This window comes from Acipenser ruthenus, chromosome 7 (assembly GCF_902713425.1).
Source record: "Acipenser ruthenus chromosome 7, fAciRut3.2 maternal haplotype, whole genome shotgun sequence".
NCBI lineage: Eukaryota > Metazoa > Chordata > Actinopteri > Acipenseriformes > Acipenseridae > Acipenser > Acipenser ruthenus.
The window spans coordinates 26,787,806-26,931,984 of record NC_081195.1 but is presented as its reverse complement, the minus strand read 5'-3'; the positions used below and the strand labels follow the sequence as shown (position 1 = coordinate 26,931,984).

The following is a 144,179-nucleotide window of genomic DNA, read 5'->3' as shown; positions in this document are numbered from 1 at the left end:
GGAGGGTGTATCGATTCACTACGATTAGATGAATCAGAGGAGGGTGTATCGATTCACTACGATTAGATGAATCAGAGGAGGGTGTATCGATTCACTACGATTAGATGAATCAGAGGAGGGTGTATCGATTCACTACGATTAGATGAATCAGAGGAGGGTGTATCGATTCACTACGATTAGATGAATCAGAGGAGGGTGTATCGATTCACTGCCAGTAGATGAATCAGGGTGCTTTCTTTACATGATATATCATATTGTAATGGAGGTGTGACACAAGAGCAGAGCACAGCTCCCTGCAGTTCAGAGTGGTTCCCGAGTGAAGCGTGTTTTATAGTTGCTGTGAATTCATACCCTCCCTGTCTCATTCCGTCATTAAGCAGGGATGGCAGTGAGACTCCTGTTGCTCAGGTGTGTCTTATTTCCGTTACTGAATAAATGATCGTTTAATCTTCCTGTGCATCATCCAAGTCCCATCAGGACCGTCTCCTGCGCCGGGATGCGTCTCGTATCCGCGCCTGCAGATTGCTTTAATCTGCCACCGAAATGAAGCACAGCGCAGGAGGGGCAGCCTTGTTCAGCTTTGCATTCGGCTTTTATCTATTAAACGACCCCCTTTGAGAAGCATTGCAGACATCATAAACAGGTAAGGGGACAGGAGAAAGAGGGGATGCTGTATTGAAAGAAAGAGGGGGATCAGCATTGGCTTGATGCGCAGCGATGCTTCAGAAAAACAGCTAGACAGTGCTGCAGGAGTCACATGACACATCACATGTCTCTGATTTTCAGGAGACTGGTCCTAATAGTGACTAGCCAGTGTAACAGAGTGACCATGTCTAACATTCTCTCTCCCTCTCTCTCTCTCTCAGCTGTTCCTGCAGCCCCCCCTCCTGCCCCAGGTGGCCCTCCCCCTCCTCCAGGACCTCCCCCTCCCCCGGGGCCCCCCTCCCCCTCCTGGACCCCCCCCAGCCTCAGGAGGCCCGCCTCCACCTCCGGCCCCTCCCCTCCCCTCTGGAGGAGCCCCGCCTCCTTCGTCCGGGGGAGGAGCCACCGGCCTGGCCGCCGCCCTCGCAGGAGCCAAGCTGCGCAAAATGGCCAAGGTAGGAGGAGCTAGAGCCAGGACAGCGAGAGACAGGGGGGAGCCTGTAGAGCGAGAGACGGTGGGGAGCCTGTAGAGCGAGAGACGGGGGGGAGCCTGTAGAGCGAGAGACGGGGGGGGAGCCTGTAGAGCGAGAGACGGGGGGGAGCCTGTAGAGCGAGAGACGGGGGGGAGCCTGTAGAGCGAGAGACGGGGGGGGGAGCCTGTAGAGCGAGAGACGGGGGGGGAGCCTGTAGAGCGAGAGACGGGGGGGAGCCTGTAGAGTGAGAGACGGGGGGGAGCCTGTAGAGCGAGAGACGGGGGGGGGGGAGCCTGTAGAGCGAGAGACACGGGGGAGCATGTAGAGCGAGAGACGGGGGGGGGGAGCCTGTAGAGCGAGAGACACGGGGGAGCCTGTAGAGCGAGAGACGGGGGGGAGCCTGTAGAGCTAGAGACGGGGGGAGCCTGTAGAGCGAGAGACGGGGGGAGCCTGTAGAGCGAGAGACGGGGGGGGGGGAGCCTGTAGAGCGAGAGACGGGGGGGGGAGCCTGTAGAGCGAGAGACGGGGGGGGAGCCTGTAGAGCGAGAGACGGGGGGGGGGGGGGAGCCTGTAGAGCGAGAGACGGGGGGGGGAGCCTGTAGAGCGAAAGACGGGGGGGGGGGGGAGCCTGTAGAGCGAGAGACGGGGGGGGGGGGAGCCTGTAGAGCGAGAGACGGTGGGGGGGAGCCTGTAGAGCGAGAGACGGGGGGGGAGCCTGTAGAGCGAGAGACTGGGGGGAGCCTGTAGAGCGAGAGACGGGGGAGCCTGTAGAGCGAGAGACAGAGGGGGAGCCTGTAGAGCGAGAGACGGAGGGGGAGCCTGTAGACATGTATTATGCATTTTTCACTATTTTATGGATTTTTTTTTTTTTTTTTTCCTGTATATCATGTATTATGCATTTCTCTGTATTTAAAGTATTATGGATTTTCTTGTTGTCACTGCATCTTGTAAAGTGTTTTATGATGGTGGTCCACTATGAAAGGCGCTATATAAAATAAAGATTGATTGATTGACCCCCGTCTCCCCCCCCCAGGAGGAAAGCCCCGCCTCCAAGGCTGAAGGCAGTCGCAGCGCCACTCTGCCAGCAGGAGGCAGCAGTGGGGGAGGAGGCGGTGGGGGGCTGATGGGTGAGATGAGCGCCATCTTGGCCAGGAGGTAATGCAGACATTACCACAGCGTGCGGTCAGATACAGCCTTCACACTACACGGCTGTGTTCTAGGATTCTCTGTCAAAGCTCATTGTAGCATGCAGGGCGCGCATAGTGTTCAGGCAGCCTTTAAGCTATATTAATATTTTACTCGAACAAAATAGTGTCACTATAATTGTTCATTACGATTGTCAGAGGCATTGTCCGCCACTGAAAATGAAACAATGTAACCTGCTTTGTTTGTGTAGCCTGTATTAAACACCTAAAGCTGTGCTTGTTTTTAAATGAAGTTATTCTGAGCCCTGTAGCACATGTTCAGTGTAGAGTGGGGTTAGGCTGCCACCTTGTGGTGCAAACCTGTAATAACAGGAATGAGCTGTGGAATGTGAGAAGCATACTGGAGATTCCTGCTGTTCTGACGGTCGGTCGGTCTGTCTGTCTGTCTGTCTGTCAGGAGGAAAGCCACTGACAAAGGAGAGAAGGTGGTTCCCAAAAAAGAGGAGGAATCGGCAAACGTGAGTGCCACAGAAATACTGTACACGGCCACACCATTCACCACAGCATTCACAGTACCATTCACCACACCTTATCTTATCACACCACTGAGAGACTCCAAATCGAAACGCTTGTCATTGAATTTTTGATTCTTTCAGTAAACAGTTCCACTATACCACAGGATACAATACAATACAACACCTTACCATCCCAAACAATGCAATACAATGCATTACCACCGTGCTATACAGTACAGTACCCTGCCATGTAATCCCATGCTTCATGCCATACCATGTGTTGCTGTAAAATATGCATTCAGTACCGTACAGACTGGAGTGCTGTGTTCTGAGCTGGCTCTTCAGAGTGACCGTGCTTCTCTCCTCTTCTCTCCTCTTTTCCAGGACGATTCGGATTCTCCCACTTCTAAACCCCTCAGTAGCTCAGGTAAGGGGAGAGGGGAAAGAGGGAGGAGGAGGAGGTAGGGATGGATAGAGGGAGGGAGGAGGCATTGTTGAGAAACGCTAACACCGGAGTGAAAGATGGAAACGAAGACTGAACTTCATTGAAATGCCAAGAGGGAGACGCGGCCATAGTATTGAACTAAACTTTATACACACATCTTCCATTTGAGGTGTTCTTTGTAATAAAGTTTATCGTTGATTTATCTAGATACATTGTACACTGATAGCGACTGATGTGTGTGTCTCTCTCTCTCTCTCTCTCTCTCTCTCTCTCTCTCTCTCTCTCGCTCTCTCTCTCTCTCAGATTCAATAAGAAGACCCTGGGAGAAAGCAGCGACAATGCCCAGGTAACGCCCAGGAAAAGTTTCACAGAATCGGAACTTGCGATGTAATTTTTTTCAGTCTCTCTCTCTCTCTCTCTCCACTCTGTGTGTGTCTGCACATGTTCTGTTTATTTTCATAGTAAATCATGTATCAGAAATCAACCAATCACAGTGAAGTATTTGCCAGTATTCCAGCACTGCTTCTCCTGTGTACAGATGTCATCTCGTGCACCAAACACCACGCCTGATTCCACTGTTCAAAACTCAAAACAAAGCAACAAACGCACTTGTAAGAAAATAATACTGAAACAGAAAAGCAAGAAGTCAAACGGCTACAATCTGAACAAGGTAAAAGACGTTTAACCCTTTAACGTTAGTTTCTCGGGCGGCACTTATTTTGAATAAATATTCACACCACGACAGCACCTGTAGGCCGACATGCATCTGGACTGAACCATTTCATGACCGGGGGGTGGGGCGGGGGAGTTTAAAGTTATGTAATGACCCAGTAAGGCAGCTTGTACGGGTCTGTCACTCCACCCCTGCTGATTTTCATGAACCATTCCAGCTGCAACTTCCAAACTGCAGCGTTGGAGAAACAGGCCAAATCTACCGGCGCCTTCATGTTCACCTCTGACCCAAGGTGGCTGTCATATTGGGGTCATGTGAGGATTCAAGATGCTCATACTCTTCAAAGCACAGGAGAAATGAACCCTTTCTCTCTCCAGTTTGGTCTGATTGAGATGAACTTGGTACAGGCATTCTTTTAACACGGGTTATTGAATATATGAGAATCTGGGGGGGGGTATTCTTTAGTTTTCCAGAGTGTCTTGGTCACAGTGTTTTACTGGCGTGTTTTGTCTCGTGATGCTGATAGTATCTTTTTCATTTTGTATTCGCTGTATTGGCAGTGAGTGTGTATCAAACTGTGTGATACACAGCCAGAAGTGTAGAGTACAAATCCAAGGAGTTTCTGATGAGGTTGTGTACTGCTCTGGTGAGACCACTGTGTCCATTTCTGCTCACCACAGCAGCAAAAGGACATGGTGGCTGAAAGAACTGAATTGATCTGCAACAAAGAAGAATCAGGGGGACATGATGGAAGTCTTTAAAGTCTTAAAAGGAGCTGACATAGTTAACCTTAACCAGTACTTTAAGTGCAGTAAGACACAAGTGGAAATGAAGTGGAGATTGACTTGGACAGAGAGAAGGAGACACTTCTTCACACAGAGTGGTGAGGGGATGGAATGGGCTGCATAGTCATGTTGTTGAAGGAGACACTTCACACAGGGAGTGGTGAGGGGATCGAATGGGCTGCCTAGTCATGTTGTTGAAGGAGACACTTCTTCACACAGAGAGTGGTGAGGGGATGGAATGGGCTGCCTAGTCATGTTGTTGAAGGAGACACTTCTTCACACAGAGAGTGGTGAGGGGATGGAATGGGCTGCCTAGTCATGTTGTTGAAGGAGACACTTCTTCACACAGAGAGTGGTGAGGGGATGGTATGGGCTGCCTAGTCATGTTTTCAGTTCAATTAGCTACTAGGAACCGGATGAGCACTGGTGGGCTGAATGGCCTCCAGTTCTTCTGATACTCTGTGGAGCTCTGTCTGTTTCATTCTGACAAGTCTGAGGTCCTACTGTAGTCTGTCCTCTCCTCTCCTATCCTCGTGTGTGTGGTCTGTCTTTATCTCTCTCTCCTCGGTGGGTGGGTGTGTAGTCTGTATGTCTGTCTCCTTGGTGAGTGTGTAGTCTCTCTCTCTTTCTCTCTCTCTCTCGTGTGTGTAGTGTCTCTCTCTCTCTCTCTCTCTCTCTCTCTCTCTCTCTCAGTGTGTGTATGTAGTCTGGCTCTCTCTCACTCCTCAGTATGTTTGTTCTCCCTCAGGAATAACTCTGTGCCGAAGAGCCTGGACTCCCTGAGCTCCCCCCAGTCTGCCTTCCCCCTGTCCAGGTAGTCTGAACCCCCCGCTCCCTGCCGTCCTGCGGCAAAGCCAAGATCATCCAGCTGGCCGCTGGGTGTCTGTGTCTGTCTCTGTGCTGCTACGGGTGTGTGGGTCACTGTGGTGCTCTATTCGTTTTCCATGGACTTGTTGCTATGGGTTGCTAGGGCGGTCATGGCATTGTTGCTGCTATGGGTATTTCGTTGCTATGGGTGTCATGGTTGCTGTGTTGCTGTTGCTAGGGTGTTGGGGTAATCCTGTTGCTTTTTAAGGAGTTGAGGTAACCATAGTGCTGTTGCTAGGGTGTTGGTGTTACTATGTCGCTGCTGCCATAGCGCTGTTGCTAGAGTGTCAGTGTCACTGTGCACAAGGTTCAGAGAAAGGAGATGCTGTGTGGGAGACATTGTGGATCAACAGCCAGTAAGACCCTCCCTCATATCCCCCACTCTGTCATTCCCTCCCTCCCTCCCTCCCTCACACCTCCACACTGATCCTGAGTGGCTCCCCGCAGTGTCCTGCCCTCTCCTCTCTTACTCTGAGCTGTGCAGGGCTGCTGCTGTGGCTCCATGAGGCTGTTACTGGAATGAAATCTAACCATCCTCCTCCTCTCTATCCCTCTCTCCCCTTCTCTGTCTGTCACTGCCTCACCCCTCTCTCTCCCTCCTCTCTCTTTCTTTCTTTTTCTCCCCAGAGCGAAGTCAGTGACCACCAGCAGTAACAGCACAGAGGGGCCAAGTCCTGATGATTCGGATCTGGACAGAATGAAGCAGGTACAGTGCAGGGCACAGTGTATCTCACAGGTACATCACAGTGTATCTCACAGGTAGAGCGCAAGGCACAGTGTATCTCACAGGTACATCACAGTGTATCTCACAGGTAGAGCACAGTGCATCTCACAGGTACAGCGCAGGGCACAGTGTATCTCACAGGTACAGCGCAAGGCACAGTGTATCTCACAGGTACAGCGCAGGGCACAGTGCATCTCACAGCTACAGCGCAGGGCAGAGGGTATCTCGCAGGTACAGCACAGTGCATCTCACAGGTACAGCGCAGGGCACAGTGTATCTCACAGGTACAGAGGCATAGGGTATCTCACAGGTACAGCACAGGGCAGAGTATCTCACAGGTACAGCGCAGGGCAGAGGGTATCTCACAGGTACAGCACAGTGTATCTCACAGGGTACAGCGCAGGGCACAGTGTATCTCACAGGTACAGCGCAGGGCACAGTGTATCTCACAGGTACAGCGCAGGGCACACACACACACACCTAGAGAACTACTTAGCAACTCTCAAACTTGGTGTGGAGATTCCTGACAGTGAGAATCTGGGGGTGTTCAGAGGAGCCTGGCTGTACCCACCTGTATCACACATTGTGCATGTATGTAGAGAACCCGCTTATTAACTGTGATGAAACTTGATAGGGACATTCTGTACATTCTCAAGAAACAAGATGTAAAGCACAGGCTGATAGAGGACTTTTAAACGTTAAGGTGATCAAAAAAAAAATATATATATTGCACACATGCCACTATGTGAAGACAAGCTGCCTTCAGCTGTAAAACACCAACAGCAGCATGGTGTAGCTGCCCTGTGATAACACCGGCATGTGTCTGTCTGTCTGTGCAGGAGATCCTGGAGGAAGTGAGGAAAGAACTGCAGAAAGTGAAAGACGAGATTATTGAAGGTACAGCTCTCTCTCTCTCTCTCTCTCTCTCTCTCTCTCTCTCTCTCTCTCTCTCTCTCTCTCTCTCTCTCTCTCCTCTCTCTCTCTCTCTCTCTCTCTCTCTCTCTCTCTCTCTCTCTCTCTCTCTCTCTCTCTCTCTCTCTCTCTCTCTCTCTCTCTCTCACTCACTCTCACTTTTTCAGTGTACAGAAATATATGTAACATCATAATAGTGCAAGTCTCTCTGTGTCCTGCAGCATTCATTGAGGAGCTGAAGAAGAGGGGCTCCTCCTAAGAGAGAGAGACGCCAAACTGAAGACCCACACCACAGGACGAGCGACCACTGAGAGTGACAGCAGCAGAGAGATTCACTCTCGCACTCTCTCTCTCTACCAAGAGCCTTCCTCAGCCAGACACGCTTGAAAAATGAAACAAATCAAATTGTACAATCTGTAACCTGCTTTAAACTGGAGCTCAGAGCCACTGTCAGACAAACTCTCACACACACCCCTGCTGTCTCCTGGGTGTGCCAGCGGGTAGATCGATTCATCAGAAAACAGTAAGAAACTTCAGGGACCAAGAAGCTGGCTCTCACTTGGCATTCCACATATGAAAGTTGGTTCAGGAGGCTTTGGAAACGGTTTTACTAGTATTTTTTTTGTATTGTTGTTTTTTTTATCTAATTTAGCAGAAGCTGGTTTTTAATAAAAGCTTTCTTTTCAAATGAGAACGGACGGGGCTGAAGCATTCCTCTGACTGCCTTTCTCCTGTCTCTCCTGAGTGCTGACCAAGGCTTCCAGGTCCCTCTGATTAGCACAGCAACGCTATCACTGCTGCCCTGTTTGCTTGTATTTTGTGTCTGTGCAAATGTTTCAGAGACAATGGTAGAGATAGGAAGTAGGATGCAGCAGTAGTGTTGTTTGAAAGATTTGCAAAGACTTCTGATCCCCTGTCTCCTCACCTCAGGATTAAACCAGTAGACAGGGCTTTGGATTATACTAGGGACTGGCCAGAAAATTAGAAACACCTGCCATACCACTGTCAACGGTGCAGGCAGCAAGTCGGCAACCTTGGAATCAAAGGGAAATCATAACACTTTAAAAGGGTTTCTTTTGTTTTAGCCTTTCCTGATTTAATAGAAGCCTTTGCTTCCTTCAGGAGTGAAGCTCTGTGGGTTGGGAATATGTAAAGCTGGTTCAAAATCTAAACATATTTGCTCATTTCGAATTAGCTGGAAAACAAAATGCTGCATTACTGAATTAAACACTTCAGACTCTCTCTTGCGTGATGTGCATGCAGAGATTCGTTTGTGAATTCTGTTACATGAACGCGGGCATTTCTGCAACCAAATACATTGCAAGCAGAGTCAAATATTGTTCTCAGCACAGGGAGAAAGTTCTCCTGAGTCGCTCACACAGAGAGATAGCATACGGACTGAAGAGTGTGTGCTGCACATGGCAGGAGGTTTTCTTTGTATATCTGAACCCAGGCACACCCACAGAGTGATGTCAGACAAGACAGACCAATCGCAAACTGCGCAGCTGAGAGGAGGCAGGATGCAGTCTCTAGCGCCACAGTGTGGAGGGAGGGGGATGAGGTGCCTGGAAGTCAAAGGGAAAATATTGTTTTAACTGCTAAATTTTTATTTCAGTTATTCATATGAGAGGATAGCGAGTTAGTCTGTCTGTCTGCACAACCTAGCCCCCAGCTTGGAACAGAGAGAGGTGAAAGGCAGGAATGCGAAGCCAGTGAATCAGTCTGTTGAGCTTCTCTACGTTCTGTCCTAAAAGCAAGCAACGCCGGTCCTCCTGTCTCCTGTCCAGCTTGAGTTATACCTGCACCAAACACCACACTGCTGTACACAGGGGCGTGGGGGCTGCTGACAGTGGTTCTGAGAGTCCAGTCTCTTTGTTTTGTATTTTAATATATAAAGAAAAAAAAAAACATTTTGGCTGTTGGCCACTTTTCTGCTACTGCCTTTGAAGAATGAAATATGATATAAATATGTTTTTCGTTTTTGGGGGAAGAATACTAAACGATCAACTGTGTGATTTTCTATTTTATTTGAGATTACGGTGAATGGTATTGGGGGGAATGTTTTATTTTTTAATGAGAATTTAGTTTTTGGTTTATTTTTTCTATTAGAGTAGAGATTTAGCGTTTTTACACTGAAATATGTTTATCAGAGTGAAGAAAGCACCCAGATACACTGGAATTCATCGATGCATTTGTAGCCAAATACAGCTGCTTCCTGTACTCAACACAGCCGGGCTCAACTTTATTATGAATTGTTACTATTGGTTTATTTAGCAGGTGCCTTTATCCAAGGCGACTTAGAGAGACTAGGGTGTGTGAACTATGCATCAGCTGCAGAGTCACTTACAACTACGTCTCACCCGAAAGACGGAGCACAAGGAGGTTAAGTGACTTGCTCAGGGTCACACTGTGAGTGAGTCAGGATTTGAACGAGGGATCTCCTGGTTACAAGCCCTTTTCTTAAACAACTGGACCAAACCGCCTCCAAAAGGGTTTCAAAGACACTGATCAGCACTAATCTTCTGTTATAAAAGTTCACCGCCCAGCTTTTCCCATGGTTATTATTCAGTTCCCATAGTATAACCTGATTTCCCATGCTTTGCAGTGCTTTCCTATGCTTACAGCAGGTAAGCAATGTAAAGCACACAGAGGTTTGGTAAAACTAACCATGGTACCTGCATAGCATAATTGTGGGAAAACTGCTATGGTGAACTTTTTGTATGGGTTTAATCAAGGGAACACTTCAATCCCTCACTCCAGTGTGAGTGTCATTGCACTTCGACAGAAACCATGCAGCATTTACTGCCAGACCAGTTTGTTTCCATTCCCCCATCTAGTTTCAGTTACAGGTGCACAGACAGCTGTCTCCCAGCATGGGGAGTATGACAGGAGTGCCGTATTGCAGTCCAGTGTGCTCCATCTCCACAGTGCACTTCACTCAATAATTGCCACCAGGATGGCTTTAACCCTTTGACTGCCAGGCAGAGCAACAATGGCTCTCTTACAGGGTTCTAGTAAAATCTTTATTGGAGTGTTCTGCAAACACACAACATGAAACTCTTCCTGTAGTTTATGAGAAAACACTGCAGTGATCTAACCTAGATTCAGACAGGAGATCTGTCAATCCCTGATCTCTTACACACATAACGAATGGCAAAGTAGAAAGATGATTTCGGATGTGAGTTTTCTGTATTTCTCTGAGTGATATTGAGAGTTTTAGGTGTTCCAGAGTAGAGCTGCACAAACCCATTATTCTATTAGTCAGATTAAGCTCTCCACAGGTGAGGGTCACTGGTGTCGATCGGGCTAATTTACCATTACAAGTGAAGAAACAGCTGCTTGGGTTTGTGTGGATCGCTGTTCTCCACAGTCTAAGAGAAGCAGCGATCATCACAAACTCAAGCAGCTGTTTCTACACCTGTTTCATTTAGAATGGAAAATTAGCCCGATCAATACCAGCGACCCTCACCTGTGGATAATCCAGTACTTGCTTCGTGCAGCACTAAGACCGAGGCCGTGTGCACTGTGAAGAGATCCCAGGGTTGTTCTGGAGGTGGTGCGCTAACGAAGTCTTCATGTTTCACAATTTATTCAGGATCTCTCATAGTCGCATCAGGAGAGAGAGGAGGTCCAGTCAAAGACACTGGAAAGGTTCAGTGAATAATATGATCTGTTAATGGGTAGAGGCGGAATAAAATCACAATGCACAGTGTCTGTACTTCAGTACTGTACTGTGGTACTAAATCAGAGCCTACATGCTGTACAATGCAAACTACATGCTGTACAATGCAAACTGCATGCTGTACAATGCTAACTGCATGCTGTACAATGCAAACTGCAAGCTGTACAATGCTAACTGCATGCTGTACAATGCAAACTGCAAGCTGTACAATGCAAACTGCATGCTGTACAATGCAAACTGCATGCTGTACAATGCAAACTGCATGCTTTGCTTTTAATGATTCCTCTGGGTTTGGAAGAGAAAGCGTTGTGTGTGTTTTTAACTGCAGGTCATCGCTGCTGAAAGCTAGTCTCTCACGGATGCCCTGCCCAGTCACTTTATTAGGACCTGTCTGTCTGTCTGGTTGGATATAGCACCACCCTGGTGTGAGGCACGTTCTCCTGGTATATCCTGGGTCTCTTGATTACTGGAAGGCTGAACAAATAGTTTACTAAAGCCTCACTGTGGATCAAATCCACCCAACAATGCTGCACTTGCACCCTGATAATGCACCTGTCCACCGTGACGGAATTGTGAATGGTTTGAGGAGCATGACAGAGACTTCAGGAATCTTCCCAGCCAACCACAATCCCTGGATTCGCAATCCAATCGAGCATGTCTGGGATGAACTTGAACGATCGTCATCTCGCTCCTCTGCCTGCCTCTCGGCACCAATTGACATGTCAAGACTGTGATCCGGGCAAACAGTAACTCCATATCAGGGCCATGTCCTGATAAAGCGACCGGAGCGTGAATGTGGCACCACAAATGAATATTGCAGACATTATCTCTGATCATCCCTTTAAAAGTCTTAAACTAGCTTCTTACCTCTTATTAGCTTTATTAACATTATCACGTTACGTATTACTATTATCATCATTATTATTATTATTACTACTAGTACTACAAATCCCAGAATACCCTGCGGGTTTATTGTGTGTAAAGAGGACGCGGGCTGAAAGGGTGGTAATTTAACTTGATTGACACCGCGTGTACCGAATCTGCGACGAATATGCGTTTTACATTTTAAGTCTATGTAATGATATGCGTCCAATCACGCGTGTAAGAACCATAGTAGTGCTAGAGGATTGGTTCAGAAAGGTGACGTTTGGAATAAGCGACACATTTGTTGTCCAATAATAGTGCGTGAGTATTTTCTTTGACGAATGGTGTCCCGTGTGGGAGGGGCTAGGCGTGTCGGCGGCTCCCGGTTGTTGCCCCGCTTCTCTGAACAGATGAAACTGATACAGAGCGCGAGTATGAAATCGAGTGAACGGCGCCTAGAGAAACAATAATAATTACTGTTTAAACTATGAAATAGAACAGCGTGACTCTATTGTCATATTTTAATTAGCCCTTTATTTGAATGGTTTTTATTTGAGGGTTTTAATCTCATTGGAAAGCGGGTGAGTGCATTTATTTTACGTTATAAACTAGTAATAATAATAATAATAATAATAACAATTAGTACTTTTAACAATTTCAGACACATTACCTTGGTTAGTTTGCATGTTTGTCAATAATTTAATTCTGACGGTTAGCGTTAGTTAACTATTAACTGTTTTTTTTTTTTAATTGAAAAGTTAACTGAAATCACACGACGGAGTTGTATTGTCGTTTTAAAATACTTCAACTGTAGTAATGTTGGTTAGAGGCAAGCGGTTACAGTTCACTTGTGTGTGTTGTGTGGTGATACCAGATTACACGTTAAAGTCCTGCTTCACTCTCTGTGTGGGGAGTTATGCGACATCCTTAATATGTGTTGGGTTTGTTTACTTTTTGTAATGTCGTTGCATTGCACTTTCAATTCAAACGAATTGCATCTCTTGCATTTTTTTTTTAAGCGGAAGCGATTTTCTAAGGGGTACACTTATATTTAGTGAGAAGATTATCCGGCAACAAACTCCCCATCCCTAGTTGTAGTACAGCTTGTCTAGAAAAAAGGGGAACATTTCAGGGGACCGTTCGACTTGTGAGCTGTCTTACTCAGTACTGTATGTCTGTCTGTCTGTCTGTCTCTCTCTCTCTCTCTCTCTCTCTCTCTCTCTCTCTCTCTCTCTCTCTTGATACAGAGCTCCCTCGTTTTAAGCTCTCTGAGTTGCACATACACACTGAAATATTGAAAACAGTGAATTAGTCTTCCATGCTTCCCCTGTGAGATGGGAATTCTTCAAGTTCCATCTACATAGAAGGCAGTGAGTGAAAGAAGACAGCACAGTCTATATCAGGGTTTGCATTCACTACGCAGGTCTGACACGTGCAGTTTTGAAAGAAGCACACAAACGTGTATTTTAATTTTAAAACTGTATGTGCTACCACACTAGTTTAAAGAAATCTGTTTACAAGCCATGCTTTCAGTTAACGTTGCACTTCCTGGGTCTTTTTACCGGGAGGGTGAAATTGTCCCCACCCCTTTCCTGTCACAAACCAATCAGCTGCTTCCCCTATTGACTGACATGCTTTCAGCCAGTAACATGACCCAGAACTGTCTCCTGAGGTGAAATGACCCAAGAGTAGAAGTGGACCAGATTTCCTGAGAAATGGAACCCAGTGTAGTAGCAGATGTCATGTTTTAAAATGAAATACAAGTGTGCTAAAACATGTGTGTCTTTCTAAACTGCACATTTGAGACCTGTGTGGCTAATGTGCAAAACAGGTCAATTGAAGAATATTGAAACTTCTGTTAACATTTTGAAAGAGTGCTTGATCATGATCGTGTGCGTCCCAGTTTACCATGTGTACTGTGAGGGGGAGCGTCCATCTCAGCCCACCTCAGAATCTAATCGCACGGTTTCAGATGGACGCAAGTGCATTAACACAGAGGTGGCCTAAGTTGGGCCTTCCACTCCTGGTATGTGTGCCAACCCTGCTGTAAATGAACTGACCCAAGTAAACCTCCATCCAGACCCTGAAGCAGTTCATATATGATTTTACCTGTTAAACCTGGAGTGGGATAGCCCTTCAGGACTGTGATTGGCCAGCCCTGCATTACATATAAATGACATTAAGCCTTTGCTGTCCACAGAATTCTGCGCCTGTCAGACTCGTTCGGTCCAATTGATTTCACACGCAAGGTTTATTTTACACACTCTGTTTAGAAGCACTGTTTTTTCTGTTTAAGGACTAGGGACCTGTGAATGACGCCATTTCGATGATGTCGGACAGGAATGTCGGACCTAGTCCGACATAGGATCGCAAAGGGTTAATAAAAAGATCCAAGCTGTTTTAAAACACGTAGTGCACAAACAGCAACGGCCAGAGATCAAATACAGGAGTCATTCATATATTTAGGTGGCAACGAGTCGACTGTTGGACAAATTAGTTGTTGTACCCCTCATGTATGCTTGAGTGTTTTGAAGTGATGGATCAAGGATTGATGAATAAACCCCTCCCCTTCCTCTCCTCAACCTATCAGCTGGTGCCGCTGTGTTAGAGAGCTCTGTGACTGGAGGACGTGGTGATGGAGGCGGGTCCAAGTGTGCAAGCGGAGCTGGAGTTCCGAGGGGCGGAGTTTTCAGTCAGGGTGTCATCGGGGGCGGAGTTTCTGGAGGTGGAGGTGTCGGACATGCTCAGTGCGGATCAGTGGAGAGGGCAGTTCGACTCAGCATGTGAGTGACACTGTTTCTGTGTCTGTGTGTGTGTGTGTCAGTGTGTGGCTCACTGTCCGTGTGCGTCTTTGTGTGTCAGTGTGTCTCTGTCTCTGATTAGTTCTGTTTTTGTCTCTGTCTCTCTTTAGTTCTGTGTGTGTCTCTGTCTCTCTTTAGTTCTGTGTGTGTCTCTGTCTCTCTTTAGTTCTGTGTGTGTCTCTGCTCCCCAGTCCCGTTCTGACCGCCTCTCTGCTCTTTATTTCAGACATTGAGGATCTGACACGGAAAACTGGGAACTTCAAGCAGTTTGCAATCTTCTGCAGCATGCTGGAGTCAGCCCTGACCAAGGTGACTTTGGCATTTATCACGTTTCCTTTAGTATTTCTAAGACTACTTCTAGTCAAAACGTCTGTCATTGAATTTACACTGAAGATACTGAGAAAGACTTCAAGTTGAAACATTTGTCATTGAGTTTATGAAGTTTCCCCTAGTATTTATTTCTAAACTCAGCACTGGTGATGTTTGTGGATGATAAGATAGGGAGAGCTCTTCTCAGTTTAAGAAACTGGGGTCGTGGGTGAAAGAGAGGCACCAAACGGTCGACTAGTTGAGCAGCGTGCTTTCAGATGGGCAGAATTTCAGAACATTAATAAATCATTTTCAGAAATTCCAAGCAGGTTTAATATAACAACATGGAGCACACAAACAGCGGCGCAGTGTTATGAAACAGAGCACTAGACATTATCATAAACCAGATTGATTCATGCTTTGTTTTTCTGTAAATGGTGATTGGTCGACCTATTCGACTAATCGCAGTGAGAGTGAGGGTGGGTGCAGGCCTGGTTTATCGGTGTTTGTTTGTTTGGGTCGCTGTTTTTACCCTCTCTGTGCGATCCCTGTTTCCTTAGAGCAGCGAGTCTGTGACCCTCGACCTCCTGACCTACAGTGACCTGGAGCTGCTGCGGAACAGGAAGGCGGGGCTTGGGTCTCGGCCCCACCCCTCATCGAAGTCACCGGCGCTCAACGCAAAGCGCTACCTCATTCTCATCTACTCAGTGGAGTTCGACAGGTAGGTGCTTGTAAGTAGAGATTTCTTTAGCCCAGTGTAGTACCAAATAGCATGTTTTAAAGTGAAAATACAAATGTATGGAACTGTTTTGTTAACAGTATGGAACTATTTTGTTTACTCCTTCCCCGCTTATCTCTCCCTCCTTCCTTCCCTTTTCTTCCTTTCCCCCTCCCCTCTTTAGTTAGCTACTGTAACAGTTATTCAGAGTCGAGAGCTGCTATTTTGAGATTGACATGCAATATCAAAATACTGAGACGAGGGGTGGGGCCCATTGGTCCATTTGCTGTGGCTTGACCCTCTAACGTTGTTGTATCCAGTGACTTGTTCATTGTGCTGCTGGTATACTGTGCTGTATTCTCTCAGCGCGTGACCTGGCTGTGTGTCTGTGTCTCTGCAGAATCCACTACCCCCTGCCTCTGCCCTACCAGGGCAAACCAGACCCAGCGCGGCTGCAGAGAGAGATCAGAGAGCTGAGAGAAGAGCTGAGAGAGAGGGGAGAGGGGGCTGCACACACCAGCAAGGACTCGGAGACACACCGACTCAGAGCAGAGTGAGTGAGAGGGGAGAGGGGAGAGGGGAGAGGGGAGAGGGGAGAGGGGAGAGGGGGCTGCACACACCAGCAAGGACTCAGAGACACACCGACTCGGAGCAGAGTGAGTGAGAGGGGAGAGGGGAGAGAGGGCTGCACACACCAGCAAGGACTCAGAGCAGAGTAAGTGCGAGAGGAGCTGAGAGAGAAGGGTGATTCATAGCTAAATAAACTAGGCATTTACTTTTTTTCAGCTTTTACTTAAACATTTCTGAAGGCACTGTGTTTTAAAAATATAGCTGATACGGACAACACAGGACACAGCAAAGGTAATGTAATGAGGTTCTTGTAAACACTGCAATGTTTACAGGGTGAGGCACCAGTGAGTTGTGGTATGAAAGTGCTGTGTGTGTGTGTCTCTGTGCTGTGTGTGTGTGTGTGTGTGTCTCTGACTGGGTGCTCTCTGCTGCAGGTTGGTGAAGCTGCATCAGGAGAAGGAGGTGCTGGCAGGGGCCCTGGAGAGGATGCAGGCAGAGGGGTCGCGACCCCACAGTGACCTCCGAGGGGTCAGAGTCCTGAAGGACGTGGTGCACAGTCTAGAGGAAGAACTGCTGAGAGAGAGGACAAGAAACAAGAGAGCACAGAGCAAGAGAGAGCAGGAGTACAGACAGCTACAGGAACAGGTGAGAGAGAGAGAGAGCAGGAGTACAGACAGCTACAGGAACAGGTGAGAGAGCGAGCAGAAGTACAGACAGCTACAGGAACAGGTGAGAGAGAGAGCAGAAGTACAGACAGCTACAGGAACAGGTGAGAGAGAGAGATCAGGAGTACAGACAGCTACAGGAACAGGTGAGAGAGAGAGAGAGCAGGAGTACAGACAGCTACAGGAACAGGTGAGAGAGAGCAGGAGTACAGACAGCTACAGGAACAGGTGAGAGAGAGAGAGAGCAGGAGTACAGACAGCTACAGGAACAGGTGAGAGAGAGAGAGAGCAGGAGTACAGACAGCTACAGGAACAGGTGAGAGAGAGAGAGAGCAGGAGTACAGACAGCTACAGGAACAGGTGAGAGAAAGAAGGAAGAAAAAGAGAGGTGGGGTCGGTGGAAAGAGGGATATTTAACAGGTAAGAGTTTAATCTTCAAGATCCTGTAGTTTTAAGGCTCCCGTTTGTCCACAAACACTGAGACTGCAAATGCACCCAGACTGTAATTCGTTTCCTTCATCTCCCTCTCTCTAGCTGGAGGAGTTGAAGGAGTCTGAGAGGAGTCTGCGGGTTCGAGTGAAGAGTCTGACCAATGAGCTGGCGCTGTGCAGGAAGGGGTGAGGCGGAGGGTAGGGGGGCCAGGATTATTGATACCACAAGTAATTCATATTCGCACATGAATTGAATTTGGTTGATTTTGTAGAGGGCTGTTCTGATTGCTAGTAGCCAGCAGCTGCCTCTGTTCTTTGAGTTAGTTGAGGAGACAGTTTCAGGGAAGGAGCCTCAAAAGAATATCACACTGTTTACTGTAAATGGAAAATCAATGAGGTTAAAGGATTTCTCATGAGCAGCTAGTCTGGGTTTTTATTTCATTCTCTTTATTAGAGACACTTTTTAGCAGCTGGGTAGACTCCTGTACCACAGGCTAAAGCTCAGGAAGGCTGCACCACACTAGCATTATAATCCCTGCCTGGGATGAAATGGTACGAGAGTCACTCTGCACAAGCTTCCAGCTATCTGCAAAACTGCTGATCTGATTGTCATGAAACTTGATATTAACAATATTTAGTTTTAGTTATTGAGGCTATCGGATTCTGGGGCTATAGGGGTGTTTCTGTCTGTAAATGTGTCCCTCTGTCCAGGGGTTTCGCTGTCGCTCGTCACTCTCGTAATTTGCGAATGTTTTTTGAAAGTGACGACAAAAAAAAAGTGGAATTGTCACTAGTGACAATCGTTTCTGTTTATACTATTAAAAAAAATCCCTTTTGTTAAAGACACACACAACGTCTCTTTCTTCAAAAGAAGGGATCGCTAAACCATAGAGTCACTGCTGCTGATCAGATCAGAGCCTCGGCCTCATCGAATCATTGACTCTGCAACGTTCTCATCCTGTGGTAGATGATGTAAATGCAGTCAGCCATTCAGCGCCTCAGTTTCATGTTGCGTAAATATAACCTTGTATCCCTGTTACACCGACCATTACTTCTGGAAGAAAAAGTAATAAGCTTCGGCAGTGACTGTTGAAATATAAGTTATTACAGTTGTGCTTAAAAATACTGTGTGCAGAAGATTTGTGAAACGAAAACGCATCATTAACTAAGAAAAAAAAATTAGCCTACGGTAACGTTATAAAATATGTGAAATGTGTCTTTTCTATGACCAAAAATGCTAAAATTCAGGGCCAAAATTATTCCGTATGTGTTAAGCACCAACTGTCTCTTGACCATTTCGCCAGTAGGCCTATAACGAGCATGGTAAAATGATATATATACAGTGTATGTGGTTTTATACGGCACTGTATATATGCCTACAATACACCTTGCATTGAGAAAACACCACTGGAATCGGAATAAAGGAAATTATTATGTAATACAGTTCACGTGCAGCATGGTTTTGGCAAGTAGCATTTTCAAAACCATATCATTATGTGCAGTATTAAAATAAGTTAAAAACATAGCAAATCCACAAAACCAACGAAATACATAGTGTATATTTGACATTTTATTTGTAGTGTTTTGTGTAACACGGGCCTATCGTTTAACCTGAAGCAGATATACGCGTTTATCATATTATTAACAACACCGACGTGTGTTGTAAAAATAAAGCAACAATTGTTTTGAAAACTGTCCAAAATATTTACTTGGTGGCAAAGAATGAAAATGTCAAGATAAAAATGCAATTTCTTATATGGAAATTGTCAAAATAAAAGGGGAAGCTGGAAGAATTTACCAGTCAGGACAACGGCATTTAAATACTACTACTATTAAACTGTATCTGTTGGTAATGTGGTTTCTTCTAGCAGTTTTCAAACTGGGGTACACGTACCCCTGGGGTACTCGAGAAAAATTCTGAAATGGCAGACAACGCATTTTATTCAGTACCACTTGCCAATCTATTGCAAACTTTTGTCATGTAATCAACGTTTAATCGCTAACACCAGACTGATGTGCTGTGACAGAGCGTTCAGCACACACATGACTAATTTACATATTAAATATGTACGTCATAAATAAACCCTGTTATTTAAATGTAATATAAACAGTTGGGCGGTTACTGCACTCTGTGTAGGATACAAAAAAAGACATTTTTAAAAACTAAACGCCTAGTCTTTAACTCATTTTATTTCCTGTGTGCGTTCATGCCTACAAGTCGATATTTATTTGTTTTTTTCAATGACCCGATTAAAGTTTATTGTAACTTAAGTACTATTGGTTCATTTCAAAACACAGAATGTATGGCCAGTCAGAAACTGCAGTATTGTCATGCGGTCTAGTATTGCCAAGCCGTTACGCCTGGTGTGAGAGTAGTAAGAGTTTTTAGCTTTCAATCCAGTGAAAAAATGTGGATTGTTTGCTCAATACTAGTACATTACTAGCAAAGGGCGATCAAGACGAAATACCATCAAAGATTAAAAACGCCAAAAATGTCTTGTGACTGAAGCTCTCTCCAATTTCCCTGCCATCATCAGTGATTTGTGTGGTAACAAGCAGGGACATCCATTACACTGATACTAGGTAAGCGTTTTATTATTATTTTTTAATTAGCATCAGTACTGTACGTTTTAGTCACCAATAATTTAAAAATGCCAGTAATATGTTTTCGTATTGAGGTCAGCTGTAGAGATGCGTGGATAGTGAGCTTTTCTTTGCCTTCTTTTCTATAACTTTATCATCAATATAAATACATGATTGCGGTAAACCTGCGCGCGATTTAAAAAACAAAACTGTTAGCCAATACTGTAAAATGTCGCAGAAGAAAATCCACTCGTTTTTTCAGCAAGAGTGAAATAGAACAAACACAACAACACGTTGTAGAAAATGAAGACTTGGATTCGGAACACCAGAAAAAAAAGAACAAACTAAGCTCACAAGCGTCAGATAACAGAAAAAGAAAACAAGCAGCAAAGTTTCAGCCTTATTGCAAAACTCTGTTTCCATGGGTTGTATATAATATTCTAACAATGTTTTTTTTTTCTTTTTATTGTAAAAAGACATACATGGTATAAGTAATTCATAATGCATTCTGTGTCTGTATGTAGCTTTTCAGGGCAAATAAATCTGGTTCTTGAGTGTTAATGTTCTAAAACTTTACAGCTGTAAATTACCAATTCATTTAAACTGTAGAGCATTACTAAAATGGTTTAATTCAATAATTGTTTTGGTCAATACAGTGATTTAAGGTATAAAATAAAATCAGGATTCATAACACCCTTGAAGACTTGAGCTGTGCACCAGTAGTGACTACTGAATATCTGGAGTGACTAATGTTTTTAGAAAGCATTAGTCACTAGTGACTACAAAAATCTAGAACCCAGGGGAAACCCTGCCTCTGTCTCTCCACAGCAGGATGACCCCTCTGTCCCGGGGGGGAGGGGAGGGGGAGGGGAGGCGCTCTGTGTCCCGGGACAGGGAGAGGGAGAGGAGTCGGGGGAGAACAGGCTCTGCAGGACCCGTCAGATCAGTGTCGAGGGAGCGGAGAGAGTGCTGGGCTGGAGGGGACAGGGAGAGGTCACGGGAGAGGTCAGGATCCCGCCCAGTTCCTCCACGCCTGTCTCCTTCAGGTGAGTAACCACTGACCAGCTGTGTGTGTAGGGGAGGGGAGGGGAGGGGGGAAAGTCAAGCATTTGGCTCCAATGCCTTCATCGGTGTTATTGAAACTAGAAGAGACAGAGTTTGGCAGCCTTTTGCTTGTCTGCATGGTTCTGATGGAGTGTTCCCCTCTCTCTCCCCCTCACAGGAACCCGAGTCCAGCGCTTCGACCCCACAGCCTACGTGAAGGACAAGGAGCAGAGACAGAGAGAGGCAGAGAGGAGGAGGTAAGAGGGAGAAAAAAACCAAAAGACCACAATCAGTGACCATAAACTGCAGATTGAAACAGGCAGAGACAAATTACACTGGAAGCCCAGAGAGGCTTGACTCTGTAACCAGTGCGACAGGCAGGGGAGAGACTGAATCAGAGACACATTGCATTCTCCACTGTACAAAATACAGAGAACTCGGAGACAAGTATTCTAGCAAGCTGGCAGAAAGAGAAGGAATTTTTTTGATGAAAGGGGAAAAGAAAGGTAACAGAAATCTCTGCGCAGTATAGTGCAGCCTGCAGCCTCATTGGAAGGGCAGAGTAGAGGCCTTTCCATACTAGCACTGTTATAATGTTAAATATTTCTGTTCAATTTTACATTCATTTTAACAATACTTGTATTGCTTGTCATGCCAATAAAGACCATTTGAATTGGAGAGAGTGAGAGGGTGGGGGGGAATTCAGATTTTAAAACTTGATTTATTTATTATTCATATTTCAAAGGCTGGCTTGCAGCAGTGTGTGTGTGATGTCACAATGAATCCAGAGCTCTCCACAGTGTGTAATCCGTAAAACAGTAATCAATGAGTCACAGAGCTGTGTCAGTGTGAGTGAACTCTGCGTGGGGTTTGAACAGAAACACGGTCGGTCTTCATGGGGAACTCCTGTGATCACAGCACTCCACCCCTCTGTGTTCATGTCTCTCTCTCTCCGATTTAACTTTACTGAGAACCCAAGTGTACCCCCCTGCCCCCCCCCTCTCTCTCTCTCTCTCTCTCTCTCTCTCTCTCTCGTATTCGTTCAGTAGTTTGTATGTGAACAGTTAGTTCTGTGAATGTACAGGTCCCTGTTGACAGGGCTGCAGTGGAGTTGTGTGTGTTTAGTGTACCCTCTCTCTGTGCTACACTTTCACCTGTGTCTGATCCAGTGATGATGAATCTTGGTCAGGATCTGTGAATATCTCTATAACTCTCTCTCCCTCCACTCTCTCCTCCCCCTTCCATTCCTGCACCGTCTCCCCTCTTTCTACAAACCTCTCTCCTACTGTCCCACCCCCTCATCTCCTTCCCCCTCCCTCCCCCCCTTTCTGCCTCTCTTCTATTTCCCTCTTAACTCACTGTCCCCCCCCCCCCCCCCCCCCCCCCTCTCTCTCTCCCTCTCCAGCCAGCGAAAGGTTTGTCGGGACCTGCTGGCCACTCCCCCCAGCAGTGAGAGGGGGCGGCCCTGCTCCAGAGAGACACGCCCCCTGGGCAGGAGAGCTGGGTCTGCAGGAAGGGGGCGGAGTTCCTCGGCAGAGAGTGTGAGGAGCAGACAGTCTTCTGCAAGCTCATTGGCTGAGCTGGAGGAGTTGTCACAGCCGCTTCCCTCTAGGTCAGTCGGTCTATGTCTGTCTCTGTTTCTCTGTATGTGTCTTTCTAATTATCTGCCTGCCTGTTTGACATATCTGCTTGTGTGTATCTGTTTTTGTAAGTGTCGAGTTGTCTGTCAGTGTACAGTGTGTCTCAGTGCTGCTCTCTGTGTTTCAGTGCTGTGTAGACTGTGATGACTGGTCTCTCTCTGTAGACTGTGTCTGAGTGCTGCTCTCTGTTTCAGTGCTGTGTACGCTGTGTGAGTGCTGCTCGCTCTGTTTCAGTGCTGTGTACGCTGTGTGAGTGCTGCTCTCTCTGTTTCAGTGCTGTGTACGCTGTGAGTGCTGCGCTCTGTTTCAGTGCTGTGTACGCTGTGTGAGTGCTGCTCGCTCTGTTTCAGTGCTGTGTACGCTGTGTGAGTGCTGCGCTCTGTTTCAGTGCTGTGTATGCTGTGTGAGTGCTGCTCGCTCTGTTTCAGTGCTGTGTACGCTGTGTGAGTGCTGCTGCGCTCTGTTTCAGTGCTGTGTACGCTGTGTGAGTGCTGCGCTCTGTTTCAGTGCTGTGTACGCTGTGTGAGTGCTGCGCTCTGTTTCAGTGCTGTGTACGCTGTGTGAGTGCTGCGCTCTGTTTCAGTGCTGTGTACGCTGTGTGAGTGCTGCGCTCTGTTTCAGTGCTGTGTACGCTGTGTGAGTGCTGCGCTCTGTTTCAGTGCTGTGTACGCTGTGTGAGTGCTGCGCTCTCTGTTTCAGTGCTGTGTACGCTGTCTGAGTGCTGCTCTCTCTCTGTTTCAGTTCTGGTCTCGGAGGCAGGAAGGCAGGTCGGCCCCTGGGCTCTGTGCTGTGGAACGCTCCTGGACTGGTGAGTACAACTCAGAGCACCTCAGCTCTCTGCAGGGCCTTTCTACCTCTCTCTGTGCTGGGTCAAGAGTGGCTTAGTATTTTTACACAGACTCTCTCCCCCTCCCTCACTCCTCTCTCTTACAGCCTCGCAGAGGGGCCGGTGGTCCTAAGAAGCACATGTCCAGCACTCCGACCCGGAAGAACCGCTCCAGCGATAAAGGTGCGGAACCGACCCCTACACAAAACAGAACCAGAACCAACCCCTACACACAACAGAACCAGAACAGAACCCTCCTCTAACAAAACAGAACCCACAACAGCTTCTTCAGAACCCCTTCAGTTCTGCTGATATCCTAATAGAGCCTGGCAGACGGGTTACCCCGCTGTGCAGTGGAATCGCTTGTGAAAGCACTGCCCTGCTGTCCAGTGTTTTCACTCGTCTCCCAGTTGAGTGTTTCTATAGCCTTGACTGAGCTGCACTCCGTAATGGCTCCTCTCCCTGCCGCTGTCAAAGACTTTCAGATCCTGCTCTGAAACTCGCTGAATTGTGCCGTTACTGTGCAAGCACATTTATTTATTTTTGTATGCAGGTTTTTTTTTTATTGTTTATTTTTAGTGCAATGGTTCAAAATTGATGATGAAAATCAGTAAAGGTTTATTTCTAACTTCATAAACTCTTCAGTAACAATAACAGAAGTACTAATGCATTTAGTTCTATTTCTAAAATGAAAATGCATTTTTTGTTTGTGTGATTTTTATAACCCAGTTTATTTCCAGTGCTACTTTTTAAGTTAGTCATGTCATGGTGGGTGGGTGTGTAATGCTGGGTGGGAGTGTAGTTCATGAGTTTTTGTGTAGTTAAGGATATCGCGCCAGTGATTTTAATGTGCTGTCTCTGCTGTCTCTGTGTGTGTGTGTGTGTGTGTGTGTAGTTATCACAGTATCAGTGTGTAACGCTGTGCCTGTATGTGTCTCTTCAGAGAACTCGTCTGGCCCTGGCGCTGACCTCTCTGAGATCGATGCTCGGTTGCAGGCTCTGCAGGAGTACATGAGGAACCTGGACACACAAGCCTAGCCTTGACCCCTGACCCCAGCACACAGCTACAGGAGGGACCTGACCCTGACCCCAGCATATCAAGAGTCCCCGAGTCTGACCCCACAGCGACCCTGATTGAGCCCTGACCTGCAGTGATCCTGTGCAGCTGTGAACTCAACGCATTTAACGGCAGCAGCAGCAGCCTGTGTTTAAAACAAGCAGTAACTTTGAATTATAAACCCTGGAACCAGCCGTGTCTGGGATGGGAATAAAACCAGTTGCCCAGCATCTCGATCCATTCCTGGTTTTACTATGAGTTTAATAAGACGTCTTTGAGCTTGTTACCTGTACACACTGGCTAATGAAGCTCGTATTGACAGACTCCGTGGCGAGATGCGATGATGTCAGGGACTCCTGTGCGCTTCGCTCTCGCACTGTGATCGAGGGGCAGGGGGCTCTGGATGTACTCTTTAATACAGCACAGTGAGCCAGTCCTTCACTGGGGAGTCCTGGGGTTTGAACTGGGACCGCTTCATATGGGTACAGGCACTGGTTTCCGTTTTCCACTGGGTAACTCGGCTGTTACATTTTTTTGATTAATTGAATCAGCCTCAAGATTTCTGATATTGTTGTTTTACTTTCTAGTTTTTGAGAAACTAAACAACAAAAAACCCTGGAATGAATCCTCGCGGCAGTAGGTGACACGCTGTGTCGTTAACCCCTTCCCCCCTGGAGCCGGCTGTTTGCAGCCCTGCTGTGCTGGTCATGGCGAAGCCGCTGGCCAGTCTCCTCGGCGCCTGTAGAGTCCAGACTCGGCATAGGAAACAGGCAGTTAAACAGGAAGAGCGCATTGACAGTGGAGGCAGCCAGGTGCCGCTACACGCTGTGTAAAATCCCTCCAGAATTAAGGGTGAATACTTGGAGAAGGAACTTGTCAAGACTTCCTGTCAGAACTGCTTTGTTGGTGAACTTGATGGGCTTCTGTGTAGCTCCTGTTTGTGTTCAAAGCTGGGGTTTTAAGGGCTGGGGCTGGGCTGGGGTGGGGGGTGTTTTTAGCAATATCAATCAGGGTTTGCTCGAGCCTGTGTGGTTTTTTAAAAAATTGTGAAAGTTTTTTTTTTTGTTTTTTTTTTTTTTTAAATTAAACCCAGAGCTTGACAAAGTGTGTGATATTGTGTCAGTGTGTGTGTTCAGTCCCAGCACCCCAGTAAGCTCCAGTGGCTATAGTGGTTATAGTGGTTGACAGGCTGGGATTGAAATGGTGCTGGGATCTGAGGTTATCCCCTACAGGCAGGTTAAAGAATCAGAGACTTCGCACTGCTGCTGTGGAGTTACCTTTCACAGCCAGCCGTGTTTAGAGGAGGCTGGTTCATAAGAGAGACTCACCTGGGGACTGTTCTACAGGGAGCTGGAACTCGTTATAATAATAATCTTTATTTTATATAGTGCCTTTCATAAACAAATATCACAAAGCGCTTAACAAATGAGAAAGGACAGATAAAATAACAATAATACAATCATAAAAATGCCAATTTAAATAAATGAGTTTTTAGGTGAGATTTAAAAACAGGCAAGGACTCGAAATCTCTGATCTCAGTTGGAAGTGTGTTCCACAGCCAAGGTGCACACCAAGAAAAAGTACAGCCCACTGTCAGAGAACATGAGTGTAGATCCTGCACTCAGAATAACACCACAACTCAATCTAGGTTATTGTATCATCTTAGTTGCAAGTTTATACAACAAAATAATAAGTTTCAACTTATTTCTTTCAAACGGTGTCAGAAAATGAACAGCTATATCGTACTTTTTCTCCAGCTAACCTAAATAAAATAGCACTCAATAAATGACATTTCTCTTCAGCTAACCTACATAGCACTCTGTAAGTTTCCTTTGTTAGGTATACCAAAAACAGCAATTCAAATTCATATTTTAAAATCTCACTTTTGTTAAATTCCAATTATGTCATACGACATGTAAGCATATGTATGTTACACGTTAGCTGTCATTGTGAAACAGTAATTATGATTTCCATTACACGAGAGTAGATGTTAAAACTTCATGCTGATTTGAACTCGGCTCTCGCCAAGATAAGCACCAACTAAGACGTAGCTTTACAGTAAACTAATGTGATCCATATGTGTCTCCCTCCATTTACGTTTCCTTCCATATGATGTAGATATCCTTCTGTCTGGTGTTAATAGCTGAAGTGTAATGCTGGCTCCAGGGATCAGCTTATTTTGCCTCCCTGGCGCATCAGCACACACAACGGCTGCGATGCTGGCTCCGGGGATCAACCAAAGTGCGGCCTCCCCAGCGCATCAGCATGACAACCGTCTGGATTGAGCTAAGTAGGGTACATCTCTGGGGTTTTCAAGTGGGCACCTTCCATCCTCAGTGTTTCGTCGACTAGCCCACGACACCTCAAGAGGGCTCGACGGTGATTCTGGCGTCCCAGCATCACCCCCCTCCGTCCCCCACTCAACTCAGCCCAGCTTACTTACCTGTCCCCAGCCAGAATCTTTCCGTCTCAACCACAGCCAGTTGCTGCTCCTCTCTGCTGCTTCAGATAAGTTCTTCACTGTGCGACGCAACTCTTGGCCACTGAATCCGACGTCTCTGAGAAACCGGGTTGTAGAGTGTGCCACAAATCCTCGACAACCCACTTCCACTGGGTAAACCCGAACTCTCCATCCTCGCTGTTCCGCTTCAGTGGCAAGTTGAGCATACCGCAGTTTCTTCCTCTCATACGCCTCATCTACAGCATCCTCCCATGGCACTGTTAACTCTACCAGGTGAACAAGGCGTGCTGATCCAGACCACAAGACAATATCTGGTCGAAGGTTAGTGGTGGCAATCTCAGGTGGAAAAATAAGCCGTTGACCAACATCAGCCAGCATATTCCAGTCTCTAGCAGCTTGCAGTTGTCCTGGGCGAGGATTGGTTTTAACACCTTTTCTTGGTGGTTGCTCTCCTGGGCGGAGGAATGTTGTCTTTTGTGTGTAATGTTTTGATGGAACAGGTGGCAACTTATTGGTCATGTTACGCTTGTCTTCCAATGCTAAGGCCAAACATCGCAGCACCTGGTCATGGCGCCAAGTAAACCGTCCTTGGCTAAGAGCCACCTTACATCCTGTCAAAATGTGCCTTAATGTTGCAGGTGATGAACACAAAGGACATGAGGGATCCTCTCCTACCCAGAGGTTTAGGTTCTGTGGTGATGGGAGAACATCATATGTTGACCTGATGAGGAAACTGATCCTGCTCTGTTCCATTGACCATAGGTCTTGCCAGCCAATCTTGCGTTGTTCCACACTCTCCCATCTCATCCATTCTCCCTGTTTGGCCTGGGAAATGGCCTTTATACACCTCATCCTCTCCTCCTGCTTTTGCACCTCGTTGACTACCAGCTTCCTCCTTTGAGCTGGGTCCGCCTTGTGCCATGTAGGAGGAGTTGAACTGAAACCAAGACCCCCTCTTCCATGCTGAACTTGCCCCATGATATCACCAATTCGAAGGGCAGCCTTTGCATCTTCCACAGCTTTCTTTGCCGCCCACTTTCTTCCAGTTTTCAACACAGGTGCTGCCTCCCTTACGCATTTATCGCGTGACTCTACTAATGTCATTTCCAGTCTGACCTTGGCGCACTTAAACTCCTCGGTTAGAGCGGAGACTGGTAGCTGCAGTATTCCTTTACCATAAAGTCCCACTCTGCTGAGGCAGCGTGGAACTCCCAACCATTTCCTGATGTATGAACTGATTAAAGCTTCCAGCTTCTCTACTGTTGTCAAAGAAACCTCGTACACAGTCAGTGGCCACAGCAACCTCGGCAGTAGACCAAACTGAAAGCACCAGAGTTTTAGTTTACCTGGTAGAGCGCAGCTGTCTATGCTCTTCAACCCTTCCACTGCTTGTTGTCTAACTTCTCCCACACGAACTGTGTCCTTTAGATCCCCGTCGTACCATCTCCCAAGACTCTTCACTGGCTTCTCAGACACTGTTGGTATTGCCTCACCATTAATGAAGAATGTTTTATCTACTACTTTGCCTTTAATTATAGAGATGCTCCTTGATTTAGTGGGCTTGAATTGCATTCGTGCCCATTCAATGTTATTGGTTAATTTGCCCAATAATCGATTAGTGCAGGCTACTGTTGTAGTCATGGTTGTCATGTCATCCATGTATGCTCGAATTGGTGGTAGTCGCATTCCAGAAGCCAAGCGCTCTCCTCCTACTACCCATTTTGATGCCCTAATGATTACTTCCATTGCCATGGTAAACGCCAGTGGAGAAATGGTGCATCCTGCCATTATTCCAACCTCTAGGCATTGCCATGTAGTGCTGAATTCTGAAGTTGAAAAACTGAATTGCAAATCTCCAAAATAGGCTTTCACTAAATTTGTTATTGTCATCGGTACACTGAAAAAAAAAAATGCTGCCCAAAGTAGTTCATGTGGCACTGAACCATATGCATTAGCCAAATCCAGGAATGTCACATGGAGCTCCTTCCTCTCCTTTTTAGCTGATTGAATTTGTTGCCAGATCACATTGATGTGTTCTAAGCAACCTGGGAAACCTGGAATGCCCGCTTTTTGTATTGAAGTGTCAATGAAGCAGTTCTTTAATAGGTAAGCTGACAATCTCTGAGCAATAATGCTGAAGAAAATCTTGCCTTCTACGTTTAATAGGGAAATGGGACGAAACTGACTGATGCTTGTAGAATCTTTTTCTTTAGGTATAAAGACTCCACCTGCTCGGCGCCATGCTCTTGGTACAACCTGTTTTTCCCATGCCACTTTCATCAATTTCCACAGAATTCGTAGAACTCCTGAAGCACTCTTGTACACTCTGTACGGAACTCCATTAGGCCCTGGAGATGATGAAGCCCTTGCTTTTTTCACAGCTTGCTCTATTTCTTTCCACTTAGGTGCACAGTCCTCCATTTGGTATTCTGGTGGATTGATAGGTGGGATGTCTGACGGAACTGACATAGGCTCCTGCCTTTTTGAATCTGTATGTGTTTCCTCCAAATATCTCTCCAGCTCAACCTTAGATGCTTTTAGTGTGCCATTCTTCTCACTGGTGAATAACTTCTTTACAAATTTGAATGGGTCTTTATAAAAGTTCGCTCTCGCACGCTCCTTCTTTTTGTAGCGTTTCCGTAGGCGCTCAGCTCTGCGCAATGTTGCAAGCTTATCTTTTATGACCCTTTGTAAGAGATTGAGTCCCTCCTTCTGACTTTGTTCTGCTCTTCTCCATTGGTTCCTCAGCTGTCTCCTTTCTCTAACTAAGCGTTCAATCTCCTGCTGCCGTCTAGACTTTCCAGGAATAGTTTGTACTTTTTCCTTCCTTTTTTCAACTCCAAACCTCTCACTTCCATATGCGTAGATGATGTCCCCAAATTTATCCAGCTTCTTTTCAACTGTTCCACTTAATCTTTCCAATGCAACGCAGAGATCTGTGTTTACTGTGTCCCATGCAGTTTTCTCACAAGCTCTTGGCCATTTAACTCCAGGCTTGTGCCCGTTGAGGTTCTTTTCTCTCTTATGCTGGTTTGTCTGACCGGGTTCACAAGGATCATTAGGTTCATCACTAACTGTGTCCATGCAAGTCCTCCTCACATCTATGACAGGGGTGCTGATATCCTGCGAACTGTGGTTTGCTTCCTGTCGCTGGATTTCATTCGACTGACTTGACTGACTTCGTAAGAAGTACTGATCAATGCGAGGCCCTTGTCCCTTCTCCCTCAAGCATTTCATTCTCCCTTGATGAATCTTCAAACCCCTGACCGTTGTCGCCTTGCTCCAGCCGCAGACACAAACCTGGAGTTCCATGTCTTTGTTAACTGCAGATCTTGAACTAGTCTTTTGTGAAGTACTCTCCATACTCATATCCGTTTCCGTTCCTAAGTCGTTAACCGTGTTGTCCAACGTTGAGTCATCTTCCGCCCCCGCTCTCGCAGACTCTAGGGGTATTTTTCTCTTTAATTTCTTAGAAGCCTTGGGCGGGTGTCTCCAGCATCCTGTAAACACAGAGCTGGATACTGCCGACAAGGGTAGCTAACCCTTACCAGCCCCAATGGGGTCTCTTTCCTCCTGTCAGCTGTCTCTCCAGGCTGTCACAAGGTCTTTCCCTTGTTGTAACAGTAAATAGCATTGTGTTAATACTTTGTATTGTAATTTCAATACAATTTCATATCACTAGCAAACAGGTCTGACTGATTGATTTAATAGATTGTATTATTAATCGATCAATAGAAAATGTCAAGATTTAAAGCCCTGGAAATAACATGAATCCAGTCATTTAATAAATATATACTGTATCTTTTGTTTTAAGTTAAATATACTTTTAAAACTTTTTTGACAAAATTCTTAGCAAGCCAAGCTTCGGAGTCACAAAGTTTCTTTAGTTTTTCGAATATCACTTGAGGTTTACTACACCGGAACTGAGAAAATCAAACACTGTAAACTGTAATAAAAGGGTTTATTGTTGAATGCTATTAAACACAAACACAACAAGGAACCAGTAAATCAAAACTGAAAATCTAACAGTGGCACAATGTTTTTAGCTGCACACCGAGTTGCTCCCAGCTCCATGCTTTCATTATCTAGCTGCGTTGAGCCTGCAGACAGGAGGAGCAGCCAGCACGCTGCAGGGAACAGTAATCCGGAGTTCAGGCACTAATCGGAAGCGGCCGGGACATCGCATTGCTTTAGAAATCAGAAATACAATCACTAAAGACTGAAGACTTTGTGAAACACTGTACCGCATTAGTACGGCTCATTAACAACAGAAAAACTGATCAATAAAACAATGCAGCTGTTTATAGTAAATACATTTAACTTAAATATACGTTAAACACTTTCTTTAATGAAATGCATTTCAGCAAACAAAGAAAAAATGTATGACTTTGATCTAAAGTAAAATAATTCTTCTCAAGCCAAGCTATGCGATTCATGAAATCAAAGACAAGCGTGTCAACTGGAAGTCTTAGTGTCTTCAATTCATTTCAGCAGTAAAAACACTGAGAAAGACTTCTAGTCGTTTGTCACTGAATTTACACTGAAGAAACGTCTAGTTGAATTAAGTTTCTTTAATATTTCTCAATTCAGAGCGATGGATGGTAACCAGGATTACTCACTTCAGTTTGCTAGTGACTTGTCCTGTTCCTGACGTCAGCCAGCCAGACAACAAATATTGAAGAAATTAAAGCTAGACATCAGAATACAGCTACATTAACTACATGCTGTTACACTGTAGTGACTGACATTTAAATATTTAAAACGTTTTCAAAGTGTTACACATGTTGTTGTTTTGCAATGTTTTCAATTCAACCCTCTGGTATCCAAGCGGTGTGTCACAGAGTCTGTCTCTGTGCTCCTCAGCAGCCCTGCAGGAGTGCACAGGCCAAAATCAGCAGCAGCAGGGCCTATGGAAAGCAGCTCTCCAGGATTCCCTCTGAACAGTCTGCTCTGATCAGAGCGCTCAGGCGGCTCTCCTCCCCCTCTCTCCTGCTCTCCCTCTTTCCTGCTCCCCCTCTCCCTTTCTCCTGCTCCCCTGATCCCTCTCTCTTCCCTGATCCCTCGCCCTCCCCCTCCCCCTCTCTCTCCAGTTCCCACTCCCCCTCGTTCCACAGGCTGCACACATTCCGGTTCTGCTGTCTGCTGAATCTGCGAGCCTTCACACTGAGAGAGAACACAGAGAGAGAGAGAGAGAGATGGTGACACAAACTCCCCATTCCTCACCAGTGCCCTCTGCGCTCCTGCTTGCTCATGTTGTTATTATTATTATTATTATTATTATTTATTTCTTAGCAGACGCCCTTATCCAGGGCGACTTACAATTGTTACAAGATATCACATTATACATTATTTCACATTATACAGATACACTATTATTTTACATACAATTACCCATTTATACAGTTGGGTTTTTACTGGAGCAATCTAGGTAAAGTACCTTGCTCAAGGGTACAACAGCAGTGTCCCCCACTGGGGATTGAACCCACAACCCTCCGGTCAAGAGTCCAGAGCCCTAACCACTACTCCACACTGCTGCCCTCCACACTGTTGTTCCCTCCCTCCGTCCCTCCCTCTCTCTTACCAGTACCCACTGCGCTCCTGCTTGCTCATGTTGTTCCCTCCCTCCGTCCCTCCCTCTCTCACCAGTACCCTCTGCGCTCCTGCTTGCTCATGTTGTTCCCTCCCTCCCTCCCTCTCTCACCAGTACCCTCTGCGCTCCTGCCTGCTCATGTTGTTCCCTCCCTCCGTCCCTCCCTCTCTCTTACCAGTACCCACTGCGCTCCTGCTTGCTCATGTTGTTCCCTCCCTCCGTCCCTCCCTCTCTCACCAGTACCCTCTGCGCTCCTGCTTGCTCATGTTGTTCCCTCCCTCCCTCTTACCAGTACCCTCTGCGCTCCTGCTTGCTCACGCTGTTCCCTCCCTCTCTCCCTCCCTCTCTTACCAGTACCCTCTGCGCTCCTGCTTGCTCATGTTGTTCCCTCCCTCCCTCCCTCTCTCTCAGCAGTACCCTCTGCGCTCCTGCTTGCTCATGTTGTTCCCTCCCTCCGTCCCTCCCTCTCTTACCAGTACCCTCTGCGCTCCTGCTTGCTCATGTTGTTCCCTCCCTCCGTCCCTCTCTCTCATCAGTACCCTCTGCGCTCCTGCTTGCTCACGCTGTTCCCTCCCTCTCTCCCTCCCTCTCTTACCAGTACCCTCTGCGCTCCTGCTTGCTCATGGTGTTCCCTCCCTCCCTCTTACCAGTACCCTCTGCGCTCCTGCTTGCTCATGTTGTTCCCTCCCTCTCTCTTACCAGTACCCTCTGCGCTCCTGCTTGCTCATGGTGTTCCCTCCCTCTCTCCCTCCCTCTCTTACCAGTACCCTCTGCGCTCCTGCTTGCTCATGTTGTTCCCTCCCTCCGTCCCTCTCTCTCACCAGTACCCTCTGCGCTCCTGCTTGCTCACGCTGTTCCCTCCCTCTCTCCCTCCCTCTCTTACCAGTACCCTCTGCGCTCCTGCTTGCTCATGTTGTTCCCTCCCTCTCTCTTACCAGTACCCTCTGCGCTCCTGCTTGCTCATGTTGTTCCCTCCCTCCCTCTCTCACCAGTACCCTCTGCGCTCCTGCTTGCTCACGCTGTTCCCTCCCTCTCTCCCTCCCTCTCTTACCAGTACCCTCTGCGCTCCTGCTTGCTCATGTTGTTCCCTCCCTCTCTCTTACCAGTACCCTCTGCGCTCCTGCTTGCTCATGTTGTTCCCTCCCTCCCTCTCTCACCAGTACCCTCTGCGCTCCTGCTTGCTCACGCTGTTCCCTCCCTCTCTCCCTCCCTCTCTTACCAGTACCCTCTGCGCTCCTGCTTGCTCATGTTGTTCCCTCCCTCTCTCTCACCAGTACCCTCTGCGCTCCTGCTTGCTCATGTTGTTCCCTCCCTCCCTCTCTCTTACCAGTACCCTCTGCGCTCCTGCTTGCTCATGTTGTTCCCTCCCTCTCTCTCACCAGTACCCTCTGCGCTCCTGCTTGCTCATGTTGTTCCCTCCCTCTCTCTCTCTTACCAGTACCCTCTGCGCTCCTGCTTGCTCATGTTGTGCCACTGGCCGGCCAGCTTTTTGGTCACCACAGTGGAGGGGATGCCAGGGTGTGAGCTGGGGGAGAGACATCAATATTATTATACTGCTAGTAGTGCTAGTAATAGGTAAGAGAAGGGATTTGAAAACTGATAGTTGCTAGTGTGTATCTCGGTGTCTATCTGTAAGTACCTCTCTCTCTCTCTCTGTGTCTCAGTGTATCTCTGTGTATCACAGAGTTTGCTTTCTGTTCAGCCTGCAGTGCATGATGACTCAGTGTGTCTCTCTCAGTGTGTGTGTGTTTCTCCTCACCGCAGGTAGCTCTTCCTGTTCAGTGTGCAGTACATGATGATTCAGTGTGTGTCTCAGTGTGTCTCTCTGTGTCTCAGTGTGTCTGTGTTTCTCCTCACCGCAGGTAGCTCTTCCTGTTCAGCCTGCAGTACATGATGATTCAGTGTGTGTCTCTCTCAGTGTGTGTCTCTCTGTGTCTCAGTGTGTCTGTGTTTCCCCTCACTGCAGGTAGCTCTTTCTGTTCAGCCTGCAGTACATGATGATTCAGTGAGTGTCTCTGTGTCTCAGTGTTTCTCCTCACCGCAGGTAGCTCTTTCTGTTCAGCCTGCAGTACATGATGATTCAGTGTGTGTCTCTCTCAGTGTGTGTCTCTCTGTGTCTCAGTGTTTCTCCTCACCGCAGGTAGCTCTTCCTGTTCAGTGTGCAGTACATGATGATTCAGTGTGTGTCTCAGTGTGTCTCTCTGTGTCTCAGTGTGTCTGTGTTTCCCCTCACCGCAGGTAGCTCTTTCTGTTCAGCCTGCAGTACATGATGATTCAGTGTGTGTCTCTCTCAGTGTGTGTCTCTCTGTCTCAGTTTTTCTCCTCACCGCACGTAGCTCTTTCTGTTCAGCCTGCAGTACATGATGATTCAGTGTGTGTCTCTCTCAATGTGTGTCTCTCTGTGTCTCAGTGTGTGTCTGTGTTTCCCCTCACCGCAGGTAGCTCTTTCTGTTCAGCCTGCAGTACATGATGATTCAGTGTGTGTCTCTCTCAGTGTGTGTCTCTCTGTGTCTCAGTGTTTCTCCTCACCGCAGGTAACTCTTCCTGTTCAGTCTGCAGTACATGATGAATCCGTTGACACACTTCTTTTTGAGGTGGGGTTTTGTGTACAGGGGCCCTCGGGGGCGGGGTCTGTGTCGGCCTCTGCCGCCTCGCGGAGGGCCGCGCTTAGAGGGGGTCCATGTGAAGTCCCCCCGCTCCTCCCCCTCGCTGGCAGAGGAGAGCCAGCCCCCCGCCAGCAGACTGTCCCACTGCAGGGAGAACACACTGTCAACACAATACAATGAGCTGATACCTGAGGTAATTACAAACGTTATTGTGTAAGGTCTCTAGAAGAATTCATACAAAATCTGATACAACAGAAACAGTTTTGAAACTCTGTCCTGAAAATGTGGTTCAGAAAGAATCACAAAGTGCTGAGTGGGACTTGTTTCTCATCAAAGATTTCGTCAAACTTTCCCCTTTAGAGAACGCATGATAGATAAACAGTTAATTGAATTTCACGGTGTATAAAATAAGGAAGTCAACTCTGTATAAAATGTGTCCGTAATCGAATGCACAGGGTCCAAAATGTTTGTGTGTTCGATTTACCTGAGCGCTAGTGCTTGCTCTTACACTCCCACGAATGCGTGTGTGTACTACAAGCAGACAGCACAACAGTGTAAGCTGGTGAAGCGTACAAAGAGGACAAACCAAGTCCAAGACGAGATTTCTTCATCCTGTTTCCTTAGGCAGAGTTTTCTTTTTGTTTGCTGAATTAAAACACAGAGCTCAATGAAGCTTGTACAAAGACGCAGTTGAGCAGCAACGTCCCAGAGCACATCTCTTCCAATTAAAGCTACAGTAGCATAATTCTGCTCAGTACAACACAGTAGCAAGTAATCCTTTTTGCTGTATTCAAAATAATATAACACATCATATAGCAACCTAGATATTCTACAACTGTTTAATTGTAACATATAATAACATTCATAAAATAATCTGACTTGTGCAAATATTGGAACCTGGCCAAACAATAGAAAACACATTCCAGCAATTTAACATTACTTTAACATTACTACCAATTACAACTAGCCATGAAGTCCTGACCTCACATGAATCCAAGTCAAGTTACTTTGTTTATTCAATAAGCTGTAAATAATTCAAAACAAGCATACCTGGTTGTACTTTTAATGGTCAGTGCAAATGTTGACGTTACTCCATCATTCACAGAAAGTCAAGAGTAGATGTTTTACATTGAACTGCAGTCCAGAGTTAAAAAATTACTCCTTTCCAAGCATCCTGTTTTTTCTTATTAGTCACTGCGTTGTTCTGATTAGCATTTAGTATGTCTTTATATCATCATAAATGTTAAATGATGCTATATACATTATTTAATTTCAGTTCACAAGGAAGTGGTTTCACAACTGGCTCACATCAGAAGCTGCTGTGCCGTCATTACAGAGGAACTCAAGCAGGGGTCTGTTCACATCAGCCAAAAACAAGGCAACACAATTGGCAACAATTTCAAACAGAATATGATTACTGTAGAATTTTGCTATTACAACCATTGCATGATTAATTAGGGTCCTTACGTTTAATATGCAAACAACAACGTCTGACTTTTAACACAAGCATCAGCATTTAAAAAAAGATGCGTTTGATTCTACTGGTAGCTAATATTCAAGGCTTTTTTGTGTGGTCCAATATATAATATGCTACATGAATAGTTTTTTTGTGTAATTATGTATTCGACTACACTGACCCATCCCTAACCACTACAATACAATACAATACACCACATAGTACACAATACTATAACAAACCCTGCCCCCAGGTACAATGCACTGTCAATACAACACACACACACTCCCCCATCTCTCTCTCCCTCCCTCCCTCCTTCTTATCACTCACTTCTCCCTATCCACTCAAAACACTCTCCCCCTCAGTAACACACAGACACACACGCCGTCTCCTCTCCTCTCCTCTCCTCTCGTCTCACCTCAGCAGTGTTGTCAGTGCTGTGCTCCTGACTCTCTGAGCTGTGCATGGCATTGACCCACACGTCTTCAAACAGGACTGGGGAGGAGAGACCGGAGAATTATAAAAACACCTGGTAGAATACACACTGACACACAATAAAACGTATTCAGTACTTCCAGTCGAAGAGAATACATTTCTGTTAGGACTGAATTATTAATTTCATTCTATGAAACACTTAATGGTTGGAATACACATGGATACTAACAAACGTATAAAACACTTCTATTCAAAGCGTTTGTCTTTGAATTATTTTAGTGTTCCCATTAGGATCGCTACCTCTCCATAGCTTTAACAGCACAGAATAGTAGAATACATATGAATACTGAAAGAAGATTCTGTGGCCAACGTTTCGACCAGACGTTTTTCTGAAGTCACGAAGGACACAGAGAAAGATCCATCCATAGCCATTAATCACTTGACAGTGCTGAATTTAGAAACACTGACGAATGTTTCCACAAGTCTTTCTGAAGTCCTTGAAGTCTGATAATGGTAGACAGAACGCACACTAATACTAAATACACTTCCAGACTTCTAGTCTCTGTGGGTTGCCACAGTAAATCTGCACTGTAATGTTGCAGTATTGCCTCCACGTTTTTCCATGGGTATACTATGCATTTACCATAGTTTACCATGTTTTTTATAATATGCATTACTAGACCTCTCTGGGCTTTACAATGCTTACCTGTGCCTTCACTGTGCTTTATTACACTTCGCTGTGTTTTTACTATGGGAAATCTTTATAAGGGTTAGTTTACCATGGGTTGTTTTTTAACATGCTTTACTATTCCTCTCTGTGCTTTACATCGATTCCCTATGCTTTACCATGCTTTCACTGTGCTTTATTACACTGCACTGTGCTTTTACTGTGGGACATTTTCTAAAGGTTCTTTAGCGTCTGTGTCTGTCTGTCAGTGCATGTGTGTCAATGTGTTTCAGGGTTTCTCAGTGTGTGTGTGTGTGTGTTCACGTGTGCCTCAGTGTCAAGTGAGTCTCTCTCTGTGTCTCTCTCTGTGCGTCTTTGTGTGTGACTCTCTCTCTCTCCCATGTGTTTCTCTTGTGCGTCTGTCTCAGTGTGTGTCGCTTAGTATGTCCGTGTCTTTCAGTGTGTCTCTCTTACCGTGCAGGTTCTCCTGCCCCTCCTGCAGGAAGCTCAGTGCCAGGTCCCGCGCAGGGGAGGTGAGGAGGGAGGGGGAGAGGTTCAGATCCTCCCCAAAACACAGAGTCCGGAGAGGGGAGGAGCCTGGGAGAGAGGGATGGAGAGACAGGGAGAGTGAGAGGGAGAGGGTCAGAACCTCCCCAAAACACAGAGTCCAGAGAGGGGAGGAGCCTGGGAGAGAGGGATGGAGAGACAGGGAGAGTGAGAGGGAGCAGGAGAGGGTCAGATGCTCCCCAAAACACAAAGTCCAGAGAGGGGAGGAGCCTGGGAGAGAGGGAGAGGGAAGGGGGAGGTCAGATCCTCCCCAAAACACAGAGTCCAGAGAGGGGAGGAGCCGGAGAGAGAGGGATGGAGAGACAGGGAGAGTGGGAGAGGGTCAGAACCTCCCCAAAACACAGAGTCTGGAGAGGGGAGGAGCCTGGGAGAGGGAGACAGGGAGGGAGGGAGGGAGGGAGGGAGAGGGAGAGGGGGAGGGGGAGGGGGGGAGGGAGAGGGAGAGAGGGGGAGGGTCAGATCCTCCCCAAAACACAGTCCAGAGGGGGGGAGGGGGGGAGCTTGGGAGAGAGAGACAGGGTGAGGGAGAGGGTCAGATCCTCCCTAAAACACAGAGTCCAGAGAGAGGAGGAGCCTGGGAGAGAGGGACAGGGAGAGGAGGTGAGAGGAAAGGTGAGGAGGTGAGAGGTGAAAGGGGAGTGGAAGAGAGAGAGAGGGGGAGAGGTGAGAGTTTCTATTTCGTAGTGCTCCGTACCTGTGCCGGGGTGCGGGGGGGAGCTGGGGGTGAGGGGGGGTTCGTCCTCTCCAGAGGAGGGGTACCACCACAGCATGTGATCCTTCAGCAGGAGACCCCCAGACCTGAGAGAGAGAGAGAGAGAGAGGTGAGACTAATAATCTCGCTGTCTCACACTGATGATACTAGAGCCCCGGTGAGATTCTGAACTCAGGCTGTTTAAAATTATCTTCAGCAGCCGGCTTGTGGCTGTGAACCTCTTTGAGCTCAGACTCCTCACAGACCAGTCTGAGTGATGCGATGAAAAGCAAACGAGACAAGCACTGGAGACCTGGTCCTGTGTGACACGCGGGTAGGAGAGTAAACACTTCCATACATTTTCCACTCCAGGCAATCCATTCATTACCCAGGTCTCACATGTGCAGTTTTGAAAGAAACACATTGTAGCAAAAATGGATTTTCATTTTAAAACATGATATCTGGTACTATTCTAGGTTAATGAAATCTTGGTTTGCAAGCCACACTCTCAGATAGCACTTCCTTGGTCACCTGGGGCCGGTTTTTCAAAACTCTGGTAATCGGATTTCCGCGTTTGATCTGGATTAAATGTTGCAATTGGGTTTCAGAATTTAAAGAGGATATCAGGATTACTTCGATCCAAAATACCAGGATTATTGTGATTCTACTGCGGAGGCGGATTTAGCTTTTAAATTATCGTAGGACATCGATATTTTGTTTGAATTGTCATAGCAAACACACGCTATATGTCCAAATAGAGTGTTATAATATAATATTTACATATTTATTTAAGTTTTGTATCTATGCAAGCAAAAAGGAAAACACGTATTTAGTGGTAAAGCTTTAATAAAATAAAAGCATATGCAATGCCTTCTGAGAGATACTGGACTCATACATAACATAACCATTATTTTAATACATAACATAACCATTATTTCCATGCGTTATATGTGCACTAATATTAAAAGTGATTTAGATTTTGTTAAAAAAAAAATATAAAACAAAATAAATAAAGTTGTGTATTAATATTATTACCTAGTATGTTAAATTAGGTTATATCATAAATATAATCATTAAAAAAAACTATTAAGAACTAACTACTTAAAAATAAGTGGATTTCGTAATCGTGATTATTTCTTATCTGGATAAATGTAATCCAGCAGTGACATTTTCTGAAAAACCAGATCAAAATGATCCAGATAAAAGTCATCTCGATCACAAAATATAGAACTACAAAATCCGGATCACTGTTATCCAGATTAACAGTTTTGAAAAACCGGCCCCTGGAGTGTGAATTTGTCCCCACCCCTTAACTGGCTTCTTTCCTGTCAATAACCAATCAGCTGCCTCCTCTCATGAGTGAAAGGGTCTAGGAAGTGCAGGTGTGACAGATTTTCTAGAAGGCAAGGCAAGCAAACTCAGAACTGTCTTTAACCTAGTGCTCCTTTCAAAGCTGCTCATTGGAGACCTGTGTAGTGATTGTGAGGAAGCGTGCGACTGGTGAGATGGATGACAGCACTGCGGGAGCCAGACACTCAAAGGAGTTTTAGCCGGAGGTATTTTAACCCATACTAGTCTCGAGTCTTACCCAGCGTGTGGGGAGTCGAAGACCTGGCTTCTGACAGGTCTGCCCTCCTCACTGCCTCTCTGCTCTCCACAGGCAGAGCAGGGACAGTCCTCCGCAGGGGTACTGAGATCTGCGTCAGACACACCCCCTGCAAGAAAGGTCAGAGGTCACACGCAGCATCAGGGGAGATCTCAGTGAGCAGGGATGGGAATAAGACTCTCAGTTCACAGCAGTTTGATCCATTCCTGGTTTAATTATGAGTTTAATCTGACACACCTGAGCTTGTTACCTAGACACTGTGGCTAATCAAGCTCGTAGTAAAACCTGGAGTGGGTGAAACTGCTATGCAACAGGAGTCTTATTTACATCGCTTATAAGCAAAACCTAGACGTACTGGATACATCTTGTTGGTATATTTGTGAAACATCAGACTGTGTTTGTACCATATTCTCTCCACCTTTTTCATCTCACGTACCAGTGATCCCAGCAGGGACCAGCCGGTGTGCCAGTAACTATGAGCAATCTTAAAATGGCAAGTGTAAAACACAGACAGGTCTACCCCATTACAACCGGTTCTCTTATTTAGTTTCAGGTGCTGTGTCTGCCTCATCTAGTTATATGACAGGAGTTAAGTACAGTCAGCAGAGTGGCTCCTACCTGTAGGTGTCGCTGTGGCCCCAGGGGTCTGTCTGCAGCTCCACTCAGAGTCCTGAGAGCTGGTACAAGGGGAGGAGCTATCAGTGTTGTGGAGCACGGGCCAATCAGAGAGCCCCGCCCTGTTAGTGTCATCCCATCTTGACTCCACCCCATAGAGTCTCCTCCTCCTGTCACACCCCTCTCCCTCACTGCCTGTGGAGACACAGAAACAGACACAAAGAGAGATAGAGAGAGAGATACAGAAACACAGAGAGACACGCAGAGAGACAAAGGTACACAGAGAGAGATACAGAAACACAGAGACACATACAGACACATAGAGATACACAGAGACAGAGAGACAAAGAGACACACAGAAATATAGCGACACACATAGAGACAAAGAGACACAGGTACACAGAGACACACAGAAAGATAGAGACAGAGACAGACAGAGAAGAGACACAGATCAGTCTGGGATCACCTCCCATCACGGACAGGCTCCATTTTTAATGATCTAAACAGTGGGAGAGCTTAATACCGCCGCTCTTAAAATTGAAACATTTCTCAAACCTCATAGTTACTGTCATGCAGTGGCGTTAACAAGAGGGTCACACAATCACGACTGGGATTAACACAGCTAGAGCATGCAGGAAATACCAGGGTTCTGTGTGGTGTTTCTTACTGAAGTTATTGCTCCCATCCACCAGGGGCAGTGTATCAGAGGGGGCAGGTTCATGGTTACACTCTGGTGTACCAGTTGTACTCAGAGAGCAGGCATGTTTGAGAGCTCTGCTGAGGCCACAGAGGGCTTTACACTTTTAATAAGTCCCCTGGATGTGACGACTGGAACACATAGTGGTGTAGCACGACGCAGGATTGTGACCCGGGTAGCAAGTGAAAGGGGCTGTTGTGTCTCACTGCCCCTTCCTACCACTCCCAATGCCATTTTACCTCCCCTGCCCCTCTCTTACCCTCCCAATGCCCTGTGTTACCTCCCCTGCCCCTCTCTTACCCTCCCAATGCCCTGTGTTACCTCCCCTGCCCCTCTTACCCTCCCAATGCCCTGTGTTACCTCCCCTGCCCCTCTCTTACCCTCCCAATGCCCTGTGTTACCTCCCCTGCCCCTCTCTTACATGCCCAGTGCCCTGTATCCTCTCTTGCCCCTTCCCGTCCCCTCACCTCTGCTGGCTGGCTGTCTCTTCCTGGGTCGGCTGCACACACTCTCTCGCTGAGCTGACTTCCTGTTGAGGGGGGGCGTGCGCGGCTCTGAGGGTCCACTGTCACAGCCTGGGGGAGTTGGGGGGGGGGGACACACACACACTCACAATAAAAGCACAGCAAAGTGTAATACAGCAGTAAAGGTAAAGCATATTCAAAAACCAACCATGGTAAATGCAGAGTATAACCATGATCCGTAACTATTAAACCCTCAATAGAGCTGAATTTAGCCAGTCAGTAACATCTCCTATCACCACTGATGTCAGTTCAAAACCAGAGCTCTCGGAGTGATGAACCAGAGCTCTCGGTGTGATGAACCAGAGCTCTCGGTGTGATGTTCCAGAGCTCTCGGTGTGATGATCCAGAGCTCTCGGTGTGATGAACCAGAGCTCTCGGTGTGATGAACCAGAGCTCTCAGTGTGATGAACCAGAGCTTTCGGTGTGATGAACCAGAGCTCTCGGTGTGATGAACCAGAGCTCTCGGTGTGATGAACCAGAGCTCTCGGTGTGATGACAAAGTTTGTGATCATGACGTATATCAGCAGTATGTACAGAATAACATAGAATAAGAATTAGCAAGGAAATGCTTCATCTGATCAGCGAGATGTGTGACAGTGCTGTGCAGTGTGTTATGCAGTGCAGTGCAGTGTAGTGTAGTAGTGTGTTGTGCAGTGTAAATAAGAACATAAGAACATAAGAAAGTTTACAAACGAGAGGAGGCCATTCAGCCCATCTTGCTTGTTTGGTTGTTAGTAGATTATTGATCCCAGAATCTCATCAAGCAGCTTCTTGAAGGATCCCAGAATCTCATCAAACAGCTTCTTGAAGGATCCCAGGGTGTCAGCTTCAACAACATTACTGGGGAGTTGGTTCCAGACCCTCACTATTCTCTGTGTAAAAAAGTGCCTCCTATTTTCTGTTTTGAATGCCCCTTTATCTAATCTCCATTTGTGACCCCTGGTCCTTGTTTCTTTTTTCAGTTCGAAAAAGCCCCCTGGGTCGACATTGTCTATACCTTTTATGATTTTGAATGTTTGAATCAGATCGCCGCGTAGTCTTCTTTGTTCAAGACTGAATAGATTAAATTCTTTTAGCCTGTCTGCATACGACATGCCTTTTAAACCCAGGATAATTCTGGTTGCTCTTCTTTGCACTCTTTCTAGAGCAGCAATATCCTTTTTGTAACGAGGTGACCAGAACTGAACACAATATTCTAGGTGAGGTCTTACTAATGCATTGTAAAGTTTTAACATTACTTCCCTTGATTTAAATTCAACACTTCTCACAATATATCCGAGCACCTTGTTGGCTTTTTTATAGCTTCCCCACATTTCTGAGTCAACATAAACGCCTAGGTCTTTTTCATAGTTTCCCTTCTTCAATTTCAGTATCTCCCATATGACATTTATAACACACATTTTTATTGCCTGCGTGCAGTACCTTACACTTTTCTCTATTAAATGTAATTTGCCATGTGTTTGCCCAGTTCTGAATGCTGTCTAGATCATTTTGAATGACCTTTGCTGCTGCAACTGTGTTTGCCACTCCTCCTATTTTTGTGTTGTCTGCAAATTTAACAAGTTTGCTTACTATACCAGAATCTAAATCATTAATGTAGATTAGGAATAGCAGAGGACCTAATACCCTGTGCTACACCACTGGTTACCTCGCTCCATTTTGTGGTTTCTCCTCTAATCAATACTTTCTGTTTTCCACTCCCTAATCCATGTGCATGCATTTCCTTGAATCCCTACTGCGTTCATTTTGAGAATTATGTGGGACTTTTTTTTGTATCTTTTATGTGGGACTTTGTCAAAAGCTTTCTGGAAATCTAAATAAACCATGTCATATGCTTTGCAATTATCTATTGTCGATGTTGCATCCTCAAAAAAATCAAGCAGGTTAGTTAGACACAATCTCCCTTTCCTAAAACCATGCTGACTGTCTCCCAGGATATTGTTACCATATAGGTAATTTTCCATTTTGGATCTTATTATAGTTTCCATAAGTTTACATATAATAGAAGTCAGGCTTATTGGTCTGTAGTTACCTGGTTCAGTTTTGTCTCCCTTTTTGTGGATCGGTATTACGTTTGCAATTTTCCAGTCTGTCAGTACAACCCGTGTCAAGAGACCGTTGAATGATCTTGGTTAGCGGTTTGTAAATAACTTCTTTCATTTTTTTGAGTACTATTGGGAGGATCTCATCCGGCCCAGGGGATTTGTTTATTTTAAGAGCTCCTAGTCCCTTTAGCACTTCTGCCTCTGTTATGCTAAAGTTATTTAAAACTGGATAGGAACAGGTCGACATGTGTTGTAGTGCTGTGTAGTGTGTTGTGTATCCTCACTCACCTGGCAGCAGTGTCTCCAGGGAGTCTATGTGGCTCTGCAGGTACTCCAGGTATCTCAGCACATGAACCAGAGTATCCTTCTGTCAAAGAACAACACAACACACAGTGAGACACACAAACTCAGCGATGCAACATGCTATCAGACACAAAGCATGCAAACACACAACAAAGACAAAACTATGACGACACACAACACGTCTCAATGACACACCCCATTCAGCAGGGCTCTTAGAAGACGCTTCTCTCTCAGTACAGCTGGTTCACTGAACTGTATTCATGAACTCACTAAACCGACACACAGCACTCTCCTGCAGAGCTGCTCACAGGGAGGGCAAGATCACTTCACTGCAGTGGACAGGATATATTCAAACTTCAGTATAGAAAAACAAATAATCAGACACAAGAGAGGAACGCAATTCCAGACACAATGTTTCCAGGCGCAATGTTTCCTCATGTATGCTGGCTGTTTCCGTGTGTTCAGAAACCTTGGTTCTACTTTGAGAAACATTTTTAGGAAGCATTTTGCCTTTGGCCAATCAGGAGAGACTCTCTAAGCGTGGTTTCATCGGTCATGTGACTTTGCAAGATGGCGACTTCTTCAGACCTGCAGTCTACGGAAGCCTGTGTAGGTTCTATAGACATTGTCATCTCAAATATATTGCAAATGTCATGGACTTTCTTATGTTATGTTCTTATGATATTGTATCAGGAATCTACATTGAATGAACTTTAATCTAATTTGTCTAGCTTTGCCTAGAGATAACGATCAACCTAACACCTTGAATGCACCAGGCACTCAGGAAACAAAAGGCTAATCAAACCCGTCTCTGTGATTTAATTAACCCGTCTAGTGAGAGAGAGGTGGTTTAGCAGAGGAGTCTGAAAGAGAGAAAAATAGCTTAAAGATTTAGAGATTTAAGACAAATTTCACATCATATTGATTTAATACCACCATGAGTACAAGATGGAAGCGTTTGTATTCTTAAATTGCCTAACAGGTATAGAATAACCCAGGTAATAAATCCCTAAGAGAATTAAACTGTTGGCAATGTCCAACCGAAGTCGCAACCAGACATGTTTGGTGTCTAAAGAAATGTAATTTCTTATGGTAAAAATAACGGGAATTCAGAATGAAATCTGAATTATTTAGCAAAAGTTAAGCACGTTTTAAAAATTTCCCCTTTCCAGATTATGATAAAGTAATAATCAGACAAGAGGAAGGGGGGGAGCAATCAATCAAGATTTCAAGCCCATTCGCTACCAAATAGCCAATCGGAGCATGCAGCGGGAAATTCAAATAATCTCTTTGTTTGAAAAGTATAAAACCCCCTGCTTTAGCCCAGCTCCTTGTCCCCAGCTCTACGTCCCCAGCTCTACTCCGCTACGCTTGCCCCAGACCTGCGTTGGCCCTCTAATCTGAGTCCCCAGCTCTACCCCCCTATGCTTGCCCTCTAATCTGAGCCCAGCGCTATCCAGACCTGCTTTAGCCCCAGACTGGCTGCTGATCCCTGCTTGCTCAGACTCTAAGAAACTACAAGACTGCACCTGGAGCCCTCAGCTCTCAGTATTTATGCATCAAGGTTGGGGACCCTGACACTCGGAGAAACACAAGGTAACAGAACTGCTTTTCAGGCAAGGTAACAATACTCTTAAATATCTATTCAGGTATTGTGTGACCCCTTGTTGTTGTGTCAGTATGTACTAGTATTTCTTTGGTAAATTGTTGTTTTAAACCTTAGTTCTCATTGTAATGCTTTTAATGTGACTTTAATTGTGTAACTGTTTTGTGTGATTTTCAAACTTTTATTTTGGTTGCATGCTTAATAAATACCATCTTTCTAAGAAGAGATTCCCAGTATTGAGTCATTCGCTCATGTTGAACAAACACGATTTATGAACTTTGAACAGTCTGGAATGTGGTGTGTTTTTGGCTTGTTGCAATGTGTAAATCCGCCATCGTTTTCAGAGAGCGATATTAAAAACGGGTTTGTACATTATAATAGGACACCGTTTATTGTAGAGGTCCCACCGAGATCTTGACTATCGAAGGTATCTCTTTATCCCCTACAGTTTTTGGAGGTCCTTTAATTTATTGCTCTTAAGAATATATTAACTGCCTACAATAGTACCCACACCGGCATTAGCAGTGTTTACGTTGTAGTAATTTCTGTTTAGCCTAGCAGTAGTTAATGTTATGTAACATAAAAAGTGTAGTTTATTTAAAATATTTGTTATACTTAATGATACATTTAATTCGTGCTGTATTTACTGGCCACGCATTTATTTAACTGAAACATTCATAAGAATTAGTATAGCAAAATAAGACTACTGGTGTTAGCCAGATGACAGGAGCATACATTAATATTTATGTGCGCACTTCTCAAAGAACGTGCTCCAGACCAGTGTTTATAACTGTTTAACAGAAACGATGATGCAAACGGGGATAATAATGCGATTAAGTGAAATCAAGTTTTGAAAAACTTTAGGCAGGGGCTGCTGAGTCCGGTGCTGTTGGTTTACGTTTGGTTAATAAAACACGTCTTTCTTTTCACCCAACCGCACCTTCTATGAAGCTTTAATGCAATTATAAGAGCAGCACCACTCAGTGCAATAAGGCTGTCCTCCATGTTGAAGTGTGCAGCTTGAAAAGGTTTCCTGACAATGTTTCCTTGACAATGTTTGAAGAAACATGTTTCCTCATGTATGCTGGGTTTAAGGGTGTGTGTGCTTGCTTGCCTTGCTGATCCTGTGGCTGTGCGCAGTGTCAGTGTGTGTAAGGGTGTGTCAGTGTGTGTAAGGGTGTGTCAGTGTGTGTAAGGGTGTGTCAGGGTGTGTCAGTGTGTGTAAGGGGGTGTCAGTGTGTGTAAGGGTGTGTCAGTGTGTGTAAGGGTGTGTCAGTGTGTGTCAGTGTGTGTAAGGGTGTGTAAGGGTGTGTCAGTGTGTGTAAGGGTGTGTCAGTGTGTGTAAGGGTGTGTCAGTGTGTGTAAGGGTGTGTCAGTGTGTGTCAGTGTGTGTAAGGGTGTGTAAGGGTGTGTCAGGGTGTGTCAGGGTGTGTCAGTGTGTGTAAGGGTGTGTCAGTGTGTCAGTGTGTGTAAGGGGGTGTCAGTGTGTGTCAGTGTGTGTAAGGGGGTGTCAGTGCTCGTTTACCTTGGTGATCCTGCGGCTGTGCGCAGTGCCAGTGATAGGCAGCAGGGCGGCAATCTCGCGCAGGCTCAGAGTGAAGTCACGATGCTCCTTCCTGCCCAGCAACAAGAAACTATGAGGCACCATTTCAGACAACAGTCTGTCAATACGGCGAGAGAAGGGTCATGGTACAGCACAAAGGGTCATGGTTGACGAGGGAGGGGTCACGCTGCTTACAAAGGATTATGGGATATATGGAGCATGGGATACATTTTTCTATGGAGAGTCAATGGAACTGTGTTGTATTTTGCAGATTTTTGCAGATTTTCGCTACGTAAAATGCATCAAACTTTTGAAGTAAATTTCACTTTTGGAAAGCAGCATTGACAAATTATGACAGTACGTAACTATTATGAATAATGCTATTTTCTGAGCACAGGCCCGTATTGTGACGTATGCACGGAAATACAAAGTAATAGCATTTAAATATGTAACATTTGGGTAGCATTGATAACTTTGAGAATACATAACATTAAAACTATTAACAATACACATAACAATATATCTACTGGGAGGAAGCAAGCACACCTGGCACAAATATGGTTGTATTTGATATGTCTGGTATAGGTAGTGCTTTACAAGTCAAGTTCAGAGGCAGCATCAGACTCATTTGATACTTTTTGAAAGACCTTGGGCAAAAGTGAAATTTACTTCAAAAGTTTGATCAAGTTTTTTGAACATAGTGAAAATCTGCAAAAATCAGCGAAATACTTAATAATAATAATAATAATAATAATAATAATAATAATAATACTTACCTCTTTCTCCGGGAGATACTGTCAGACAGCTCAAATTTATCTCGCTTCATCTCTTCTGCAGCTGCCAGTCCTGCTCTCACCACTGGGGGGAGACACTGAGAATCAACACCGAGTCATTCCTGCTCTCACCACTGGGGGCAGACACTGAGAATCAACACAGAGTCATTCCTGCTCTCACCACTGGGGGAGACACTGAGAATCTTCCTTAGCCATTCAAGTGACGTCAAACTGTCTAACGCGCTGCTGTTGGCCCAAGTGATGATAAAAAATTGCATCACAAAAAACAAACAGGCAGACGTGGAGCAGACAAGAAACCAAGTTATTTCAAAAAGTATCAAATGAGTCTGATGCTGCCTCTGAACTTGACTTGTAAATGTGCACTACCTATACCAGACACTGTGTATCCACTAGATTTGTTTACATGTTTTAGGTTCAACTTTTCAATCCATTCATTGGTAATTATTTCTTGTTATTTCTTTTTTATTTTCTTTACTAAAAAATGGTTTGTTTTTAAAAAAAAAACATTTTTCTAAAAAGCCAAGAACATAAGTATATCAAAAGTATAGGTTCTTCTTTTTTCTTCGCATCCCACGTTTTTATAAAGGAAGAAAAAAGATACGAGGCCATTATTATATGTTGTTTACTTAAATACAAAAGTTTAAGAGTTTTTTTTCTGACTAAGATATTATTCTAGAACGTTGAGTACCTGAGGTTCTAAATTTGTAGGACCCGTGTGGTTTTGTACAGAGCAAACAAGTAGCTTTTTCTTTGCACCATTCAAATTCAACACAAAAGAACATAAGAAATTGCTGTAGACACTGTTTGCTGTAGACACTATAGTTAGTTTTAAATCCTAACCTATTAAATTTGAATTTTAAAAGCGATGTCATTATCCAAATACCGAGAAGACAAGCGTGCTTGCATACATAAAGTTTTGTCTGACATTAATTATAAAATCACATTCATAAAATGAGCTTAAGCGGGTTGACGAGACGGAGAGAGTTTAGCTGCGTGAGCACATCGTAACCAATGAGGGCTGCAGCTCGAGCTTTTCGGCTGACCGGACGATTTGATTGGCTGTTTGGCTGTGTTCTGAGGGCAGCAGTGTGGAGTAGTGGTTAGGGCTCTGGACTCTTGACCGGAGGGTCGTGGGTTCAATCACAGGTAGGGGACACTGCTGCTGTACCCCTGAGCAAGGTACTTTACCTAGATTGCTCCAGTAAAAACTGAACTGTATAAATGGGTAATTGTATGTAAAAATAATGTATAAAAAATAATGTAATTGTATGTAAAAATGTGATATCTTGTAACAATTGTAAGTCGCCATGGATAAGGGCGTCTGCTAAGAAATAAATAATACTCATGAATATGCATTTGACTTCTACTAATGTGATTGGCCAGCTGCAGCTCTATGAACTCAACACAACCCTCAACTCAACTGCCAGTGTCAATCACACAGTGTCTGAAATAAACCATCAATTTATACTTTTCTCACATATTATCTGCTATGCAAAATATCTAGCAGCAGTTATTGAGCACTCTCTACTCTCTATAACATAGTCGTTTAGAAATTTGCTGTACTTTGGGATATTTTGGTAACTTTGTAGTAATTTTCGGTACTTTGTGGCAATTAGGTGGGACTTCTGGCAAATATTATAAAGAAAAGCCCTCGACGCAATACAAAATCCAATTATTATTATTGTTACTCAGCAAATGTATGCTGGTAGAGCAGAAGAACATCTCTCACCGCCATATTTGCAATACTCCTTATTTTACATTGATGTCTTCTTGTCTAAATGATTGTCTGTTGGCTACTGTGCCAATTACAATGTGAATAAGAAGCGATTACAAGCGAATATGTTGTCATGACACGCCACTAATGTAAAATGACTATCCACCAACGTAGGAAATACGTAGATCGTGTCATTTTTTTAGAACACGTACCGATTAAAATTGGTGCACGTAGTCATTTCTGTGCTCTAATTGGTCCAAATGAGTACTTGTAGCGAATATTCGAAACGTGTCGTACACAGCGCTTTTTTGACCCAGACGGCCTTCCATACATCGACATTAGTTGGAAAAAGTGTTTTTTAATCTTTGTGTCGCAATTTTACGAGTAAATTATAAACTCGCTCGATACGTGGACGGAAAGAGGGCTATAGATCAAAACAATTAAACATTTAGCGCTAGGTTTATGACTATGTAACTATTTGGATTGACAACCAACATAATTATATATATATATATATATATATATATATATATATATATATATATATATATATATATATATATATATATAATTACTCTGCTAAGAAATAAATAATACAAAATAATAATACATAAATTACAGTCATTTTCATAAGCGGTACAATATACACGCAAACTGAAAATTATCATTACGACGGTTTATTAACATGAAGAATACGTTTACAATATTAATAATATCGACTATAGTACGGTAAAGACACCAAACATTCTCAATGCTGGTAAGAATTACACAAATATATCGTTAAATGTAGCTTGTGACTGTGTGTATAACAGTGCTATTTGTAATATAATCATTCTACGCCTGGCTTCGTTTCCTTACCGCTTTCCAAAGTCCTCTCTTCCAAACTGCTGTCAGTCCGGGTCCAGCCGCGGTTAGCCAGCTGATTGGCTACACTATCACATGCGATCCCATTCCGACCAATCCAAGAGCGCAACTCACGCAATAAAAGATCGCTACGTCACAATTGGGAGCTGGCTATTGGATAAATCTGCTGTTGCTAACCGAGGGGCACGTTTCGTTCTGGCGAGGACTGGGCGCGTGTCATAGAACTCATCGCAAGTGAGCCGCTTGCGATCCTTGTTGAAAAAAAAATCAATAACTCGATTATCAGTTACTGTACAACAGCGAGTAAGACAAGGAAAGCCAGCACATTGATAGATCTAGTGAGCAGAACGAAATTAGAAGAAGGGATATGAAAAACACCTCAAATGAGGACGAAACATGTTTTAAATACGGATGAAGTAGCTGTTGCTGCTGGTGTTGAGAGAGAATTGGAATAAGTAAAGAAACGCAGCTAGCTTTCTGTCGCCTTTAACCCAGCCTAAGTAAACACGTCTTTTGTTATCAATGTAAGTAAGCAATGATGGAAATAGATACATAGTTATGTTACACAACTTGCTAATAAAATGCATTAGAATTATTATTATCTGCTAATATCACAATTTACCCAAATAAAACTGCCGTTTGTACTCCGTGGGTATCAAATCATGGCATCTAACACAGACATATGCTTTACAAAAAGAGGGAGGGGTAATAATTAGGGGTGGGCACCAATATCGATATTTCGATATGATATCGATATCGTTCGGTATCGATAATACTTTCCATATCGCGATATCGTGGGATAAAAACATCAGGTAGGCTCGCAGACATACCTTATATTCCTAACACTGCAAAAAATACAAACGCACTATAATCAAGTTTATTTTATATTAATAAAACAAACTTAAACGAAAATAAACACAATAAACAGGAAAATCGGCTTAAGTAATTTGATATATGTATATATCTTTTTTGTCTTCCATTCAGAACGTGCTCACAAGGTACCAAACGCTATTTGCACGCTGCATTAAGCACTTTTGGGATTATGCTGAGATATGCGCATGCGTCAGAGTGGTTCATTGCATTTTTTCCCTGCCATTACTTACACTGTTATTGATGTATTTTTAAAATGTGAACTTTCGGTGTTATAAATGAGATGCACTTTTAAAACAATAGAACACATTTCAAAATAATGCAACATTCAGCATGGCACCGCACTTAATACTTTTAGATGTGTCGTGCATTTATAGGTAGAGAAGATTACATTAGTTCCGGATTGGCTAGTCTGCGCAGTGAGGTATATAATATTTCGGTTTCGAGGTGTCTGATGGTGGTATGGAACAGTAAAACAATATAACAAGACGTTGTTTTTCTCCATGGATATCGTGAAGCAAAGTACCATTAAGTTAAAGTAATCTATTGCTTTTTGTAAATATCTGTTAACGTCTATATGTTTCATATTGCAATTGTGTTATTATAGTATTCTGTGTTCCAGAAGACTTCGATATTATCGATATCAAAATACGTGCATGATATCGATATACAATATTCATATCGATACCCACCCCTAGTAGTAATAATAACGCATTTTTATTAAATGTATCTTCTCTTGTTTCTCTATCTCCTGAAACACACCTCTGTTTTTGTTGTCCTCTGCCTACCTTTCAATCCCACCTGTCCATTGATTGAAATCCTGAATTTACGTCATTTGCGTCATTAACATACAGGTTTCTCATTTAAATACTGCATCGTTATTCCGAGACTTCTGTAAATTGCACCCATTCCACCTGTCGGAAAACAGCAGAAAAGTGATGGAAACGACGTTCAGGATAAGACTTTCTGACTGGAAGACACTTTTGATATTTAGGGCCAGTGAGTCCCCAGGACCAGGATTGGAAAACCCTGCATAGTGTAATACCTGAAAACCAGAATTAAAAATAAAAAAATGACAAGAATATAAAATCAAAATAGGGTCAAGGAAACCCGAAAACGCACAGCACAGCCCTGCACATGAGCCTAAATCTCCTATTCAAATCCGTGGTACCTTTCTTTAGAACGTCTAGTAATTGTATCTGGCGTCAGCAGTAATACTTCCACGCAATTACATCACATCACAACCGTCACTGACTTCATTCAGGATCCGGGTTAGAATAGAAAATCATTATGTTTGAAAAACGTGTTTTATTAGTTTGTTAAGAAAACGAATAAAACCTGTGAAAGTTTTATGAAACCCAAATTGTAATCTGTGAGGGGTCTGCGACTGTGATTCAGCGCAAATCGCTTTTATGAAACGGCCCCAGTCTAAGTGGTTTCTTACTAGTTTCAGAGATGTTACTGGCGTTTTTATTTTTCATGTTGATAGCGGTTTGGAGTTAACGACTCTGTGAATCCTCCCAGCTAGCTAACAGCTCTGAGAGAGCTGATCCCTCAGGAGAGCTGGAATGGAATATTTCCCATATGATGGATAATAGCTCCTTCAGGGAAACGCTATTGAAATGAACTCCTGCTGGGCTTGTATCCCTCGCTTCTCTCTCTCTGTCTCTCACAGGTGCAGAAACCAGTCCAGTGAGGAGGGGAGGAGGAGCTGCAGAGATCAGACACAGAGACTGGATACAGCATCTCCACACTGTGAATAAGAAGAGAGACACAGAGACTGGATACAGCATCTCCACACTGTGAATAAGAAGAGAGACACAGAGACTGGATACAGCATCTCCACACTGTGAATAAGAAGAGACATTTCTGGGCAGTTATTGTAGTGTTATTAAAAATAAATATCCATATTTGTAATATGAAAAGATGACCTCCCTTCAAAACTCCTAATCATTGACTTCATAGCTGTGTGTATCATGTCTGCACACATACAGAATTCAGGGACTCAATTAACACACACCAGCACTGAATCAATAACATGAAGGGTCCTTTTGAAATTATGAACGGTGAACATCATGAAATAAAATGAAGAGAAAAGAAAACATACATCAGCCTGCTCTTATGTTACATAGTCCCCCCCCTTATCTTTACACTTATATAATCAGTGAAACATTAGAGGTCTTTGCCTCAGCCCTGTTCTAAATTGTTCAGCTAAACTCCACCCATGTCCAGTATTTAATTAATTTTACCTGTTGAAGCTGAAGTGGAATGTCCCTCTGTTCCACTCTAGCGGACCAGTCAAGCGTTTGAGCACCAAAACACAGAGGACCACCCAGAGTTTAGCATGCATGTGTGCATAACACTAACATGAAATAAACTGTATCAGTCGTGCTCACCGCTCACCACAAGGGGGCGCTAAAACGCTACATACCAAGGGTGTTCAGAGGCCTGTCTGCGCAAGAACACTTTCTAAGCAGAGTCCGTATCCCGTGGCTGCATGACTGAGACGGAAATCACTGACTGGCTGTTGCAAGAATACTTTTGTTTTGTAGGTGCAGAATTTAATTTGTAATGTTTGCATATTAAGAAGTTGGTCACATAGCAAATGAACTCAGTCAGGGAAACAAACGTAGCATTACATTGTAATAATGACACCACTACCCTTAGTACCAAACAAACACAACTAACAACAATAATACAAATTGGGTCACAATCATAGCTTTGTTATTTAGTACTTTAGGAATAGTGGTGCATAATTAAAATGACTCTTAGGTTTGGTATTGTAATACTAGCGAGCCCAGAACAAAACAATCTAGGGAAGACTTGAGGAAATTCTTTACAATTCTGCGGGCTGGTTTCTAGACCCTGATTAGCACTAATCTTGGAAAACCTTCCCTAAAATAACACGACGTAGTGTAATGTGAGCACTGTGTGTACCCAATCCTCGCAGCAGAAAGCGTTTTCTAAGGGCTTCATTCAGCAACATAAACCAACTCGTTCATTTTAAATTGTCTTGCGAAAGTCAATACTTTTTAAACTTTTGAAACTGATAAGTCCACTTCCAAGTTTTTAAAATCAGTCCCAAACTGTGAACAATGCATTCGTCTTTCCAGGAATTTCGAGATTTCTGCTGTGGGGATCTGTGTGCACTACCGCCCCCTATTGGAAGGTTCAGGAAGTATGTCAAATCAAGTGATCTGGTGGACCAGTTTATAATTACAGTCGTTAACAAACGTTTCGGGGTCACCCACATTTGCAGATCATCCTTCCATTCTGATAATATATGATATGTTAGGAGATATCATATTCATTTTATTATTCATTTTTAATTCATTTTACCTGTTGAAGCTGGAATGTCCCTGTATTCCACTCCAGCGGATCAGTCAAGCGTTTGAGCACCAAAACACAGAGGACCACCCAGAGCTTAGCTGGCATGTGTGCATAACACTAACATGAAATAAACTGTATCAGTCGTGCTCACAGCTCACCACAAGGGGCGCTAAAACGCTACATACCAAGGGGCTCACCTAGAATATTGTGTTCAGTTCTGGTCATCTTGTTACAAAAAGGATATTGCTGCTCTAGAAAGAGTGCAAAGAAGAGCAACCAGAATTATCCCGGGTTTAAAAGGCATGTCGTATGCAGACAGGCTAAAATAATTGAATCTATTCAGTCTTGAACAAAGAAGACTACGCGGTGATCTGATTCAAACATTCAAAATCCTAAAAGGTATAGACAGTGTCGACCCAGGGGACATCTTTGATCTGAAAAAAGAAACAAGGACCAGGGGTCACAAATGGAGATTATATAAAGGGGCATTCAGAACAGAAAATAGGAGGCACTTTTTTACACAGAGAATTGTGAGGGTCTGGAACCAACTCCCCAGTAATGTTGTTGAAGCTGACACCCTGGGATCCTTCAAGAAGCTGCTTGATGAGATTCTGGGATCAATAAGCTACTAACAACCAAACGAGCAAGATGGGCTGAATGGCCTCTTCTCGTTTGTAAACTTTCTTGTGTTCTTATGTTCTTATATATTCTGTCGTCTACTTTAAAAATGCACATATTAATTCTATTAAAAGAAAAGTCACCTAAGACGAACATTGTTAGTAAATGACACCAAAAAGGACTGTAACATATAAAAAGGCAAACAGCATCCGATTAACATTATAGAAGTATTATTATATTTATTATTAAAATAAAATTCGGCAGGGAACAGGTTAATTTCTGGACTCATTCGTTTCTCATTAGATATCAATGAACTGTATTTACATATTCAACACCACTGGTCCAATCAGAAGGGACGTGGGCGTGGCTCATGGTGCTAGCTGGGCTGTTACAAAATCTGAGAGCCCGCAACTGGCGCACAATAACGAAGCGTTAAGACTGCCACAGAGTAGCTGAGATTTATTTAATTTTTTTTAACTTAACAGAGAGAAAGCCGACCCAATTCAGGACTGGCTATTTTATGTTATCAACAATAAGATAATACCAGTATCAGGCTTTGTTTTTGGATTACACTAAGGGAGGATATATCAAAAGCCCTTCTGGTTAAACGGTAAGTAAAACGCATTATGTTTCTCCTCGATTTCTATTGCATTGCAGTGTTGTCTATTACAAAGCGAGCTGGGTATGTTCAGAAGAATTCAAACATTTTCTTTGTCTCTTATTATATATACATGGCGCTAAACGAACGTACCTAGATTTAAGTTGCACGCAGAAGCTTGAGACATTAAGAAACTGGGTTTTTGACGGCGGTTTGTAGTGACGCTTGTGGGTGGATGGACTTGTAAAACATGGAAATGTTCTGAAATGTTGCACCCTGATTCAGTGTGAAATGGAAATGAAGGAGCGAGCTCCCTGACGGCTTAGCTTTGGTCTCTAGAAGCGAATGTTTGAACGAGAATGTGGTTATAAATTAATCTATAGCCTTTCTTCTAAAACTCCACATCGGTTATGATCTGCTGTAAGATGTGTGATGGTCGGGCGTCTACATTTACAGCAGTACGTCATAACAGGATCAAAACTCAGGTATGCCTGTGAAAAATGATAGAAACATGGGGCTTGGAAGCTTTAGAGACCAATGCTGTGTGTGTAGCTGCGTAGCAGGACTCGTTCTGGTGTCCGGATTAGCATGCTGTGTAGAGCTTCCAAAAAATGTGCGCTTAATAATATCGATGTTGCTGCTTAATGTTCATCTGATAATAACCGAATTCTAACTGATCTGGACCCGAAACCCTTATATTTATGTTTTTAATACTTAATTTCTTAGTTCCCCCTTGGCGTCTCGCATTGCAGTTAAGTGTTCCGTTTAAGCGGTCTTTCTCCCCCCAGCTTGGTAAACTTTCGGAACGCTTTCTCGAAACTTAAGACCGATTAAATACATTTCTCTTTCTTCAGCTCTTTAGGGTTTTAATATACTCTTTCTCGTTCTGTAAATTAAAGGCCAGTACAATAATTTTCATTCAGCTGAGTTGGCACAATGCTCAATGGTACTTGATATCACATCAGACACTGCACACAAACCATTGTGATTCATGTAGCAGCACTTGGAACCTACTTGGTCCCTAACTGTGTTTGATTACCTCACCCTCCTCATGTCCCTCTAATAATAGTGACATTACACAGCCTCTGTCAATCGAGAACCGGTCACTACTCCTCTGCAGATTCGTCCAATCCCTTCTTTATTTACACCGCTAGAAGGTCCGTACTGGCAGATAGTGACCTGCAGGTTGGGCTGAGGGCCTCAACAAAGGTTATTATCTGACCTATAAGTTACTACATTACTACTATGAAGCGTATCATTTTGATATTTCATTTGAAAAAACAAACCTCCTAAAACTCTCCCTACACTAATCCTGTAGAGTGTTGGGTGACCAACTGGCTATTTCACAACACACCTGCCGATCATCATTTGAAAATACTGTATCCCAATTAAACTAAGTGATGTCCCAATTAAACGACCTAAATCACATCGGGAAGAACCGTCTCCCAGAGTTTGATCCCATTTCTGCAGAAATCCCGATTATGAGGATCCCGGGCCGACTGTATTCACAAATCACATCCAATTATTCCAAAAATACCCGCCTACTCTATTTCAAATTGATGAATTTAAAAGCTCACATCAGGTTTAAGAAGCCATGAGAGAGAGAGTACTGTAGTTAAAGAAAACAAACAGAGAGTGAAGAGAATAGTGCTGTTCTGTACAACAGTTGAAATTCTCCAACTCTGTACTGTGAAGGAAATGCATATTTTTTGCCATGCATTAATTTTGCTTAGTTGTATCAATGATTTGCGGACATGTTTAAGTTGTATTTACTGACACTGAGCCCCCTTCTTACCATAGTTATGCATCACAGTGGATCAATATGGCATTTACTGGGGTAATAATTGACAGGGATACAGTGTTTACAGTACTGGGTTTAACAATTGGAAATCTGTGCTGTGCTCGTTTACAAGCTGTTGTCGCTGAGTTCAGAGACAGGCAACGGGATAAACCATTGGGTCACTGTTTTACAAGTGGGCTTTTCATAAACTATTTGAATACAGAAAGACCCTGTGTTAGCAGAGATAGTGAAGACTATACCACAGAATGCAAAGTATGCACCAAAAGATATACAACATGAGGTGATAGAGAGCTTAAGTAAGATGGTACTTAATCAAATTAAAGACAAATATATGCATTGTGAATCTAGTGGGTACTGTATCAAAAGTGATGGGACAGGAGGTAAGTGCAATGTTGAAAATCTGTCCATCATCCTAGGATTTGTTAGTGATTCTATACCCGAGGGAACATCTGATTGGTTGCTTGAATTGCATCAGTTGGATGCAGAATACATTACAGCTCAGATACTAAAACACCTCTCTGAAGTAGGCTTTAATGCTGACAGCATCATCAGCCAGTGCTATGATGGTACATCAGTGATGAGAGGGGTTAATGGAGGTGTGCATTGTACATGCATTGTTACAACCATCAGCTGTGCTTAGCAGTAGTGCATGCAATTCAAAGTGAACCATGTGCAAAGAGATTTTTTAATCTTTGTAATTCTCTGTATGCATTCTTTCATCGCCACTTCATTACTCAAAGGTACAATGGCCCTTTTCTAAAGAGGTTGAGGAAATTCGCTGGACAAGCCATTTTTAAAGTGACCAAATGTGTTGATCATCAGGATCGTGTTCCTGATATACTGTCAGAAGAGGATGATAATACACAGAAGCATCTGGACTTTTTTTTCTCAGCTGAAGGACTTCTTTGTTCTTGGAAAGTTCCTTGTCCATATTGGTATTTTAAAGCCAGCCAATGCTGTTCTTCAGTCACAATCTGTTGATCTGTGCTCTGCTAGCGAGGTGATAAATGCATCAGTAGACGCATTAAAAAATCTTGGTAAAGATTTCTGGACTCTGTAGAGTAGCTGTAGATGTTCATCCTACAAAGAGACAGAGAACCACAAGTAAGCAGCTAGCTGATTCTGTAGTGTGTTCAACACTAGGACATTCAGACTCTAAATCTGACTGTAGTTTGACATTAAAGAGACCCAAGTTAAACATTCCAGACAGAGCTGTATCAGAGATGGAAAACAGATTTTCTGAAAAGGATCTGGATTTAATGAAGGCTTTGTCTTGCCTCCTACCCCGGTCCAGTACATGTTTTGATGCTACCATGAATGGAAAGGCAGTTTTTTTAAGTTTTAAAGGAATAAAAAAGACAGCACAAAGAGGTAGAGATAAAGACATCATCTCAAGTGCTGTACGCATGGATGGCAGTTTCACTGAACACATCTAAAAGAATACTTAGTATTTGGTGTGTCACTCTTTATTTACTTTTGTTTATTGTGGAATTACATATCGGCCTATATTATTGCTGCAGTCAACTAAGAAGGAAGGTGTGTATATTAATTCTTAAACTGATGAGCCGTTTTGTTTACACTAGCAGGCGTTTACTGTGAGAATGACCTGAAATGCTGCATCTTGATTGGCTGAGGCAGTGTTCCATGACCTGTTTGGTTTGTAATACAGATTAGGTTAAGATTAGTGTTGGGTTGGGTTGAGAGGTAAAGGTGATTTGGTTTCCAAATGATAATTGCTAATGATGGAAAGAGCAACTTGGTTTGGGAAATAGTGTTGTCTTACTTGTGTTTAATGTTTAACTCACTTAGACGAATCAGATTTCTGTATGGGCGTGGCTAAGAGGCAATGCACACATCTAACAGGTTCATCAGAAGACTGGACATCTCAAAGCAGGTCTCTTGATCATTTAGGTCCCAAGATATGACCATTTGAAAATGAGGATCACCCTTCAAAATAGGACTGCCATTTTACATAGGTACAGGATACAGGAACAGAATTGGGTTGTATTTTTTCTACTGAAATACATTCAAAAGCATGCCTTAACAGCGTGCACCTGCGAAGTATTATAAAAAACAAATACCTATAACTTCATGACAGAGTGGCCTTTGACCAGGGGGTCCAATCCCGGTCCTCGATGCTCCATTCCACTCCAGGTTTAACAGGTACAACGAGATAATTAACTACTTCAGGGTCTGGCTGGAGGTTTAATTGCTTCAACTAATCGATTTAGAACAGGGCTGGAGCAAAGTCAAGGACTGGAAGGGCCAACTTTGACCTTGAGTTTATCTAGTTGAGCATATTTAAAATACGCTGTAGAGAGCACGAGCAAAGTTTGTTGAAAACAAAATTAAGCATGACATTTCTTTTAATAAGGATTATTAAAACAGAAAATACAATCTTAGGTCATCAAAGCTTCTCAAATCTGTTTCTAAGCGTACTTTAACTTGTAGCCATCAAAACTACTGTGAGAAACTCGTGGAACCTAAAACCTGTCATTTCCTGATTTGTGTGACCTTTGGGGTTAATTTTGATTGAGGACCAAGTGAAGCAGTGGATGGGAATTCATTTTGATTGTGTAAAAATACTCTGGGTGAGAGGTCACCATGATCAGGGATTTCAGGTTTTTACATATCTCAAAATGCGGCTCATCAGTTAAAGTATTGTAATGAATGCATTTGAGTTGGCCTGTAGCATGACCCCAGTGTGTGTTTTGTTCCACGCTGCCCTACAATAGGAAACTGGGTCACAAAATGACCGAGCAACAGAAAATAATTACAAGTTCTACTTTTCAGCCAGAGACACCAGGATATTGACCAATCAGAGGAGAAGAGACTCATTCTACTTTGTAAATAAGACATGAACAGTACATATTCCAAACAGTGAAAAATGTGATGTAATTTTAGGCTAATTGTAGTTCACCCTTCTGCCTGCTGATCTCAGTCTGAAAGGTTTTGTCAGCGGTTGCCGATGATAACTAAACAGATTGCCCAAACTGTGAAGAAGATGCTCTGTTTGATCAGGTGAGTGTGTTTTTCACAACTCATTCCAAGACCCTCAGAGATCTCCCTTTTGATAAGAAAGACATACAAAGTGACGAGAGCCTGTTTGAGGATCTCGCTTCTTTGGAAGAATAGGTGAGTTTGGTATAGCTTTTGTTTCTAACCATTCACAGTAACTGTCCCTGATGACATGGATGTAGTGGAGTTATTCATAGCCATGGACGTGGGTTGAAATTCATAGCCCTGGAGAGAATGTGAATGTTTAATCTTTCAAAACAGTAAAATACATTATTTCTGCTTCATATCTGCCAAGTTCTACATACAAGCACTGGATCCCCAATTGTTTTCCATGGCATGTATATTTCATATGAACGACATTGGAAGCATTTGTAACGTCTGTCCACCTAGCTGCTGATGAGTTAATAATAACGATATCCGCATAAGACCCATGCTTGCGTTTGGACTACAGAGCTGGGTTCGCGTCCAGCCCTCGTCTCTCCCTTCAGTTGAATGGGTGGAGGTCCCAGTTCGTTCCACACTGAGACAGTATCATTTGAGTCCCGGCATGCTGCTATGATGACGGGCCAGCATGTGATCTGTGTTTGTTTATTGTGAATGTACTAATCAGCAAGAGGCCCTATGAACATGCTATTCATCAGGAAGGTGTCAGTCTGACAATAGCTGGAGCACGTCGAGAGAGAGAGAGAGAGAGAGAGAGAGAGAGAGAGACCTGGGGAATAGGGACACCAGATGGATGGAGCTGAGACACAAGTAGCCCCTTGGAAATGTTTGAGTACCGTATGCGTTTAACATTATACATTGTGTGTATATGCAGTCATACTGTTGAAGTATCATGTGTGTTTAATATTAAATACATTGTAATTCAGTCCTACTGTTGAAGCTGTCTTAGTTCAATGTTTAACAACATGGTGCAGAGGCACAGGGCTCTATTTTAATGGTGGCTCTTAATAACGCCTCTCTAAAATACATCAACCTAGTTTTTTGCAAACCTTACTTCAATGCATTTCTTTTGTCTGAGAGAAGGCCCCCATGTAGGTTAATAGAGAGGTAATGAGAGGCTGTATTTAGCTCTGCTACTGTTTAGACCATTGAAATAGACCACACAGAGTATCTTCTTCTTAGTGGTGGATAAACAAGTGACTTTCACCATGATAAAGGGAGGGTTCTCAAATGTTTTCTCCAGTGCAAAATATGCACCGTATTTAACATATTTACTGTTGGTTTTTACTAGTTACTAGCATTTTGGATGAGGTCCAGTGTAACCCAGAATACCTCTATACAGCAGTAACCCCTGGCTGCAATGCACCGCATGAAATAAGACGACACAATAGAAGGTCTTGATGAGAGGGTTGTGACCCGATACCTGTCAGGGAGATTGGGACAAAGGCTTAGTGTTTTGTTTCATGTGGAGTGCAAATGAAACAGAACAGCGGGTAATGATTGTGGGCAGTGTCTTCAAGACACTAAGTCTGTGATGAGGAATCAGTGTATAGGGTTGGTTCAGCAATGCCAGCTGTGATGAAACATAATTAACACCCACTGATGAAGATCTGAATAATAACTTGCATAGGCCTAAACATTAACAAAACTGCCAAGAGAAAAATAAATGCTGAAAATGTTTTCATAAATGCTCATGCTTAGTGTTAAATCACTAACGTGTTGGCATTGAAAATGTATAATGATACCAAAATCCCAGACACCATTGCATTTCCAAAACCTCCAGTGTGTTCCCCCAGAGTGTCCTCCACAATGTGTAAAACTGTCCGTTTTCTAGTGATGGATTGTACTAAACTGGCCTCTTTATAGCCCTATGGAGACAGTGATTCGTTTGTTAAATGGTAGATGCAGGCAGATTGATTGCATTGCTGTTCCCTCTTGGTTCTGCAGACTGGATTGGTTGTACTCTACGCTCTCCTGTGGTGCGTTGGCTGTGCTGTTCAGGTGCTGGACAGATGTGATCTAGCAGCACTTGGGGTGAAGGATTGGGAAGGGCCAGCTGTGAGATCCAACACAGACAGACCACAAGATCTGCTCCGAAGGAGAGTGGGGGAGGGAGAGAAGAGAGAAATACAGAGCAAAATACACTATCCTATTACAACAGATGGGATATTAAGAGGATGTCTTTAGAGCGAGCCAGCCCTGATAGTGCAGGGATCTAATATTCCAGATGGCGTGGAGTCCCTGAGAAATGTGTCCTGACGCTTATCTCTCCTGTGATCTCAGAGCTGGACCTGGCAGGTGTAAGAAGCAGGTGAATGAAATAACAAAATGAAAACGGGCCCCTTCAACAGACTGGAGGAAAAGAAGGCACAGAGTGATCCTTTGAGGAGAAATACCCATCAGGGGGTTTTGGTTCAGGTTTAGTTTTACCACTAATGTGAAGCATTAGGGGTAAAGTCAGAAGCAACCATTTAAATACCAGCTTCCAAACACTAAAAAGAGCAAGGAGGCAGTCCTGGCCCCAGAGGGTTACAGGTACTATTAAAGCACCCAGTAATAGGAATGGAGAGGGTTTGGTGGCCAGTCTTGCTACGTTCTGCATGTTGCAGCTGTAGCCATTCGGTTCTTACAAATGATTTGATTGGACAACTTCCATGCAGCGTCTACTGTGTGACATAAAACACATTATAAGATGTGCACATTTTAAGTGAACCTAGAAAAGATTAGCAAGTAAAGAAGGCCACATGGTTGTGATGCATCTAGCAATATTTCAGAGTGCTCCAAACTGGCCTCTGCACTGAAAACATCCTGGTTACCTACCCATGTCTGAGATCAAAATACCAGGTGTGTGTTTTACAGAGGACAGTACACTTGCTATTGGCACTCAAGCGATAAAGCAATTCATGTTTATCACTCTGTTTCCCATTGCAGAGACCTGGATTAACTGATATAATAAAAGCCCACATTTCCATCCTAGTTCTCCTCACATTAGAACAGCCTTTTTCCAATATGCTACTGTACAACATTGGTACTTGCTCACTTTTTTTATTGCCTGAATGGCCTCTCTCATCTTCTTATTACATTACATTCTTTATGTATTCATTTCAGTTCTGTACAGCTGTGGCCAAAAGTTTTGCATCACCCTATAGAATTAACTGATTTTGCTTCAGTGTTGAATGAAACCTGCTGAATAATGTTACGTTAACATATTGAATTACATACCACCTTGTAGTTTTCCATATACTGACACAGATTGAAAAAACTGACATTATGATAGACTTTTGCGATTATCATTTGGTAGTTTCTCTCTCTGCTAAATGTGAAGTCGCATCTTTATCTGGACTTGTGATTTTTAAAGACATCAATGAAATCCCCTCTTTCCCGACTTGTTTCTAGGCTGAAGAGATGCATTTATTTGACTCTGTCATTCAGGCCTGGGATCACCCTTCTCTGTACCTTCTCGAGTGCAATGCTGTCTTTTGCAGTGAGGCGACAAAAACTGCAGTATTCTAGTGGTTTGGTTCTAATTGTTCAAATTTAAAAAATATGATAAGTAATATTGTAGCAATACAATATCGTTAATACTGTGATAAACGATAATCGCAGCAACCTTACTTCCAGGTTAGACAGTAGCAGTGAATTTCGGAGTGCTATTTAAGTGATCAGATTCCAGAAAGCAACCCGACCCTCTGATCTGATCACTCCTAGGACAAGGCTGTTAACACAAGCTTTCTCACACAGTCCAGGCAGCTACAGGGAGGAACAGTTCAGGTATCAAGTCCAGAGCCAGTTCAGCAGGGGCGTGGGTACGTTGTCATGTAACCACTGCACTGCTGCACCAGATCAACAAGGCACGATTCTCTGCTTTCCTTCACGGTGTAATTAATTCCTTTGGAGGCACGTGAGCTTTTTTAATTGACTCGTCAAGTGACTGCTGATTCTGCATGAAAGCAATCAGCATTGTTCTCCCCTCGCCGTGTGGCACAGGGATTTGCATGTAAGCACAGTCTACACACACATGCTGCAGTTTGTATGCAAATTTCAAGCTTCTTGGTCCACAGCATATTCTCACACAATCCTAAACAGCGTTGGAAAAAGACTTGTGAAGCATTTCATGGTTGTTTTTCTGTTTGATATTTTTTCTTTTTCAAAGCAATTAGAAGGAGCACTGTATCACAGTCAATCATTCTACCAAGTAATGCAGTAGAATGGTCTGCCTTTGTCTTATGTAGGTATTCACTTCAATTCAGGCCAAAAATGAACAATTAATCCAATTCAATTAAAAACAGTGTGATACAAAATGTAATCAAACTAATTAAAAAAGACTGGGTTTAATTGTAAAATTAGAAAAACTAAGATGAAAAAGCTAGTTTGTAAAAATAGAATAATTAAGCGTCTAAAACAAATATATAGCAGTTTCAATTGTAAAATGGGAAAACTAAGATAAAAAAAGCAATTTTGTAAAAAATATCTTTTCAATCTTGAGTTAAAAACAGTAAGAATCCCAGCTTCCCTGACCGAGAAGGCAGAGCATTCCAGAATGTAGGAGCTGCAGAGCATTCCAGAATGTAGGAGCTGCAGAGCATTCCAGAATGTAGGAGCGGCAGAGCATTCCAGAATGTAGGAGCGGCAGAGCATTCCAGAATATGGGAGCTGCAGAGCATTCCAGAATGTAGGAGCGGCAGAGCATTCCAGAATGTAGGAGCGGCAGAGCATTCCAGAATGTAGGAGCGGCAGAGCATTCCAGAATGTAGGAGCGGCAGAGCATTCCAGAATGTAGGAGCTGCAGAGCATTCCAGAATGTAGGAGCTTTACAAGAAAAGGCTTCAAGACTGTTCACAAAGCTGCTGCATTGACACTGCTTTGAAACTGAACTTGACTGGTTACAGTCTCTTGCAATGAGTCGGTGCAGCGATCATGTTCACAAACACGCATGCTTACAAACTCGCACATTTCTGTTTGCTGGAAAACACCGCCTCAACAATAATCAAAATGCTTTTTTGGAGATGTATTTGAAATCACTATTATTTCTAATGATTGAAGTGTTAGACTGCATTTTGCTGAGAAGGCACATCTTTATGGCCTGCTAATGGTACTGATTATCGTTCCAGAACCCCCTGCAGTGATAACAAGAAACATATTGCATTACCTTTGCTGTGTCCTGTGCTGTCCATACCGCAGCAATTTCTTTTCAACATATTCCTAATAGTTTTGATATTGTTTTTATTCACACATCACAGGTAAATAGACTAGGCAATTACTTTTTATTAACCTTTTACTTGGGAATGTTTGCCAGGAGAAATCATTTTTCTTCTAAACCTCGCTATGTGTCCAGATCACGCTTCCTCCTGCAACAATGCTGGCTTTCTCTTCCCACAATACCCCTCTCATATCTATCAGAGCACCAGGCATTGGAGTGTAACACCAAGAGATTCAATAATATGTCTAACAAGGACAATCCTGGACTGGCTTACAGGGCAACGTTAACTTCACTGTTAATCCAAAACGTGGAGTACACGCAGGAGGCTATACTGGTGTTGTTCGCTTCTGGACACAAATGGTTTCTCTAACTCCAGATTGCTGTTTTGCACTGTAATTCACTGCAGATGACCCGAGTGAAGCCGCATATTGGAGATAAGAACTCGCTGAGTCTGCCTGCTGGAGTACAGATGGGTTGGTGGAGCAGTAGGTTAAGGCACAAGCCTTGGGTGTGGGCTCACATCAGCTTTATTGGGTCACAAAATATATTTGGTTGGCCTTTTTTAGCATTTAAGGCTTTGTTATAGGCCTGTGTATGAATAATAAACAAAAAAAAAAAAAAAAACGTTTTTTTCTCCAGTCCCATTAAAAGTCCCTTTAGCTTCAGTACGATTGTTTTTTCTCTCCTTGAATGTATAATAATACCTCTAATTTCTTTTACATTCTTTCTTTGAAAAGTCTATGAAGCTGTAATAGACTTAATAGCAGCCTTCTTCTATAATGTATGCTTGTCGGTTCTCCCAAGCTTTTATTGAGTCCCTCTCCAATTAGAATATCACATAATACATGCTGTGCCATCCTGCTTTGTGAAAACTGAGACAGATGAATGTACATCTGGGGACTTGCATGGAGGAGAGGTGTAGTGCCTTCTCATCTGGAGACCTGCATGGAGGAGAGGTCTGGTGCCTTCTCGTCTGGAGACCCGCATGGAGGAGAGGTCGGGTGCCTTCTCGTCTGGAGACCCGCATGGAGGAGAGGTCTGGTGCCTTCTCGTCTGGAGACCCGCATGGAGGAGAGGTCTGGTGCCTTCTCATCTGGAGACCCGCATGGAGGAGAGGTCTGGTGCCTTCTCATCTGGAGACCTGCATGGTGGAGAGGTCTGGTGCCTTCTCATCTGGAGACCTGCATGGAGGAGACGTCTGGTGCCTTCTCGTCTGGTGCCTTCTCATCTGGAGACCCGCATGGTGGAGAGGTCTAGTGCCTTCTCATCTGGAGACCCGCATGGAGGAGAGGTTTGGTGCCTTCTCATCTGGAGACCCGCATGGAGGAGAGGTTTGGTGCCTTCTCATCTGGAGACCCGCATGGAGGAGAGGTCTAGTGCCTTCTCATCTGGAGACCCGCATGGAGGAGACGTCTGGTGCCTTCTCGTCTGGTGCCTTCTCATCTGGAGACCCGCATGGTGGAGAGGTCTAGTGCCTTCTCATCTGGAGACCCGCATGGAGGAGAGGTTTGGTGCCTTCTCATCTGGAGACCCGCATGGAGGAGAGGTTTGGTGCCTTCTCATCTGGAGACCCGCATGGAGGAGACGTCTGGTGCCTTCTCATCTGGAGACCCGCATGGAGGAGAGGTTTGGTGCCTTCTCATCTGGAGACCTGCATGGTGGAGAGGTCTAGTGCCTTCTCATCTGGAGACCCGCATGGAGGAGACGTCTGGTGCCTTCTCATCTGGAGACCCGCATGGAGGAGAGGTCTGGTGCCTTCTCATCTGGAGACCCGCATGGTGGAGAGGTCTGGTGCCTTCTCATCTGGGGACCTGCATGGTGGAGAGGTCTAGTGCCTTCTCATCTGGAGACCTGCATGGAGGATGAGAAGGCACTAGATCTGGAGGAGAGGTCTAGTGCTTTCTCATCTGGAGACCTGCATGGAGGATGAGAAGGCACTAGATCTGAAGGAGAGGTGGATGGAGGAGAGGTCTAGTGCCTTCTCATCTGGAGACCTGCATGGAGGAGAGGTCTGGTGCCTTCTCATCTGGAGACCTGCATGGTGGAGAGGTCTAGTGCCTTCTCATCTGGAGACCCACATGGTGGAGAGGTCTAGTGCCTTCTCATCTGGAGACCCGCATGGAGGAGACGTCTGGTGCCTTCTCATCTGGAGACCTGCATGGTGGAGAGGTCTAGTGCCTTCTCATCTGGAGACCCACATGGTGGAGAGGTCTAGTGCCTTCTCATCTGGAGACCCGCATGGAGGAGACGTCTGGTGCCTTCTCGTCTGGTGCCTTCTCATCTGGAGACCCGCATGGAGGAGACGTCTGGTGCCTTCTCATCTGGAGACCCGCATGGTGGAGAGGTCTAGTGCCTTCTCATCTGGGGACCTGCATGGTGGAGAGGTCTAGTGCCTTCTCATCTGGAGACCCGCATGGAGGAGACGTCTGGTGCCTTCTCATCTGGAGACCCGCATGGAGGAGACGTCTGGTGCCTTCTCATCTGGAGACCCGCATGGAGGAGAGGTCTGGTGCCTTCTCATCTGGAGACCCGCATGGTGGAGAGGTCTAATGCCTTCTCATCTGGGGACCTGCATGGTGGAGAGGTCTAGTGCCTTCTCATCTGGAGACCTGCATGGAGGATGAGAAGGCACTAGATCTGGAGGAGAGGTCTAGTGCTTTCTCATCTGGAGACCTGCATGGAGGATGAGAAGGCACTAGATCTGAAGGAGAGGTGGATGGAGGAGAGGTCTAGTGCCTTCTCATCTGGAGACCTGCATGGAGGAGAGGTCTGGTGCCTTCTCATCTGGAGACCTGCATGGTGGAGAGGTCTAGTGCCTTCTCATCTGGAGACCCACATGGTGGAGAGGTCTAGTGCCTTCTCATCTGGAGACCTGCATGGAGGATGAGAAGGCACTAGATCTGGAGGAGAGGTCTAGTGCCTTCTCATCTGGAGACCTGCATGGAGGATGAGAAGGCACTAGATCTGGAGGAGAGGTGGATGGAGGAGAGGTCTAGTGCCTTCTCATCTGGAGACCTGCATGGAGGAGAGGTCTAGTGCCTTCTCATCTGGAGACCTGCATCGAGGAGAGGTCTAGTGCCTTCTCATCTGGAGACCTGCATGGTGGATAGGTTTAGTACCTTCAGAGATGTTCCAAAGTCAAGAAAACTCATAGAAATGAAAAGCTGAGCTAATAATGAAATGCACAGCAGCACTTGCTCTATAGTGCTGACCTCTCAGTTACACTCAGTTGTTTATCTACAGTCCTTCCAACAAAAACGAATGTTGTTTAAATAATAACCAATGTAAATGATAAAAAACAAAACTACAGTGTATCCGCCCACTAAATGTAACCATGAATGATTTGCAACAGTAAAATCTTTGAAAACGATGTTAAAAGTTCTCCTTGCTCATTACGTTTTGTAACAAAAAAAAAAACACACCTCTTTTTTTTTTTTTTTTTTTTTTAAACCCTGTATTTCTGTGCCATGGTTAAATGTACAGCACATTTTTTTTGGTATTCATTTTTTTAAAGGGCTCAGTAAACATTACCTGTAATATAATATGTAAACGCCCTGATAGTGGTATTGAGATTGTAGATTTGACTGCCGTAGTGACTAATGCAGGCGTTTCCTTCGAATTCACCCAGACCCTCCCCTGATATGCACTGCTAAGTGTTTGTGAACGGCAGGGGAGTAGTGTTCTGTTCTTGGAAAGCTCATTGATAATATAGGATTTCCAGTTATCCATGCAAGGTTGCTGATTCGCGTGATGGCAGGACTCCAGCTCTCCTCTAAACGAGTCCTGGACAAACATCCCTGCTGTATACAGCCAATATCAACTTCAGCTGCATGGGGGTTTGAGAGCTTCATTTGCTTTGATGGTGCAGAGATCCATGGTAAGACTGGTAATGCTTTTCCAGCAGGTATACATTTCCTGATGCATTGTCTTCGTGCAGTAAAACGAAAGAGTGCAAATTTTGCTTTGCCTTCGATGTCATGTCACATGTCTTCCATCGTACACAATCCCAGTTTTCTCATCTGCAGAGTTTTGATGGTACTTTTCTAGTACGTATGACTGTGATGGAAACAGATTATGAAATTCATTTACAAATATGTGCAATATGTAATCGTCGTACACGAGTGTTCAATCCCAGGTGGGGGACACTGCAGCTGTACCCTTGAGCAAGGTACTTTACCTAGATTGCTCCAGTAAAAACCCAACTGTATAAATGGGTAATTGTATGTAAAAATAATGTGATATCTTGTAACAATTGTAAGTCGCCCTGGATAAGGGCATCGGCTAAGAAATAATAATGTGTGTGATTTTGCTGATAAGTCAGTGTTTAGTTACACAGGGTGGGGTTGTTCTGTCACACTAGCCTTCAATACCACAACATTCACCATGATTAATCTTTCAGACAGCTACAGTACTTGCATTCCTGTTGTGTTGGTGTGTCCTTTATGGTTTGTTTTTTTCCTTTCTTTTATATGCATTGTACAGAGAAGCTTTAGTCCCAACAAGGCAAGCTGTAAAATTATACATCTTTAATTGTTTTGAAACCTGGTTCTTTCTTTGGGCTCAAATATATATGTTTAAATGAGAGCAGCTAATGGGAATTCATTTTTCTTATGTATTTATTTATTGTACTTGTATTTCCTTGAGGCCTGTTTATATTACTTTAAGACTTACGGTGATAAGGCTTCATGTGGAAACTGTTCACTGTGAAGCATGTGACCAGAGAGCAGCATCAGCGACTGCTGTTTCATAACAATCCTTTTGCATTACTTTAGAAATCGAGGACAAAATGAGGCTGTCCTTGAGGAGGCTCTTGCATGGACACTGCTGTATGTTACTGACCTACATGTGTGCTGGTTCACTGGTTCAGTAAGTCGCAGAAAGATAACCAGCATTGGATTTGGTGTTGCCCTGTAAGATGTCATGTGTAAGATCCGCTGTCCGCTTCATTGATCTAATTACGGAGGAGAACTTGTGTTTTCCTGAACTGGGTTAAATTTTAGATGGATCAGAAATCTGGAGACTTGCAGTACAGGCAACTGCATCCAATGTAAACGATGAGCAGTCTCTTTTCATCTCCGCACTCGCTGTAAACATGAAACACACACACTCACGCACACACTGACACACGCCTGCCTATTTTTCTTCTACTGTCCCCACACTCTGTCCCCAAAACTTCCAACACCACAACGATACTCTGTCACAGTTCACCCAGGACCTCTCCTTCTCTGAGCTCAGAAACAAAAGGAGGGAGAGATGCAGCCTGCCAGGCCAGTGCAACTGATCCAAGCGACAGCTGAAGAAACAATTCCTTGCAAAATAGGATTTGTCCAGCCAGCTAGTGAGCTAAATAACAAGAAAGGCCTCCCCTAAGCAGCTGCCTGCAAACAACCCAACTTAGGGAGGGGGGGGGGGGGGGGGAGTGCATGAAACACGATGGATGCACAGCTGGTATTAGCTCTGCTCAGGCCAGCTGCTGTGACAAAAGGCCTCTCAGAAAGGTGACGGCAGTCTGCACCGTCTCTTCTCTATTGTGTCCCCTAGACTCGTCACAGCTGTTGCGAAGTCTGACTTTCCTTGGCTGGTGGGGCCCTTGGTTAAACCAAACCCCCTGCCTCCCCTCCCTCCAGGCTGAACAACAGTCCAATCAGTTACAGCCTAAATCCGCTCCAAAGCCAGGCGAAACGCTCACAATCTGGCTCGGAGGCCTACTTATCCAATTGAAGCCGGGGGTTGGAGTACATCAGCACTGGTTCAAAACCTCAGGGGTGGGGACGGAAGTCTGCCGGCTGCTGCCCCTATTGTTCTTGCTGTGACAGCCCACTCGTGGCCAGCTATTCATGCTGGTAGGGGGTGGCTGTTGTTGGCTGCTTTTGTGTGCAACACACGCGTATGTGTGACATGCACACGCACACACACAAAAGAACCAAGGTCGTTTCCATTAATTATTTCAGTATTCTATAGAGGAAGAAACTCATTCGCCATCTGTGATTTGTAGCGAACTTATTTGCCTTTTATAGCGTCTTAAAATGAAAAGTTGAAAGAAAGATTGATAATATCTTTAGTCTCTAGGCAATGCACCGAATGCACATTAGCACAAAAGGAATCCAAGCTAATTTTCTTAATTTAAATGAGAAAGAAGAGAGTATAATACCAGCAACTTTGATTTCGCATACTTTTTAGGACAGGCTTTTGTTTTTTTTTTATGCAAAAAATATCAGATAGTAGTAATTAAATAAAAATATCTACAAGAAAAAGTCGCTTTAACTATATTTTTTCTTCAGAAAACTATCAAAAGGGCCTCGTAAAAGGTGAAGTTCGGTTTAATAGGTCATCTTATAATGGACTGTGCTTCTCTCATGCTCATATGAGACCCTTGTATTTGTTCAACCTATTTTTGTAAAACAGTAAGCAGTTTTTATTTTTAATTTGTACTCCCATTCACATTACTGAGTTGATGCCACAGACCGAATCGAATGGAAGACCTGTAGTGTGCATGCTGTACATAATAGCAAACGCCTGATTATTACAATGCACATAACTGCAACATCTGAGTGTGTATTTGAGTGTCCCTCTATCTGAATTTAGTGGATGTTCAACTCCACTTGCAACTAGTGTGTTTTCTCTTCTGGTTATTAATAAAAACACAGATTTGTATGACTTGTTTAACTTTAACAAGCCTGTTTTAAGCTTCTTCTGAATCGGCTTGAATTCAGTGCTTTTTTTCTCATGCAAAGTCTGGTTTGATGGGATTATGGCGACGTGTGTAAGTGAGACGGGCGATGAGATTAACCCTTTGTTACGTGCCATGAGTCCAAAACTGGACAAGGGTCAAGATTCGACATGAGAAAATGTACAAATGAGAGGAGGCCATTCGGCCCATCAGTGTTCGTCCGGTTCCTCGTAGCTGATTGGTCTCAGAACTTTGTCAAGTCGGGTCTTAAAGGATCCAATTGTTTCTAACTCAACAGCACGACTAAGTAACCCATTCCATCCCCTCACCACTCTCTGTGTGAAGAAGTGTCTCCTTCAACAACATGACTAGGCAGCCCATTCCATCCCCTCACCACTCGCTGTGTGAAGAAGTGTCTCCTCTCTGTCCTGTCTCCACTTAATTTCCAACTATCCTCTGGACCTTGTTTCTGTGCTGCATTTAAAGTAATGGTTTGGGTTCACTTTTCAACTCCTTTTTAAGACTTCCATAATTCTTCTTTGTTCTAGTATTTAACTGGAGCCCCATTTTAAAGGTATTTTGATCTACACCCCCATAATTGTAATTGAACACTCATCATCCTGGTTAGAAAAGAGTTAATTTGGATTCAGCTGTGTTTGGTAGCAGTGCACTCCAGCACATTGGTCCTTTCAACTGTAGCTAATGTTTTTCGTACAGTTTGGAGCTGAAGTCAGGGTGCTTCGCATATTGTCGTTACTTTCTTTGTTCCGGAAGACAGTTGGGAGTTAAAGGGTTAAGGACGGACCTGTCCTGCCCCGGCAGGGAACAGCGGGCCGGTTTCACCCCCCCTGGCACGGCTCTGGCAGCTGCCTGCCATTTGCATGACAAAACGGTGTGATTTGTGGCCTCATGCAGCATCCTGCCCCAATGCAATCATTAACTCCAGCACTGCTGCTGCTGTGGTCCATCTGTAAAGAGGGAGGTAGATGGGGGGGCTGGTGATGATCATTAACATGAAAACTCCAAGTGATGGGATGACAGCATTGTGCTTAGGACACAAATGATCGAATCACTGCTTGCTTGTCTGGCTGATTTTTTCACTTGTTATCCAAACTCGGTAGGCAAGGTACCCATGTAATGTAGGGAAAGTGTTTTCTGCTTCGATCGCACGCTTTGCTGCCTGCACATTGATTTTTGATGATGTTTGTGTATGAGCTCATCTAAACTTACAGAGGTTCACAAACAACAAATGTCCCTTTTTAACTTGCATTTCACAACATAATTCGACAAAATGCAGCAACTTCTTCAGCAACTCGGTGAGTGCAAAGTACAGGTACTAACCCTGAAAATACTGGGATATATTGTCAGGATTTTGCTTGCTAGTATTATTTTCTTGATGTGTCATAGAAGTTTTCAAGATTCCTCCCTGTGTCTTTCAGAATTGTGATAATAAACTCAACATATGAAATCCTTTTTATATATTTTTTTATTTATACAACATTTTGTAGCTTAGATATGAGTTCACAAATTCAACTTTTGTTTTAATTTAGAGACAGACCTCAACATGAACTCATTTAGAAGCTCTTTGAGGATTATCGTTTGTGTCGCTCGTATGGCTGGTTTCACAGGCCCCGGTCTTCACTAATCATAGGCTACCTCTGCTAACATTAGATTAGCGCAAGATTAGTGCTAATGAGTGTCTTTGAAAGCAGCAGATATTATTCATGTATTATCATAATACCCCACTGCTCGAGAATCTGAGGTTCAGCTCTCATTAACAAGTGTGAAGTGTAGCATGCCTGTCACAACAGTCAGGTTTGAACAAACATCAGTTCAGGGAGTTTTTAGAATCCCAAATCCTGGTGATGGGTTCAAGCGCGGCACAGAGCTGGCCAGAGGAACGGAGCGCAGACTCGGGTCAGAGGGGGAGAGACATGCTTTACACAGTGAATGGGTGACCAAACCGTGCTGCAACTCCCTGGTACAGTGCAACCACCTGTGCTGTGCTGTGCCTGCTTTTATAGATCAATTGAAGGACAATTCGTTCCAGGGCGACCAGTCCAAAACGTCATGATCACAAGATGAACAAAATAAGCTATCCCAGCGGGTACCGGGTTACAGCAGGGTTCTGTTCCGGACTCTTTTGTGTTTCTCATGCAGGCGTAGTTTGGCCAGGGCGCTGAGCCAGCAGTCCGCTGTAGCGTTGGAGTATTAAATCTGTGTGGGAGCAGTCTGGAAAGCAGCCCAGCTCCACAGCACTCCTTATGTAAGGCCCTTCAGCCCAAAACAATCCCAGCTATTGTGTCCCATTTGTGGGTAGACTCTGTACTCCACCTTGCTGCAGCAATGCCATTAGCAATCGGGAATGGGGAAGTTTGTGCACTCCCAAATGTTTGTGCTTGTAAATTTTAGTGGCTGTGTATGCGAGGTTCCTCACAAGATCCCTGCTGGAAACCTACTGCAGTGTGGTGTGTTTACTCTCAGTATGTAGTCACTGAAATGTCATGAGAAAACGAGAGGCAGGAGATTGCACAGACCTTTCTATCTGCAAGTGTTCTGGAACTCCAGTGCTTCTTAGAAAATAGATGCTGTGCATATGTGGCCTCCCTGGTCTCCTGACATTTCCTCAGTAGCTGTTGCCATGGGAACTCGTTGCTTAGCAGCAGTGGTAGCAGTCAGGCAGATCAGTTTATCGGATGTCAACAGCAACGGTTTCTGGCCTTGCTCACGAACTGGAGTCAGTTTTGAAACTCGTCAAAAAAACAAGTTCAGATTTTAAAAACAGGATACAGAAAAAGAAAAAGCCACGAACACAGATTATTATCTTGGTATTTTGGTCTGTTCTGGTATAGAACTGTTACATGTAATTAACAAACCGCCTGGACTTAAGCTCCATTGGCAGGCTTTTGAAGTATTTTTGTTTGTCAAATATTTTCATTTAATAGTAGAAATCTCTATTTTTGTTTTGTTTGTATTCTAAAAACAAGATCATCATCATCATCATATAATAATAATAATAATAATAATAATAATAATAATAATAATAATAATAATAATAATAATAATAATAAAAATAAATTATTATTATTTGGCAGATGCCTTTATTACAGGTGTTACAGGACAGTACAGGATTACAGTGCAAGTTTTTAATATTTAACTACAGTAGTTTACAGAACTAGGAAGCAACAAGTTAGGATTAGAACAAGTTATATCTACAATGACATAATATTAGTGCAAGGATAGTGCATTTGGTGAGGGCCCGGGATATGGTGCTGTGGTCAGGCAAGTCCAGTGCAGAGTAGGAGGAGTAGATGAAGAGATCTACAGTTGCAGTCTAAACAGGTGGGTCTTGAGGAGGTGGCAGAAGGCAGTGAGAGACGGAGCAGTCCTGAAGTTCTCTGGTAGCTGGTTCCACCACAGAGGGGCTAGGGAAGAGAAGGAGCAGCACAGTAGGATGGAGAGTGGAGGGAAGGCCCAGAGGAGGAACGGAGAGGGTGAGAGGGGGTGTAGGGAGACATGAGGGATTGGAGGTAGGAGGGGGCAGTGTGGTGAAGAGAGCGGTAGGCAAGAATGAGGGGTCTTGAATGTGAGCAGAGATAGGGAGCCAGTGGAGGGTGTGAAGCAGAGGGGGTAGCATGAGAGTAGCGAGGTTGGGAGAATACAAGACGAGCAGCAGAATTTTGAATGAGCTGATTGGGGTGGATAGCCAGGGCAGGAAGACCAGCAAGGAGAGAGTCCAGTCTGGAGAGTACAAGGGCTTGGACCAGGAGTTGGGTGGAATATGTAGTGAGAAAAAGACAGTAGATGTTGCTAAGAAGCGGCAAGTGTGTGTCAGGGAAGAGATGTGCTGAGAGAGGGAGAGGGGGGTCAAAAGTAACACCTAGGTTTTTAGCAGAAGGAGCTGAAGAGAGAGTTATGGAGTCAGGGGATACTGAGATGGAAAGGTCAGAGGTGGGAGAGGTCAGATTTAGAGAGGTTGAGTTTGAGGTGGTGAGAATGCATCCAAGTTGAGATAGCCAAGAGGCATTCTGAGATGCGGGAGGAGATGTGGGAGCCAAAGGAGAGGAAGATCTGGGCATCATCAGCGTAAAGGTGGTAGGAGAAGCCAAAATAGGAGACGAGAGTACCTAGCAAGCTGGTGTAGAGTGAGAAAATCAGGTTCAGCTGGCGGCCAGCTTTGTGATGTAGGAGGCGAAGGGGGAGAGAGAAACAGGCTGGAGTCCCAGTGTTCTCAAGGTTGATCTATGTTTCTGTAAGAGCCAGAAAATCGAGAGAGGCAGTTCCAGAGGGCGCCGGAGAGAGAGCAGGAGGAAGGAGTGGAGGATGGGGGCAGGGGTAGAGAGATGCCGGTGAGAGATTTTGCAAGCATGAGAGGAAAGGAGGACTGGGATAGCAGAGAAAGTCATTGTGGATAAAGTGGGTGAACTGGCAGAGGCATGTAGCAGTGCAGAGTGCAGAAAGGGCGTATAGGTAGGACAGAGTCTGTGTTTTGGGACGAGTAGTGCTGTTTTACTGAAAGAGACAAAATAGGGGGCCAGATCACAGTTGCAATCTAGCAGGATCCGGTTCACCTGAAGCAATTTAAAACACTTCACAAACAATCAGCCTGGTAATGTGGTCTGGCACTTTACCTATCAAGACTGAAACAGAGTAAAACAACAACAGTTACCTTAATAATAAAGCATGCAATTGGATAGCGAGTAGAGATAGTGTGATGAATAGATTGTATTTCTGATTTCATCCTGATGTTTAACGGACTGTGATTTTAATATTCTAGCTTTTACCAAGGACAGTACGATGCATCCATCCATGCGTGGGATTGGTGCCTGTCAATCCCACTTGTATGTAAGCCATTGAACTCTCGAGATGAACTTCACTGATACCTCCATTGTGGGTTGTGAAACTTTGTGGTGAGGAAAAATAAATCTGTTTTATAAATGACTGGCGCGGTGTAGAACTCTGCAATGTTCTGTATTATCAGAACTACAGCACATTGACATGTGATTTTGAATGTTCTTTATCGTTCCTAAGTGTGTGTGGGAGTATATTTCCACCTGTTTATATGCTGGGTGTTGGTTGCTGCGGTCTATAATGGGAGGAAGCTTGGCCCTCAAGATCAATACAAGCTTCCTTTCCTAATTAAAGCTCAGGGGGAGGTTATTGCACAGATATAAGAGATCCCAAGAGTTCCACATTTCCACCACAAGACTCCGGTAATTCACTCCACGTCTCCCCATCTTAGAGAACCGTTTCAAACTGCTAGGGTTACAGCACAATACATTACACTGTGCTTACACAGCATGTTGTCTCTAATAATGTAAAGAATTACTTGTCATCAATTAAACCAACCCTCTGCCTAACTGGCAGCCAGTGTAATGACTGAAATGTGGAGCCCAGTGTGAGGTTGGCATGTATAGAGACAGACTTTTGTATGTTTTTATCTTACTGATGAAAGTGACCAAAAACTATAACAACTGAATCTATATGAATAGACATGAAGTAAATGATAGATTTAGAGATAGAGGGTGATGGATGGAGACTTTAGTAAAATAATGTCTGCCTCTCTCTCTCTCTCCTCCTCCTCCTCCTCCTCCTCTCTCTCTCTCTCTCTCTCCTCCTCCTCCTCCTCCTCCTCCTCCTCTCTCTCTCTCTCTCTCCTCCCCCTCTCTATCTCCCTCCCCTCCCCCTCCCCCTCCCCATTTCTCCCCCTCTCTCCCTCTCTCTTTCTCTCCCTGTCCCTCCCCCTCCCTCTCTCTTTCTCTCCCTGTCCCTCCCCCTCCCTCTCTCTCTCTCTCTCTCTCTCTCTCTCTCTCTCTCTCTCTCTTCCTCCTCTCTGGGCCTGAACTCAGCATGGTAAGTAGGAGCTGTAGGAAGTGTCAGACTCCTGATGAGATGCTAGAACAAGGCCTGGACAGATTCACAGATTCACTCTTTTGAAGAAGAGGCTTGGGTATGGATGGTATGGAATGGGTTACCAAGACAAGTAGTTGATGCTGAATCTCAATCACATCCGGTTATGTTTTTAGTGGCTCTGTGTGTTTCTATGACTCATTATTCTAGCTTGATCAGTAAAGTGCCAGTTCCCAAAGCATCCACTGGGATGCTTTGGGAACTGGGATCAGATGTATTTATCTTGCTCTTAATTGTATTATTACTTGTACTGTGATACTTGAAATGTATTTGCTTACGATTGTAAGTCGCCCTGGATAAGGGCGTCTGCTAAGAAATAAATAATAATAATAATAATAATAATAATAATAATAATAATGAGGTGACGAACCCAACCTTGTACAATTTTTGTTCTAATTTAGAGACAGACCTCATGAGGAATTCATTTTAAAGTTCATGTTTATTGTTTGTGTCGCTCGTATGGCTGGTTTCACAGACCCTTGTCTGCGCTAACCATGGGTTACCTTCTCTACGGTAACATCAGATAGTGCAAGATCTGTCAGCGACCACTGGGATGCTTTAGGAACTGGGATCAGCTGCTAAGACCAGGAGGAGCATTGATGGGCCACATGACCTCTCTCCTGCTGCTTGTGGTCTTGTGTTCTAAATAGTAAATGGGTAATAATAACGTACCTATCATTAGCACATCAATGTAGGTCCTTGTTCATTTTCAGTTTTCCATGTCCGGGGATCCTGTGTTCAGCAATAGGATGATCTGCACTGTAGCTGTAAATGGCTTTCTAGCAACTTCATTTTCTGTATGTTTGTTATATGAATAAGAACAATGGCTTGACTTACCTTTTAATATGCAAATGGTTGTTGCATTTTGAATGTTCTGTAGCTGTATGTTATATTTCCCTTATAACAGTTAATAAAGGAATAAAGAAGTGGAATAAATTATAGCAAAGCATTGTAAAGAATAACAAGGTAAGGTAAAGCATAGCAATAAACATGTCAAACCAGGGTAAACTACGGTAAATGCACAGTAAAAGCCACTTTACTAAGGGTTGTTTGTCTCGTTATTTGACGAGGCACCACTATTCCTAAATGTGCATGCTACTGTCGGCAGAAGCTTTTAAATGCAAAATCTATCAAAGCTTTCAAAATAGAAAATGGTGTATGTTCTTATCTGTGCCATTGCCTTTCTGTATGCCCCTTTATTCCCTACATTCCAGATCTCTTTGCTGAATATTATCTTGTCACACTGAAGCAGTAATAAACTCCAATACAATTCTCCATACCCATAGAGATATGGTTAGATACGATAGATTGAAATATGATAATTAGATGGATAGAGATCCTAGCTAGATTTATATATTAACTAAAAAGGATATGAAAGAACATCATCGCAGACACTTCTCCCAGACAGAGTGCAGTAATAATTTCAGATTCCAGAGGTGTGATGCCTGTCTTGAGTTGGACTGCACTGACAGAGCTGGAGATACAGATTCACAAGCCTCTGGTCTAAAGCTCCAGGCGAGGGGGGGCCACATTGAGAACCTGGGTATTGAGGGTTAACCTTTCTATCGCCGGTGGACAAAAAGCACTGAATATAATGGCCTTTCTGTTTGCATTTGGGTCTAATGCTGTGCTTAGCAAGACCTGGTGATCACATATTGAAGTAGCATCCTCACTTCTATATATTTTCTTTTTAAATACAAATGTTTTTAATGTTATGTTGTTGTACACTGGATATCTGGGCATGCGCACGGGGCTATGCTTGCGTGACACCCCATAGAACATGGAACACATGGAGTGTGAGCAGTAATGGAGTGCTAGGTCTCATGTTATTGCAGCGCAAACAAAAGCTATTTTTGAACATGTTGGTTTGACGATAATGGTTTTGGAAAGTGCACGCAGTGCCTGCTCTGAAGCAGTGTGATGGGACAGTGTGTGCACAGTGCAGAGTCACAGCCCATTCAGTGTGATGGGACAGTGTGTGCGCAGTGCAGAGTCGCAGCCCATTCAGTGTGATGGGACAGTGTGTGAGCAGTGCAGTCACAGCCCATACAGTGTGATGGGACAGTGTGTGCGCAGTGCAGAGTCACAGCCCATTGATCACACCCAGCTGATACTAAGCACTGCAGACAAGTCATTAGTCTTTCCCTGGAAGCAATTTGCATCCTCAAGAATTCTGCCTTAGAAATAGGAAATAACTAGCCTGGGAATGTTTTTATGATGAACAGGAACTGTGATCGATAGTTTCTTTTTAAGGTTTTTTTTTCAGTTGTATTTTGTTTGATGAGAGAATCTCTTATTCTAGCTGTGCTTTGTGTAAGGAGGCTGGCATAGATTTGCTACTTCCTGCTTCCTGTTTCATTTTTTATTTCTAGGGTGTTGGGGAATGCACGAATGCTGAAACCAGTTGTTCCTTGTTCCTTGTTCCTAGTTGTTCCTTGTTTAGTGTGTGACCAGGTGCTAAGTGTGCTGTGGAGTGATGAGATAGGCAGGTTGTCTGAACTGTTCCAGTGAATCTGGAGCCATATAGTCCCTCCTGACTCTCTTAAATTGACAACTGACCTAAACATTTCAGAATGCAGGGTTATGTAACTCTAACGGTTCCTGAGACAGGTCACCATGTAGCCTGTGTGCTAAAATGAGGCTGGCTCAGACATTGGTGGCGTTTTATTGCATGATCCATGGCTCACGTTGGAGCTCACACTACCAGGGTTCCAGGTTTGACACAGTGACTATTTTACATTTAGAAAAATGAGTTCCCAGGATTGTGACATGCAAAATCTTAGGAATGGGATGCACACCATGAAATAGGGTTTATGGTCCTAATGGAAACTATGCAGAACAATAATAGCCATGACCCTTATAGGGCAGCTTATATAGAAATCTGTGATTCTTCAACGGCAAAATGTAACAGCGCCTCTGTTACATTGTGACTTAATATGACCTAATATGGATACCATGAGGTGGTAACATTGTGTGGGTGTTAAATACCAAACACTTTGAAATAGTGGTTTCATGTTTGGTGCATAACTATTGTATGATTTTCTAAGTCAAGTTAATAGCAGAACAATGAACCCTTTTGTGGTAATCCTTTTACAAAACTGCTACAAGCCTCCAGTTTTAGAGTGAGTGAAGCACTGACTCATGGTCAGACATTGTGGAGTAGTGGTTAGGGCTCTGGACTCTTGACCGGAGGGTCATGGGTTCAATCCCTGGTGAGGGACACTGCTGCTGTACCCTTGAGCAAGGTACTTTACCTAGATTGCTCCAGTAAAAACCCAACTGTATAAATGGGTAATTGTATGTAAAAATAATGTGATATCTTGTAACAATTGTAAGTCGCCCTGGATAAGGGCGTCTGCTAAGAAATAAATAATAATAATAACTCCTGACCCAATCAATTATACACACCACAAGCATAGAGATCATCTTTTCATATTTGGTACACTGCTGTGGTCTATGATTTTCACAGTTAAGTTGCATTGCTGGTGTTGTCCAGTTAAAAATAACCATTTCATTGCCACATTGTTTTGTCAATGATTCAGGTTGTGTGCGTCCAATGACCATTGTCCAATAAAAACTAATGATATTTACTTCACATTAGCTGTAACTACTGGCCGTATCTCGGAAACCATTTGAGATTTAGACTTCATGGCCCCTTTTCACAAATCTTTAAATCGTAACATATTTAAAAAGTGTCCTTTGCTAAATGGATTCGGGGTGTACTAACAAAGATATCTCCATCCCTGTGAGTTTGAGACAATGGTCTATTCCTTCTGCCTCCCAGCCACAGCTTTCATTGACAAAGACAGAACAGGGGAGCGCATGGAGCAATATATTTTCCCCCATAACCCTGATCGTTTTGATATTTTTATATGGGTTGTAAATCAGCGGGAGAAATCTCTCATGCTAGGTCTCCTTGCACCATCATTTATTTAGCAAATTGTAATTATTATTATTATTATTATTATTTATTTCTTAGCAGACGCCCTTATCCAGGGCGACTTACAATCGTAAGCAAATACATTTCAATTGTGTCAATACAAGTAATACAATAAGAGCAAGAAATACAATAACTTTTGTTCAAGCAAAGTACAAGTGTGACAAACCACAATTCAATTATACAGCAGATAATAGTGATAGTTACATCAGGATATTATTAAATAGTGATAGTTACATCAGGATGTGATTAAATACAAAGTACTACAGGTTAAACACTTGGCAGATTACAGTATTCTGAAGTACAGGATTAAATGCTAATACTGTATGTATTTATTTAGACTAATAATCGTGCCCTTATAAAAGTGAACCGCAGTATTTTTGCAGTTTAACCATAGTTTACCCTGTTTCGCCATGTTAATTAATATGCTTTACCATACCTCACTGTTCTTTTCAATACTAGCCTATGTTTTACCCTGCTTTCACTATGTTTTGTTACACTTTGCCATGCCTTTACTATGAGAAACTTGTATAAGGGTAATGGTAGTATTTTAACTACCATTATAGTTTTGGATCCCATGCTGGCAATGCTCCATGGGAAAAGCTTGTGACACCAGGGTTAGGAACAACTGCTATAGATGACTGAGCCTGTCCATGAAACACAGGGAAGCCCGGTATCGCCCCTGAATTGCTCTCTTGTAAAAACCATAATGAGCTGCTGTGTATTTGCTTTTAGCCTTCACTGTATGTCATTTAGCTGGTTGATTTATTATAAAACCGATCATGGATGCAGGAAGCAGCAGCTTTATACAAATCAATAAGTAATCAAAGTGGCACAGTGAAGCAGGGCCTCTCTGCAGGGCTGTGTAGCAGGTGTCCTGCAGGGGAGATGACCTCCTGCTGCTCTCGCTGCTGTCAGAGGTCCTAGTCGTGCTGGGCTGATTATAATGCAGACGTGTATGCTTACACCAGAGCCACACACATGAACAAGTACAGTGCATCCTCTCCCATATAAACCACTCGTGGAAGTCCTGCTCTAAATGGGTCAGCGAAGCGCAGTGAAACCGGATAATAAAAGGGATTAATCAGTCGGCATGCCTTTGGGGGTTTGCAAAGTGAAATAAAACACATTGCTAAACTGATTTCCCCCCTCTGTTAATCTGGCCACTGGCCAGTTTTTTAAAACATGTGTGAACTTGTGACAGTGACAGTGTGAGCCTACCCAGTATCTCCTGTCCTCCATTTTAACCCCTTGGCAAAGCCACAGATAGGGCAGTGCCACCCAGCCCCTGCACTCTGGGGCTGCACCTCACCTTCAGGTAACAGGTCGGCTTGTTGTGACTGAGCTATTGGAATCACCAGCTACACCCCATCCAGGGTACAACACAGTTTGGTTTAGATCCCAGTCTCTTCTATAACCACTGGGGCTATGCTGTCTCCAGGTCACCCAATCAGGGAGTCGACCGTGAAGCTCCGATTGGATCCCAGGATCTTCCAGCTCCCAGCGCCTCGTCATTATTAACAGTTCATGGAATAACACTGGCTCGTGGTCACATTTGATGATAAACATTTAATGAAAAAATAAATGTATTTAAATCTCAGCATTGGCTGGAACTGCAGTTCAAAAAATACGAATGAAATGACAGGGGCTTACTTTTCTAGCTGATAAAGGCTTACAAATTGAAGAAATAGACACAGCGTCTTTAATGCATTTAAACAGGCCTGAATGCCACTTTCTCAGTCTGCTGTGAACAAACTGTTTGGTTTGATAATTAGTAGTGGCCAAGATGAAAAAACTCAAAGAGCCACATGTGCTTATGTTTGTATTTGCGTGTGCTTGTATGTGTTTGCATGTGCTTGTGTGTGGGTTTGTGGTTGGATTTGCTTGTGCAAACACAGATTAAGCTTAAACTGGCAGATGCAAAGGAATTTATCATTAGGTCCAAAAGGCGAGAATAATGAATGACTGCTGCTCAAGAACCCTTGTAAGGGCATTTAGTGGTGGTGGTGTTGTTTTGGTACTAGAATGGCAGCACAGAATCTTGGTGTAAATGAAACGAGCGCACTTGGAAGACTCCCATTCTAGTCTCAGTTTGAAAGACTCCTTGCCACACCATGCCCTGTATATGCATGCTTTAGGCAAGGACAGCAGGGTCCTTACTTTTTAGATTAATAGATTTAAACCAGACAGACCTGACAGCTTACTTATTGCAAAACAGCCAGATCATTCCAAACCTGTAATGTACAGGAACAGGCCTCGGATGATGCATAGGATCAGGCTGGTTTGCATTGGAAAGAAAGAACATCACGTTATTTTAAAGCTTTGAGTGGGATTTGAAAAGCAGACTTTTTTTTTTTGGCACCGATTTCAGTGTTTGGATCCTTTTACACTTTTTTTTTCTTTTAATGTTATAAAATATTCATTTTAGTTTGTTACATGAGCACACATTAGCATAATGTGTGTACTAGCTGGCTCTTGTAACCTCTTGATTCTTATAAGTGGGGTACGTTGCTGTTGCAGTCAGACGGATGCTATCAACATTTTCGTTCTGATATATTTCAGGGCCCAGAATTTAATGTGATTTTACCAAATTTACATATTGCTGCATAATGAGTTCTCCTCCTCCTGATGCTTTACATTTCTTTGAAAACTGGAAATATTTTAAGTGCTGGACGCACTTCAGCTTGAAATGCAGCGCTGCCCGCGGACAAACAAGAATACCAGTTACTCTGAGTCATTTGGGCTTACAATGATTGGCAGGGATTTCCAATTAACAGTGAGACGAGACTTCAGAAGAACTTTCCATTGTGACGTCACAAAGCTACAGGGAGGCCCAATCTGGCACCAGCCTGCACTAACGATTCGGTTTCCATTGCTAATTGCATTTCAGTGTCTGCTGTAATGTCACCAGCTATCCAGGGAATGAATGGAACACCAGTGTGAGCAGGAATGGGGTTCTGGAGCCAGATTTGTGTAGTGCATCCTATCAGGCCCACGTAGTGCTATTGACAGCACTGTTATTCTGGCAGCTAAACTCTCTCATTTGCTATAGTGCTCCTTGTATACTAGTATACGCTGCTATGTTTAGAGGGAGGCACAACAGTAAATGTAATTGAAAAAGCTGTTGCAGAGGAATCTTACTGCGGATTTCCCTGGCAATGGGAAGAAAGGCACATGTATGATTGTATTTATGCATGCATGTACTTGCATTCTGTATATAAATTGCGTTCAATTGGTGCAACACTTACATTGAGGACATAAGAACATTTCTGAACGAGAGCACGCCATTCGAGTGCTCGTCTGATTGGGCAGCAGTGTGGAGTAGTGGTTAGGGGCTCTGGACTCTTGACCGGAGGGTCGTGGGTTCAATCCCAGGTGGGGGACACTGCTGCTGTACCCTTGAGCAAGGTACTTTACCTAGATTTCTCCAGTAAAAACCCAACTGTATAAATGGGTAATTGTGTGTAAAAAAATAATTTAATTGTATGTAAAAATAATGTGATATCTTGTAACAATTGTAAGTCGCCCTGGATAAGGGTGTCTGCAAATAAATAAATAAATAAATATTTAATAATAATAATAATAATAATAATAATAGTCTGGTTCCTAGTAGCTGATTGATCTCAAAACTGTCATGTCGAGTATTCAAGGATCCCAGTGATTCAGCATCAACAACATGACAAGGTAACCCATTCCACACCCTCCCCACTCTGTGTGTGAAGTGTCTTCAACCCTCTCTCCTAAATCCACTTTATTTCCAACAGTTGGATCTGGTGTCTGTGCTTAAAGTTTAGGGTTAACGTTGCTGTCCTTTTTTTCCCGATTTTACAGACTTCAATCAGCTCCTCCGAATTCTTCGATAAGAAAATAAGAGTTTAATTTAATAATCCTAATGGGATTGTATCCCAACAACTAAAACATCCACGTGATCCAGGACAATTCCTTCAACATTACCGGAACATTAAAATGTAAGTGGAGAATACTTTTGAGAATCAAGATTTTAAATGCTCATAAATTACAACTTGTAGCCTGAAGGTAACACATGTTGTCAAATATCACAGAGCTTTAACTAGGCAAGGACAGGAGTGAGACAGAGCTTTGAACAGAGCATTAACTAAACTAGTGCAACTAAAGGATTCTCATTCTCTCTCCTCTCTCTCTCTCTCATGTTTATTAAACCTGCCTGCTGGCAGTGGTAGCTGGATTAATATTGTACTGAGTGTTAATTTTATGCTGAAGTGGTATTGAGAAAAATTGCTAATTTACTTATAAACATATCTGATTCTAATAAAATCTCCCGGGAAAAGAAAGATAATTGCTTGTACATTGTGATACACTATACTTGCACTATAACATCGTTGTATATGGACTTAAAGATTTAATTGTAGTTGAGGCACTCATTCCATGTCGAGTTGTACCATTATTAAGGAAAATTGTGTCCAGCCTGACCGAGACCATCATTTTAAAATGTTTTTAATCACCCCACGGATTTGGTTCGTGTGATAAGCGCATCATTGTCTGTTTGGTGTCCAGTTGTTTGTGTTTAAACTTGGCCATGTGTCACAAAAACGCATGGCGCAATGTGCTGTCAGATGCACAGATACATAAAGGAACTGTGCTCCCCTTCGAAAGAGTTAATGGTTACACTGTAAATGACCCTGAGGTTTATTGCTACTACGAGAGAAGATTGGGAGCTAATCCAGCTGCAGCAGGCAGCCTGTATGACATTGCTGAGCGTTTGATCCGTTTATTTCAGAAAATGTAACTGTTGGATTACATTTATCTCGATCAAAAAAAAATATAGGATTACAAAATCCGGATCACTTTAATCCAGATTACAATTTTTGAATAAAACTTTATTTGAATGTTATTTAAGGGATGTTCTTTCAGTCTGTTATTAAGAATTTAATACGTTTTGAATGCAGTTGCAGTACTGTTGTTGAAGCCAACAACACTGTGGTTTTCAATAATATCAAATGTTATATTATTCATAAAAACAACCTGAAAAAAAGGGGCATCCATTGTATTGTAAATTTTAGTTCAGATTTTTAATGGCTTCCCACCTGTAGTACCAAGATGATGGAGAGGTAACATTATGCAAATACTGAAGCATGTGAATAGTTTCCCAGACACACACACACAAATACACACCTCCAGGCTCTGCTGAATAGCTGGTTTCCTGGCAAGCCAGAATGACTCACTGTACATGGTTTCCAGCACAATAGAAAGCCAGTTTCTGATCGGAATAGAGTGGAATTACTGACAGCAGACTATACTTATACTTCCCATACACTGCAAGTGGAGACAACCATCCTTTTGGGTCCCTACAGTCTTCATAAACTACAGAACGGAATATTAATTTGAGGAAACACTAAACGTGAATATTAAAGTTTTCTGAAACCGTCTTCTGTGTTCCAGGGATGCTGGCCTGACCCCCTCCCAGTCTCGGTGTTTCAGCCCAGCCTGGTAGTGCTTCCTGTCAGCCAAAACACCCGGCCCCACTGCCTCCTTCTCCTAACCTTGTGCTCTTCGGGATGCTGTTTCGAACCTTGTTTCTGTTTAATTTTGGTAACTTTTACTATGTGATGCCCATATAGAAATAATCCTGCAGTACTGTCCAGTTCTATAGTATTTAGAAATGGGAGGCTGAAGGGATATCATTACTGTTATCCAAGCTAACCAGTCCTTCTTTAGAGCCCAGCGATAAATATACGATGGTGAAACATGTACTGAATAATAACCTGCTTCACTTTATCCCCTTCAATCTCTGCATCTAGAATTGTACCACACACGATTCTTACCGTGGCTATATTTTATAATGCATACCGCTATGAAGTTTTCATCACCTAGAATTTTACGATTGAGACATTATTTAAAAAGAAAAAACTATATGAACATAATTTTAGATACTTTATTTAACATCATATAATCAAAGAAACTACAAAATGATATCGCAAAAGTCTACCGGAAACCATAATAGTAGTACAGTGTTTCATGTTTTTTACCTTCAAAGAGTTGGTCCAATCCTTTTTATACTCTCTGCAGCACATGTGAGATGGAGAATGCCTGCAGTGCCTGTATCTATAACAATAGCCCGAGGGCTACAGTAACTGTTCTTGTTCTGCAGTTGCTTTACGTTCTACAGGAATATGGGCTAGATGATGGCATGTTTAGACACTCTTTACACAATATATTCTTTTAGATTGGCCCGATGTCTAAATGGCCATCTGTGAGTGTAAAAATAAACTGTTGCCTCCACCTGTCAGATACAGCATATCTTTAATCGGAGCAGCATGAATGCAAACCCGGGGAGAGGACAGCAGCAGTGTGGTACAGGAAAGGAACAGGAGGAAGAGCCTCAGGGACCAGGGGGAAACAGCAGCAGTGTGGTACAGGAAAGGGACCAGGAGAAAACAGCAGCCCGGGGTGATGAAGCAGGGGATATGCAGGCAGTACCCACCTTGAACTCAGGCTGTTGATATACAGAGAACCGCTTACCCCATTATAATGAAACTTGAAAGGGACATTCTTTAGCACATGATATAGAGTATCAGAATCAGAGGCTGTCTGTATCTCAAACTAGGTTTTTGCATATCTAGAGAAGCGCTTCTACAAATAGTGTATAAACCTTTGTTCGGGCTGTCATATAAATAGACTGGTAGCTTACCCCTCTATTGCATTTGATTCATTTGCATTCCTCCTCCTCCCCCATCACAACAGCCACTTGTCGGAGAGCAGGGAGGGTTACTGTGTGTGTGCGTGTGTGTCGGAGAGCAGGGAAGGGTAACATTTTGTGTGTAGAGAGCAGGGAAGGGTTACAGTGGGTGTGTAGAGAGCAGGGAAGGGTTACAGTGGGTGTGTAGAGAGCAGGGAAGGGTTACATTGGGTGTGTAGAGAGCAGGGAAGGGTTACATTGGGTGTGTAGAGAGCAGGGAAGGGTTACATTGGGTGTGTAGAGAGCAGGGAAGGGTTACAGTGGGTGTGTAGAGAGCAGGGAAGGGTTACATTGGGTGTGTAGAGAGCAGGGAAGGGTTACATTGGGTGTGTAGAGAGCAGGGAAGGGTTACATTGGGTGTGTAGAGAGCAGGGAAGGGTTACATTGGGTGTGTAGAGAGCAGGGAAGGGTTACATTGGGTGTGTAGAGAGCAGGGAAGGGTTACATTGGGTGTGTAGAGAGCAGGGAAGGGTTACATTGGGTGTGTAGAGAGCAGGGAAGGGTTACATTGGGTGTGTGTGTGTTTCTAGAGAGCAAGGTAATGTTACAGTGGGGGTGTGTGTGTGTCAGAGAGCAGGGAGGGTTACAGTGTGTGTGTGTGTCGGAGAGCAGGGAGGGTTACAGTGTGTGTGTGTGTGTGTGTGTGTTGGAGGGTTACAGTGGGGGGGGGGAGGGTGTTTGTGTCGGAGAGCAGGGAGGGTTACAGTGTGTGTGTGTGTGTGTGTGTGTGTGTGTTGGAGGGTTACAGTGGCGGGGGGGGTGTTTGTGTCGGAGAGCAGGGAGGGTTACAGTGTGTGTGTGTGTGTTGGAGGGTTACAGTGGGGGGGGGGGGGTGGTGTTTGTGTCGGAGAGCAGGGAGGGTTACTGTGTGTGTGTGTGTGTGTGTGTGTGTGTGTGTCGAGAACAGGGGTGGGTTACAGTGTGTGTCGAGAGCAGGAGTGGGTTACAGTGGGTGTGTAGAGAGCAGGGAAGGGTTACAGTGTGTGTGTGTGTGTGCCAGAGAGCAGGGAAGGGTTGCAGTGTGTGTGCCAGAGAGCAGGGAAGGGTTGCAGTGTGTGTGTGTGTGTGTGTGTGTGTGTGTGCCAGAGAGCAGGGAAGGGTTGCAGTGTGTGTGCCAGAGAGCAGGGAAGGGTTGCAGTGTGTGTGTGTGTGTGCCAGAGAGCAGGGAAGGGTTGCAGTGTGTGTGTGTGTGTGTGTGTGTGCCAGAGAGCAGGGAAGGGTTGCAGTGTGTGTGTGTTTCTAGAGAGCAAGGTAATGTTACAGTGGGGGGGGGGGGGGTGTATGTGTCGGAGAGCAGGGGTGGGTTACAGTGTGTGTGTGTCGAGAGCAGGGGTGGGTTACAGTGTGTGTGTGTCGAGAGCAGGGGTGGGTTACAGTGTGTGTGTGTCGAGAGCAGGGGTGGGTTACAGTGTGTGTGTGTATCGAGAGCTGGGATGGGTTACAGTGTGTGTGTGTGTGTGTGTCGAGAGCAGGAGTGGGTTACAGTGTGTGTCGAGAGCAGGAGTGGGTTACAGTGTGTGTGTGTGTGTGTGTGTGTCGAGAGCAGGGGTGGGTTACAGTGTGTGTGTGTCGAGAGCAGGGGTGGGTTACAGTGTGTGTGTGTGTCGAGAGCAGGGGTGGGTTACAGTGTGTGTGTGTGTGTGTCGAGAGCAGGAGTGGGTTACAGTGTGTGTGTGTGTGTGTGTGTGTGTCGAGAGCAGGAGTGGGTTACAGTGGGTGTGTAGAGAGCAGGGAAGGGTTACAGTGTGTGTGTGTGTGCCAGAGAGCAGGGAAGGGTTGCAGTGTGTGTGCCAGAGAGCAGGGAAGGGTTGCAGTGTGTGTGTGTGTGTGTGTGTGTGTGCCAGAGAGCAGGGAAGGGTTGCAGTGTGTGTGCCAGAGAGCAGGGAAGGGTTGCAGTGTGTGTGTGTGTGTGTGTGTGTGTGTGCCAGAGAGCAGGGAAGGGTTGCAGTGTGTGTGCCAGAGAGCAGGGAAGGGTTGCAGTGTGTGTGTGTGTGTGTGTGTGCCAGAGAGCAGGGAAGGGTTGCAGTGTGTGTGCCAGAGAGCAGGGAAGGGTTGCAGTGTGTGTGTGTTTCTAGAGAGCAAGGTAATGTTACAGTGTGTGTGTGTGTGTGTGTGTGTGTGTGTCGGAGAGCAGGGATGGGTTACTGTGTATGTGTGTGTGTCGAGAGCAGGGGTGGGTTACAGTGTGTGTGTGTGTGTCGAGAGCAGGGGTGGGTTACAGTGTGTGTGTGTGTCGAGAGCTGGGATGGGTTACAGTGTGTGTGTGTGTGTCGAGAGCAGGAGTGGGTTACAGTGTGTGGGTGTGTGTGTGTGTGTGTGTGTGTGTCGAGAGCAGGAGTGGGTTACAGTGTGTGTGTGTGTCGAGAGCAGGGGTGGGTTACAGTGTGTGTGTGTGTGTGTGTTGAGAGCAGGAGTGGGTTACAGTGTGTGTGTGTCGAGAGCAGGGGTGGGTTACAGTGTGTGTGTGTGTGTGTCGAGAGCAGGAGTGGGTTACAGTGTGTGTCGAGAGCAGGAGTGGGTTACAGTGTGTGTGTATCGAGAGCTGGGATGGATTACAGTGTGTGTGTGTGTGTGTCGAGAGCAGGAGTGGGTTACAGTGTGTGTCGAGAGCAGGAGTGGGTTACAGTGTGTGTGTGTGTCGAGAGCAGGGGTGGGTTACAGTGTGTGTGTGTGTGTGTCGAGAGCAGGGGTGGGTTACAGTGTGTGTGTGTGTCGAGAGCAGGGGTGGGTTACAGTGTGTGTGTGTGTGTGTCGAGAGCAGGAGTGGGTTACAGTGTGTGTGTGTGTGCCAGAGAGCAGGGAAGGGTTGCAGTGTGTGTGTGTGTGTGTGTGTGTGTGTGTGTGCCAGAGAGCAGGGAAGGGTTGCAGTGTGTGTGCCAGAGAGCAGGGAAGGGTTGCAGTGTGTGTGTGTGTGTGTGTGTGTGTGTGCCAGAGAGCAGGGAAGGGTTGCAGTGTGTGTGCCAGAGAGCAGGGAAGGGTTGCAGTGTGTGTGTGTTTCTAGAGAGCAAGGTAATGTTACAGTGTGTGTGTGTGTGTGTGTGTGTGTGTGTCGGAGAGCAGGGATGGGTTACTGTGTATGTGTGTGTGTCGAGAGCAGGGGTGGGTTACAGTGTGTGTGTGTGTGTCGAGAGCAGGGGTGGGTTACAGTGTGTGTGTGTGTCGAGAGCTGGGATGGGTTACAGTGTGTGTGTGTGTGTCGAGAGCAGGAGTGGGTTACAGTGTGTGGGTGTGTGTGTGTGTGTGTGTGTGTCGAGAGCAGGAGTGGGTTACAGTGTGTGTGTGTGTCGAGAGCAGGGGTGGGTTACAGTGTGTGTGTGTGTGTGTGTGTTGAGAGCAGGAGTGGGTTACAGTGTGTGTGTGTGTGTGTGTGTGTCGAGAGCAGGAGTGGGTTACAGTGTGTGTCGAGAGCAGGGGTGGGTTACAGTGTGTGTGTGTGCATGTGTGTGTCGAGAGCAGGGGTGGGTTACAGTGTGTGTGTGTGTGTCGAGAGCATGGGTGGGTTACAGTGTGTGTATGTGTGTGTCGAGAGCAGGGGTGGGTTACAATGTGTGTGTCGAGAGCAGGGGTGGGTTACAGTGTGTGTGTGTCGAGAGCAGGGGTGGGTTACAGTGTGTGTGTGTGTGTTGAGAGCAGGGGTGGGTTACAGTGTGTGTGTGTGTCGAGAGCAGGAGTGGGTTACAGTGTGTGTGTGTGTCGAGAGCAGGGGTGGGTTACAGTGTGTGTGTGTGCATGTGTGTGTCGAGAGCAGGGGTGGGTTACAGTGTGTGTGTGTGTCGAGAGCATGGGTGGGTTACAGTGTGTGTATGTGTGTTTTGAGAGCAGGGGTGGGTTACAATGTGTGTGTCGAGAGCAGGGGTGGGTTACAGTGTGTGTGTGTCGAGAGCAGGGGTGGGTTACAGTGTGTGTGTGTGTGTTGAGAGCAGGGGTGGGTTATAGTGTGTGTGTGTGTCGAGAGCAGGGGTGGGTTACAGTGTGTGTGTGTGTCGAGAGCAGGGGTGGGTTACAGTGTGTGTGTGTGTGTGTCGAGAGCAGGGGTGGGTTACAGTGTGTGTGTGTGTGTCGAGAGCAGGGGTGGGTTATAGTGTGTGTGTGTCGAGAGCAGGGGTGGGTTATAGTGTGTGTGTGTGTCGAGAGCAGGAGTGGGTTACAGTGTGTGGGTGTGGGTGTGTGTGTGTGTGTCGAGAGCAGGAGTGGGTTACAGTGTGTGTGTGTGTCGAGAGCAGGGGTGGGTTACAGTGTGTGTGTGTGTGTGTGTTGAGAGCAGGAGTGGGTTACAGTGTGTGTGTGTCGAGAGCAGGGGTGGGTTACAGTGTGTGTGTGTGTGTGTCGAGAGCAGGAGTGGGTTACAGTGTGTGTCGAGAGCAGGAGTGGGTTACAGTGTGTGTGTATCGAGAGCTGGGATGGGTTAAGTGTGTGTGTGTGTGTGTCGAGAGCAGGAGTGGGTTACAGTGTGTGTCGAGAGCAGGAGTGGGTTACAGTGTGTGTGTGTGTCGAGAGCAGGGGTGGGTTACAGTGTGTGTGTGTGTGTGTCGAGATCAGGGGTGGGTTACAGTGTGTGTGTGTGTCGAGAGCAGGGGTGGGTTACAGTGTGTGTGTGTGTGTGTCGAGAGCAGGAGTGGGTTACAGTGTGTGTGTGTGTGCCAGAGAGCAGGGAAGGGTTGCAGTGTGTGTGTGTGTGTGTGTGTGTGTGTGCCAGAGAGCAGGGAAGGGTTGCAGTGTGTGTGCCAGAGAGCAGGGAAGGGTTGCAGTGTGTGTGTGTGTGTGTGTGTGTGTGCCAGAGAGCAGGGAAGGGTTGCAGTGTGTGTGCCAGAGAGCAGGGAAGGGTTGCAGTGTGTGTGTGTTTCTAGAGAGCAAGGTAATGTTACAGTGTGTGTGTGTGTGTGTGTGTGTGTGTGTGTCGGAGAGCAGGGATGGGTTACTGTGTATGTGTGTGTGTCGAGAGCAGGGGTGGGTTACAGTGTGTGTGTGTGTGTCGAGAGCAGGGGTGGGTTACAGTGTGTGTGTGTGTCGAGAGCTGGGATGGGTTACAGTGTGTGTGTGTGTGTCGAGAGCAGGAGTGGGTTACAGTGTGTGGGTGTGTGTGTGTGTGTGTGTGTGTGTGTCGAGAGCAGGAGTGGGTTACAGTGTGTGTGTGTGTCGAGAGCAGGGGTGGGTTACAGTGTGTGTGTGTGTGTGTGTTGAGAGCAGGAGTGGGTTACAGTGTGTGTGTGTGTGTGAGTCGAGAGCAGGAGTGGGTTACAGTGTGTGTCGAGAGCAGGGGTGGGTTACAGTGTGTGTGTGTGCATGTGTGTGTCGAGAGCAGGGGTGGGTTACAGTGTGTGTGTGTGTGTCGAGAGCATGGGTGGGTTACAGTGTGTGTATGTGTGTGTCGAGAGCAGGGGTGGGTTACAGTGTGTGTGTGTCGAGAGCAGGGGTGGGTTACAGTGTGTGTGTGTCGAGAGCAGGGGTGGGTTACAGTGTGTGTGTGTGTGTGTGTCGAGAGCAGGGGTGGGTTACAGTGTGTGTGTGTCGAGAGCATGGGTGGGTTATAGTGTGTGTGTGTCGAGAGCAGGGGTGGGTTACAGTGTGTGTGTGTCGAGAGCAGGGGTGGGTTACAGTGTGTGTGTGTGTGTCGAGAGCAGGGGTGGGTTACAGTGTGTGTGTGTGTCGAGAGCAGGGGTGGGTTACAGTGTGTGTGTGTGTGTGTCGAGAGCAGGAGTGGGTTACAGTGTGTGTGTGTGTCGAGAGCAGGGGTGGGTTACAGTGTGTGTGTGTGCATGTGTGTGTCGAGAGCAGGGGTGGGTTACAGTGTGTGTGTGTGTGTCGAGAGCATGGGTGGGTTACAGTGTGTGTATGTGTGTTTTGAGAGCAGGGGTGGGTTACAATGTGTGTGTCGAGAGCAGGGGTGGGTTACAGTGTGTGTGTGTCGAGAGCAGGGGTGGGTTACAGTGTGTGTGTGTTGAGAGCAGGGGTGGGTTACAGTGTGTGTGTGTGTCGAGAGCAGGAGTGGGTTACAGTGTGTGTGTGTGTCGAGAGCAGGGGTGGGTTACAGTGTGTGTGTGTGCATGTGTGTGTCGAGAGCAGGGGTGGGTTACAGTGTGTGTGTGTGTCGAGAGCATGGGTGGGTTACAGTGTGTGTATGTGTGTTTTGAGAGCAGGGGTGGGTTACAATGTGTGTGTCGAGAGCAGGGGTGGGTTACAGTGTGTGTGTGTCGAGAGCAGGGGTGGGTTACAGTGTGTGTGTGTGTGTTGAGAGCAGGGGTGGGTTATAGTGTGTGTGTGTGTCGAGAGCAGGGGTGGGTTACAGTGTGTGTGTGTGTCGAGAGCAGGGGTGGGTTACAGTGTGTGTGTGTGTGTGTCGAGAGCAGGGGTGGGTTACAGTGTGTGTGTGTGTCGAGAGCAGGGGTGGGTTATAGTGTGTGTGTGTCGAGAGCAGGGGTGGGTTATAGTGTGTGTGTGTGTCGAGAGCAGGGGTGGGTTACAGTGTGTGTGTGTGCATGTGTGTGTCGAGAGCAGGGGTGGGTTACAGTGTGTGTGTGTCGAGAGCAGGGGTGGGTTACAGTGTGTGTGTGTGTGTCGAGAGCAGGGGTGGGTTATAGTGTGTGTGTGTGTGTGTCGAGAGCAGGGGTGGGTTATAGTGTGTGTGTGTGTGTGTGTCGAGAGCAGGGGTGGGTTACAGTGTGTGTGTGTGTCGAGCAGGGGTGGGTTACAGTGTGTGTGTGTGTCGAGAGCAGGGGTGGTTTACAGTGTGTGTGTGTCGAGAGCAGGGGTGGGTTATAGTGTGTGTGTGTCGAGAGCAGGGGTGGGTTACAGTGTGTGTGTGTGTGTCAAAAGCAGGGGTGGGTTACAGTGTGTGTGTGTCGAGAGCAGGGGTGGGTTAGTGTGTGTGCATGTGTGTGTCGAGAGTAGGGGTGGGTTACAGTGTGTGTCGAGAGCAGGGGTGGGTTACAGTGTGTGTGTGTGTCGAGAGCAGAGGTGGGTTACAGTGTGTGTGTGTGTGTCGAGAGCAGGGGTGGGTTACAGTGTGTGTGTGTCGAGAGCTGGGATGGGTTACAGTGTGTGTGTGTGTGTGTCGAGAGCTGGGATGGGTTACAGTGTGTGTGTCGAGAGCAGGGGTGGGTTACAGTGTGTGTGTGTGTGTGTGTGTCGAGAGCAGGGGTGGGTTACAGTGTGTGTGTCGAGAGCAGGGGTGGGTTACAGTGTGTGTGTCGAGAGCTGGGATGGGTTACAGTGTGTGTGTGTGTGTGTGTGTCGAGAGCAGGGGTGGGTTACAGTGTGTGTGTGTGTCGAGAGCTGGGATGGGTTACAGTGTGTGTGTGTGTGTGTGTTGAGAGCAGGGAAGGGGATCAGCATGGCTGCTTGTTTTTGAAGCTGTCTGTCTCTCACAGTAAAACATGGATCTGCATTATCCTTGAGTCGACAGGTTCTTCAGACCCATTAGTCTGGTCAATACCCCGTAATACATCTCATTGGCAGAATAATGGCTCGGAGCACCCCTCCCCCACACAGCGAGCTTGTAGCTTCCCGAGGGCGGACCACCGCACTGCCAGAGCCCCGTCTTCTGTAGTTTAACCCTGCGCTGCATCAGCACTTCAAATATTTATATCTGTACTTTACTGCCGTTCTGCCTGAACCTTTTTTTACTGAAACTAGAAAATATTACAAAGCTATTAAACAGAGCCCTTAACTTTTAACCTTTCAGTCCTGAGCGCCGTGTGCCGTCAGAAATCACACTGGATCATAACGGGACTCCTAGCTCCCAGTCTGAGGTAGTGGGTAAATATATGGAGAAAAGAAAGTGTTGTCCTGTTCTCATGTAGAATCACCCGATTGAATTAACTAATTTTGCTTCATAGAATCGAATGAAACCTGCTGAATAATAAGTTAACATATTGAATTATGTACCGCTTTGTAGTTTTCCATATTCTTCTTCTTCTTCTTCTTCTTCTTCTTCTTCTTCTTCTTCTTCTTCTTCTTCTTTATTTCTTAGCAGACGCCCTTATCCAGGGCAACTTACAATCGTAAGCAAATACATTTCAAGTGTTACAATGCAAGAAATACAATAACTTTTGTTCAAGCAAAGTACAAGTGTGACAAACCACAATTCAATAATACAGCAGATAATAGTGATAGTTACATCAGGATAAATAGTGATGATTAAATACAAAGTACTACAGGTTAAACACTTGGCAGATTACAGTATTCTGAAGTACAGGATTAAATGAAGTAAAAATAGGGGGGCAGATAAGAGCAAAATAAAGCACATTTACATGAAGGGTGATAGTGTCCCAGGATACAAACAGAGGTGTTCTACAGGTGCTGTTTGAAGAGGTGAGTCTTAAGGAGGCGCCGGAATGTGGTCAGGGACTGGGCAGTCCTGACATCTGTAGGAAGGTCATTCCACCACTGCGGAGCAAGGGTGGAGAAGGAGCGGGCTCTGGAGGCAGGGGAGCGTAGCGGAGGTAGAGCTAGTCTTCTAGTGCAGGCGGAGCGGAGAGGTCGAGTGGGGGTGTAGGGAGAGATGAGGGTCTGGAGGTAGCTGGGTGCAGTCTGGTCAAGGCATCTGTAGGCTAGTACAAGAGTCTTGAACTGGATGCGAGCGGTGATCGGGAGCCAGTGGAGTGAGCGGAGTAGTGGAGTAGCGTGGGCGAAGCGAGGCAGAGAGAACACCAGGCGGGCAGCAGAGTTCTGGATGAGCTGGAGCGAACGGGTGGCGGACGCAGGGAGGCCAGCCAGGAGGGAGTTGCAGTAGTCTAGGCGGGAGAGTACCAGGGCCTGGACCAGGAGCTGGGTAGCCTAGTTGGTGAGGAAGGGTCGGATTCTTCGGATGTTGCTCAGGAAGAATCGGCAAGTGCGTGCCAGAGTGGAGATGTGCTGGGAATAAGAGAGGCAGGGGTTTAACGAAAAACTGACCAAAATTGAAATGTGACATTTCAAAATCTAACATGAAATACTTTCACTCTACTCCAGTGAAGCCTTTGGAACACACTCATCAACCAATAATATCCAAGCATGGCATGAGCTTTAGTAACATAGTGCTAATCTGTGAAAGAATGCAAACATTTCCATCAGGGAGGATGTCTGGTTTATTTCCGCTGTGTGGTATTGGTTATTGGCAAGCACTTAGAATGTCATTTTTAGCATGATGTTTGTTTTTGTTTTCTTCTGTAAGTTGTTATTTTTAAGCATTATATGCCAGCAGGTGGCGCCATGGGCTTAAAAACCGTAATTAAATCGATTGTCAAAAAAAAAATCTGTTGACGTTCCATAGCATTTGGTACCGCAGTGCATTAGTGTGTGAAAAACAAATGATGGGCCCATTTTAAATGTATCTTTTGTGTTTCGTGTTTTTGTTTTCGGTGGTGACAGCCTCAGAATGCTGGTTCTGTTTTTACAGCCTCTATTTAAAACCCCGCTGAATGGCTGTGGTTGGCTGGTTTTACCTCCAGCCTCGTTTTTATGATCAGGGGCTGTGTATTGAACTGCCAAGCTCTGGATGAAATGAATGGGACTCTGCAGGGAGGATGGGGGTGCTTTTGCTTACAATCCGCCTTTTACCAACCGGCAAGTGTATAGAGTTGACTTTTTTTTTCCTTCCTTAAATCAAGTTAAAAGGGGTCCTTCTCATTTTATAGTGAGGCACTTCAGTACCGTGCATTGTGTAAGGTTGGCATTTTGTAACATGATCACTTTGGCTCTGGATTAGCCAATGACTGAACTCCCTCAGGCTGTGTCAAAAGGAAGCGACTGACTGCTGCAAATCAACCTCCATCCAGAACACCAAAAGACAAGCATATGGGAATTCTGTCTACAAGCGATAGTCACGAATTCAATGTTTGCTGTCGAAATTGGTTCACTTTTAATGGATGTATTTGCAGAATGACTTTGTTTATGTGATTCAAATCCTGTGTAGGCCCAATTTTGCTTGTTTTTAGAGTTTTTCCTATTTCTCTGTAATTTTTTAATTTTGTTTAATGCTCTAATATTTACATAGGGAAGACTAGGGTTGTTTAAAGATGAGGCTCCATATTAAAAACATTTGATTCAAATAATGAAAACAAAAAACTTAATGAGCAAAGTGGGTCGACATAGGATTTGACACACGTTGGGGGAGAAATTATTATTTATTATTATTATTATTATTATTATTATTATTGTTACAAGATACCACATTATACATTATTCCACATTATACAGATATCACATTATTTTTATTTATTTATTTTTTTTACATATAATTACCCATTTATACAGTTGGGTTATTACTGGAGCAATCTAGGTAAAGTACCTTGCTCAAGGGTACAGCAACAGTGTCCCCAACCAGGGATTGAGCCCACGACCCTCTGGTCAAGAGTCCAGAGCCCTAACCACTACTCCACACTGCTGCCCCGAGAAATAACGTGTCCATGGTTGATTTCTGCAGATATACCCCATAATTCCAGAACCTTGCACTTTGATCTAGTCTGTGTCGAGATTTGGGTTTGTCATCATAACCAATTCTTCACAAGCATTGAAGGCATGCGGGATAGCCTTTCAGGACTGAAGCACTGCAGAGGATTCCAGAGTTTAAACACATTGACTACAGCGCCCCCTGTGCTGTGACCCATATACAACCTCTCTGCTCATGGCTGGGACCTCCACTGAAGACTTGTCTTATTTGTGTTTGTTTTGATGGCTCAAGATGAAGTTTAGTCTGATGTTGGTGTTTTTTGGAGCGGGCGGGGGTCAGGTCTGATAGAAACGAAACAGCTGTTTCAAGAACCACCTCCCCTCCTTCGATCTATTCCAGATGTTTTCAAAATGAAATATTTGGAGAAGAAAGTTGTGGGTGTTGGTATTGAACATGAGACCAAGGGATCTGCATTTCTTTGTTTTTTTTTTGTGTGAAATCTGTAGTCCAGCTGGGTTTCATTGCACTCAGACTCTGGGGAGATTGAGTCACACTCCTTTAGCTGAAGGTTTCTGGTGGAGTTCAGAGCCAGCGTGAAAATTAATTGAAGAACCCAAAGAGAGTGTTTGAGTTGAGAGCTCTGGTGTGTTTGGAAACCCTGTCTGGTTTACATTTACAGATTGCTGTGGCTGCAGAGCTATGCTCTACACTATGGCTTCCCCCCCCCTCTTTATTTCTAACATTGCATTCAGTTTTACAGGAGAATGAGGCACACAATGTATTGAAGCTTGCAGCCATTTTAGGAGGAATAGACAATACCATACAGATTCACTGAACTTGTGTAAACGTGCTCCTCTTGTTTCAAGAGGAATAAAACACTACTGCAGTTTCAAATCTAGAAATGACCAGCAAAGGAGAAAACATCACACTAGAGCAAGGCTTTGCGAACCCAGCTGTACAGTTTTAGTCTCGCTTATATTCAGGGGCAGTAAGTTTCAGGCATGAGCCACATGTTCGTTTTTTTTTTTTAATGCAGACAAACCTCCCAGAAAGCATGTGCATTTTATTTAAGTTTTTAATAGTCACAATTAGCACAGTGGGTGGTATGACCACCTAGATGTGCCTATGATACCCCTACAGAACTATACATCGCAGTAATGCATGTCTGTTATACTTCTGGATGTATTCTGTGCTGTTATCTGTATTGTTATTGTCTATCAACATATAGGTTAACAAATACTGAGATATAAAGTTCACATAGTTTTGCATCTTCAAGGTGTATGCCTTAAATTCCTTTGGTTTGACTTACAAAATACAATATGTCTACTATTCATCTGTGAAATAAAAACATTGGATGGCTGGGGAAGTTGCAGGTAAGATGTGTGCAGTGTAGTATTTTAATTCAATTTTTATTCAAAGTCTTTTCCACATGAACATACATATTGAGCACATGTAGTCTCATCCACATGACTGTTGGAGTGATCATGAAGTAGCAGGACTCTGAAAGAGGGCGCGTCGACAGGGTTCTTTGTTGGTATAAATATTCCCCCAAAATCCAGTGATGTGCCCTCTATTTCAGAATGTAGACATCACTGAGTTTAGATATGTGAAGGTGTCTCTTAAACTAACACTGTGAAACCCAGCCAGCCCCCCAGCAGGGAAGTCGAAAAGCAACTCAAGTTTTTTGATGTGATTATTGACATGAAGGGGCACCACAGGGACACATGAGGTTGTATCATTGCTGTCCAAAGATACCCCAATGTCAACATGGGGATAACAATGGACAAGCAATGCAGATATTATCTCCCCCGTTAGCTGGTACGTGTAGATTGTGTAGAAATAATACTATAAAGCTCCTCTGCCCCTGAGCTGGTGGGTCATGCCGGCGAAATGAAAGTTTCACTGCCTCTTCAGACTGTGTGTTTGCTGCTGGCTTGCAAAATATGTTTTAAGATAAGGAATCTTTACTGCTGATCAGAAATGTGAGCACTGGGGGCTCCCGAGTGGCGCATCCAGGAAAGGCGCTCCACGTGGAGTGCAGGATGTGCCCTATAGTCTGGACGTCGCGAGTTCGAGTCCAGGCTATTCCACTGCCGACCGTGGACGGGAGCTCCCAGGGGGCGGCGCACAATTGGCCGAGCATCGCCCGGGGGGAGGGAGGGTTAGGTCGGCCAGGGTGTCCTCGGCTCACCGCGCACCAGCGACCCCTGTAGTCTGGCCTGGCGCCTGCGGGCTTGCCTGTAACCTGCGTTGTCCTCCGACGCTGTAGCTCTTGGGTGGCTGCATGGTGAGTCCGCAGTGTGAAAAAAAAAAGTGTGAAAGAAATGTGAGCACCAGGATATTTAAACAATGTGTAGTTTTGTTTTCCTAAGAAACATGTATAATAGTTTATTTCCACCAAAAAGCTTCTTGAATGATATTAAATTAATCCCCCAATGAGGTAATTAAGAACAACCAGACTTTGCTATATCCAGTATTATCCAGCTATAAAATCTTTTTGAAAATTGGAAGAATTTACTAAATCTATTTAGTTTTGGTTCATAATAACACTAATGTCCTCTGCAGAGATCTTTCCTGCAAAATAATTGCCCTTCTGTAAGTGCCCTTGTCAGTGTATGTACCTGAATGCCACACACCCACACATCCCTGAAATGAAAGCTTCTGAGAGACTGTTTTGGTGCTGTTGTCATGGACACACTGCTAAACATTGAGAATGTACACCACTGGTTTTTTGTGTTGTGCTATCCTCTAACAAGAACCATTCTGCAGCACTTCAGTTATGAACATATTTTTTACATTCATGAAGTTGCTAAACTGTTCGCATACTAGGACACATTGACAGCACCATGCTAAAAACTGCCCCAGGAAAATGACTTTCACAGTGTTGGTCCCGGCACTGCACTGCATTTTTTGTCTACTCCACCGCTTCTTAAAATCTGCGACATTTGTTCAAACAGTTTAAGATTTCCAACTGCTGTGTTTAGCTGCTGCTGTATGTTGTGTGTCGTCCAAGTTGTACTTGTATTAATTATTTGTTTGTTTACTTGTTTGTTTGTCATCCGCCATGATTGTTTTCTGAGAGGGTAATTGTAGCCCCGCCCACATTGTGTGCTGTCTCCACGGTAACACTCATCTGCCATGACTGTTTTCTGAGAGGGTAATGGTAGCCCCGCCCACATCGTGTGCTGTCTCCACGGTAACACTCAGCTGCCATGACTGTTTTCTGAGAGGGTAATTGTAGCCCCGCCCACATCGCGTGCTGTCTCCACGGTAACACTGTGTCAGTATCAGATATGAAAGGAAAGCACCATGGCACAGCGCTGACAAGGCACAGCACAGCATGGAATTTAAAAGTTAAAGAATGTTGTGGGGACGATGTGTCACAGGAAGTAAAGGTTATGCTCACTGTCCCTGGCACTGAGATTGGGGGCTTCTTTGTTGTGTTTGATTTGTTTATTTGTTTTGATGGTTTGATTTATTTCTGTCTGATAGCTGTAAATATGGCTTCTAGGGATATGCAATTGTAATTTCAATATAAAACTGTGACCGCTTTTGTGTTTAGTTTTTCCAGTTACGATCTCACAGTTGCAGAGGGGGCAGTGTACAGTAGGTGTCATGACTACTGAATTCTGGAGCTCTAGTGGGGTGTGCTCGGCAGTTGAACTGTTGATTTTGCCTGGGCACTGTCATGGTTCTCGGACATGAGAGGTTAGTCCGTTTTTGAGTGACATGGCTTCCATCTATTTTGAGATCAGCAGGCATTTATGAAACTTGAACTCCATTTCTATTTGACCATGTCACTTTCATATAATCTCCAATAATGTGACGTGCTAGACTCCAGCAGTCCATTCTGTGCGCATCAATTCCATTGCCATTGAAGCTGCATGGTTTCTGGTAAATGGCAAACCATCCTTAAACAGAAGGCACCTTGACCTCCTGTGGAAGCTGACAAGCGGTATTCATTGATGGGGCAGGTGCAGGGGTAAACTGGACATGGTTCAGAAATCAGCTGGGAAAGGAAAAATGATCATCTGATGTTTATCAAGACATGTATGTGTGTCACTAGCAATGCTTCCTCCTGATGCTAGAAATGCAAGCCCTCGATAACTAACTGAGCCTTTTTCAATGCAAGTGATATAACTGTACCTGTTTGTTTTAAGTATATATGGTTAGAATGAATGCCTCCTGCCTCTGCCTGGCTCAGATTCAGTGCTGGTGTACACTTTCTGAAGTGGCTGTAGTTCAATATTTGGAACAGTTGATTGCTGATGTCAGGGTACAAAAAGGGAGTGTTCACTTAAGTTAAAGTAGGTGGAAGGTTTTCAGATTTGTGAAATTAAAGATAATTGATTCTCTCGTTGTCTGAAGCTGTCAGATGAGAGTGGATGGCCTTGGCTGCCACCTCATTGCTGATACACTGCACTGACATGTCGTGAGCAGCGAGCTGGAGATGCAGATTGGGGCAGTGCCAACGCTGTAATGCATTCACATCGATTTACTCATATGCTGCCTGTTGCATCTTCGGTAATGCAATCAAGATAAAGGATGGAATCTTTGCGGTAAGAGGATGTACAAAATACAAAAAATGATTACTCATAAGAACATAAGAATTCACAACTGAGAGAACGCCATTCGGTACATTAATGCTTGGTTTCCTGTAGCTGATTGGTCCCCAGTGATTCAGCCTCCACAGCATGGCTGGCTTCTCTGTCTCCTGTTTGTCCACCTAGTTTCCACCCATGTCCTGGTTTTTGTGCTGAGCTGAGAGGGTTACAGTTACAATGAGTCTGATTGGATACAAAGGACTAAATAAGCAAGAGCACCTCTGAACCCCTTCTCATCATCTCTGGAATTGTCTATTTAAAACCTCTTTGTCCCTGCATAGGGAATCTTCTGATTTCAATGCATTAAAATAACTGAAACTAATTCAAACCATCACTGCCACTGCACAGCTGGAGAGCAGGTTGGGGTCAAAGCTGTTTGTAGCTGTTGGGGGTCTAGGACCCTCCAAGGCTCCATAAGATCTTGCTTTGTGGTTTATTATCAGATGATTGTGATCTCTTTTGTTGTGAAAATCTTGTGTAAAATGTTCAAAATGCTCCTCATTATATATACTGCAGCTGTCTGGTGCCAGCCTTCATGATGTCAGAGATAGGGTTTTGTGGTCGAACTCCTTTTGGCTTGAACCTACATAAATCACAACGTTGTTGGTTTATTTCAGATTGGAAATTCAATTTTAATTCAGCCGTGTGGCCGTCCCGTGGCCCACCTGCAACAGGTGTCTAGATCAGGGGTAGGCAGCCCTGGTCCTGGAGTGCCACAGTCCTGCAGGTTTTGTAGGCATCTCTTAATCATCAATTGCTACATACCTGGAACACATGGTAATTTTGACCAATTAAGCCAATCATTGAATCAATTAGGGCTTGGGTAAAACAAAAAACAGAAGTGTCTGTGGCACTCCAGGACCAGGGTTGCCTACCCCTGGTCTAGATTGACTTGCTTTGTGTGAAAGCTGGTTCTAGCGGTTGGTGTGGGCTGGGCTCCTCCTAACCCTGCCTTTCTCCTCTTGCTCTGCAGTGTGACGGATCCTGCAATGAACAAGCTGCGTCAGAGCCTGCGGAGGAAGAAGCCCTGCTACGTGCCGGAGGCCAGCCGGCCGCACCAATGGCAGTCTGATGAGGAGGCCGTGCGCAAGGGCAAGTGCAGCTTCCCAGTGCGGGTGAGTGCCTTCACACTACATGGGTTTGCTGTAGTGGCCTCTCTGCAGGACGATGTTGGGAAATTCTTGCGCCCCCCTGCCACCCCCCCCCAGCTGTAACGGGACAGAGGCACAAACCCAAGACCTCACACACCACAAACAACTGTCTTCTAAAGAGCCAGGCTTGTCTGAATTCGTAGTTTATAAAGGTTTTATCCTCATTTTACCGACAGGGGTCAGAGTAAGATAGTGGTTCATGCAACTGCCCATCAAAATGCTAAGTAAGGAGTTAACAAAAACGACTCTGATTCCCTGCAAAGCTCTTCTTTCAGCCATTGCTGATGAATTATCCACGCTGAGGTTTTGAAGCCCTTTTTAATCTCTTTTTCATTCACCCAATTAAATTGTGTTATGGGGCGACGTTAGGGAGCGAGGATCCCCCTAGTGCTCCTTCTAGTTTGAGTTTCCAAACTGGGGAGTCTGTCTGTGGAGGACTCCTGCTTCTACAAAATTGAGACAGGAGATCTCCTCCATTTAAATGGTACGCCTGTTTCTGTGAGTTTTAAAGAATATTAGGGGGGTGTGTCACACAGTATTATCCAGTTACATAGGCTTTCGTTTCCAATGAGTGTGTGTGCTTGACCATGTTACACCGTGATCATGAAAGGTAAGGGAGAATGACAGCAGCTCAGCCAGCACATCCTGGCTTCCCTACCAACAGCAGACTGCGAGTGTACATTTATACCAGCTGCTGCTTGAACTGAGTTTTATTTAATACACAGTTTCTATTCATCTACACCCCCTATAAAAACAATGTATATAGTATATTGTAGAAATTCTGTTCATTTGTAGAATGATCTTGTTTTATAAGTGAAATGCCAAAACGACAATTTTTTTAGGGCTTATATCACGCTGTGTTTTCCATTGAGCACTGGTCAATAAGTATTTAATGTATATCACGCTGTGTTTTCCATTGAGCACTGGTCAATAAGTATTTAATGTATATCACGCTGTGTTTTCCACTGAGCACTGGTCAATAAGTATTTAATGTATATCACTCTGTGTTTTCCATTGAGCACTGGTCAATAAGTATTTAATGTATATCACTCTGTGTTTTCCATTGAGCACTGGTCAATAAGTATTTAATGTATATCACTCTGTGTTTTCCATTGAGCACTGGTCAATAAGTATTTAATGTATATCACTCTGTGTTTTCCATTGAGCACTGGTCAATAAGTATTTAATGTATATCACGCTGTGTTTTCCACTGAGCACTGGTCAATTAGTATTTAATGTATATCACTCTGTGTTTTCCATTGAGCACTGGTCAATTAGTATTTAATGTATATCACTGTGTTTTCCATTGAGCACTGGTCAATAAGTATTTAATGTATATCACGCTGTGTTTTCCATTGAGCACTGGTCAATAAGTATTTAATGGACAGGGTGGTAATAGTTTAGAGGGTAAACGTTTAAACATTAGCCAGGTTTTAAAGAAATTGTCCCTGAACGTTTAACCGTTGTCAGAATTATGCAGGTGTTTTACATTGTAGCGAGTGTAGACCAATGTATTTCCTATCCAGTAGTTCTTCACTGTATTTTCCTTTTATAATTAAATACTGCACACACAGTCTTATACAAAGATACATGTTGCAGTCATTTCTTATGATGGTTTTTCAGATTGGTTATTAACATCCCCAATATGTTATAGCTGAAATGTTAAACGCGTTTTAATCCTAAAGTTTAGGAAACTAAACACCCCTGAGGCCACCGCCTATATTTCAACAAGTTATAACAAGGTGTATCTTACCATTAAAATGAGGCATGCCTACAGCTCTGGCCAAAAGAGTTGCATCACATAGAATTTCAGGATTGAGACATAAAAAAAAAACCTACATGAATATAATTGATATATTTTATTTAACATCATGTAATCGAATAAACTACAAAATGATATCGGAAGCCATAATAGAAGTCATGTTGGGTTTCAAAATGTTTTTTTTAATTTGTCAGTTTTTAATTAAGTATATGGAAAACTACAAAGCTGCATGTAATTGAATATGTTAAGGTAACATTATTCAGCAGGTTTCATTCGACTTTATGAAGCAAAATGAGTTCATTCTACAGGGTGATGCGAAACGTATGTCCATAGCTGTACTTGTGATAGCTTACAGTACCTTACATGTGTTCACAGGGGTCACACTGCCTCATTGTGTGCAAGGTGACTAATACAACTATTTTAACTGTTTTTATTTACTTAAGCTACTGCCTCGTATCATTTTCGTTTTATTATAGTTCCCTCCTGTAAAACTCCTTCAGTATCTGTGAGGAGATCACATTCACCACATACTGAGAGCTTAGCCGAGTTTTAAAAAGGCTGGAGCAGCCAGGGGTGTAGCCCGGATCAAGCAGTGGAATCTACTACAGCCCCGGTGCACCCCATGCTCAGTGGTGTAGCGTTTACCCACTTCTCATGTAAGGGTTACAGAGTTTACTCATTTCTACTCTCCTGTGATACGCAAATCCTGGGTTAAAGACAACATATTTTAACGGTGAGCAACTGTGTTGTGTTGCTGTGCGCGAGACTGACTCAGTCAGAACTGTGATGCGAGCAGGAGGTGTGGCCACTGGACTACGTGTTCTGTGTGAGTGTTCTGTGATTGGTTGTTCTCTTCTGTTACTGTTCTGTTGTTCGGCACACTGGTCCTGCAGGGCGGTGCTAGTAGCCTTCATCCTAGCCCGCGATAGGACACTCGCAGAACTGTTCACGTGAAGCTCACTGTCGGGTCTGTGACTGTTCACACATGAACAGCACCTGAGAGGGAAAGGACTGGAGGAGAGGGGAGACTCCAATAACAGTGTATCTGTTCAACTCCACCAAACAGGGGCATTTACCCACTTTCTCAACGCACTTTGTGAAGCCAGTGGAGACTAGTATTAGAGACTGACTTTTTGACAGCTCTGCACATTTCTTAAAAACTAACATTATACTGTTCCAGGGGCAAAATCATTTTCCCATGGAAATTCTTCAGAAGATGAAATGAAATGCATTAAAAAAAATAATATCTTGAAGCTGAATAAACTTTCTGGCCAATTCTGTGTGTGGTCTGGATCCCTTTTGGATTTCCTGAGCCGCCAAATATGTGTTGCCTGGTTTAGTTTTGTCTGGAAATTTCACAAGCTTGTCCCAGAAGAAAGTGATACGGTACATGTTTGTTTATGTCTATAACAAGCTCGTTCCATACTGGTACTAGCTGAGGATTTCTTCAGGAGTACACATTCAGAATAGGCTCACATTTAATGTGCTATACAGTGGGCAGTTTCCACCAGCCTTAGAAATCAGCATCTTTGCTAATCATGATCTCTCTCAACACAGAACACAATACACTACCGGTAGCTTTATAAACATTTACCTTAAAGGGAATATGTATAGGTCTGAACTGGGGGACTGGGCTGGGCCAGCACTAGTTACCTCTGACGTAATTACCTCCACCATCAATGTCATGCTGTTTAAAATGAATACCAGTCTTGGAGTTGGAGGACTGCAGTTACTGTACAGAATTACAAACGCTTTCATGAAGATTTTTCAGATGCATAGACCCGGGGGAAATACTGGTATCAAGAAAAATTTTCTTCTTCTTACTATTTTACATATATATGCTTCTGCAGAAAGTTGCATTATACACTATTACAATGTGTATATATTCGCCTATGTTACAATGAGAACAGTTATGCCTAAAAACAGATTTGCCCAACAGGAAGGGCAGTTTGAACTGCTAGTGGTAACTGGTAACGTTGCTTTTTGACTGAAACATACCTGCACTGGCAATGTCACGTCAGCCTTTCTCTTTCATAATTAGGCAGTTGTGTCTGTCCGTCCGTCTGCCTGTCTGTCACTCTCTACATGGTGAGCATAACTGGCTTCATTTTTCACAAATCTTCACCAAACTTTGATTATACAATCTGAGCCTCATAAATGTTTCAAATTCTTTTGGCTGTAATCTGATACATTTATGCACGTATTTGAACGAGTGCATGCAGTCTTTCACGTTTTTACTTTTGTGATTTATGAGGACCCACTGGTTACAGGTACAGTAAGTGGCCACAAGTATTCATTGAGAACAGCAGCTGGACATGTTTACATGAGGGAGGGGTGAAAGCAGGACCGAAACTTAAACAATGCGAAACGTCCAGGCGATTTACTCTATAGTCTCTATAGTCTATGTGATTTATGTCTGCATATGATTTTGTAAACCAGCAAATATAGTAATTTATTTTAAAAGAGAATATTCACACAATAAACCACTTGAAGAAATAGGACACATTTTTCTAGCATAAGGTGTAGGATACATAAAATCATAGACCACAATGCAGTTTACAAATAAACTGAAACACTTTTTAGCTTGTATGACAGGAACAAAAAACACTACCTGCTTGTCTAACTAATAATCTCCATAACAATTACTTTAAAAGGTCACTATATATATATATATATATATATATATATATATATATATATATATATATATATATATATATATATATATATATATATAAAATATGGAAAAATGACTCTATCGAAGTGCTATTTAAAATAAAACCTGAAACTAATTTATTATACAAAAGTGAGATATCGGTGCTTGTAGTTCTTGTCAGACGGGATGCGTTTTGCAGAGCTCCGCACGTCACTTTGGTCTGGGCAAAACATGCTCTGCTCTGAGAAACTGTTTCTTCAGGCTTTTTGATGCATCCGTGGAAAAAACTCCAGTTTACTGCAAAGTTTAATGAAGAAAACTGGGGTGTTTGGATGCAAGGGAGAGATATAATGATTTTAATTTTCAAACAGCAAGGGGAAGGGGGGGCAGTTCCACTCTCCAGGCGAAATGATCATGGAAGTGCAAGATGATCAGAAGGAAGGCCTGCAAACAGAGATTTCTTTTTTTTAAATTGAAATCATTGAAACCTCGTTTGTGAATAAGCTGAGCGTGGCGTGGGCAGTGGATGGAGGTGTTTAATTAGCTGCAGTTATTTAGCATGGTGAGTTCATGCTTCGGTCGCGTGCTTCTTGTGAAAGCCGCGGTGTTGTGTATCGTGTAATTGCTGCTGCCTGACTCGGCACTCTGCTCTTCCTCGCAGTATCTGGGGCACGTGGAGGTGGATGAATCTCGAGGCATGCACGTGTGTGAAGAGGCAGTGAAGAAGCTGAAAACCGTGAGTACTGAGCAGACCTGGCTCACTTTCAATTGGAATTGTGTCCTGTGTAACTTTGATTGCAATAACAATGTCATCGTAGTTGAACCTAGGCACACCTGCGTACTGTCATTGTAATTGCCATGTAATTGATCAATTACAGTTCAATTGCACACCTTTCCAAGCTTAATCATTCACAGTTCCATCATGGTTTACTTTGAGCAATCATTCTTCTTGTATTCAACCACTTTTAGTGACCTTTCCCATTAGTTTAAAAAAATTATAGTATGTTTCTGTATTTCTACCTGTGATTACTGCTTGATAGAATACACAGAGTAAAACATTTTAATGTGTGTGGCTGTTTATGTTACTTTTTAGTGTGATTTTTATAATTGCAATTACTGCAGCATAACTATAACTGTATTTGTAATTAAAATAGCATTGTGATTGCAATTTCAGCAAACTGTAATCGTAATTAATTAATTGTAATTGACCCCATGTGGAGTCTAGCAGTGACTGTGTGCAGTGTGACAATGGTATTAGAGATCAGCTTGCAGTGGGGTCTAGCTGTGACTGTGTGCAGTGTGACAATGGTATTAGAAATCAGCTTGCAGTGGGGTCTAGCTGTGACTGTGTGCAGTGTGACAATGGTATTAGAGATCAGCTTGCAGTGCGGTCTAGCTGTGACTGTGCAGTGTGACAATGGTATTAGAGATCAGCTTGCAGTGGGGTCTAGCTGTGACTGTGTGCAGTGTGACAATGGTATTAGAGATCAGCTTGCAGTGGGGTCTAGCTGTGACTGTGTGCAGTGTGACAATGGTATTAGAGATCAGCTTGCAGTGCGGTCTAGCTGTGACTGTGCAGTGTGACAATGGTATTAGAGATCAGCTTGCAGTGGGGTCTAGCTGTGACTGTGTGCAGTGTGACAATGGTATTAGAGATCAGCTTGCAGTGGGGTCTAGCTGTGACTGTGTGCAGTGTGACAATGGTATTAGAGATCAGCTTGCAGTGCGGTCTAGCTGTGACTGTGTGCAGTGTGACAATGGTATTAGAGATCAGCTTGCAGTGCGGTCTAGCTGTGACTGTGTGCAGTGTGACAATGGTATTAGAGATCAGCTTGCAGTGGGGTCTAGCTGTGACAATGGTATTAGAGCAGAGCAGAACGGTTTGGCAATAACGTAAACTCCAAACTTTCATTCTGTTTTATTTTAAAAAAGTATAGTAAAAGAACAAGCGTTTGTAAAATGGGAATTTTGAACTGACAACCGAAACCGAAACCGAACCTACAATAGGGTGTGCATTTGCAGAAATCAGTTTGACTGTTTGCCACATTTGTTCTGCGAATCCTACGCAGGCCCACTTGTGCAATTTCGCTCATTATAAGGTATTTTCTGTTGTTGGTCAGATCTCATGATGCTAAACAGCATACTGCAGACTGAAGTTGTTAAAGATGGTGCTCGCATTAAACAATGGATGCAAAATAGGATAAAAGTGCAGAACTGACAGGTGTGCCTGCATAGGATGAGATACATATGGAAAAAAGCAAAGAAAGGGGCAGTAGACAAGTTCTGCAATTATATCCCCTACGGTAGCTCCATTATAGGGGAATTCATTTATGTTCTTGTTTTAAACGGTACAGTGGTACACTGCTACTGCTATAACAAAGCTTTTTTGCAGTGGGTTAGATGGTGTATAGGAATGGAAATACAATAGAATTAGACACGGCTCTCGGCACTCCTTATCTGAAATTATTATTGTTTTGATTTGGCACAGCTTTTCATTCCACTTAGCAGGATATCAGCTTCAAAGATTTCCAGGCTGGCAACATAAGCCCCCCACCCCAGGGCCTTTGCATTTTAATTGAGTTTTACTGCTTGTGGAAAGTAAAATTTAAAGAAAATAACTCAAACTGTCTTAATGTCCCCTGCGTTCGGCACACTCTGATCTCTTATCGGAGATTCACACACAAGCGGTGACTCTCTGGCCCTCAGATTAGGCAAATGAGCTTTTATCAGCTTGGCACACTTTGAAAGTCATTTTGAGGGTAGTTGGGTTTTGAGATCGTCACAGTATGTTTTCATTTACTCTTTTAATTAACTCCTATTCTTTTTTTAAAAGAGAGAAAAAAAATAGAACCAAACAACTAAAAATATAATTCAACGTCTCTTCTTTTTTTTTTTTTTTGGTTGTAAAACTGTTTTTATTGTTTTACCTTTTGCTTTAACAGACAATAACTCTTTATTCTACATTTGCAACTTGAGGGACACAGCAAACAAACAATCAAAGAGAAGATAAAATATTATTATTATTATTATTATTATTATTATTATTTATTTCTTAGCAGACGCCCTTATCCAGGGCGACTTACAATCGTAAGCAAATACATTTCAAGTGTTACAATTCAAGTAATACAATAAGTTCAAGAAATACAATAATTTTTGTTCAAGCAAAGTACAAGTGTGACAAACCACAATTCAATAATACAGCAGATAATAGTGATAGTTACATCAGGATATGATTAAATAGTGATAGTTACATCAGGATATGATTAAATACAAAGTACTGCAGGTACAACTTACAATCGTAAGCAAATACATTTCAAGTGTTACAATGCAAGAAATACAATAACTTTTGTTCAAGCAAAGTACAAGTGTGACAAACCACAATTCAATAATACAGCAGATAATAGTGATAGTTACATCAGGATATGATTAAATAGTGATGATTAAATACAAAGTACTACAGGTTAAACACTTGGCAGATTACAGTATTCTGAAGTACAGGATTAAATGCAGTAAAATAGGGGGCAGATAAGAGCAAAATAAAGCACATTTACATGAAGGGTGATAGTGTCCCAGGATACAAACAGAGGAGTTCTACAGGTGCTGTTTGAAGAGGTGAGTCTTAAGGAGGCGCCGGAATGTGGTCAGGGACTGGGCAGTCCTGACATCTGTAGGAAGGTCATTCCACCACTGCGGAGCAAGGGTGGAGAAGGAGCGGGCTCTGGAGGCAGGGGAGTGTAGCGGAGGTAGAGCTAGTCTTCTAGTGCAGGCGGAGCGGAGAGGTCGAGTGGGGGTGTAGGGAGAGATGAGTCTGGTCAAGGCATCTGTAGGCTAGTACAAGAGTCTTGAACTGGATGCGAGCGGTGATCGGGATCCAGTGGAGCGAGCGGAGTAGTGGAGTAGCGTGGGCGAAGCGAGGCAGAGAGAACACCAGGCGGGCAGCAGAGTTCTGGATGAGCTGGAGCGGACGGGTGGCGGACGCAGGGAGGCCAGCCAGGAGGGAGTTGCAGTAGTCTAGGCGGGAGAGTACCAGGGCCTGGACCAGGAGCTGGGTAGCGTAGTTGGTGAGGAAGGGTCGGATTCTTCGGATGTTGCTCAGGAAGAATCGGCAAGTGCGTGCCAGAGTGGAGATGTGCTGGGAATAAGAGAGGCAGGGGTCCAGGGTGACTCCAAGGTTCTTAGCTGAGGAAGAGGGAGAGAGTGTGGTAGATTCCAGAGGAACAGAGATAGAGAGCTCAGAGGAGGGGGAGGAGGAGGGAAAGAAAAGGAGGTCAGATTTAGAGATGTTGAGTTTGAGGTGATGCGAGTGCATCCAGGAGGAAATAGCAGACAGACAGGTAGAGATACGGGAGGAGATGGTGGAGTCAGAGGTGGGGAAGGAGAGGAAAATCTGAGCATCATCAGCATAGAAATGGTATGAGAAACCATAGGATGCGATGAGGGGGACATGTATTTGTCCACTTCTTCCCCCCCCCCCCCCAACTAATAATCGGAGAGCCGGAGATCCTTCAACATCTTGCTCCAGATCTTTTCACATTGAGCTATTTTGTTTTTATATTCTGTCATTTTCAATGTTTAAACAGCAAAGCATTACATTTTTCAATTGCTGGATTTTAAGAGCTGATCTTGACTTCCAGTTTTGCAGGATTAACTTCTTTAGAACAAGTGAAGATAACATCACTCTCCAGCCAAAAGGATACCTCAGGTTAGAGTTATGAATTGAATCACGGAGCAGGCTTAGGGAGGTGCTCAGATCTATAGTAGTCAAGTGGAGGACAGCCAGCTCTCCAACTCGCTTCACGGTCTCCTAATTTCTATCCAGCAATCCCAGAAGGAAGGCATCAAAGAGTCTGTTTTGTATTTTACATTTTAAACAAATATCTGGGATGCTATTTTTAAATTTGTTTAAAACATTCCGGGTGTAATAAATTCTAGTCATTAGTTTTAGATTGTTTTAAACGTAGATTTTCGTTAGTAGTGACATCTGACGTTTGTACCCAGCATGCTTTCTGGTTTAGAGCTACATTATCTAGGTCAAAAACCAAATTCCATCTGTCATGCATTTTGTCTAAAGATGAATTCAACGTCTCTTCAGCCCTCCCAGGTTTGTTTCTTGGTTTTGTAACATCGTTGTTTTGTATGGTTGTAAGAGTTAATAAAAGGCTTGCTTTGAAATGATACTCCATTATGTGTAAAGAGAGTTTCTAACATTTAAAGGCAGTATGTTCTCCCTCACATGGCCCTCTTAGCTGTAGAGGTTTATATCATCGTCTGGACTCTATGTGGTCGCCAGTTATATCTTGGTCTTAGTTTGTTTGGTTCTAGTGTGTGTTATTTTTAAATAGGAGTTAATTAAAGGAGTGAAATTATTGGACAAACAGTACTCCAGATCAGGAAGGCTTCAGAACTGATGTATGCCCGAAATGGCAATTTTATTCATCCCTATACTATTGATCTACTTTTAAAACTTTGTCCCCACTTGCAAACTCTGTAGCACAGAACCAGAAAGACTGTGGCAGAGCAGTTTTGCACACGAGTCAGTGTGGGAGCACAGCCAGCAGGGATAACTATCATCGGACACATCACAGAGATTGCTAACTGCATCCCATCTAATGAGAAGAGTAACAGAGATTTTAGAAAACCAATCTTTTTTTTTAATATGGCTACAGCGTTTCACCAAATGTTACTGTTTTTATTTATTTATTTTTTACCAAATTAAGTCATAAAAATAAAAGATTTCTCTGACGAGAGTCTTGACGAGAAGTCTTTCTCAAGGTCTTAGTTCAACGCATCACTATTTTATAGTTCCAGGTGTTTTATGAGACAGAACTTCTGATTGCTGTGAATTCTTAATTCTTACTTTAATTATGTTTTATTGGTGGAACATGATATCTTCTTTTGTGGGATTATAATTATCTCAATTTTGTTTCATTTTTTAAACCGTGCAATTGCCTCTCCTAAAGCAAAACATATTTCTAAATGGTGGTCTGATAATCAGATAACGTGTGCCAGCTCTGCTCGGGTGTGGTGTGGGGGTGTCTGTTGATAGGAGCCAGTCCAGAGTGTCCTGTACTATCAGGATGATGTAAAGCAGGGCAGCATGGGGGTGTCATTGCTTCAGTCCCTCACCACTCCTGGGCCCTTGCTGAAAATCATGAAGCATGATAATTGGATGGTTTTAGGAGAGTGCCTTCGCCTAATTCTGTCATGTCTACAAGATGAGAGTCTATAAATAGCGTGGTCTACGTCATTCAGAATGACTCAGATAAACACAACCCACACAAAGGTGTAAAATTGACTGCAGATTGACCACATTTATTTCCTTTTCATATCTTGGCTGCAGGACAGAGCCCCACACATTTTTATGTTCGAAGATATCATTTTAAAAATGTCTTTTGGTATTTTTATTGTTCAACAAAGTGTTTGAATGATGCCCTGACCCACCATCATTGAGAGCCACCTGAGATACAGCAATACCATCATGTCTATCCCCAACACCTTCATTCAAGATTTAACAAGGAGAATTTCAAATGGCACTATTTACTATCTATGATACCTGATGTACAATATTTGTATTCGTTTTTTTTAACATGCAAGGCAGATATTGGGACATCCGAGAACATTTCTAGCTATTTTTAATTATCCCTGCATATCCACCCCTTACATGATCAGTAATATCTCATAAACCATTTCAGCTTGCAGCTTCATATTTTCAGTGCTGCGGAAATTCTTCTAGCAAAATCTAACAGCACCCTTTGCTTTGACCTGTGGCTTTAAGATGGCTGCCCTATTGAGTGTTCCTATGACTAAGTGTGTTCTATAAAAAGACAGTTTGAGTCATTTTCTTTATTATTATTATTATTATTATTATTATTATTATTATTATTATTATTATTTATTTCTTAGCAGATGCCCTTATCCAGGGCGACTTACAATCGTAAGCAAATACATTTCAAGTGTTACAATACAAGTAATACAATAAGAGCAAGAAATACAATAACTTTTGTTCAAGTGTGACAAACCACAATTCAATAATACATCAGATAATAGTGGTAGTTACATCAGGATATGATTAAATAGTGATAGTTACATCAGGATATGATTAAATACAAAATACTACAGGTTAAACACTTGGCAGATTACAGTATTCTGAAGTACAGGATTAAATGCAGTAAAATAGGGGGCAGATAAGAGCAAAATAGAGCACATTTAAATGAAGGGTGATAGTGTCCCAGGATACAAACAGAGGAGTTCTACAGGTGCTGTTTGAAGAGGTGAGTCTTAAGGAGGCGCCGGAATGTGGTCAGGGACTGGGCAGTCCTGACATCTGTAGGAAAGATACAGTGTCTCTGACACAGTGTCTGTGTCGTTAGTACACAGCTGTATTCTATGATTCTCTCAATGCAGTATATCCGTTTTACTTTGTTTACAAACCATTTGATCTGATATGACGCTTAGATTATGATTTGTTTTTATTCTCAAACTCCCCTTTCTAGTTTAGGTAACACTTGTATTTATACCCAGATGATATTCCAGACAATATTCCACATAAAATACTCCTAGATATACAGGTAGTGAACAAAAAAATGGAAACACCAATGTAAAGTCACTTAATAGGGCGTTGGGCCACTATGGTATCCCGCTCTGTGGAGTTCTCGGCGGATCGTTTTTGATGAAACTGGCTGCTCGCGCCCCAGGTTGAAATTTGCAGTCAATTGATCTGCAGTTGCTCGCCTGTTTTGCCTTGCACTTCGAATTAATGCACGGATATCACAATCCTGGAGTATGCGCTTCCGCCCACTGTTGCCCTTTGCTGATGATGTCTTTCCCTCAGAGTTCCATGCCGACATCACCTTAGACATAGTTGCTCATGAAACATCAGCAAGTTGAGCTGTCTTGGTCACTGAAGCTCCTGCCAAACGCGCCCCAACAATCTCTCCTCTTTCAAAGTCACTGAGGTCTCCTCTTGCAGCCATGCTAGCTATAATTATAGGCAACCAGGCCTGTCCAGCATTTTTATACATGACCCTAAGCATGCTGGGATGTTATTTGCTTAATTAACGCATGAGCCACACCTGTGTGGAAGCCCTTGCTTTCAATATACTTGGTGTCCCTCATTTACCCAGGTGTTTCCATTTTTTTGTTCACTACCTGTACATTTACCATAATACTCTGGTAAAAAGATTAGGTTTGGGGTTTAGATAGTGGACAGTTTGACAATGAGACAAATGTATTGATTGGTGAATAATGAGTTCTGAGAATGTTCTGTTTGTGCTCTCAGTTTTCTAAGATAATAGAATTGTGTGCAATGGCTATTTCCTGTATTGAATTGAGTGGGTGTTCTCTCCAGGCTGAACTGCCTTGTGTATTTAATGTATCCTTCCTTTCAGATTGGAAAGAAGTCTGTGAAAGCAGTCTTGTGGGTGTCTGCAGATGGTCTGAGGGTCGTAGACGATAAAACAAAGGTAAGAACTCCTTTTAAAATGGCTACTGAAACTAAAGCCATTCCTAAAGCCGTAGGTAACAGGTAGAAGTAATTGACACTTTTAGCATCACGTAAAAGTCAGTGTTGGAAGTTATTTTTAAAAAGGAACCTGTTCCAGTTACTTTAACAAAATTGCCACTAGTTACTGTAATGTCCATGTGCCGCACTTACATTTACAGATATTATAAATCACAACTGTGAGGGAACTTTGTAAAGACATCCTTTAGCCCAGGTTATTGAAAGTATCACAATCTAAGATATTTGGATGCAGCTGTTAGTCTGTGTATGAACGCACATGTCGCACTGCGATTACATACCATGTCTGGCCACTTCTATTAGGACCTGCATCATCCTGGTGTGGGGCATGTTCTCCTGGTATACCCTGGTGTGGGGCGTGTTCTACTGGTATACCCTGGTGTGGGGCGTGTTCTCCTGGTATACCCTGGTGTGGGCGTGTTCTCCTGGTATACCCTGGTGTGGGGCGTGTTCTCCTGGTATACCCTGGTGTGGGGCGTGTTCTCCTGGTATACCCTGGTGTGGGGCGTGTTCTCCTGGTATACCCTGGTGTGGGGCGTGTTCTCCTGGTATACCCTGGTGTGGGGCGTGTTCTCCTGGTATACCCTGGTGGGGGCGTGTTCTCCTGGTATACCCTGGTGGGGGCGTGTTCTCCTGGTTTACCCTGGTGTGGGGCGTGTTCTCCTGGTATACCCTGGTGTGGGGCGTGTTCTCCTGGTATACCCTGGTGTGGGCATATTCTCCTGGTATACCCTGGTGTGGGGCGTGTTCTCCTGGTATACCCTGATGTGGAGCGTGTTCTCCTGGTATACCCTGGTGTGGGGCGTGTTCTCCTGGTATACCCTGATGTGGAGCGTGTTCTCCTGGTATACCCTGGTGTGGGGCGTGTTCTCCTGGTATACCCTGATTACTCTGGAAGACTGAATGGATGCCTTGGCTTACTTCGGCATTGATCAAGTCCACTTACTTGTACCCCGATGGCAATGACTTCTTTCAAGATGATCATGCACCTTTCCAGCGTGGCAGAGTTGTGAATGGGTTGAGGAGCACGGCTGAGACTGTGACCAAGCTTCCACAATCTACTGATCACAGTCCAGTTGATTCGGTGCTACAAGGCTGTGATCAGGGCAAACCGATTAGGTCCTGATAAAGTGGCCATGCAATTTACATCTAGCCACAGCTGGAAATTAATGGATATAGACTTAGGACAGAGTGTAGGAGACACTTCCTTTTTTTTATTTTTTTTTAATAAAAATGTAATTGTCGCCAATGGATTTTTTACCCTATTTTTTCCCAATTTGGACTCGCCAATTCTATGTATTGATCTCTGTCCACCGCTGCAACCCCTGCGCCGACTCGCGAAACAGCGGCAGACACACGCGTCCTCTGAAACGTGCCCTGCCAAGCCGGCTTTTTTCACACTACAGGTCCACAGTGAAGCCATCAGACCTGTAGTGTCAGAGGACAACACAGATCTGAATGGCTCCACAGCAGACCCGCAGGCGCCCTGCCGGACACAGGAGTCGCTGGTGCGTGGTGAAACCGAGGATTACCCTGCCGATCTGAGCCCTCCCTACCCGGGCGGCACTCGGCCAATTGTGTGCCGCCCCCAGGGATCTCCAGGTCACGGTCGGCAAATGACATAGCCTGGATACGAACCAGCGATCTCCAGGCTATAGGGCGCATCCTGCACTCCACACGGAGCGCCTTCAGTGGATGCACCACTCGGCAGCCCCTAGGAGACACTTCTTCTTCACACAGAGAGTGGTGTGACCAATGCAAACTGCGTTCATTTCCCTACCATATAAAAAGGACATTGAGGCCTTGGAGAGTCCAACGAAGAGCAACCAGACTAATCCCAGGGCTTAAAGAGACAGACTAAGGACACTTCTTCACAAAGAGAGTTCTGAGGAGATGTAATGGGCTTCCTAGTCATGTTGTTGAGGTGGAAGCACTTGGTTCCTTTAAGAACCAATCTGACAAAGTCCTGAAATCAAACAGCTACTGGGAACTGGACGAGCATTGATGGGCCAAATGGCTTCCTCTCGTTCGTAAATCATCTTTTGTTCTAGTGAAATAGGTATAGTGAATAACAAACGCATTGCTTTATCATTCTTTTCTATTTTATCCCCTCTACACTAATTTGTGGCTTCTTGTCTTTCATTGCTTCTGTTTTAAAACCTGCTGTACACTTTGATTGTAGGAAATGCACCATTTGCAGCCTCAGTCCCTACTCACTGTTTTTTTTCAAACGCTGCGTTATTTTACAATCTGCTGAAGTCTCAACAATGATAATAAAAGGCTATTCAGCAGCCAAGGGCTTTCCCACTGTCCCTCCCAGTTGAAATAATGAGGCAGTTATAAAAGTTTCTTTTGAGTCATAGCAAGTCCCTTTGTGTCCTGCTGTTCAGAAACAGGAAAGTGTTGCTGTTTCTCTCCCCCCACACTCCTCTGCTTTGGTTACTCAGCAATTACCAGCACTAATAGTTCCCTGTGGCTAGGACTCACACAAAAGCACTGGGCTTCCAAACCTCCCAGCGTCTCTCATTTTATAGGTTATCTGGATCGTTTATTATTTCCAGTTACCTTTTCAGGGAGATGGGGGAGGGGGTACACTGTACGAAGCCTTTTAATTCCAAACTGGTCTGTATTGTACAATGTTTGCCTTTTTAATGAAATAATAACAGGGCTCTGTACATAGGGGTTTCATGTAATTAATTGCTCCTAATGCTGTATAATTATTATTATTATTATTATTATTATTATTATTATTATTATTATTATTATTATTATTATTATTATTTGTTTATTTAGCAGACGCCTTTATCAAAGGCGACTTACAGAGACAAGGGTGTGTGAACTATGCATCAGCTGCAGAGTCACTTAAAACTACATCTCACCTGAAAGATGGAGCACAAGGAGGTTAAGTGACTTGCTCAAGGTCACACAATGAGTCAGTGGCTGAGGTGGGATTTGAATCGGGGACCTCCTGGTTACAAGCCCTTTTCTTTAACCACTGGACCACACAGCCTCCAAGTCTTCACATAATATAATTCTTTACGTGCAAATAAACATTTTCCCATCCAACTAACAGTATGGTTTTCAAGCAGGTAAGTCATTTATTTGCAAGTTCACTAACAATCCAACATAGTTTCAGAAAGCTGAAATTGAAATTGAAATATTCCAGCGCATCTGTTCTTGAGGTTATCAGAATATAGGTCATGACTCATGCTGTACTTTTCTTCATCTTAAAGAATGGCTTATTTCACTGCATTGGACAGTCAAACAATAGGTATTTCAAGATATTTCATAATTAAACATAATATTTATTAAAGCAGAAAAAAACCGACACATTCAAAATAGAGTCATCATACAACAAACAGTCCTAAATATTGAAATGCCTACCTGAAAAACAGTACATGCTAAATTGTTTTGTTTTCACCTATATGGTATATAACCAATTTTAATCCCAAATGCAGCGTATTCTGAATAGTCATTTTTGTCATGTTATTCTTGAGCAGTATGTGGAATACTCTGAATAGAAAAGATGAAGCCTTGTCTTGCACATATGCTTGACTGGGGAATTCTTGCATATGTAATGCACCTGCATTGGGGTATAGGTAACAGGATGTTCAAATGTCCAGAACATTGTGTTTACAAGACATTGCTTTATCTCTGCTGGACCCTGTGTTGTTCATTTCACAGCACTATATATTTTCAACATTTGTTTTGATATTTTAATTCACACATCACAGGTAAATCAGTTTCCTTTTCAATAACTGTTACTGGGGAGCGTTCGCCAGGAGAAATCATTTATCTTCTAAACCTCGCAGTGTGTCCAGATCACGCTTCCTCATGCAACAATGCTGGGGCTCTGATTGGATTGAGTGGCGTATTGTCGACGAACGCATTGACCATTCAGTTCCACTGTTGTGTTAAGAATAGTTTCTAGAACGCTCATGTAGTGAATGCATCTCCATTGTTGTAATCCATTTGAAATCAATTGAATGCAGGTTGTTTCCCTGCAGGACCTGATATTGGACCAGACCATCGAGAAGGTGTCGTTCTGCGCTCCGGACCGCAATTATGATAAAGCGTTCTCCTACATCTGCAGAGACGGGACCACCCGCCGCTGGATCTGCCACTGCTTCATGGCCCTGAAGGACTCGGTGAGTTTGAAATGAAAAGAAATACTCCAGCCCTGTCATCATATTTAATATCTTCTCTGTTTAACATTCTGTTGTATAATATAGTAGACCCTGATATCTGATAGCGATGTGATACAGCCACCTGACATGCCTTGGTATCAGCTGGAGGTCACATTGATTCACAGTGTTGGAGCGAGGTAGCCTCTTAACACACACAAAATTGAGGACGGAGACAAATTTAGCAAGCAACAAGAAAATGCAAACGACACACAGAAAACCTTAACACACTAACGGAAAGTCGTGTGATCTCTTGTGGGATGTATTCCTGCTTGAATCGTACAGCCACCTATACAATTTTCTAGATAGATAGATAATTTTTAAAATAACTTTTTATTAACAAATATAATTAACTATTACAAAAAAATAGTTTACAAATGCTAGACAATTTTCAGTATTTTCAGTAGACAACCAAATATAACAACCAAATACATTTATAATACATATACACACACATACACATTTACATTGATCTTTCTGAACATTTATTAAAAAAAACAAAAAAAAAAAACATTTACCTTCTCATTTCACCTTCTCACATTTGGATTATTCACAGGTTCATACATAATTGTCCCTCCTCAATTGAGCACAGCACATCCCACACCCTCTATTCCCCAAACCCTCTGAAACAAATCCAGTTGGTGCTCCAGTCTATAATAGGTGAACTCAAGTCTGATTCGAGACAACACCAGCACATCCCCCCGTCGGCAGCACATCCCCCCGTCGGCAGCACATCCCCCCCGTCGGCACCACATCCCCCCCGTCGGCAGCACATCCCCCCCGTCGGCACCACATCCCCCCCGTCGGCACCACATCCCCCCCGTCGGCACCACATCTCCCGTCGCGGTTCTTCCAGATCTTTAGTATGGTCAGTTTGGCCTGACCCAAGAGAAAGTTAGCCAGCTGCACTCTATGCTTTTTCCCCTTGCAGTACATAACCCCAAATATAAACACAGTCGGAGAAAAAGTTAACTGCAGACCAGTAAAGAGGTCCTTTAAAAAACATAAACGAGGCCGTAACCTTGAACAGTGCAAATAACAATATGGTTTCTCTGCTATTGCAGAAAATACACTTCTCAGAATCCCCTTGTTCCTGGCTGGAACAATGGCCTTGTCTACATTGAATTTATTTAAAATGTGTCTGGAAGTTCCTTAATGTTTTTAAAGTGTTTTATTTTCACACACAGTCTATGCAGTTCTTTCTTATCGATTTCACTAAAGTGTATTCTATAATGGTCCCCAGACTGTAAAAGCTTCTGCATAGACTGGAGACTAAACTCTGCAATCCTGCAACACACATCCACCAAGCCCTGCCCACCCTTCTCTACAGACAGGTGCAGCACACTCTGTCTAACCCAGTGAATACCGTCCCAGAAAAACTGTGCTAAAAGTCTTTGGATCTCCTTTACCAGTGACGGAGGGGGGTCACACACATGAGCTTGCGCCACAACATTGAAATGACCAAGGTGTTAATAACCAAAACCCTACCCCTAAAGGAGAGTTTTGTAATAACCCCACTCCAGCTCTGCAGCCTTCCTTTCACCTGTTCAATAACCCCACTCTAGTTTTCCTTTGCCACCCCCTCTCCTCCTGAAAACACACCCAGATGATTAAAAATTTGCCGATTCCACTGTAGGTCTACTGGCAGGTCTGGTGGCCTACAACCCTCCCAGTCTCCCATTAAAAAAGCATTGCTTTTAGCCCAGTTTACTTCTGAGGAAGAAACCCTTTCAAGCACACGTTGGCAATCTTTTAATACTTGCACATCCTGAGTGTTTATCACAATCACTGTGATATCATCCACATAAGCCACCACTTTTACAGGTTCCATAGACACACCTTGAATAGACAAACTAGTTAGTAAAGTACGTAATTTGTTCACAAAGGGTTCAATAGAAAGCGAGTATAGCATTCCAGACAGGGGGCAGCCCTGACGGATACCCCTCTGCACTGGAAAAGGAGAGCTAAGCACACCATTGAGTTTTAATACACTAAAAACATTACTATACAGCAACTGAATGTGTCCCTGAAAACTGGGACCAAAGCCAAATGCCTTAACTACTCTAAATAGATATTTATGGTCTACTCTATCAAATGCTTCTTCCTGATCTATGGAAATAAGCCCTGCTTTAAAACCGAAGAGCCTGGAAGCTTCTAAAAGATCTCTAACTAAAAAGATATTGCTCGGACTGTACAATATAATTCATTACCGAACACAACCGAATTGACAAGGCCTTAGATCGAATCTTGTACTCTGAACAGAGGAGACTGACAGGCCGCCAGTTCTTAATGTTACACAAGTCTCCTTTTCTTGGCAGTAATGTCAACACTGCTCGACGGCAACTCAGAGGCAGTTCATTTTCCTTTATGCTTTCCGTGAACACGTCTAACAAATCTCCAATCTGTGGCCTAACAGTTTTATAAAATTCAATGGTCAAGCCATCGATCCCTGGTGCCTTTCCAGTATTCAGCCCAGCCAGAGCCTCAGACAGTTCCTGCAATGTCAGCTCTCCCTCAAGCTTCTCATTTTCTTCTTCTTGAACCTGAGGCAACCTCCGGATCTCCCCAGGCTCATATAAAAGTTGACCTGTCGCTGTCTGCAGACAGTGCAGCAGTTTTCCTTGTGCAGTTCTTTTTTCAAGTGCAAAAAAAAAAAAAAATTGTTGGTGCATCCATCTGGGCAAGATTCTGAAATCTTGACCTTACCAGTGCTGAACCTGTGTGTCCAACAGATCAGCTAATCTTTCTTTCTTTGTTTTCAGGTCCTCAAACAGCCTGTTGCTGTAGCCGGACTCCAGAGCTCTATGTATTATTATTATTATTATTATTATTATTATTATTATTATTATTATTATTATTATTTATTTCTTAGCAGACGCCCTTATCCAGGGCAACTTACAATTGTTACAAGATATCACATTATTTTTTACATACAATTACCCATTTATACAGTTGGGTTTTTACTGGAGCAATCTAGGTACCTTGCTCAATAGTAGAGCAGCAGTTTTCCCTATGAGGGATTGAACCCACGACCCTCCGGTCAAGAGTCCAGAGCCCTAACCACTACTCCACACTGCTGCCTATGTAGATCAGTGATATCTGCTTCCAGCTCTTTTATTGCTACACTAGTGCTCTGTGTCATGTTTTAGTGTATTGTTGACACAACATTTTTATCTGAACTTTGGCCACATCCCACCACTTTCTCATCGAAGAAAAAGCAATTTTTTGTCCTCTCCACCTTTTCCAAAAGAATCTAAAACATTTTAAAAAGTGGGCATCCTGCAGCAAGTTGTTATTAAAATGCCAGTAAGAAGAATGAACCTTCACATGTGGAATAACCATTTCTAAAATAACCATACTGGGCTCTGAGAATCCGTTTGGAATCTCTGATTTAATAAATAGATTTAAACAGTGATTAAGAACATAGAATTTATCCAGCCTGGCTAAAGACATACTCCCAGCGCTCACTTTAACCCATGTGTATTGCCTGATATTATTATGTGTTGACATCCAGACATCCACAAGATCATTTTCAGTTAGAACTGAAATCGGTTCCCTGACTGACTGCGGGTGGGGCTCAGAGCCATTCCTATCAGACTGATAGTCAATAGTGCAATTAAAATCACCTGCTAATAAAACAACCTCTTCCTACTGACACTGCGACAAGACACTATTCAGAGACTTAGAAAAATCCACTCTCGTCCATCACTGGAAGCATACACATAAATAAATATAAAAGTTTTGTTTTTTACATAAGCTTTTACCTTTAACAGTCTTCCCTGTACCACTTCAGTAGTAGAAAAAGAATCAGGTTTACCATCTGGTGCAAATAACATTGCAACCCCTGCTCTGAAATGAGTTCAAATGACCTCCCTCCCTTCCATTCATTAAGCCAGTCTGCTCGATTATTCATATCAGTGTGTGTCTCCTGAAGATAAGCAACACTCACTTTCTTCTTTATTGTATTCCTCCCGCCATTGACATTTAAAGTACCCAGCTTAATGTTCTGCGTGGCTAAGTTAGAGAAGGACAGACAGGAAATTGCACAGAAAATAAAAAACAATTATTTACTAGTTTAACCATTATTACTTTATATATATATATATATATATATATATATATATATATATATATATATATATATATATATATATATATATATATATATAATATAAATGAACCTCTAACTTTTTACTAATAAGATTCTTTAACTATCTTTTTCTTTCTTTTCAAGCCCCAGTGTTGTTGTTGTTATTTATTATTATTATTATTATTATTATTATTATTATTATTATTATTATTATTTGTTTATTTAGCAGACGCCTTTATCCAAGGCGATTTACAGAGACTAGGGTGTGTGAACTATGCATCAGCTGCAGAGTCACTTACAATTACGTCTCACCCGAAAGACGGAGCACAAGGAGGTCAAGTGACTTGCTCAGGGTCACACAGTGAGTCAGTGGCTGAGGTGGGATTTGACCCGGGGACCTCCTAGCCCTTTTCTTTAACCACTGGACCACACAGCGTCCCGCATCTGCTTCATGTTCATTCTCTTCTGCGTTATCCTCTGCATGCTTTTCCCCAAATCGTTTACAATTTTTTGCTAAATGCCCTGCCCGATTACAAGAAAAACATTGCATTAACTCAGAGGTGGCAAAGACTATATACCCGAAACCTGAAAGCGATATTTAATTCAATATTGATGTCATTTGGTAACATATAGAGCTGTCTCCTAAATGAGACTACATGTTTTAATTCTTGTGCTTTACAGCCCAGTGGAATCGTGGTAATCTCCGACATTATTTGCCCATGGCGGCTCAGCTCTCTGATTAGTACCTCATTCTTGATAAACGGCGGGACATTTGAAACTTTTTTCGCCGGAACAGCGAGAGGCAAAACAGAGACCAAAACATCATTAATTACTAAACCCTCCTAAACAGCTGTATGAACTAAATCTTCACTGTTCAGAAACACAACCACTGCCTTGTTCATTCGAGAAGCCGATTTTTAAATTTTTACACCCTACTACTTTTCCAAGCTCAATTACACATTTCTCAACACTGACAATAGCATCAACAATGATTAATGCCGTGTCTGCTTGTAATATTGTCAAAACCAGAGTCATGCCCTCTTGGGACTTCCCCTCCCGTGGCCATAAGGCTGTCTCTATTTAAACAAAAATGTTTTGATCAGCTGTAACAGTCAAACAAACCAACCCTAGAAAGAAAGAAAAAAGACTGGGGACCGAAACCCCCTTACTTACTCAGAAATCCACTCACTCCCCACACACACAGTTTTCTCACACACTCCCAGCATACACAGCGACAGACAGCACCAACAGATAGGTAGATAGATAGATAGATCTCCTTTTTCAATCTCTGTTTCTGGAAGGACTCCTAAAAGCATGCACATCCAGAGGGTCCTCACAATGATCACACATACCTGAAAGGTAAAAATATGCGTGTAAAATCACGAGTTTATAACCAAATGAAATCCAAAACAACAACAGTATAAGAGGAAGGCTTAGTGAAGATGCCTCTCTGTCCTCTCGGCTTCTGATTTTCTAGACATATTTTCTATTGACTCGCTTGCAGATGCTGCGATAATGGTCATTTCTTCTTGTTTTATTACAGCATTTGGCACCAGTAATACATTATTTATTTATGTATTATTATTATGTATTATTTAAACAAAGCCACTTCAGAAATTCCACTTTTTATAAGCACAAATTGAATTGTAAAACAGAGCTCATATTACCACTGTTAAGATTTGTGAAAGGCTCGGAACTCTCTGGCAGCGTCTGCATTGGCAGAGTGGATTCCAGCGTGGTGACTTGCATGGAAGCTTGTGCTAACACACCTGTGTTCCTCCTGTCAGGGGGAGCGTCTGAGCCACGCGGTGGGCTGTGCGTTCGCAGCCTGTCTGGAGCGCAAACAGAAGCGGGAGAAGGAGTGCGGGGTGACGGCCTCGTTCGACGCCAGCAGGACCAGCTTCGTCAGGGAGGGATCCTTCAGGGTCACCTCGGCCACGCAGCAGGCTGAGCGAGAGGAGGTCATGAAACAGCTGCAGGACAGGAAGAAAGGTACAGGTGTTTCCATGGGAACACACTGCGGCTGTCAAAACGATCGCACAGTGAATGATAATAAATGGGGACTTGTCCAAACTTCACCACCTGAATGGGAATGTTCCATCCAGTGTGCTGTCTTCCATACCTCTGGGCTACATTTACAAAGGCCTTGAATGTGTGTGTATATATATGTGTGTATATATGTATATATGTATATATATGTATGTGTGTATATATAATATATATATATATATATATATATATACACACATATATATACACACATATATATACACATATATATATACACATATATATATACACATATATATATACACATATATATATATATATATATACACATACATATATATACACATACATATATGAGGGAGGGGATTCAATGTGACAAAGCCATGCCCATTCATGAATAGAAAATGACTGAAAATTAACATTCATGGCAGGTTCCACAGACCCAAATTGCCACTAATCTTGGATTAACTAACGTTGCCTCAGGTAACGTGGTCCAGGGCTCATCAGGGTCTGTGAAACCAGCCACTTGTGTTTTTATATATTAAAAAAAACAGTATTGAGAAGTATCTGTGTATTATAAAATGTTTACAATGAGATGCCGAACTTCATCAAAATAAAATATCAGAAATGTTACAAGCTGATTGCACCCCCCCTTGGCCAGTCATAATTTGTTGAAAAACTAATAAGAAAACAGGCCTCTCCTAATCCCTTGGTGTTCTGTCATCTTCTAGCAGAAAGCCCCTCCTTACCGGCAGACAGTGCCTCCCCCCCTGAGGGGGCTGCGTCTCCCGTGGACAGGACGGAGGCCGGGTACCAGCACGCCATCCCGCGACGCCATGCTCCCATCGAGCAGCTCGTGCGGCAGGGCTCCTTCCGGGGGTTTCCAGCCCTCAGCCAGAAGAACTCCCCCTTCAAACGGCAGCTCTCCCTGAGGCTGAACGAGCTGCCCTCCACCCTGCAGCGCAAGACTGACTTCCAGGCGAAAAACCCAGGCAAGTGTCCCTCCCACTGAAAACACACGCTCCAAACACCAGCAATCAGGCTTTCATGTGTCGCTTACAAAAATAACTTCGCTGGAAGATTCAACACAAGAGCTGAAGTGTCAGATTCAGAGCCAGGTGATTGCTACTTACAGCTGAGTAAAATGTAGCACTTTTGTATGCATGGATTAATAAATGCATAGAATAGTGTGCCAGGAGTGTAGTGACATCAGAAACACTAGGAAGTGTTGGAGCTGGGTGTAAACTTGTAGGTAAAAGACATGAAATAATAGTAATTCTAAAGGGATATGGAGAGGATCTTAATGAAAAGTTGTGACTTGTTCGACAAGCTATGTTGAGTTCATTGGAATCAATAACTTGTATACAAGACTGACTGGTTTTGTTATACGGCACCTGTAACCTATGATCTTTAACCTCTAACCTTGTGCCAATGAGTCCAGCTAAGGGGACATGAAGCCGGTGAGACAGACAGAGGGTCGTCTCTGACAGGCTTCAGGGATCTGTCTGGCTGGGACTGCGCCCATGAAAATCAATTGATTGAAGGATGTGGTGACAACGCCAGACTATTAAAAGATTACAAAGCAAGAGCTCTAATGGAAGAGGCATTGGACACAGAATAAACTGTCCCCTGGTAAATTATGAATGTAAATGTGCATTATTGATTTTAGGGGGAAAAAATATATTTCTTAAAGTACTTGGGATTGCCTTGAAGTAAATTTGATTTTTGTTCTGTTTTGAAATCAATAAATTACACTTATGATTCTGGAATCTGGGTAGCATATTTTAGATTTAAAAAATCAATGAAAACTATAGTGTGGCATTGCCAGTTGGTTTATTTACAGCTTTGCACCGTCGCTCCAGTCTGTCTTCTCTGGTCATTAGTGAAATTAGTTTGGTAGTTCCAGCTTCCTCCTCTGTAGAGGCAGTTTGGTCCAGTGGTTAAAGGCTTGTAACCAGAAGGTCACCGGTTCAAATCCCACCTCTGCCACTGACTGACTTACTGTGTGACCCTGAGCAAGTCGCTTAACCTCCTTGTGCTCCATCCTGTGGATATGAGATGTTAAATCAATGTCCTATTGGAAGTGACTCTGCATATAATGCGCAGTTAACAGCCTACCTCTGTAAAGCGCTGTGTGATGGTGGTCCACTATGAAAGGCTCTATATAAAAATAAAGATATTATATTATATTAACCAACTCAATATACAGGTACAGCTATATGGGGAAGATTTGTTTGAAATGCATTATCTAGACAGTATCTCCTTCAGTCGTGTATGCTATTCTTTTTGATGTTTTTGCATCCAAGCACGAGTAACTTATCTTGCTCCAGTTCACATACACAGTTAATAAACAAAGGAGAGTGACACTTACAGGATCGCTATGATACTGCTCGGAAATGCAACACCTGCCACTGGAAGTTGTTTTCTGTTTAAGACCACAAATACAGGGTGCAGCTACTCAAACAGTCAAACTGCTTGCAGAGTGAAGTTCTTGCATGAAATCGGTTTTTAGTAGTTAATTGGAAAATAAGTACGCTCCTGAAATTGGCAGTGTTAGCAGGTACATGTGAATTGTCTCTGTTTATGCAGTTTAAATGACCATTTCTTGTTTAAAAAGAAGTCGTCTGTCGGACAGTTTTTTTTATTTTATTTCTGAAATAAACTCGCCCTTTGGCCGCATTGTAACTCCAGTTTGACCTATTAGACACTAGCATGCGTTGCAGTTATCCACTTGTGATTTCAAACCTCTCAGAGATTTTTGACACATCAATGAAGATGATGTTCCAGTTGACTGGCAACCTGCAAATGTGGTGCCGAAATCTCTGAAGGGAGATGAGGCAGAACCAGGAAATTACAGACCTGCCAGTCTTACCTGTGTAAGATGTAGAATAGTTTAATAAGGTAGGAACTTCAGTTCCGTCTGGAATTGTTAGTTGTGGAACATTAATGTGTATATATAGTAAGATCCCACCAAGAGTCGCTGTTGGTGGAAGAACATCTGTAACAAGCAAATAAAAAAGCTATCTACTGTTCTCCCCTTAAGAAAGCGCTGCTGTGTAATTTGTCTCACTGAACCCACAGTATATAACAGTTTCAAAGCCACGTTGTTGTGGTTCAATAATTGGGATCCTTTAAGATCCAACGTGATGAAGTTCTGGGGTCAGTTGGCGACAATGAACTAAATGGGAATGCATGCATTTTCTTATGGGGGGGGAGGGGAAGCCAGATTAAAACCAGTTCCACAAAGGTGAAAGGCTAGGGCATGGTCTTGCCACCTTTCCTACACTTGTGTTTTTTTACACGCAAGTACAGTTCTGTACAGCACATGCAGTGACCCAGAGGATGATGAATGAATGCTTGCATTTTCTTGTACTGCACTCTGCAATTAGACTTGTCTGCACACACTGTATTGCCCCAGGACATCCCTGAACTTGACTTGGATCTGTGGGTCACTGATTTTTCAGCTAGCCATACCCTGAGTTGTAACTTGATTTTCTTATGAAAAAACATACAAAATGGATGTTGGTCAAAAGTTCACTGTGGCTTTTGAGGGAGTCCAACAAAAAACAACCAGACTAATCCCGGGAGTTACGAAGGTACAACTGAAGAACCTGAATTTGTTTAGCATAGAACAAAGGATAATTCGGGGGGGGGGGGGGGGAAGAGAGGTATTTGATTTGAAGTCTTTTAAATCTTAAAAGGAGATGACAAAGTTAACACTAACATGCACAGCACAGAATCCAGGACCAGAGGACCTGGATAGAAATAAGACGAGAAAGACTTAAGACAGAGGGGTAGAAGACACTTCACACAGAGAGTGGCAAGGGTGTGGAATGGGTTACCTTTACATCATGTTAATGCTGAATCACTGGGATCCTTTAAGACCCGACTTGACAAAGAGATCAATCAGCTACCAGGAACTGGACGCACACTGATGGGCTGATCCTCTCGTTATGGACAGTATGCGGGTTTCCCGGTCATTGACATTTTAAACATGGTGTGCTTTTGTATATGGTACCATTTGGTATGCTAGCTATCAAACAGTCCCCTGTGAAAAGCTGACCTGAGCTCCCTTCCCTCCCCAGTGCCTGAAATGGAGTCTGGCCCTCCTGACGAAGCGGACAGCATCAACACTCTCTACTGCCAAATCAACAGCTCCTTCAGCAAGCCCCCCGAGGAGCCCTTCACCACCAACGGCATCCCGCCACCCTCCATCCCTGCCAGTGGTGAGAGAGACAGAGAGACATCTTACCCGATACAGACTCCAAGACCATTCGATGGTGCACTAGTTGTTGATGAGCTAAATGCTTGCCTCCTGTAATCATCAGCCAGCAGCACAGTCTATATTTGAAAGCACGTGTTAGAGACACTACAAAAGCAAGCAGCATTGAGACAAGCCTCTCAATAAATCCCCCTGTTCTCTTAAACAGTTGTCTTCATTGTTCCCGACACGCATTGAAACAGAGACCACTTAACAGGGCACAGTCAAGGCCATTCCCGGCTGCTTTGTTGCCTTGTCTATTTGGCCAAATGCTTCAGGAACAGGAGCATCTTGAGTACACATAGACCTAATCCTAACCTTAAATCATCCTTTTACCCCAAACCTTTAACTGTAATCTTAACCTTAACGTCACTTTCAGATTTAGAATGGCTATTCAGTCCCCCCAGTGGGACGACTGAAATAATATTCTTTATACAGCAGATGCTATTCAAAGTGCAGGTGTTCCCAGAGCATTCACTACCGGACAGGCCTGCTGTTTCTTCCTCTTCTGTATGTATTTTTTAATAATATGCTGTTATTGTTTCCCCTGATGTTTCAGTCTTTGCCAAGGGCACAGAGAGATTATTAAGGGAGACTTAAAGAAAGACTGTGGGTTTGTATTGGCATGGAGACTGAATTGTTCTCCCCACACACTGGGACATTCTCGCTGGGTAACCTGGGTAATGTGGGGATGCTTACAGTGTCTGATGCGCTCTCCCTTCAGTCTCCAGTGCACCCATCAAGAGAAACAAGTACAATATCTATACTTGCATTCACCTCGACTTTGCTCCACAATTGATTAGCCACTTCACCGTTCTGTATGTATCTACTGTACACTCCACAAGCCCTAACCAAAAACACGGTACAGAATTTTGAGTCACTTCCAAGTTTACTGTAGATAATTTTACTGTACGTAACTTTTTTTTTTTTAACTTGACTAGTTAAAGGTTTCCTTTTTGATCAGGCGGAGAAATCATTTGGGGGTTTAGCTGTTTAATTGATTGTGGTAAGATCTACTTTTTGCATCATATAATGAAATTTTAGTAATGCAGTAAAATATACTTTTAGAAATGGAAACACATTTAAAATGCAACTATTTTTTGACATACTACAAACAAAATCTGCTGGCGCTTGATATCAGTGGTGTATACTTGAGGTGACTGGAAGTATAGACCACAGTATTAATTGCCCAAGTAACCACGGTGAAAGGTATCGGCAATATTTATAGAAACATTTCTGAAAACAGATTTTCCCAGACTGCATTCAGCAACATCCTTGTGACTTCTATACAGTAGTGATGCAACTACTAGGTACAACATGTCCTGAAGAGGGATTTAAAAGTTAGGAACCGCACCTGACAAAGCATTCTGTTTGTCCAGTTCCTGCAGGTCCAGCAGGATGGGCAGGAGACGCCGCTGGCCAGTCCGCTCCTGCCTGCCAGATGGGGCACAAGCGGACACCGTCGGAGGCTGAGCGCTGGCTGGAGGAGGTGGCACAGGCCGTCAAAGCTCAGCAGCAGCAGCCACAGCAACAGCAGCCCCCCACCATGCCAGGCACACCAGTCTCCATCCCGAACGCCATGCAGCCCTTCCCTCTGGCCTTCGACTCCACCCCGGCGCCCGTGGGCATGTTCGTTCCACCCCCCGTACAGCCTGCATACATGCCCATGCCCACCTACATGCCTGCACTTGCCAACAGTATGTCCTACCCCAGCGTCCCTGTGGTTGGCATCACACCCTCTCAGATGGTAGCCAACGTCTTCTGCACAGCTACACAAATGCAGGGCTCAGGGTTGGCAGCAGGCAAGATGGGTAGCATTGGTGGGCTTCCTCAGAGCTTCAATTCGTCCGCCTCAGTCGCTGTAGTCACAACCTCCAGCTCCAACCACACCTCTAGCTCCAACCACTTCTCCAGCCCCATCACAGTCAATGGCATCCCCCCTAACAGCCAGAATTGCACCAGCAACGGTACCAGCAACGGCACCAGCAACGGCACAGCGTGGCCTCCTGGCCTCAAGCAGTTGGCAGTGGCAGGCGGTGCCCAGGAGGTCGACCAGTTTGAGGCGCAGTGGGCGGCACTGGAATCCAAATCCCAACAGAGAGCCTCAAACCCGTTCTCTAATGAGCTTCAGAAAACCTTTGAGATCGAGCTCTAACTGGGCAGGCTTGGAGGAAACGTGCGGTCAAAACAAACAACAACCCTTTTGTGTATTTCTTCTTTCGTGTTTTTTTTATGTGTCCATTTATTATGAGTTTTGTGGGCGAGGCTGAGATAAGTATAAGTACATTTGCAGAAAAAACAACAAAGATCAAAGACAGATTTGCAAGAATGCCAGCTGTAGTGATGCACAAGGGCCAGTGTGAACCACGCCAGGTACAGCGCATACTACACAAAGTGAACGGCACACACTGATCAGCTGTAACACTCGATTGGAAATTGTGTTCACTGGACTGAGTGTATGTATTGAACTAATGCATATGGCAGGACTGTCAGTCTTTTACAGAATCTCTGTTTCTAATTCTGTTTCAAACATGATAGAAAACACGTTTCAGGTTCCTGATCGATTTGTTAACTTCAGACAGTTAATACAGTTTTATGCTGCACATAGTTTGATTGGATTTAAGACATTCCTATAAACTAGATAATTTTAAACACTATCCCTTTGGAGCCAAATCCTTTGAACAGTGTACACAGCAGTCCTGTGGACTACACTGGAAACTGATAACAGGAACCTTGATTCGGGACAGAACCTACAGCCGTCTGTCCAGGTACTTTACTGCTGAGACAGACACTGCCGTGTAAAGTTACTCTGTGTTTGCTAACGCTCAGAAAGACGGAAGTTATTTTCTGTTTGTTCCAAGCTCTCGTGTTGCATCATCACAATATTACTCTGTGATCTTCTACATAACCACTGAAGCTGTGGTACTAATGTTTCCACTCAACGTGTTGTCTTTGACCTCCCCTCTCCTCCACAGACTTGCAGACACAGCTCTTTGGAGTACAGGGAGTCTACAAAGGGTTTATAGAGGTACAACCAAATGACTTTGTTTTCTGTTTTTATTTTTTTTATTTTATTTTTTAATGAAAATCTTTAGTATGCATCAGAATATGGGTGGGTCTCCCCATAAGGGGGTAGATTCAATAAAACAAAATTACAGGTCAGCTTATGGGCTTGTGTCATCTTCCCTGGTTAATGCCAGCATGTACGGTACAGGATATATATTTAAAGTACACAGAACTCGCAGTAACAATTCCACTTGCCAAATATGCATTGCCATCACTTCGTAGAGCGGCCGTGCCTCGAGATGAAACACATTGTTAAACGTGAATTTTATTTTTAATTAATTTATATTTAAGGAGTGAACAAAAAAAATGGTTATCGCCTTTTGCATGAAGGAACATTGAAAGTGTGTGAGTTGCTACTGGAGTTCGAGTTCTTGTAAATGGAAAAACAATTCAGAATGTTTTTATGTGTAGCAAAAGACATCTCATGCACAGTGATAGATTTAGGAATAAGTGAGTTTAGTTACCATGGCATCAAAAGCCTATAAATACCTCCAGTGTTTTTTTTTTTTTTTCCAAACACACTTTCCCTTGTCAAAGGTGTGTTAAACACACTGAAACGTTGGGAAGTTGCTCTTTTGAATAATTGGAAAAACGTGCTGTCGTTTATTTCCTTTACGTGACCTCCGATTCCCAGATGCTTCACACAGGGGCTTGCCTTCCCACCACCTTTCCTTTCCTGTGACTGGCGTGTTTTCAAAGCTAACAGCACTTCTTTACAGTGTGATCTCTTGAAGTAGAATACACTGCATCGAAATATCTGCAGGGAGCGATCGATCACTTTCCTACACTAGTAGTTTGGAAAACAATCTTTCATGTAGACACATATGAGATCTAAGAAATGATACATAATCCGGTAAGATTTACAGTAATTATTTTGAGCTCTGTGCATTTTAAGATGAATGCACAAATCTGGCTTTTTGTCACAAGGATGTGTCCTATTATGTAAATGCCATTGAATAGCAGCATTGAACATGGAAGGTATGGAAATCATGACCCAGCTTTGTCATTTCTTTCTGTTTTAAAGCCATGCCCGTGTATGATAATAACTGCCGTAACTACCTGTATTACAGTAGAAAAATGCTTCTCCGGTTTACTTTTGAGCACAAGAAACTTTATAAAATAATGGGGGTGTAAGAGGGAGTTTCTGGCATGCATCTGCATTGTTTCAGAATCCTACCACAGCTGCAGCCAGCATGGATATAGAGAGCCGTGTTATTAATAGTGCCACAGGACAGCAGCACTACGGCTTATTTATTCAGGCAACAGTGTCCTTTGGGAAACGATGGACTCTATTCACAAAGCGTTAACCCTTTCATGCACATAGCTGTTTAAATCTTTACAGCCTCATATGAGGACATGTGCGTGAATGGGTTAAGGAATGTTTTAAGCAACATTTTTTTAAGGTCTATTTTTGAAGATGTGTTTATAAACATTCACTCAACAGAGCTCTGGAAATGAATACACTGCAGTGTTTTGCTTCAATGGTATGTGAGAACAAGTCATTGCTTATGCGAGGCATGCGAGAAACAGCTGGAGTTAATAAAGCGCAGATGTAAAGAGTCTTGACTTGTAACAGTGAGTTCTTAAAAAGTCCTGAAGATGGCCTTCATGTTTTCAATCCATTTTTAATTTTGTTTTAATTTGTTTATGAATATGCATTATTTTAAGAAACTTTGGGGGATTCGCAACGTGTTTTGCTCCAAAACGTCATTAGCACCATTGAAAGAAAAACCTGGTAATGTCACAAAACTGGAAATAAACCACTTTGAACACCTAAAAGCCATTGAAATTCATGAACGGCTTGTTAATTTACTGTTTGTACCTCAATGGGTGTTTTTCTCTTTATATACAATGGTGCTAAAGACACTTTGGAGTTAACGGCACTGTGTATTTCAACCATTGATTTTATGAGTGGAGATTATCAGTTTTTAAAAAGTATGTGCAATTGTCAACATTAGAGAACCCAATCGACCACTGACTCCGGTCAGCCATCCAATTATTTTGAATTCAAGCTGTAGTTTTTTACAGGCCCCAGAAAGCAACGTAGCCTTTGAAGCTTACATATAAAAGGCACTTCTCTTTACTTACTAAACCAAGGCTTGGGGTTGACAGCTAGGTTGCCATGGCAGCCACTAGAATATCCATTTCCTGCTCTGTTCAGTGGTTTTGCTACAAAGCAAGCTCCCAACGACCCAGAGGGACATACTGTATATTACAAACCCTTTCTTTACCCAAACACATGATGTTTATTGGAGCAGTAGTAATAGAATACGTTTCAGTCATAACATTTGGAATAACAGTCTGACCATTTGTATTTGAGTTTTCTGTTCATTTTAGGTTCTATTGGGTATTATTGGGTCTTGTTATACGCTTCCATTTTTTGGTATTTTAGTACCCTGTTTAACTTAATTGCCAAATGTGTTGTTGATTTGTTTGCTACATGAATTAATATATATATATTGCGTAGCTTTGTGTATGTATCTGAAAGTAGGTACCATTTTGTATTCAAGGGTAATGTAACAGGTGTTAACAGGTATAGACACAGCATCTTAGAAAATACCCTTTTTCTGTTTGCTTGTACATGTGCTTCAAATGGACACACCCTTAACTCTCTCTTTTTTATTCTTTTTATTTTTAAATCAGGGATGTAGAAGTCGTGGTTAGTGTTTTTGGGGAAACGACTTCATTTCTAGGTATGACTTGCTCAAAGAACGGTTTAGACACAAGATCGGTAGGAGACCTCGTCAGTTAGCTTGCCCACCGCGCCATATTAGTATGTTAGCTTGCCCACCTTGCCATATTGCCTCAGTGAAGATAGACTAGCGGCTGTACCCCCACCCCCTCCCGAAACAGGAAACCGGGAGGATACTTTATAAGAGACAAGCTACAGGGAGGGATGGGGTTTTGTTCCTTGCTGAAAACGTTTCTCATGTATATAGCCATCTTCAAGAATTGCCTCAAAGTAAAAGTAAGCCATTTGGCTTTGAATAGTAGCCACACAGATAAATATTTCTGCTGCTAACGAAATGTACTTTTCAGGTTATCGGCAGATTTTGTATCTGTTTTCTCAGCAGCACATACAAACCCCTGTGATTTTTCTAAGTTCTTCTTTGCACTTGTCTCTCTCAGCCAATACTGCAGCTGTTAGCTATCTTCAACTGAACCAGACTTGCACAGACTGGACCAATTGTAATAGCTTGCAACGAATGCCTCAAACAGTTGGCAGCTGAAATCAGAGTGGTTACTGTGAGAGTTGGGAGTTGAAACATGTAGGTTTAAATTGGAGATTGAGGAAGATTTGAAACGTGTAGACTTTGTTTTATGGCACCATTCCAGTTGACTTTTCTTTGTATATCATTTAAAGTCTGTGGAAGATCATTTCCAGCTTTAAGAACAGCTATGCCTTGCTGCCTAGACAATTCAGCATCTAGCGAGTCCAGCATTTGAATTGGTTAACCTGACTTTTTTTATTGAACTGGAACCTTGGCAAGATTGTCCACTTTTAGTAAAGATGGCATTTACAGAATTGAAGCATAGTGCTTTCCATGCTTTCTAGGCTCAGTGCCCCTGTGACATTAGACCCTGACTATTCCAACACCAATGTTACAACCCCCTCAATGTACAAGTGATCTGACATCAAGACAGTAACTGAGTTTTGAAATAACCCCAAACCCCTAACAGCAGTGATCCCCCGGCCTGGGGAACATTCTTGTGGGTGGTTTGGGAGATTTCTGTACGTGCCGTGGCCCCCCCCCTTGCACCTTCTTACACCCCCAGGCCCCCAAGGGTCCCCCAGCCATGAACCACTGGCGCAGTGCACTGAAAAGCTGTCCTCTTTGTGCAGCTGCATAATCCCCAGGTATGTGCAAAGAAATCCCATCATGCCAAGGATCCTTGAATAACGGTGGTGAAGGACTAATCAAAGTTACTGACTTGCGAGCTGCTGCTGTTGCCTGTACAGCGAGGCATCGATGGGAGGAAGGGTTAGGGAGTCTAAAGGCGGTCTTGAAAGTGCTCTAGACTAGTTGAAAGTAATGCAGAAATAGTGATTGTTGTTTCTCACAACCCAGATGAGAGAGAGCGAGAAAGCGAGAGCAAGAGAGATGTTGTAGATGGTTAAGGATAATAATGAGGTACTGGCATTCATTCATGCAGGGAGATCAGTTAAAGGACAAGGAAGACTAAACTATTTTAATCATTTTAAGTTTGTATATTTTGATTTCTGTGTCGCAAGATGACACATGCTTCTAGAGAGATTTGAATTGTTCGTTTTGATTGGCTGAGAGGGACAGTGCATTATAAATTCCTCTTTTACAGTATACACAATGTTCACGTGTAGCTAGATGCTGTGGGAGGCTTTCACCAACAGGGGTAATTAAGAGAGCATGTGATTGTTCAGAGCAATCGGAGAAAGTTTCTTTATGGTTCAGTGTTGCATTATTTCAAAATAAGTAAGCTTGTCTTCAGGTGTATAAAACATGAGTGCATGAGTTATTCATAAGAGATTCCCTCTTCATTCCTTATTCTTTTGAATCAAGAAAATACATATTATTATTATTATTATTATTATTATTATTATTATTATATTGCATTGCCCCCTAAAAAGTAGCTAAATATATTGCAGAAAACTAAGTTACCTCATAAACTTGATTGTAAACTGTAGTGTAGTGATAACAAACCAGTGAAACTTATTTTCTATCTTTTATTTACAGATTTTGTATCTAAACCTACATATTTGTATTATAATTACATTGTACAAAGATAAATAAATAATATAATGTAAAAAAAAGAACATGATGGAGTTTTGTCATTTTTGTGTTTGCTTTCTTTCTTCAATAGAATTGCAATAATATCTGACATGGAATTACAATGCCTGTGCTCTGATAGATATGAGAGGGGTATTGTGGGAACAGAAAACTAGCATTGTTGCAGGAGGGTGCGTGATCTGGTTACACAGTGATCCTTAGAGGAGTTTTTTATTTTCTCCTTGCGAACGCTCCCGAGTAAATGTTGAAATATATTGCCCATGATGGGAGAGTGTCAAAAAAAGTCTGTAATATGTTTAGAAATATAACTGCGATGTGAACAACACGGGACACAGCAAGGATAACATACTGAGATTCTTGTAAACTTTGCAAGGTGTTCTGTAACTCCTGAAGATGTATTCACAAAGACATATTAACATCCAGGATGCATAATTCAGAGGAGCTGGATTTGACTTTCCATTGAAACATTGTTCCTGTTATATTTAGCCACTGCTTATGCCAGTTAAGAGCCTATTAGAATCTACACCACCTTGAAATCTGAAAAAAATACAGGGAACAGAAAACACAGGAAATGTAAGGAAAGTGAATTCAGCATATCTTTTTTTTCTAAAAGTTTTCTAAAGGGCATGAGAGATCTAACAGTTCTCGTTTTGCAGCTCTGGGCTTGCAGAGTTATTTTGTTATTCACGTTGCTCCCCAAAGACAACTGAATACCACATGAAGGGGAGTAGACTGAGGGGCTACAATGTGCACCTGTGGTTGCCAAGGAAACTACAACAAACAGGACATTTATATACGTCTCCAAAGCACCGCGGTGTCCGGGGCAGCACAATACAAACACATTAATCACTAGGCACAAAAGGTTACAGAAAAACACTCAATGTTTTAATGTTATTTTTGTCTGTACTGCAGCCTAAGGCTTTTTAGAAAAAAATCCTGGTTGGCGTACCCTCAGCTTCTCTTGTTTTCACAGTAATTCAGCTTCAGTTAATAACATTGTGACCATGTTAGTTAATATAGTCCCTGTCCGGATGAAACTCACGCAAACCACTCCTATTGTATCTGCGATGGTTTCAATTTGAATTCACGTTGCTTGATTCCTCAGCAATGCTTCATCCCTGCAGTGTTGTGGGAATGCAGTACTGGGCAAGATGCTATCCTCTGATTAACCCTGGAATGCCCGAGCATTTGTGAAATGAGAACAGCTACTTTTATTTATGTAACTTGAATCCGTTTCTTGTATGAAACATTCTGGCTTGTGAGGCTGGATTTAAAAAATAATAATATAGAGGAGTGGCTAAGCGTGGTATGAGATGTGATACAGAAATGAGCATTACAGGGTTAATTTGGCATACATATCCCAGTATGTCTTTGTTTAGGTTTAGGAAAGGTCACATGTATGTAATGAATCATTGCATTTGCTAGTTTCGTGACATGTTTTCATTGGCAGTTTACAGCCGTTGTATGGCTGAAATGTTGCTGCCAATTGGCATTTTAAACCACTCGGCATGGGAGCTCATTGCCAGCGGTTGGTACTCCGTTGTAAAGGTGATGGGGAAGGCAGCTTCACTTGCTGTGAAATTCACACATTAATTACTAAAATTGTTTGGGTTCATATAATACCTACTTACCTAACTTCTTAAAGGGAATGACTTGAAAACTACGAGTATCTGCACAGCCATTTCATTTCATTAGCTTTATCCCTTTGAAAAAAGTCTACCATTCAAATAAATGAAAAAGCAATCACTGAATTAGCGGGTTTGCCCTCCTGCCTCTGAAGAACGCCCTTGTGTTTGGCTCTGGCTGCTAAACTGCATGAAGTGGGCATCAGGAGATGGGAAAGAAGACGGCTTCCTCAGATATAAAGCTGAAAACACTTCAAAATGTAAACTGAGCAGCTGGCCCTTGAATGCTCGTCTGTTCTGAGTAAGCAGATAGATGCGGAAGGGCAAACAGAGTGCTTGGGTATACTGTCACTATTGTAGAATACAAATCAGAGGAAGGGATGGTGAGGTTGAATGCCCTGTGTTCAATTCCCTACCAAATAAAAAGGACATTGAGGCCTTGGAGAGTCCAATGAAGAGCAACCAGACTAATCCCAGGCTTAAAGGAATCAATATTTGTTTAGCCTAGAAAAAGGAATCAGGGGGACTTGATTGAAGTCTTTAAACACTTGAAAGGAGCTGGTAAAGTTAACCCTGAGTGGAGTTTTTTTTTAAATCTAGACATTGTAATTCATTAAACAAGTGCAAAGAGACATTATTTGAAGTTTACAGAATTCTAAAAGGAGTTGACAAATATAACTGTAGTCAATATTTTAAGCACAGCACAGAAACCAGGACCAGAGGACACAGGTGGTAATTACATGGAGATAGGGTTAGGACAGAAGAAAGGAAACACTTCTTCACACAGTTATGAGGGGATGGAATGGGCTACCCAGTCATGTTGTTGTTAAATCACTGGGATCTTTTAAGATCCGACATGACGTTTTGAGATCAATCAGCTACTAGATACCAGATGAGCACTGATGGGCTGAATGGCGCACTCTCATTCAGAAATGCCCAATGTTCTTATTTTCTTTAAACAAATACAACCAGTCAAGCATGTCAGCAAGTAATTATGAGTAAATGTAATTAACAAGCAATACATTTAGATAATGAATGTTTGATAATCCGATAACACAACATATCAATATATATGGGCTCCAGCATGTATAGAGACAGTACTGGGATAGAACTTGCTGGAGGAGTCGAATGTACAGATACTGGAATCGATCTGGAACGAGGGCAGACTGAACTGGAACCCTATAACCCTCTCCACCCCCTGAAGGGTGATCAGAAGCCTTCCTCTATGGAAAGTGGCAGATTGTTTTTCATCGCAGAATACAGTTTGCACATATGTTTCTCTTTAGTTTTTCTTTCATCCTCCTGGGCCTCCACTCTCTGAACTGAAGCTCCTCCTGCCAACAGGCTGAAGA

At 43.7% G+C, this 144,179-nt stretch overlaps 2 protein-coding genes, 1 long non-coding RNA gene and 1 pseudogene across 8 annotated transcripts; 3 read left to right on the top strand and 1 right to left on the bottom strand.

The window, feature by feature from the left end:
• LOC117415448 (vasodilator-stimulated phosphoprotein-like) overlaps positions 1-9,406 on the top strand; it is a 42,100-nt pseudogene extending 32,694 nt beyond the window's left edge.
• Positions 9,407-12,058: 2,652 nt separating this feature from the next.
• Positions 12,059-25,485, top strand: LOC117415447 (centrosomal protein CCDC61-like). Its single transcript, XM_034025805.3, has 13 exons — positions 12,059-12,308; positions 14,318-14,510; positions 14,755-14,837; positions 15,398-15,558; positions 15,956-16,108; positions 16,560-16,770; positions 17,325-17,407; positions 20,633-20,850; positions 21,027-21,105; positions 22,254-22,460; positions 23,230-23,296; positions 23,422-23,497; positions 24,258-25,485. The coding sequence occupies exons 2-13, from the start codon at positions 14,363-14,365 to the stop codon at positions 24,350-24,352; spliced, it is 1,581 nt and encodes a 526-aa protein (XP_033881696.1). The 5' UTR covers positions 12,059-12,308; positions 14,318-14,362; the 3' UTR covers positions 24,353-25,485.
• Positions 25,486-30,776: 5,291 nt separating this feature from the next.
• On the bottom strand, positions 30,777-31,841 carry LOC131737629 (uncharacterized). The gene is made up of 2 exons (XR_009329274.1): positions 31,452-31,841; positions 30,777-31,020 (listed from the first exon to the last, which is right to left on the bottom strand). It is a non-coding gene; the product is annotated as an uncharacterized LOC131737629 (long non-coding RNA).
• A 24,494-nt stretch (positions 31,842-56,335) lies between these two features.
• Positions 56,336-141,220, top strand: LOC117415446 (numb-like protein). Of its 6 annotated transcripts, XM_059026721.1 has the most exons (10): positions 56,336-56,583; positions 86,882-87,018; positions 105,712-105,853; positions 110,969-111,043; positions 118,695-118,769; positions 122,818-122,973; positions 128,887-129,091; positions 129,841-130,101; positions 133,195-133,335; positions 134,750-141,220. In XM_059026721.1, exons 3-10 carry the CDS (start codon positions 105,728-105,730, stop codon positions 135,523-135,525), a joined length of 1,815 nt encoding a protein of 604 aa, XP_058882704.1. In that variant the 5' UTR covers positions 56,336-56,583; positions 86,882-87,018; positions 105,712-105,727; the 3' UTR covers positions 135,526-141,220. The 6 variants fall into 6 exon arrangements, with proteins under 6 accessions (XP_058882704.1, XP_058882707.1, XP_058882706.1 ...); XM_059026724.1 differs by lacking the exon at positions 86,882-87,018 and having other exon boundaries at positions 122,833-122,973; positions 129,844-130,101; XM_059026723.1 differs by lacking the exon at positions 86,882-87,018 and having other exon boundaries at positions 122,833-122,973.
• Positions 141,221-144,179: the final 2,959 nt, after the last annotated feature.

Excerpts from the sequence above, each read along its gene's own strand:
- LOC117415447 (XM_034025805.3), top strand. The coding sequence starts at position 14,363 with ATGGAGGCGGGTCCAAGTGTGCAAGCGGAGCTGGAGTTCCGAGGGGCG. Across the intron at positions 14,511-14,754 it reads AGGGCAGTTCGACTCAGCAT|ACATTGAGGATCTGACACGG; the intron begins GTGAGTGACACT and ends TCTTTATTTCAG. Across the intron at positions 14,838-15,397 it reads TGGAGTCAGCCCTGACCAAG|AGCAGCGAGTCTGTGACCCT; the intron begins GTGACTTTGGCA and ends CTGTTTCCTTAG.
- LOC117415446 (XM_059026720.1), top strand. The coding sequence starts at position 105,728 with ATGAACAAGCTGCGTCAGAGCCTGCGGAGGAAGAAGCCCTGCTACGTG. Across the intron at positions 118,770-122,817 it reads TCGTAGACGATAAAACAAAG|GTTGTTTCCCTGCAGGACCT; the intron begins GTAAGAACTCCT and ends AATTGAATGCAG. Across the intron at positions 130,102-133,194 it reads CTTCCAGGCGAAAAACCCAG|TGCCTGAAATGGAGTCTGGC; the intron begins GCAAGTGTCCCT and ends TTCCCTCCCCAG.